The 144,179-nt window shown below is 37.5% G+C and overlaps 3 protein-coding genes, 1 long non-coding RNA gene and 2 pseudogenes across 13 annotated transcripts; all 6 read right to left on the reverse strand.

Moving 5' to 3' along the window:
* Positions 1 to 1,734: 1,734 nt before the first annotated feature.
* On the reverse strand, positions 1,735 to 13,059 carry LOC104426951 (MADS-box protein AGL42). 3 transcript variants are annotated; one of them, XM_039305582.1, is made up of 10 exons: positions 12,686 to 13,059; positions 12,265 to 12,378; positions 11,970 to 12,167; positions 10,762 to 10,926; positions 8,112 to 8,193; positions 6,388 to 6,449; positions 6,186 to 6,285; positions 4,494 to 4,535; positions 4,355 to 4,396; positions 1,735 to 2,425 (listed from the first exon to the last, which is right to left on the reverse strand). In XM_039305582.1, the coding sequence occupies exons 3-10, from the start codon at positions 12,152 to 12,154 to the stop codon at positions 2,330 to 2,332; spliced, it is 774 nt and encodes a 257-aa protein (XP_039161516.1). In that variant the 5' UTR covers positions 12,155 to 12,167; positions 12,265 to 12,378; positions 12,686 to 13,059; the 3' UTR covers positions 1,735 to 2,329. The 3 variants fall into 3 exon arrangements, with proteins under 3 accessions (XP_039161516.1, XP_039161517.1, XP_039161518.1); XM_039305583.1 differs by having other exon boundaries at positions 1,735 to 2,446; positions 12,686 to 13,044; XM_039305584.1 differs by lacking the exon at positions 10,762 to 10,926 and having other exon boundaries at positions 1,785 to 2,446; positions 12,686 to 13,011.
* A 6,014-nt stretch (positions 13,060 to 19,073) lies between these two features.
* LOC104424371 (MADS-box protein AGL42) lies at positions 19,074 to 59,577 on the reverse strand. Of its 8 annotated transcripts, none has more exons than XM_039305589.1 (9): positions 59,244 to 59,577; positions 58,824 to 58,937; positions 58,529 to 58,722; positions 55,604 to 55,685; positions 54,091 to 54,152; positions 53,889 to 53,988; positions 52,320 to 52,419; positions 21,229 to 21,270; positions 19,074 to 19,411 (listed from the first exon to the last, which is right to left on the reverse strand). In XM_039305589.1, the coding sequence occupies exons 3-9, from the start codon at positions 58,711 to 58,713 to the stop codon at positions 19,269 to 19,271; spliced, it is 714 nt and encodes a 237-aa protein (XP_039161523.1). In that variant the 5' UTR covers positions 58,714 to 58,722; positions 58,824 to 58,937; positions 59,244 to 59,577; the 3' UTR covers positions 19,074 to 19,268. The 8 variants fall into 8 exon arrangements, 7 of the variants coding, with proteins under 7 accessions (XP_039161523.1, XP_039161519.1, XP_039161520.1 ...); XM_039305585.1 differs by having other exon boundaries at positions 58,529 to 58,726; positions 59,244 to 59,567; XM_039305586.1 differs by lacking the exon at positions 59,244 to 59,577 and adding an exon at positions 59,150 to 59,168 and having other exon boundaries at positions 58,529 to 58,726.
* A 20,957-nt stretch (positions 59,578 to 80,534) lies between these two features.
* On the reverse strand, positions 80,535 to 89,352 carry LOC104424372 (annotated as a pseudogene).
* A 6,696-nt stretch (positions 89,353 to 96,048) lies between these two features.
* Positions 96,049 to 98,252, reverse strand: LOC120290006. Its single transcript, XR_005547842.1, has 3 exons — positions 98,100 to 98,252; positions 97,961 to 98,002; positions 96,049 to 96,103 (listed from the first exon to the last, which is right to left on the reverse strand). It is a non-coding gene; the product is annotated as an uncharacterized LOC120290006 (long non-coding RNA).
* Positions 98,253 to 99,718: 1,466 nt separating this feature from the next.
* LOC104426952 (MADS-box protein AGL42) lies at positions 99,719 to 108,319 on the reverse strand. Its single transcript, XM_039305593.1, has 4 exons — positions 107,683 to 108,319; positions 103,945 to 104,142; positions 101,326 to 101,407; positions 99,719 to 99,876 (listed from the first exon to the last, which is right to left on the reverse strand). Exons 2-4 carry the CDS (start codon positions 104,085 to 104,087, stop codon positions 99,772 to 99,774), a joined length of 330 nt encoding a protein of 109 aa, XP_039161527.1. The 5' UTR covers positions 104,088 to 104,142; positions 107,683 to 108,319; the 3' UTR covers positions 99,719 to 99,771.
* Positions 108,320 to 117,746: 9,427 nt separating this feature from the next.
* LOC120290005 lies at positions 117,747 to 127,260 on the reverse strand (annotated as a pseudogene).
* Positions 127,261 to 144,179: the final 16,919 nt, after the last annotated feature.

Here is a 144,179-nt window from a genome sequence, read left to right on the forward strand (position 1 = left end):
CTGTAAGTTTTACTTGCAATTGAGTTGTTTATTAGTAGATCATTTGCTGCGAGTTATTCTCATTGGTGAGTTACCAATACATAGACCAAACAACATAAATTTCTAATGTTTTTTATTAGTCCTAATTTATTTCTATGGTGATTTTGCATTGATTTAATTTGCAAGATCCAATATTTTCCACATTTATTTCACAAAAATTTCGATGGACAAGTCACCATATCAATTGTAAAATACAAAAGATGAGGACGATATAGCTAATGCGATGTGGATTCATGAGGACACCAAATGGCATTGGCCTTGAATTAAATTAATTATCGATAATGCAGGCCTTTAATTAAATCGCATATCTTTACTAATATATAAAGCCAAAGCACACGCCTTATGCATATGATCAATATTCCCCATTTAACATGTTCCTACATCACAACAATTTTGATCCTCTCGACTATTCCATATATTTCTTTTTCAATTATTAAGTACATTTTATAGTGCAAAATCAACATAGCTGGAAAGCATCTTCCCCTTGCATACTCATACAGAGGCATGTTTTCCAAACAAAGATGCAATCCAACTTCCACAACTGCTAGTAGTAATTGAGTATCTTGGAAAGGCAACCATAACAATCTCAATGAACCTTATACAAAGCTAAACGGCTCTTAAGCTAGATTCAAAAATCTAAATATTGTACAAATCACATGAATATTTGTCAATTGAGATGGTAGATATTTTCTCCTTTAGCAAACTAATAACCTTAAGTCGGGTTGACAAATAGAGTGTGTTTAGAAACTCTATCAAATATTTGCAATTACCTTTCCACTACTCACAATATCTACATGTAGTAGTTGATATTGAGAGAAGTATGTATGTGTTTGTCTAAATTAAGCAATAATTAAGTATTGGAGAAGTAATGCTAAATCATGCATTGGCAGAGTATATACATCATTGATTAATTGAAGAATTCAACTCAAGGGTCATTATTCCAACATGTATATATTGTGGAAAGTCATCATTTGGTTTATTGGTAGTTTGGTTAAAATGATTGAAAAAGAACTACTCATTACAAATAACATTTTACATAAGTAGATAATCCAATTTTACTTTAAAATAAATTCAAAATGAATTCTTGTCATTTTGATCAATGGGATTCATCCCAACAAAATTTCCATTTAAAAGTACTCTCACTTGATATTGATTTGCTTCCTCATGTAACTTTCGTGGGTTTATTTGATGCACAAAATCCCTTTTTCTTATTTATGAGGACACTAAGGTACTTTTCTTGGCATGGGATTGACTCATCCAAGACAACGTTTTTGTTTTAAGAAAAGGAATTATTGTAATATGATGTTTTATAACAATCACATTAGTATTGGATTGTAGCTGACAAACTGGCCATGGATCTTGATTTAGACCAACCGAAATTCATTCCTGACAATTGATGAGGGAGATGGGCACGTTGTGTTTCTAGTCCAGTCTTGTCCAAAGATTTTTTAATCACGAGAAAGGAAAACAAAGGGAAAAGCAGAAAGCTTATACAGAAATTTTATTTCGTTTTTCTTATTTATTTGAATATCTTCTTATTAGTTGCTAAGATGGATGCATTGCACATCTTAGTTATCTCATGTATCACTCAATATCCGTAAATGCCTGTCCCTCCAATCCCCTTCCAACTAAGGCATCACCTTCAGAACATGTCATCACTCACGAGCTCAGATGTAAGCTAGCTACTGTCGGATGAAAAAAGTTGGACCTTGTTATTTGGGATGATTTACAACTGAGTAGCCTCATATCGCAACACGACAATTTTAATTCCAGAACATTTCAGATGCCCATGAACCTCATGTCGGCATATGTCTATGCTGAGGAAAATTATAGAGGTGAAGGATGAACACTTTTTGGCTTAGCCAACCTTTAAGAGGTGTCCGACCAAAAAATAAAATAAATAAAAAAACTCAGACATGTCCCATGGCATTGCTGAAATGTACACAAGCAGTTCGAAAATATGCTCAACAGAGACGTTTCTTTCTTGGAATCGATTGATGTGTAATTCTAATGTGAAAGCCCAAGGTGCAGGCAAGTTATTTCCTTTGTTTCTGAATCTTCATCGTCTAGTTTTGTCATTGCTCATTTTTAATTTGATCTTTCTTTGCCTTTGCTATTCTTAATCATGGATTTTCAAAATGCCTACCATGAATCTCATGTATATGTTGCCGTGATAGTGTTAAGGAGAATCTATCTGAGTAAAGATGTCACTGAGTGATATTGCTGTAATTCTTATTTTATTCTATTTAACAGATATTATTAGACTTATGTTGGGTGATGGCAAATTAGTTTAACACTCCGGCAATCTGACGAACAACCCCGTCTCAACATCTGTACTCCAGCTGCTCCGGCTATGTATTGCTGCTGCTGTCAAATGAGCTGTTGACTGCCAAGGATTTGCATATTACTGAAATTGGAAGAAAGAAAAAAAAGGATACAAAACGCTCTATCAAATAAATGAAATTATAAATGCAATTGAAAGATGATGGGGACCTAGAAACCTTCAATGAATTAAAATGGGGAAAGCTAAAGCGCAACTTGAGATTTAATGGCATTGAACAAGCCTTCCACTGCTACAGCTGTATAGCTTTTTGTGCAAAAGTCTATATACCTCTTACCTTTTTTTTTTTTATAAAAAAAAACAAGCCTTCCACTGGATCCAAATTAGGCGATGCAAGCATATATGTCTATGCACCCAGATCAATCAACAGTCACTAGGAAATTTCAATTTTTCCCAACATCTGACTCTAGAAGATGCTCTCCTACCTTACTCGAAAAAAAAAAAAAAGCTCTAAAAGTAGTTAGCTACACCAGACATGATTACTAAAATTGGTTCCACCTATAGTCAACGTCCAAAGTACAGACTAGTATCTCATAATAGTAATATCCTCATGGGTCGTATCTATAGTTTGTTAGTTTTTGTTATCAAGTCAGCATTTTCTAAACAGATTACAAAATCATAGAAAGACATAGGAACTTTCAGTCCTTCTACAATCCCATGTCAGAAACATTGAATTGTACCTGCTGATAGTAACTTGGGTAGTAGTTTTCTCAACATCAGTTACTCAGAAACCTTTATTATCATATTGGCAATTACTAACTTTCTGATATTTTCGCTAGGAAAGTTGAATATTTCCCAACAACTAACTCTAGAACTGGTTCTCTTCCGTTCTCAAAAAAGAAAAAGAAGCAGAACACAAAAGAAAAAAGAAAAGAAAAAAAACCTCCAAAGGTGATTAGGTACGCCAAATGTGATCACTAAGAACTTTGGATGCATCTATAGTCCCCCATTGGAAAACAAAAAAAATAATCTTTGGGGAAACAAATTTCCCAAAATGGTGATACTCACGATGCAGGTCACTAATTTAGTGCTAGTAACCTTTTTCTTTTCAAGTTAATAACTTTCCAAGCATATCATGTAATGGCCACGGGATCATGGAAAGACACAGATTTGGGTCCATCTACAATTTTACAGTCCCATACACATAATTGTATCTCCTGATCTTCCCTAAAATTTGTTTTCCCAACATGAATTAGTAACTTTGCATTATTAACTTCTATTATGGAGTCAATCACTTTCTTAACAGATCAAGTGCGGGACCGTAGAAGGACATGGAGATTTGAGTTTGTCTACAGTTCCATGTAAAAAAGAATTGTAGAATTGTATCTTGTGACGGTAAATTTATCATTGTGGTGGTAATTTTCTCAACTTAGATTAGTAGCTTAGTGTTAGTAATAAGTTGCAAGCTGATTATGCAGTCTCAAGATCATAGAATTCTTTGGTGATGTTCAACCTATGTGCTCATTCCAACTTATGCTATCAAAAACAAAACTTCTCATAGATAGAGGAAGGTTCAATATAAATACTGGTACATAACCATGAAATTAAGCATCTCTCATTATGGACTGTCCTTTTCATAAAAACTGATCATGTTGCAGTACTCTTTAGAGGTTTTAACACCAGAACTAATTCAGAGTAAGACAAACTGATGACCAGCTCATTTAACCAGTACAATAAACCGCACATCACACAATCTACTAATATTGGTTTGATGGACAAAAGCAACAAGCTTCTTCACTACACAAGCCCATCGAACATCAGGGCAAAAAACATTATTAATCATTGAAGACCACTCTCTGGTCTTAGGCAGATCATAAAACTACACTGCTAGATCACACATGAAATTCATTAAGAGATTCTATTGCAGGTTTCACAAGTTTGTGGAAAGTGGTTAATATATGCACAGAAGAGTGATGATGCATGGCAAGTGATAGAGGAAGGCAATAAAAGCATAGATGGGAAAGAGGGTGACACCTTTGCAAGAAGCTTTGCCTTCTCTTCTTTCAGAGACCTCTCCTGAATTACAGCAAATAAAGTTGCTAGATTAATATAACCAGAAATTTAACAATGCCTGATGAGATTGGCCATGCATTCATCATATTTGTGCACTAACCTTTGCTTGTAACTGCTGTATCTGATCGTTGAATAATTGAGCCTGTGAAAGAGATCCATAGAAATATTTTAACTTTCATGTGTGAGCATGTCGTCCCCATTTTTTTCTTGGTAAAGGTAACAAAATACAGATTTTTTTAATTTATTTATTTTATATTCTAGTTTGTGTTAATGAGTGTCAATTTGTGTTAGTAAGTGTCAAGAACCCATTGGTAAAAAATGATTCATGACTATTTTGTTAGAGATAAGAAAAATTAGCCATTTAAGCAAACCAAATAAACTTGTTAACTAATCAAATAAAAGTTGGTGACGGAATTAGTTGGTTACTTAATCAGAGAAAAGTTTTTTTTTTTTGGTAAAGGTAAGAATTAATCAGAGAAAAGTTGGTAATTTCTATAATTAAGATTGGTAATTTATAGTTGGGTTCATAAGTAAGGCAAACATTTATGTTTGCACAAGTCAAACCAGTGAAGTGCGAAGAGGAGAGATTATTTTTATCAACAGAATTTATCTTATGACTACGAAAGCGATACAGAGAAGAAAGATCAACTGAAGTGAACTCGTTGGCACGTAAGACAGTAGAGAAAATAGTAGACCCCACTCTCCACCATAACAGAATGTTTCCACTTTATCCCAAGAGTAGTCAAAGGAAGGGTTAGAGTAGGAAAAAATGCACTAAGAAAGACCAAATAAGCGTTGGTAAGTTAGTCCCCAAAAAATAAGTCTATAATTCAATAAAGTTAGTCAAATAGAGTTGGTAATTAAAGCGAAAAACCAGTCTATAAGTTATTCAAATAAATATCTGCAAATATATAAGAGCTATTAAATTTAAAGGAATGGTAAAAAAAAAAAAAAAATTTATTAAAAATAAGAGATTTTTTTTTTGGTAACCGTGGAACCGCTTCACAGCTGAGCGCTCAACGTAAACCACGGGGGCACTAGCGCGGGGACCCACCTCCCATGGCATCCCACTTAAGTTGCGCAACAGAATGAGCTGGGGATTCAAACCCTACCCAACGGGGGGGCAATGTATGCTAGAACCAACTCGCCCACAATGGGATGGATAAAATAAGAGATATTGATAATTGCACATTGTTAAAAAGAGTTGGTGATTTCATAAAAAGTGTAAGTAAGTCACCAATAAGTTACTTAGAAATCAGACAATTGAAAACTTTTTTTTGTCACGGTTTTTTGTCACAACTCTTTCAGAGGTTTATCAAAAACCATCCAATTTATTTTGGAAAAACAAACAAGAGAGTTGTCCAAATAACTTTAGGCAAAATAATGATAGAAGAATAATCATGATCTTTTCCTTGTTTATTGGAAAAAAAGAACAGGTCAATAACTATGAAGAAAAAGGGTGATTTGTCAATGTGCTTTCATCCTTTCATATAAGGTAGAAAACGCCATGTATGCTTGGAGAAAAATTGATTCTCTCCTTTCATATGCCAAGTTTAACATTTTTAGTCTATTCAGTTCCAATCTTACCATGCCATTGCATTCTGTATTGAAATTGGTGTTTTGGCTCCTGTACGCATATGATCAGTCCTGTTAGTCATTCGAGGGAAATTGTTTCTCATTGTTTTCCTTCTCACCATATCCATGCCTTTAAACACAGTAGCTACCCGACAAATATTCTCAAGACATCTACTTCGCTCAGAGAAGAGGACAAATATGCCAAAGACGCATGTACCTTTCTTTCCCTAACGCTGCCCAAACTTCGCTCGAGCTGATCCCCCATCCGTTGGATATCGTCGATCGAGCAAGATCCAAGACATTGTCCTGATAGCTTCCTGATGTAGAAAAGAAAAGGAGTACCATAGTTTAGGGAATTAGATATGATTAATCCATTTCAATCCACAATATAAAAGAGAGAAGTCTCAAAATTTGTGGACCGTAGAGAAACTTCAAGAAGCTCAATCTTCCTCTCCATATCAGTGGTTTCTTGCTTCAGACGCTGCATATATAGAGATTGTGATATTTATGAATCCAGTAAATGGAACAATACAAACTGAACAAATTTGAAATTAGTAATGGATAAAACCAATCATAGTGAACAAATCTGTAACACCACAGGATCCTGCAAAACTAAGACTGCTACTACAAGAACCCTAATGTCTTTGCAAAATTTGTAGCTGCCACAGTCGATTCTATGGCTTACCACCTCAGTAATTCTTGAGATCAAAAGTAGGGTTCTTATCAAGAACGCGGTTCAATACTATTACAATCTGCAAATACATACATACATGTTCACACCAACAATCAATTTTAAGACTTCCTTCAAGAAAACAATAAGATGTAATGCCCAAGGAGGGCTTGTTTCTGAGGTATAAAGTGGTGGATGATTGAGTGGGATTTCAGAAGCTGAAAGCATTTTAGAGGACCAGTTAATGTCCTGAGGACATGTACAAAGATCAAAATAGCACTTTTAATGTTATAATTAACTTGAAACCTAGTTGTCTCTCTATACATATCAGCAGTTTCTCCTCTCTGCTTCCCAGCCATTGCCAAACCACATGAATAAGAGTGTTAAGACTTGCGATAATATTACAGGTCCTTCATCAAACCATAACAGCACTTTGATAGCACAGCTTTGGCGGCTCTCTCAATTTTTTTTTTTTTTTTTTTTTTTTTTGGGTAAGGAGTGGCTATCTCAAATTATTCCCACCTGTACTAGACTAAAATTTTGAGATACTTGACTTTTGCTGTAAAGTATGAAATTTGGATGAGTTTTCTAGAATTTGGTTCACGAGAGGTAATGCATACTTAAATAATAATTCTAGACATATTAAGACTTGTCTCCTAATCTTTTTTTACTTTATGACCCAAAAAAAAAAAATCGTTTACTAATTGATGATGTAGATTCCTGAGAGGTACTTAAACGAGTTTACTAACTTAAAGAACATTGATGAAATGCCACATCGCTTAGTAAACCAATGTAGAAGGTAATCCCAGCATTCCTCATGCTTAAGAACCATGAAGCATCTCTCATGTACCAAAGCACGCGTCACATATATGTATTTATTTTTTCAAAGTGAAAGGTTTACTGCTATCACTCAGACAAGAGATGTATTTATGAATGTGCCTTCCAAGTTGCTGTCCCCATTAATGGTCATATTCTGTTGATGCAGACTAAAAGACTTGCAAGAGTTAAAATTTGAAATATTGACGTTTTTACTAAACTCCGGTGAAGATGGATGTAATGAAAATCAACAACTCAAATAAGAGTAAAAAATGATTAGGATTCTTCTTCTATTTAAAATAGCAATCTTATCAATTAAGATTTGAGCACCGTTAGGATTTAATTAAGTTCATTATTCCAGTAGCGGGACATTGTATCTCTTGTGTAGATGTTTCCTATTTCAATCGTGCTTCTTATGAGAAGTTTTCCATATTAAGTAAGAGTAGGATTTCTAGAATAATTTATGAATAAAAATCGAACTGCTCAACTTGCTTAACCTCTACATAATGTGCTTGAATAGTTAAAATATTACTAGTCCGACGTTATTGACTTCTATTGACTAACAAACATGGCAACTTGTTTAATTAAACTGAGAATCTCTCTGAACTCCTAACGAATGCACCTAATATATCATCATGGAAAGGTTAGAGAACTGACCAGAATATATTGTTCCATACTAGCCTGGTAAGTAGCCGCATCATTTGTAGATCTGCGATATTGATCAATTGTCTTTCGGATTCTGAAAAATTTGCAAAGATAAGATATGAGCTTAGCCACTGGGAATACATTCTCCAAATTAATCAGGTATTATCAAAACTCAAGCAATCAAACATTAAACAAAGTAATGATCTTTTTGGTGAATCATGCATGACTTCCAGTGAATATGTATCACCATCACTCACAAACAGAATATGCAAGGAGCATAAGCCTCTGCAAGAAGCTTTTACCCTCTCAGCCAACTTGTTTGCAACGATATGAAGTACTTCGAAAAGTTCTGGATGCCCACCTTATACTTTGTAATTAATTGATGCCAAAAAGAGTGGAGAGAAGTAGGATGTAACACAAATTAAAACTTAAATGGATAGGTCGCTCACAACTCGTAAGAATTCATCTACGAGATAAGAGTAAAATAAGAAATACTTCTTGTTCTCAAGCCAACAACTAAATAAGTTATAAATCAAAACAAGTCTATCTTCTCATTCATCATAGTATGCTTATATAGATGAGTTTGGAACAACTATTGAAGCATGAGTAATTATCAAGACTCATTGAAAAGACAAAAAGACTCATAGGAAAGACAAAACTAGTTTTACTAGAAAACAACTATAATTTAAATAAGGACACCGGAAAATGACATTTACTAGACCTTGAAAATATGAGAATCAAATATAGTTGCTGTAAGTCTCCTAGTTTTACTAGTTCTAAATTAATGGAATGTTCCAGCATCAATAATCATGCCAGCAAACACCTCCCACGTGTTCACGGTGGCCTCGGCTTGGGATTTGACTAGGAGGAGGAAGACTCGGGTCTCCTGGCACACGTTTATATGGAATAACTCAATCACTCCAAGATACCAACTAAATCTTTGGTTCATTGCCAAACACAAACTTCCTACCCAAGCTCTATTATTATCTTATGCTAGGATAGAAAATGCCTTGTGTCCATTCTGCAATGAGGTGCCGGATTCCATAGGCCACCTATTTTTTCGATGTTGCATCTCTGCTGGCATCACTTTCTTTTGGGCCTCCAGATGCAATTTGCTGTCGCGGAACAGTTTGTGGGTCAAGAACCTCAATTGGACCGTCTCCTTCCTTGTAGGCAAAGACTTCTACAAGTGCATTGCTCACTTCTCTTTTAGTGCTCTTTGTTATTTCATTTGGAAACACAAGAATGGCATCCTCTTTAGAGAACATCACTTATCCATCAACTCATCAAGGTCGTTAGAGACAAAGCCACCACCTTCAGGAGTGTGGATGATACTTATAGAAATCGGATATTGCAGCGTAGCTGGGGTATTGCTCTGATCATTTTTTTCAGCTGGGGAATCTTCTACTTCGGCAGGGCCCTAGCTTGGCATTTGCTGTCTGGACACTCTTCCTTCACATGGGTGCTTCCTTGATGGCTTTTCACTTTTGTCGTTGGTGGATGCGGGTGTAGATTGTGGTTCATCTGGCCTTCTGTGGCCTCCCGTTGCTTTCCTTTTCCTTTTGCCATTATTTTGGCTGTTTTTGCTTCCTCAGGCCCGCTCTTGCGGTCCTCTTTTGCATTCGGCTTCCTTTCACTTACTTTGACTGTTGTCTTATTGAGTGCAAGTTTTGTGGTGCCGAATCTTTTGTAATCATTGGTTCAAGCTACATATTCTTACACTTTACCAAAAAAAATAAAAAAATAAAAAAAAATCATGCCAGCAATATTTTTCTTCAAAATTTAGCGTAAATGTTCAATTTCACATTATAAAAGTATATTATGTGCGCACGCGAAGTATATTTAAATGTGAGCGTAGAGTGAACTAACGCAATGTTTTTTGCCCAAGCCCAAAGTCTTCAATATATTCTACATGCCACTCCATGTAAGTAAGAAGTAAGAACAGCACATGATGCTTGAAAAATCATTGTGAAGCAATACGAGGACTTACTACTTCAGAGCGAAATTGTAAGAGCAAGCAGTTGCACCTACATTTAACTTGTGACTTCAAGTACTTTTTTTCCCGGTAAATGAAGAAGAGGGAATACTTACATGGTGAGCAACTAAAATGGCAGTCACTTTTGGACATAAATACTCTATTTATAAGAAATCCAAGAGATCAATGTGTCGTGTCATATTAGCCTTAATCTATTATACTGGTGAATGCACTCGATCCCATAAAAGCACCACTACACAAATCTAGTCAAGCCCATAATCTTATTCACCTTTCAGAGCACCCTATAATTAAAAGAACCTGAAGTTGAAGATGTCAAGACTGGTTTCACAGGCTTTTGCTTAGGGTTAAAGTACCACTAAAAAATCAACTTGAAAATCTTTTGCAGGTTTTGTTTGATTCAGACGAGAGATTAATTATGCTTTAACTTTCGATTCAATGAACCATGATTTGAAATGCTTCTTGATTATGGCAGTAGATAGGTAACACATTATTTGTTACCAACTAATATAATGCATTTCATATGAAATTTCTAGTTTTTTTTTTTTTTTTTGGTGACCTAGGATTCATCAGGCCTGACTTTCGCTTACGCTAAGCCAGCCCACGGCCCAAACAATACGCGGTATACCTTGGACCAAGTGTCAATATCTAAGGGGAATAGCACATGACCTCACCACTATGGCCCCCCACTTAAGACGTGTTAGCAGCTGTAGAATTTCAACCCTGGAACCTCGACGATGAAGTGCCCAAAGCCGAACCAACACAGCTGCCCACCGGTGGGTTGAAATTTCTAGTTTTTGCCTTGTGTTATGGTCATAAACTTGAAACATGGATCTGCATGATTTGTAAGATAGCTATTATCACATAGGATACATAAAATAGTCTTAATTCACGTCTAAGTGGTATAATTACAACGAATTGAATCAAACAAGGTATGGTTTGAAAGGCTTCACCCTTTTCAACTTAAGTTTGGTTTTCTTCAACAATTTTCCAAGCAAACAAATTTGTTTGGGAAAGATCTACTTCGAGTAGAATAATACCTAACTGCATATACGCTTAATCATCATGCCCCGAGAATTAGTTATGGAGATCAATCCCTAGAAGCAGCCTTAACACCTCTAACACTTCAAAAAAAAAAAAAAACACTACACGGCGTGTTCATTTCATATCAATGTGGAATTGGGGGGAAGGCTGAACTGCTACTTGTCAAAACCAGAAGGACCAAACAATATCAGTCCCTAGTTTCACTAACATCAAATTATGTTTTCATTCCCCAAGACAAAGTACTAACTTTCCTAACATGTGAAGTAGCTGGGGTGATCAGTACTTGCAAGATATTCAACAATTCGTTTCCTCAGAAGAACCATTAAGACAGAGGGAGTCCAACTCCAATGCCACAGCGTACACAATGAATGCCTTTGATCAGCTAATCCCCACACCTAGCCATTTGATTAGGTACACCCCAGTGCATTGACTATTCAAACAAATGCGAAAGAGAAGATTTTATAGTTTCATACTCCCTTTCCTCAGCTAATTTCAACTAGGATATTTGAATAAAAGTCAAAGTTTTTAAAAATTGTCCAAAAATGAGAACTAGATTGGTCATCATCGTGGGTTAGTCCATGATCGAAGGGGAATAGCACTGAACACTTGACCAAAACCAAAAATGGTAGGAAAAAAAGCAGAATAAGAAAAAAAAAAAAAAAAAAAAAAAAAAAACCCATGCCATGATGCTGTCTCTTATTTGCACTTCACAAACACACAGCGTATATATGTGCATGTGCCCTCATTTTGGACATAAGAATGTCAACATGGCTCAATCACGTTGCCCATCTAAAATCAACTCGAGAAATTATAAAATCGGTACTTGAACGTACTCGGAAGTGCTTGAGAACTCGTAAAGCCTTCCTTTCTGTGAAAAGATGATCACGGCCACTTCGGCATCGCAGAGGACTGAGAGCTCATAAGCTTTCTTCAGTAGCCCAGTCCGGCGCTTTGAAAAGGTGACTTGCCGGCTTGTCGCGTTCTCAATTCGCCTCATCTGAACTTTGCCTCTCGCCATGATTAAATTCTTCCTACACACATGGTGGTTATCAACCCTAGAATGGCAAGTACTCAAACGTAGCGATGAACATGACAAATATACCTCAACGATAAAAAATAATAACTCACCAGGGACTTTGGCAGCGTCAACCAGCTGAAGATTTATCTTTTTATCCACCTCCTATTGTCTAAACTTTAGACTGAAGTTCTTCAGAAGCTAAAAACACTGCAAGACAAATCACACTTTTTTTTTTTTTTTCCAAACAGAGATGAACTATATCATCATTCGAACACAAGCAAAAACCACAGGATAAAGATTTCACAATCAAAGGTCGGAGGATTATAGATTTGCCAGGGTATTAAAGGGGGAAGCTTCTCTACTCTACGTCAGAAAAATGAACCACAATAAATTCAGAAACCCTAAAGAGGGATGAGAGCGCAAAGGCAAAAACAAAAAACCTGGAAGGAAAGCAAAGGATATTTGGCAGCTGACGGATCTCTCTTTATTTTGTGGCCACAAACATAAAATGAAAAAAAAAAAAGACCTTACCATTCGAAATTCAACGATCTTCTACTTAGGGCAAATATGGTGTGAGCTACCCATGAAAAGGAAATGCAAACAAAAAAGGAAAGAAATAAGGAGGAAAGCAAAGCATTCAGGTTCAACCGAAACGGCATGGTCAATTTGGTAATGAAGATTCAAAGAGGCAGAAGGATTATCTTTTTTTGATAAAATTAAGAAAAAGAAAGTAGAGAGAGAGAGAAGATATTTTGCTTTTTTTTTTCGGTGATCTCGTAGTTCCTACGGGGTGGAGACGATGGGGTCAAAACGTATATTATGCCAATGGGTTTCAGCTTCGGCTGTTGTGGCCTGCGTGACATTCGAAAGAGAGAGCTGTAAGAAACAAAACAGGTGAAAACAAAGAGAAAAAGGTCGTGCGCTAACTATAAATTGTCGACATCATCAGACCATGCCGTGTGCTGTTACCGAATGGGCCGTTGACAAGTGAGAAAACATAATCTCTCACTTAAACTCAGTGGGCCTCCACTCGACCAATGGAAGAGACTGTCCTTTTCTTGGGCCTAATAGGAGCAGCCTCGGGGCTCTTCTTCAATCGGTTCCCCTCTTGATGGGTTTACGAGCACTAAATTCATGGACAAGATAAATACAGATCTATCCTTTAGCTTATCCTTTCTTTATGTTCTTCTTATAATTCCTCATTATTTAGAAGTGTAAAAAATACCTAAAAATTTCCGATTTGGGTAAAAGTAAAGGAATATGGAAAGTTTGACGCTATAATTTGGGTTTCGATTTTTTTTTAATTATGTATTAGGAGATCAAAGGCCACTAGTGCACTAATCCTAAATCTTTTGATTTTTTTTTTATTAGCAGAAATGTGATCTTTGACCACCCAACCACCAAAAGGAAATGTGATCTTTGAGAAGATTACTATGTTTTTATAGAAGACAAGTAAAATAAATATATCACGGTGTCAATAGTGAAGTAGAGCTTGAAAATTTAGGAAACCTTAAAGATAACAAAGGTTGAGGTTGTAGATGAGATTGTGATTCTTGAAATCAATGATATTAATCAGCTAGCAAAATTGTAGCACTCTATAGTCATGAGTAGATAAAGAAGGCAAATTGGGCCACAGATACATTGTGATTGTGCATATATTACTCTCGCACATTGATTGTAAAGAGATAAGATAGAAAAATATGAGTTTTCATCTTATTTTGAGGTGATAGTGCTAAATCGTTATAGTGGCCAGAGGTTATGAGTGAATAGATGAAATCACTCCATTGGAACTAGATGTGGCAGCTTGTTAAAGTACCCAAGAGCCAAAACATCATTGGAAACAAGTGGATCTATAGATGGAAAGAGGCCATCAAGGTATAAGATGAGATTTGTTGCAGAGGGGTGTACACTACGAGTGAGCATCATTGGTTACAACGAGGTGTTTTCTCCTATTGTAAGGAATCCTTATATTTGAATATTACTTGCCTTTATTGCTACATAAGATCTTGAGCTGGAATAGCTAGATGTCAAGATGACAAATTTTCATAATAAGTTGAAGGAGTAGATTTACATGAGGCAACTAAAAGGATTTATTACTCCAAGTTAGGAAAACCATGTTTGTTTATTAAAGAAATCATTTTATGGGTGGAAACAATCTCCTAAGCAGTGGTATAATCATTTGAATGCTTTTATGACTAGTCAAGATTATTAGAAAGTCAGTTGGACAGCTTACTTTAGGATTATGAAGGATGAATCCTTGATTTATTTATTTATTATTTGTTGATGACATATTGATAACAGTTAAGATTTTGTATGAAATTGGTGTGTTGAAAAGGTAGTTGAATGTTGGGTTTTGGATGAAAGATTTGGGTAATACATAAAAGAGAAAAATGTTAAAAATGCCTATTGGATCAACTGTATGAAGAGCTTTTGTTCCGAATTGTCCTGTGAGTTTTACTTGTAATTGAATTGTTTATTTATAAAGACCATAGGTTTTGGTGTACTTTAAGTGTGGAAAACAATCGAACATATAAGTGATTATTAACACTAAAATTCTCCAACTGTTACTAAATAATTTGCTACTAGCTCTTCTCGTTAAGGAGTTACCAACACATAGACCAAACCACACAAATTCCTAATGTTTTTTCTTCTTGATTTATTGCTATGGTGATTTTGCATTGATTTAATTTGCAGGTTCCAATATTTTCCACATTAATTTTACAAAAATTTAGATGGACAAGTCACCATATCAATTATAAAATACAAAAGATGAGGACAAGATAGCTAATGCAATGTGGATTCATGAGGACGCTAAAATAGCACGGGCCTTTGATTAAATCACATATCAATAACATAGGCTTTTAATTAAATCACATATCTTTACTAATATATTCAGCCAAAGTACGCACCTTATGCATATGACCAACACTCCTCATTTATCATGTTTCTATGTCATAACAATCTTGACCCTTTTGACTATTCCACATTTTTTTTTCAATGACTAAGTACATTTTATAGCGTTAACATCAACATAGTTGGAGAGCATATTCTCTCTACCAACTCAATATTGAGGCAAGTCTTCAAAACAAAGATGCAATACTAATTGAGTTTCCTGTACAAAAGGCAGCCATAATTGTAACGATTCGGGCCTCACTGTATAATATTGTCCACTTTGGACATTGAGTTCTCATGACTTTAAAATGCGTTATGCAGATTAAAGGGACCCAAGCCTTTATAAACTAACCCATGACTCCCTCCCTAAGTGATGTGGGACGAGGAGACATGCCCTTAGCCTCACCTGCGTACTACTAAGACAATCTCAATCTATCCCTCTGTACTGCCCCGGGTCTGGGTCGTCACATTCTCTCCCCTTAAGGCATAACGTTCTTGCTGTGGCCCCCACACGCGGTCGGGAGTCGGCTCTGATACCATTTGTAATGACTCGGGCCCCACTATATAATATTATCCGATTTGGACACTGGATCCTCACAGCTTTAAAACACATTACACAGATTAAATGGACCAAAGCCTTTATAAACTAGCCCATGACTCCCTCCCTAAGCGATGTGAGATGGGGAGACATGCCATTGGCCTCACCCGCATACTGCCAAGGTGATCTCAGTCCATCCCTCCGTACTGCCCCGGGTCTGGGTCGTTACAATAACATTCCCAATGACACTTTCACAAAACTAAAAGGCTTCTAAGCCAAATTCGGAAATCTAAATACCTTAGGAATCACACAAACATTTATCAGTTGACATGATAGTCATTTTCTCCTTTAGCAAGCCAACAACCTTAAGTCAGGTTGACAAATAAAGTGTGTTTACAAACTCTATCATATAGTTGCAGTTGTCTCCCCGCTACTCACAATATCTACACATAATGGTTGATACTGAGAGAAGTATGTATGCATTTGTCTAAATTAAGCAATGGTTAAGTATTTGAGAAGTAATGTTAAATCATGCACTAGCATAATATACACATCGTTGATTAATTAAATGTTGATCGATTAAACATTTTAACCTGTGGGCCATTATTTCAACATGTATAAAAGGGTATTTTGGAAAGTCATCATTGATTTACTGGTAGTTTGGTTAAAATGATTGAAATAGAACTACTCGTTACAAATAACATTTTGCATAAACAAATAATCCAATTTTCTTTAAAAAAAAATTAAAAAGGAATTCTTATAATTTTGGTCAATGGGTAACAAATTTTACATTTAAAAGTACTCTCACTTAATATTGATTTGCTTTCCCATATCACTTTCATAGGTTTATTTGATGCATAAAATCCGACACCTGAACCTTTAAAGTACCAAAAGTTGGTATAAAAGGACACTTAAGTGCTAAAAGTTACGAAAGTGACACTTAAGTGTCAAAATCGGAGAAAAATTGATTACTTAAGTGCCACTCTAGCTAAAATCCGACCAAAATGCTGAAACATTAATTTTTCGACAAAGTGAGTGCAAAACGGCGACGTTTTGATGTTGACATGGTAAAAAATTTAATTTAAAATTTAATTAAATTTAATTTAAAACTAAATTTATTTAAAAATTAAAAAACAAATTAAAATTTAAAAAAATTAAATTTTTTTTTAAAAAAAGGGAGGCAGCTAAGGGCCTCCATGCTACCGCCAAGAACGGCCGGCGATGGAGGGGGGAGGGTCAACCGAGGTCGTCAAGCCTTAGCTAGGGGGGCCGACCTTGGCCGAGCGGCAATGAGGCTTGGCGGCCCTCACCCTGCTAGGCCAAGGGCCACTGCCTGCTAAGGGGCTGTGACCCTCGCCTAGATCTAGGGCGAGGGCTTACGGGTCCTCACCACCGGACGCCGGCCCTTGGCCAGGGCCCGGGGACCCCGGCCGATCCTCCCCCTTCGTCGTCGGCCCTTCCTGGTGGCGGTGGGAAGGTGGCCGTCCTCACTTTTTAAAAATATTTTTAATATATATATTTTTATTTTTAGATGTTTTAAATAAATTTAATTTTAAATTTAATTTAATTAATTTTTATATTAATTTTTTTACTACATCAGCACTAAAACGATGTCATTTTTGCATTATTTGGTCACATCAGTGTGCAAAACAACGCCGTTTTGTATTTGTTTCGTCGGAAAATTGACATATTAGCATTTTTGCCAGATTTTGGCCGGAGTGGCACTTAAGTAATTCATTTCTCTCAGATTTTGGCACTTAAGTGTCACCTTCGTAACTTTTGACACTTAAATATCATTTTGTGCCAATTTTTGGCACTTAAAACGATCTTTTGCCCATAAAATCCATTTTTCTTATTTACAAGGACATTTAGGTACTCTTCTTGGCTTGGGATTGACTCATCCAAAACAATGTTCTTGTTTTAAGAAAATGAATTATTGTAGAATGATGTTTTATAAAAAAATCACATTAGTATTGGTTTATAGATGAGAAGCTGGCCATAGATCTTGATGTAGACCAACCCAAATTCATTCCCAACAAGTGACAAAGGAGGGGCCGTCATCTTTTGAATCCAACATTGTCCATAGATTCTTTAATCACCAAAAAGGAAAACAAAGGGAAAAATAGAAAGCTCATGCATAAATGTTATTTCACTTTTCTTATTTATTTGTATATCTTCTTACAATGCACTGTACATCTTAGTCATCTTATGTGTCACAGGAAGATAATAAAAAACGTTCTAAACTTGTTACAATTGTGTCAATCTTATCAACAACTTTTTATCAATTTATTCTTAAATATTTTGCAATTATGTTCGTTCAATTCATTCAGCCAAATTTGGCTAGTTGACACTGACACTAACATGAGCTGGCTGGCATCAACCATCTGGTGTCAACCATCTTACAAATGCTGACATGATAATTTTTAATATTTTTTTTTGTAGTTTTTAATTCTTTTTTCTTTTTTTTTTCCCATCTTCCTCCTTCCATTGGCCGATTGGAGGCATGGGCCAGCTAGGTCAACCTTGCCAACCAATGATGAGGCTCACCTTCACCGGCCACTAGCATGGGTGAGCCTTGTCCAACCATGGCGAGGCCTTGCTAAATTTGGCAAGACTCGACCTCACCCAACCATGGTGAGGGCGAGCTCCACCAGCCACTAGCAAGGTCGACTCCCACCATGGCAAGGCCAAGCCTCGCCAAATTTGGCGAGGCCTTGATGTCAGCCTTGCTAGTGACCAATGGAGGCGAGCTTTGTCATTAGCCAAAGAGGCTAACCTATGGCTGTAGCAATCGACCAAAGGAAGTAAGAAGAAGAAGAAGAAGAAAAAAAGAATAAAGAAAAAGAATAAAAAAATTATTTAAAAATTGTTATGTCAATATTCACAGGATAGCTAGCGCCAACTAGATGTTAGTATCCACGTGAGCATTGACTAACTAAATTTGGTTAGATGGATAAAATTAACACAATTGCAAAAGTTTTATAACTAAATTGATTAAAAAAATAAAAGATTTAGAATTGAATTGACATAATTACAAATAGTTTAAAACTTTTTATGATAATTTTCCCCACACATCACTGATTATCTTTAAATATCTATCCCTCAAATCCCCTTCCAATTAAGATATCCCCTTGGGAACATGTCATCATTCACGAACTCAAATGGAAGCTAGCTTCTTAGATGAAAAATGTTAGACCTCATCTTTTGGAATGAGTTACAAATCTACTGAGTAGCCTCATGTTGCAACATGGCAATTTTGATTCCAGAATATTTCAGATGCCCATGACCCTTACGTCTGCATATGTCAATGTTGAGGAAAATTATAGAGGTGATGGATGAAATTTTGTTGGCTTAGCCAACCTTTAAGGGGTGTCCGACCAAACACAAAACCTTAAAGAGGTGATGTTGTTGAAACACATGCATGCAACACGAAAATATGCTCAATAGAGACGTTTCTTTCTTGGAATCAACCGATGTGCGATTCAAATGTGAAGCCCAAGGTGCAGGCAAGTTATTTCCTTTGTTTCGCTGAATCTTCCTCGTATATGTCTGTCATTTCGCTACTCTTACTCGTGGATTTTCGAAATAACTACAATGAATCCCATGCACATGTTGTCGTGGCAGTGCTAAGGGGAATCTAGCTGAGTAAAGATATCAATGAGTGATATTGCCATAATTCTTATTTTATTCTATTGAACAGGTATTATTAGGGTGATGGCGAACCAGTTTAACTTTTTGGCAATCCAACGAACAACCCGGCCTCACCATTTGTACTTCGGTTGCTCCGGCTATGTATTGTTGTTGCTCTCGGATGAGCTGTTGATTGCCTGAGATTTGCAAGACAATGAAATTGGAAGAAAGAAAAAAAAAAGGACCCAAAATGCTTTTATATTTAATTAAATAACAAACGCAATTGAATGGTGGATGGAGAACCTGGAAACCTTCACTCAATTAAAATGGAAAAAAGCTTCAACACAATTTGAGATTTACAAGTAGTGAACAAGCCTTTCAATTAGGTGACGAAGCATCTGTCTATGCACTCAAATCTATAAATGGTCACTGGAAATTTCAAACTTTTCCCAACATCTGACTCTAGAAGAGGCTCTCTCCTACATGGTCGGGGAAAAAAAACTCTAAAAGTGGCTAGCTACGCCAGACATGGCTACAAGCTTTGGTTCCACCTATAGTCAATGTCTAAAGTACAGACTAGCATCTCAAGAAAGTAATATACTCTATGTTGTTGTAATTTTTTCAACAGTGGTCAGTTTTTGTTATCGAGTTAGTAATTTCTAAACAGATCGACTAATGGTTACAAAATCATAGAAATACACAGAAACTTTCAGTCCTTCAACAATCCCATTTTAGAAGCATAGAATTGTACATGATGATGGTAAGTTGGGTAGTAGTTTTCTCAAAATTAATTACTCAGAAACATTGTGCTACTAATTTTTATTGCCATATTCGCAATTACTAACTTTGTGATATTTTCACCAGGAAAGTTGAATTTATCCCAACAACTCTAGAAGTGATTCTCTTCTGTTCTTAAAAAGGACAGGAATAAAAAACAAAAAAGCTCGAAAAGTGATTAGGTATGCGAAATGTGATCACTAAGAACTTTGGCTGCATCTATGTCCCCAGTTGGAATTCCCAATATATTCTTCCGTGAAATATTCTCAAAATTGTGATATTCACAATACGGGTCGCTAACTTAGTGCTAGTAACATTTTTCTTTTCCAGTCAGTAACTTTCCAAGCATATCAAGTAATGGTCATGAGAGCAAAAATAGACACAGAGTTGGGTCCGTCTACAGTCCTACAGTCCTATAGTCCAATACACAGTTGTATCTAAAATTTGTTTTCCCAACATGAGTTCGTAACTCTGTACTAGTAACTTCCATTACGGAGTCAATCACTTTCTTAACAGATCAAGTGCGGGACCATAGAAGGACACGGAGATTTGAGTTTGTCTACAATTCCATGTAAAAAAGAAAAGTAGAATTGAATATTATGACAGTAAATTTATCGGTGAGGTGATAATTTTCTCACCTTGGATTAGTAGCTTTGAGCTAGTAATAAGTTTCAAGCAGATCATACAGTCTCAGGATCATAGAATTCTTCGGTGATGTTCAACCTATCTGCTCATTCTAAATTACCCTATCAAAAACGAAACTTCTCACGGATAGAGAAAGGTTCATGTAAATACCGGTACATAACCTTGAAATTAAGTATCTCTCGCTATGTATTGTCCTTTTCCTCAAAACTGATAATGTTGCAGTACTCTTTAAATGTTTTAACACCAGGACTAATAGAGAGCAGGACAAATTGATGACCAGCACAATAAACTGTACAGCACACAATCTCCTAATATTGGTTTGATGGACAAAAGCAAAAGCTTCTTCACTACACAAGCCTATTAGAAAATTAGAGCAAAAAACATTATTAATCATTAAAGACCCCTCTCTCTCTCTCTCTGGTCTTAGCAGATCATAAAACTGCATTGTTAGATCATACATGAAAATTATTGAGAGATTCTATTGCAGGTTTCACAAATTTGTGGTTAGTAGTTAATATATGCACAGAAGAGTGATGATGCTTGGCAAGTGATAGGAAGGAAATAAAAGCACCGATGGGAAAGAGGACGACACCTTTGCAAGAAGCTTTGCATTCTCTTCTTTCAGAGACCTCTCCTGAGGTAAACCAAATAAAGTTGCTAGATTAATATAACCAGGAAATTAACAATGCCTGATGAGATGGGATATGCATTCATCATATTTGTCCACTTACCTTTGCTTGTAGCTGCCGCCGTATCTGATCGTTGAATAATTAAGCCTGTAAAAGAGCTCCGTAGAAATATTTTAACTTTCGTGTGTGTGCATGTTGTCCCGAAACCTTTCTTAGTACAAGGTAAAAAATAATAAAAGAGAGAAAATAAGTTGAAATGACGGACGATAGAAATGAAAGGACGATGCTTTGCAACTTGTCCAGAAACATAGTTCAAGTGAAAAGTTGTACATGGGAATCGGCATAGTTAATATAATAAAAAAACTCACGGTATTCTATCATTTCATGCCAAAGAGTGCGCACTATTTTTTTGTTTCATGTAAATAAGTATCCACTCATGTCAATAAGTGTAGAAACCATTGGTAAAAATTGACCGATGGCCTTTTTTTTTTTTTTTTTTTGGTCAGAGAAGAAAAGCCAGTTATTTAACCAAACCGAATAAACTTATTAACTAATCAAATAAGAGTTGGCAACGCAGAATTAGTTGGTTACTTAAACAGAGAAAAGTTAGTAACTCCTATAATCAAGATTGGTAATTTCTAGTTGGGTTCGTAAAGGGTGAAGAGGAGTGGAAGTATTTTTATCAACAGAAATTATTTTATAACTAGGAAAGTGATAAAGAGAAGAAAGATCTGCTGAAGTTGTTGGCACGTAAGACAGAAGAGAAAGAGTAGACCTCATTCTCCACCATAACACAATGTTTCCATTAGAGTAGTCAAAGGAAGGGTTAGAGTAGGAAAAATTGCACTAAGAAAGACCAATTAAGCGTTGGTAAGTTAGTCCCGAAAAAATAAGTCTATAAGTCTATAAAGTTAGTCAAATAGAGTTAGTAACCCAAAAAGAGTTAGTAATTTTAGCGAAAAATAGGTCTATAAGCTATTCACATAAATATTTGCAAATATATATAAGAGCTATTAAATTTAAAGGAATGGCAAGAAAAAATAAATAAAAGTTAATAAAAAATAAGAGATATTGATAATTGCACATTGTTGAAAAGAGTCGGAAATTTCATACAAGTGTAAGTTACCAATAAGTCACTTAGAAATCAGGTAATTGAATACTTTTTTTAATCACGGTTTTTTGTCACTTAGAACTCTTTCATAGGTTTATCAAAAACTATCCAATTTATTTTGGAAAGACAAACAATAGAGTCGTCCGGATAACTTCGGGAAAAATACTGATAGAAGAATAATCATGATCTTTTACTTGTTTATCGGGGAAAAAAAAAAGAATAGGTCAATAACTATGAAGAAAAGGGGTGATTTCTGAATGTGCTTTCGTTCTTTCATATAAGGTAGAAAACGCCATGTATGCTTGGAGAAATATTCATTCTCTCCTTTCATATGCCAAGTTGAATATTTTTAGTCTATTCAGTTCCAATCTTACCATGTGATTGCAGTCTCTATTGAAATTGGTGTTTCGGCTCCTGTATGGATATGATAAGTCCTGTTATTCATTTAAGGGAAATTGTTTCTCATTGTTTTCTTCCCCTTCTCACCATATCCATGCCTCCAAATACAGCGGCTACTCTACGAAAGTTCTCAAGACATCTACTTTGCTCAGAGAAAAGGACAAATATGCTAAAGAGGCATGTACCTTTCTTTCCCTAATGCTGCTCAAACTTCGCTCGAGCTGATCCCCTCTCTGTTGGATTTCATCGATTGAGCAAGATCCAAGACATTGTCCTGATAGCTTCCTGATGTAAAAAAGAAAAGGAGCACGATAGTTTGGGAATTAGATATCAAGAATCCATTTCAATCCACAATATATAAGAGAGAAGTTTCAAAATTTGTGGACCGTAGAGAAACTTCAAGAAGCTCAATCTTCCTCTCCATGTCAGTGGTTTCTTGCTTCAGACGCTGCACATATATGGAGATTGTGACATTTATGAATCCAGTGAACGGAACAATACAAACTGAACAAATTGGAAATTAGTAATAAATAAAACCAATCATAGTGACCAAATTTGTAACACCACAGGATCAAGCAAAACTAACACTGCTACTATAAGAACCCTAATGTTCTTGCAAAATTTGTAGCTGCCATAGTCAATTCTATGGCATACCACCTCACTAATTCTTGAGATCAAAGGTAGGGTTCTTATTAAGAACGCAGTTCCATATTATTACAATCTGCAAATACATACATAAAGGTTCAACACCAACAATCAATTTTAAGACTTCCTTCAAGAAAACAATAATATGTAAATGCCCAAGGAGGGCATGTTTCTGAGGCATAAAGTGGTGGATGATGAGTGGGATTTCAGAAGCTGAAACCGTTTTCGCGGACCAGTTAATGTCCTGAGGACATGTACAAAGATCAAAATAGCACTTTTAATGTTATAATTAACTTGGAACCTATATGTCCCTCTGTACATATCAGCAGTTTCTCCTCTCTGCTTCCCAGTCATTGCCAAAACACATAAGAGTGGTAAGGCTTGCGATAATATTACAAGTCCTTTATCTAACCATAACAGCACTTTGATAGCACAGCTTTGGTGGCTCTCTCAAATTATTCCCACCTGTACTAGACTATCATTTTGAGATACCTGACTTTTGCTGTAAAGTATGAAATTTGGATGAGTTTTCTAGAATTTGGTTCACGAAAGGTAATGCATACTTAAAAAGAATAATTCTAGACATATTAAGGCTTGTCTCCTAAATTTTTTTACTTTATGACCCCCAAAAAAAAATTCATTTACTAATTGATGATGTAGATTCCTGATAGGTACTTAAACGAGTTTACTAACTTAAATAACATTTATGCAATGGCACATCGCTTAGCAAACCAATGTAGAAGGTATTCCCCCCATTCCTCATGCTTAAGAACCATGAAGCATCTGTCATGTACAAAATCACATGTATCACATATATGTATTTAACCTTGTAAACGTTCAATTTTTCATTTTCTATTTTTATTATTCTTTCAAAGTGAAACATTTACTGCTATTTTTCACCCCCCAAAAAAAAAAAAAAAAAAAAAAAAGCATTTACTGCTATCACTCAGACAAGAGATGTACTTATGAATGAACGCTCCAAGTTGCTATCCCCATTAATGGTCATATTCTGTTGATGCAGACAAAAAGACTTACAAAGTTAAAATTTGAAATATTGACGTTTTCACTAAGCTTTGGTGACAATGGATGTAATGAAAATCAACAACTCAAATAAGAGTTGAAAATGATTAGGATTCTTCTTCTAGTTGAAATAGCGATCTTATCAATTAAGATTTGAGCACTGTTAGGATTTAATTAAGTTCAGTATTCTAGTGGTGGGACATTGTATTTCTTGTATAGATGTTTCCTATTTCAATCAGGTTTCTTATTGAGAAGTTTCCCATACTAAGTAAGAGTAGGATTTCTAGAATAATTTAGCAATTTTTTTTTTTAATTCGTGATGCGATAATACTCTTACATGTGATGCCTAAGAAACCCCATTTGTGATGCTCAGGCTGTTTTATGTCTGATGCCTAAAAAATTACCTAATTTGAGTTGTCGTCCATTGAAAATTCTCTTCAAGTTCTTATTAAGTTGAACTCACTGCTTAGGGAGATATCATCCACTATATCAATTTTGTATAATGGTAGAGATGATATGTCCTGAATAGTGAGCTTCAAAGAAAACTTGAAGAGAACAAACGATTCAAAATGAATAAGTTTTTTCGGCATCACATCTATACTTTCTAAGCATCTCACCTAGGGTTTCAAAAGTGCCACACTTCAGAGAACGATTCCATCACACAAGAAAGAAATACAATCCTTAAAAACCTTTCTAGGATTAATGATACTCCCACTAGGAAGACTCCAAACAAGAAATAGAACTGAAATAGAATTCATCTACAAAAGAATTTAATGTTCCATTTGTGACGTAAGTAGAAAGTTTAATAAAATCCTGATAGTACTCAAATCCTAATTGAGAAGACTAACACAAAAATCAACTAAAAGAAGAATCCAAATCCTAGGTGTCACAGGCCAGCAACGACCATCATCATCAAATCTTTCTAAAAACATCGGCCTGTTTGATATTGTTGCCTTCATTACTGGCTATAGTTCATGATTTATCCTCAATATAATAGACATCATCACAACAAACTCAAGCAGAAACTGATTTCGAAGGTTAAAATAACACGTTGAGAATTGAGGTCATTTCTCTTCATCTCTTGCAATGAAATAACACTTATAGAGTGCCATGTCACTTGTTAAACCAGCTCAGAAAGTGTTCCTAGCATTCGTCATGCTTAAGGACCATGAAGCAGCTCTCATGTGCCAAAGCACAGGTATCATGTATATGCATTTTAACATCATGAAAGTTCAATTTTCCAAAGCGCGACTTGTTTTGCTATAACTCCGCCAAAAGATGTATCCATGAATGTGCCTTCCACGTTAGTGTTCCCATCAATAGAGATATACTGTTGATGCAGACAAAAGGATTTACTAAGTTGATATTTGAATATCGATGTTTTTACCAAGCTTCAGTGAGTATGGATGCTGTGAAATTCTACAACTCAATGACCTAAAAGATCATATTGAGATCAAATTGGAATTGATTCAGAAGTATGAAGTAACAAGTTGAGAATTGAGATCATATCTTTTCATCTCTTGCAATGCAAATAAACCACACAAAGAAGCATCTTCATCAAACAAGGGAATTATAAAAGTGAACTTCTAAAGAGATTCAAAGAGAAAAGGTCATTGATCTGCAGGAAATAGGAAGCTTCATGATCCATATTGTTCTGCATCTATTTAGACATTTCGTAGAACAAAGGTTGTAAAGTAGTCCCTTGCGAGCTGCGAATTGTGAATTAGAGATATAATTTATTTATTTTTTTAACATGAAGAATTAGCAAAAAAGATGCATAACCATTCATCATCTTAGTTCTATCCAGCCTGGTATTTTTAGATTTAGCATTTGACTAATAATATAATATGTGGAGCCAGGAGCTGTCCCTCTCATGAATTACTCATTTCTTCATTCTATGGTTTCACTTGAATTGATAAAAAAAGAAATACAATAATTGACTTGGCATAAAGTAAGTTTATCCGCAACTTATCTTGATATATACACCTTCTCATTAAGAGAAAAATTACCACATTAAAGATGTATTCAGAAGTTGAATGTCACTTGACTCTATCCCTTTTTGTACAAGTATATCATCATCATTAGTATGATATCTACTCTCTGGTTCTAGTGATCCATTTAAATCATGTATGCAGGTAGATTGTCGCGTGATTCTTTGCATACCAGGCGACTATTTATGCATACACAAGTATATATTATAAGGCTGTTGGAGAAATAGGATTTCTCGTCATTTGTGTTCGTATATAGACTTCTTTGTAAGTCCCATCCTGAAAAAAGTTAGGTAATGTGATTTTATATGTTAATTCACACACACAAAAAGAGGAAGTTGGTTTCTTACATACAGCAAAATGAATAAAAATTGAACTGCTCAACTTGTTTAATTAAACTGAGAATCTCACTGAACTCCTTACGAATGCACCTAATGTATTATCATGGAAAGGTTAGAGAACCGACCAGAATATATTGTTCCACATTAGCCTGGTACGTAGCCGCACCACTTGCAGATCTGCGATATCAATCAATTGTCATTCGGATTCTGAAAAAATTGCAAAGATAACATATGAGCTCAGCCACTGGGAATACATTCTCCAAATTAATCAGTATCACCAAAACTAAAGTAATCAAACATTAAAAAAAATTAATGATCATTTTTGCTAATCATGCATGACTTCCAGTGAATATGTATAACCATCACTCACAAACAGAATACGCAGGTAGCATAAGCCTCTGCAAGAAGCTTTTAGCCTCTCAGCAACTTATTTGAAACGATATGAAGTACTTGCAAAAGTCTTGGTTGCCCACCTTATACTTTGTAAATAATTGATGCCACAGAGAGTGTAGAGAAGTAAAAAGTAACACTAATGAGAACTTAAATGAATAGGTCGCTCGTCACTCATAGGAATTCATCTAACAGATAAGAGCAAAACAAGAAATCCTTCTTGTTCTCAAGCCAAAGGCTAAATAAGCTATGAATCAAAACAAGTCTACCTCCTCATTTATCATAGCATGCTTATATAGATGAATTTGGAACAACCCTTCAAGCATGAGTAATTACCAAGACTCCTTGAACAGACAAAAGACTCATAGAAAAGACAAAACTAGTCTTACTAGAAAACAACTATACTTAAATAAGGACTTCAGAAACTTAAATGACATTTACTAAACCTTGAAAATATAAGAATCAAATGTAGTTGGTTGTAAGTCTCCTAGTTTTACTAGTTCTGAATTAATGGAATGCTCCGGCATCAATAATCGTGCCAGCAATATTTTTCTTCAAATTTTAGCGTAAATGTTCAATTTCACATTACAAAAGTATATTATGTGCCCACGCAAAGTATATTTAAATGCGAGCACAGATGCAATGTTTTTTGGCCCAGCCCAAAGTCTTCAATATATTCCACATGCCACTCCATGTAAGTAAGAAGTAAGAACAGCACATGATGCTCGAAAAATCATTGTGAAGCAGCACAAGGACTCACTACTTCAGGGAGAAATTGTAAGAGCAAGCAGTTGAATCTACATTTAACTTGTGACTTCAAGTACTTTTTTTTCCCGGTAAATGAAGAATAGGGAGTACTTTCATGGTGGAGCAACTAAAATGGAAAACATGTACAATTGCAGTCACTTTTGGACGTAAATACTCTATTTATAAGAAATCCAAGAGATAAGTGTGTCGTGTCGCATTAGCATTAATCTATTTTACTAGCGAATGCACTCAATCCCATTAAATCACCACTACACAAATGTAGTCAAGCCCAAAAACTTATTCACCTTTCAGAGCACCCTATAATTAAAAGAACCTGAAGTTGAAGATATCAGGACTTGTTTCACAGGCTTTTGCTTTGGGTTAAAGTACCATTAAAAGATCAACTTGAAAATCTTTTGCAGGTTTTGTTTGATTCGGAAGAGAGATTAATTATGCTTTAAGTTTCGATTCAATGAACCGTGATTTGAAATGCTTCTTGATTATGGCAGTAGATAGCTAACATATTAATTGATTTCCCGACTGATATAATGCGTTTCATATGAAATTTCTAGTTTTTGCCTTGTGTTATGGTCATAAACTTGAAGCATGGATCTTTATGATTTGTAAGATAGCTATTATCACATAGGATACATAAAATAGTCTTAATTCACGTCTAAGTGGTATAATTACAACGAACTGAATCAAACAAGGTATGGTTTGAAAGGCTTCACCCTTTTCAACTTAAGTTTGGTTTTCTTCAACAATTTTTCAAGCAAACAAAGTTGTTTGGAAAAGATCTACTTTTAGTAGAATAATACCTAACTGCAAATACGCTTAATCATCATGCCTCAAGAACCTAGAAGCAGCCTTAACACCTATAACACTTCAAAAAGGAACACTGCAGGCGTGCTCACTTCATATCAATGTGGAATTGGGGGGAAGGCTGAACTGTTACTTGTCAAAACCAGAAGGACCAGACAATATCAGTCCCTAGTTTCACTAAGATCAAATTATGTTTTCATTCCCCAAGACAAAGTACTAACTATCCTAACATGTGAATTAGCTGGGGGAGATCAGTACTTGCAAGATATTCAACGATTCGTTTCCTCAGAAGAGCCATTAAGAAAGAGGGAGTCCAACTCCAACGCCACGGCGTACACAATGGATGGCTTTGATCATCTAATCCCCCGCATCTAGCCAATTGATTAGGTACCCCCCAGTGCACTGACTATCCAAAAAAATGCGAAAGAGAAGATTTTATAGTTTCATGCTTCCTTTCCTCAGCTAATTTCAACTAGGATATTTGAAAAAAAGGCATTGTTCTTAAACATTGTCCGAAAATGAGAACTAGATTGGTCATCATGGTGGATTAATCCATGATCGAAGGGGAATAGCATTCAACGCTTGACCAAAACCAAAAATGGGAGGAAAAAAAAACATGCCATGACGCTGTCTATTATTTACACTTCACAAACATACAGCGTATATATGTGCATGTGCCCTCATTTTGGACATAAGAATGTAAACATGGCTCAATCACGTTGCCCATCTAAAATCAACTTGAGAAATTATAAAATCGATATGTGAACGTACTCCGAATTGCTTGACAACTTGTGAAGCCTTCCTTTCTGTGAAAAGATGATCACCGCGACCTCGGCGTCGCAGAGGACCGAGAGCTCATAAGCTTTCTTCAGTAGCCCATTCCAGCGCTTTGAGAAGGTGACTTGCTGGCTCGTTGTGTTCTCAATTCGCCTCATCTGAACTTTGCCTCTCGCCATGATTAAATTCTTCCTACATACATGATGGTTATCAACCCTAAAATGGCAAGTACTCAAACGTAGCGATGAATATAACAAATATACCTCAACGATCAAAAATAATAACTCACCAGGACTTTCGCAGCGTCAACCAGCTCAAGATTTATCTTTTTATCCACCTCCTATTGTCTAGACTTTAGACTGAAATTCTTCAGAAGCTAAAAACACCGCAAGACAATTCACACTTCTTTTTTCCAAACAGACGTGAACTATATCATCATTCGAACACAAGCAAAAACCACAGGATAAAGATTTCGCAATCAAAGGTTGGAGAATTATAGATTTGCCCAGGGTATTAAATGGGGAAGCTTCTCTACTCTACGCACAAAAATGAACCACAATAAATTCAGACACCCTACAGAAGGCAAAAACCAAAAAACTGGAACGAAAGCAAAGGAGATTTGGCAGCTCACGGATCTCTCTTTATTTTGTGGCTACGAACATAAAAAGCAAAAAAAAAAAAAAAAAAATCATTACTATTCCAAATTCAACGATCTTCTACTCAGGGCAAATATGGTGTGAGATACCCATCAAAAGGAAATACAGACAAAAAAGGAAAGAAATAAGGAGGCAAGCAAAGCATTCAAGTTCGACCGAAACGGCATGGTGAAGAAGCAGAAGGATTGTCTCGTTTTGATTAAGTTATGAAAAAGAGAGTAGAGAGAGAGAGAGAGAGAGAGAGAGGAGATATTAAGTTTTTTTTTTTTTTTTTTTTAAATATTCTTTGCCAGCGGGCTTCAGCTTCGGCTGCTGTGGCCTGTGGGACTTTCGAATGAGAGAGCACTAAGAAACGAAACGGGTGAAAAGAAAGAGAAAAAGGTCGTACGATGGCCATAAATTGTGGACATCACCGTACCATGGCGCGCGCTGTTAACGAATGGGACGCTGACAAGTGGGAAAACATTATCTCTCCCTTAAACTCAGTGAGCCTCCACTCGACCGATGGAAAGAGGCTCTGTCCTTTTCTTGGGCCTAATAGGAACAGCCTCGGGGCTCTTCTTCGATCGGTTCCTCTCCTAATGGGTTTATAAGCACTAGGAGTACTCGAAATTATTACCATGATATATTCATGGATAAAAAAAATACAGATCTATCCTTTGGCTTGTCTTTTCTTCATGTTCTTCTCATAATTCCTCATTATTTAGGGGCGTAAAAAATACCCGAAACTTTTCAATTTGGATAAAAGTAAAAAAATTCATGAAGTTTGACGCTTCAGTTCAGATTTAGGATTTTTTTTCTTAGGTTATGCACATAGGAGATTAAAAGCTACTGATTATGGTGCACTATCCCAAATCACTTAATTTTCTAATTATGAGATGTGATTTTGGACAAAACTATTATGTTTTGATAGAATACAAGTAAAGCAAACATATCACGATATCAATAAAATGGTGGAGCTTGGAGACTTCGGAAACCTTAGAGATAACAAAAATTGAGGCTGCAGATAAAATCACAGTTCTTGAAATTGGTGATATTAAACAACCAAAATCATGAGTAGACAGAGAAGGCAAATTAGGCAACCGATACATTATGATTATGTATATATTACTCATGTATTGATTTTAAAGTGATAAGGTAGGAACACATTAGCATTCGTCTTACTTTGAGGCGATAGCTACTGTTGAATCATTACAATGGTTAGAGGTTATGAGTGAATGAATGGAATCACTCCATTAGAACTAGACATGGGAGCTTGTTAAAGTAGCCAAAAGCTAGAATATCATTGGAAACAAGTGGATCTACAAATGGAAGGAGAGTATTAAGGTATAAGGTGAGACTTGTTGTGAAGGATTGTACACTAGGGGTGTGCAAATGGATCGGGTGAACCCGATTCCCGGACCAACCCACCCCAAAAACAGGGTCGGGAACTGGTTCTCAAAATTCAGAACCGGTTTTAAGGGATTACCCACCCGAGAATCAAATTAACTGGACCGGTTTGTAAGCCAACCCAAAAGTCCAAAACCCTAATTTGTTTCGTTGTTTCTATCTTTACCTCTCACACTCGTAGACTTCTTCACAGCGTTTTCCCCCATCACACCATTGCCAAATCCAGCTCCCCCTTGCGCTGCTTCCTCATCTACTCTCGTCTGCTTCCTTGTCACGCCATCGCCAGATCCAGTTCCTTATCGTGCTGCTTCCTCATCTGCGTTCATCTACTTCCTCGTCGTGCCATCGCTAGCTCGCCCCCATCACTAAGCCCCTCGCCAGCAAGAAGCTTGGCAAGCGCGCCCTCAAGCTCGTCTGTAGATGTAATGCCCCATCAAACCCTTACTCATTGTCTCAAGTTAACATGCATTCTTGCTCCCTTTCTCATTTCCGTTGGTTGGCGAGTTGATGATGAGTTTTGGGTATGTGATTCGTCGGATATACAGTGACTTATGATCTCGGCTCATTATGAAACCTATTCAATGAAACTTTAGCTAGAACTAGGTGCATCGAAATGCCGGTTCTCTTTGTCGATAAGCTGGATATTCACTGTGAATGGCAAGCATAAAGGGGCAGGGTGGGCATAAATGGGTGTGCTGCGTGTTTGTGGTTCAATTGAAATTTCTTTGGGTTGACTATTGGCATGTCCTTGTGGTTCTTCTTGATTGGCAGCTGCTAAAGACAAATGCTTGAAAAGAGGCGTGAAGGAGGTTGTTAAAAGCATCCGATGCGGTCACAAAGGGTACGAATTTATCCCTCTCTTTTTTTTTTTTTTCTAGTTTGAGCATAAATGCTAGTCAATACAAGGTCGAATGAAATCTCTGTAGTTGCTTGGAGCCAGTCTTTTGTTCTGCACAGCATTGGCTAGGGAGTGTTTGGGTTGTTATTGAGCCCAGATATTCGAAAAGAGATTTGATTTACTATAAAAACTAATATGTTTTTGTAGAATCCTAATGTTATATAATTTGTTTTTAGTTTTCAATCAATGGATCAAGACAAAGACATATCAATGAAATATGGAAGCTGTTTGTGTAAATTGTCGGTGGATTTTTGGTTGGGATTCACTTTGTATTTCGGTTTTGAGATTAGAAAAGTTTTATTTTCTTTGAAATCAATTATTCTTCTGGTTTAAAAGCATGCATGGTGATATGTAGGAACTTTTGGATAAGAATGAGAGTCATTAGTATTTTGATTGATAGTGTTTTTAATCGCTAGTTGTGGTTTTTATGTAGAATAGGTTGTGAGGTTGCTGTACATAATTTTTTATGCAAAACAGATTCCAATATAAACAAGGTTGACCTTGGAATCGGATCGGAAAAATATGGTGAGTCGGATATAGGGTCCAATACAAACAAGGTCGATATAGGGTCTAAAAAATGGAAACCGGTTATAATAGAGTCGGGTACAAGGTCTAGGTTTAGACCATACCCACCCTAGACACAATCACCCCTATTGTACACAATGAGAAATCATCATTGATTACAATGAGGTGTTTTCTCCTATTGTAAGGCATTTTGATATTTGAATATTACTTGTCTTAATTGCTACACAAGATCTTGAACTAGAATAGCTGGATGTCAATATGGCAGTTTTTTTATGATGAGTTAGAGGAGCGCATTTATATGAGGCAACCAAAAGGATTTGTCATTCCGAGTAAGGAATAGCATATTTTTTTATTAGAGAAATCTTTTTGTGGGTGAAAATAGTCTCCTAAATAGTGGTATAATCATTTTGATATTTTTATGACTAGTCAAGACTATTCAAAAATCAGTTAAACGGCTTTAGAAAATAGGAGGATAGATATTTGATTTATCTATTAGTATTTGTTGATGACATATTGATAACATTTAAGATTTTGTATGAGATTGATGTGTTGAAGAGGTAGTTGACTACTAGATTTCAGATGAAAGATTTGTGTACAACATAAAAGAAAATGTCAAAAACGCTTATTGGATTAATTGTATGAAAAGCTTTTGTTTTGAATTGCGCTGTGAGTTTTACTTGCAATCGAGTTGTTTATATATAAATACCGTAGGTTTAGGTATACTCTAGGTGTGGGAAACAATCGAGCATGTGAGCAATTATTAACTCTATGATTCTCCAATAATTAGTAGATTTCTTGTTAGCTCTTCTCAGTAAGAAGTTACCAACACATAGACCAAACCACGTAAATTTTTAATGTTTTTTCTTCCTGACTTATTTCTATGGTGATTTTGCATTTATTTAATTCATAAGTTCCAATATTTTCCACATTAAATTTACAAAATTTTAGATGGACAAGCCACCATATCAATTATAAAATACAAAAGATGAAGACAACATAGCTAATGCAATGTGGAATCAAAAGGACACTAAAATAGTACAAGACCTTCGAATAAATCACATATTGATAACATGGGCCCTTAATTAAATTGCATATCTTTATTAATATATTAAGCCAAAGCACGCTCCTTACGCATATGACCAACATGCCCCATTTATCATGTTTCCACATCTCAACAATCTTGACCCTCTCAACTATTTCATATTTTTTTTTTCAATAACTAAGTACCTTTTATAACGCAAATATTAACATAGTTGGAGAACATCTTCTCTCTACCAACTCAATACAAAGGCGAGTCTTCAAAACAAAGATGCAATCCAACTTCCACTGCTGCTAATACTAGTTGAGTTTCTTGGACAAAAGGCAACCATAACATTCTCAATGACCTTTATACAAAGCTAAAAGGCCTTTAAGCTAGATTTGAAAATTTAAATATCCTAGGAATCACACAAAATCTATCAATTGAGATGGCAGATATTTTTTCTTTTAGCAAACCAACAACCTTAAGTCGAGTTGACAAATAGAGTGAGTTTATCTCCTTGCTACTCACAGTATTTACACGTAATGGCTAATATTAAGAGAAGTATGTATGTATGTGTTTGTCTAAATTCAGTAATGGTTAAGTATTGGAGAAGTAATGCTAAATCATGCATTTTAACCTATGCTTCATTATTTCGACATGTACAAAAGGGTATTTTGAAAAGTCATCATTTGGTTTATTGGTAGTTTGGTTAAAATGATCGAAATAGAATCATTGATTACAAATAGCATTTTGCATAAAAAGATAATCCAATTTTACTTTAAAAGAAAAAGTCAAAAGGGATTCTTGTCATTTTAGTCAATGGGATTCATCCTAACAAATTTCACATTTAAAAGTACTCACTTAATATTGATTTGCTTCCCCATGTCACTTTCACAGGTTTATTTGATGCACAAAATCCATTTTTATTATTTATGAGGACATTTACATACTTTTCTTGGTTTGGGATTGAGACATCCAAGACAATGTTCTTGTTTTAAGAAAATGAATTATTGTAGTATGATGTTTTATAAAAAAAAAAAAAATCACACTAATATTGGATTATAGCTAACAAGCCAGCCATGGATCTTGATGTAGACTAGCCCAAATTAATTCCTGACAAGTGACCAGGCAGAGGGACTCGTTGTCTTTCAAATCCAAGCTTGTCCATAGATTTTTCCATCACAAAGAATGAAAACAAAGGGGAAAATAGAAAGCTCATACATAATTTTTGTCTCCTTTTTCTTATTTATTTGTATTTCTTAATAATTGTTAAGTTGGATGCACTATACATTTTAGTCTTCTCATGTGTCACGAGAGAATTATAAAAAAAAAATCCTAAATTTATTGCAATTGGGTCAATTTACTCCTAAACCCATGAATACTGGCCAGACGATTGACGGGCTAACGTTGATGTGTCAATTTTTAATTTTTAGTTTTATTTTTTCAAAATTTTAATTTTTTTTCCTTTGTTTTTTTTTCCCCATCTTCCTCCTTCCTCAAGCTGATCAGAGGCATGGGCCGATAGGGGCGAGCCTCGCCTAACCCCTTGCTAGATCTGGACACTCAGCCTCGCCCAATCATGGTGAGGGCGAGCTTTCGACCACCGGCAAGGTCAACCCTCGCCAGACCTAGCCATGGCAAGCCCAGTGATGGTGAGGCCGAGCCTCACCAAATTTGACGGGGCCTCAACATCGGCCTCACCAATGGTCGATGGGGGCGAGCCTCACCATTGGTTAGCGAGGCTAAGCTATGGTTAGTGGCGATCGGTCAAAGAAAGGAGGAAGAAGGGGAAAAAAAGAAAAACAACAAAAAGGAATATGTATATATATACATACATACATACATACATACATATAAGAATTATTTAAAAATACAAAAAATATATTTAAAAATTGTCATGTCAAAATCCACAAGGTAGCCAACGCTAGTTGACATAAATGTCAATCGACTCAATTTGACCAGATGAATTAAATTGTCATAATTGGAAAAGATTTATAACTCAATTGATTGAAAAATAAATTTAAAATTGAATTGACACAATTATAATAAATTTAATACCTTTATGGTAATTTTTACCACGTGCCATTGATTATCCTTAAATGCCTGTCTCTCCAATCCCCTTCCAATTTAAGGCATCGCCTTGGAAACATGTCATCACTCACAAGCCCAGATGGAAGCTAGCTTCTCGGATGAAAAAAAGTTGGATCTCGTTGTTTGGGATGTGTCACGCCCCGAACCCCGAGACACGTGAACAACCCGCCATGGTCATGTAAATGTGATATTCCGAGGTAGTATCGCTGACCCCATTAATTTATTATGCGCATGCAGAACGTACTAAGAAACCCTTGACAAAACTTACGGGATAGGAAAGTAGGAAAGCAAATCATTCAAAAACAAATATATTTTCATATATAATCATTCCAAAGTTTACATACAGCTAAAAATGGGTCAGTGACTATGTGCATAAAAAAAAAAAGGTCAGTTTGCACAATAAGGATCGGTCCACCAAAAAGAGGAACAGTTCTATGACTACTAGTCGAACTCGTTCGTCGATCCCACATCTTCCACATCTGATTGTACTGGATCTGGAGAAGATGGGTTGTCCACTCCACCATCAGGAAGGTCAACTACACCTTCACCCAAAATGGCATCCACCACAGCAAGTGGAATATCATAACTATCGAGTTGACCAATCCTAAAATCATTGGCCTCAAAACAGAACCATGCCTTAAACCTATGTGGCACCTTGACATCCACGATCTCCTGAATCCAGACGGTGGACCTGATCAGCTTGTAGACCTAATGTGACATCCCAGATTTTCAGTCATGTTTTCAATTGAATAAATCTGGCATTTCATTGACGCGTCAATAGGGCTGTTCTCAGAACTGATCATTCTAGAAATAACTAGATTATCTAGGGAAACCATTAAGAATTTTAAGGGAAATAGACTTGAGCATTCGACCAGGAATCGGCTACTTGACCGTGTTAATCTTTAGAGGTCATTATGGCACATATATAAGTCGATTCGAGATCAAAGATAGGTTGGTTCGACGGAGATGTGTGGCTAATCGTGGGTGACACCACTAAATTGAAAAATTCCCGTCGACCAACACTAGACTGATTTTCTTATCATTTTGATATCCTGTGTCAATATATGAATTCTCGAGATTTTCACAACAATCGAGAGTTGTCATTGAGTTGAGTGGGTTCATTGTGACTCGAAGAAAATCGATCATTCATCATTTGCATTGAAAAGTTCTGAAAGTTACCCGGTAGTCTAGGTTACGCTAAAAACGTGTCGAATGAAAATTAACCGTGAATTCAATCCTGATTTTAGAAATTGAAAGTTCTGTGGTGTCACGAGCTATTTTAAGAAAGTTGACTCAGTCTCAGAAGATTTTTCGGAGATTTCAAGATTTTTACGAAAAATCGGTACGGACGTCACGGAAAATTAACGGAAATTCGTATGGGCTGAATTTAAGCAAGTTTGGACTTTCAAGTCGAGCCTTTGAGTGTCAAGGGCTTTCAAAAAATTGTTTGGAATTTTTCTTCATCGAAATCGAATCTCAATTTGGGAAATTGAGTGAAGAAATTGAAATTTAATTGGTGAATTTCGAAATTGGAAAAAAAGGGCAGAATATTGGGGCTTCAATTTGATTATTTGGTGGATTATCTACGAGAAAGCAATTGGAGACTTGTAGGATAAGATTGAGGGCTTTTAAGGGGACATAAGGGATAAGTTTGGAGCCTATGGGAGACCAAACATTTAATGGACATATTTTGGCTTTGATTTTTCTCTCTCTCACGCAAGACAACCGCAAGCTTAGCCTCTCTCTCCCTTCTTCGTTGCTACTCATTTCCTTTTTGCCTTCGACGAAGCTCAGCTTTCATTTTCATTCCCTTTGCATTTTCATCCACCGAACCTCGTTGCTGCCATTTGTCTCACGTCTATCCTCCATGGGTCAAAGTTATTCAGCAAGAGCTGTGGTGTTAACTTCTTGAAGCCCACGAACGACCGAAGCCCTTCTTTTTCTTTCGGTTTTGTGCGTTGTTCAGCACCACTGATCAAAGCAACTCACGGCAGAAGCTACTCCATCCAGTGTTCTCGTTGCTCAACTCACGCCAGCACACCTCACGCTCGGTCAATCAAAGCTCACTTTGCGCCCACGCCATGGACCTTGGAAGCTCCATCACTCCACCGATGTTCATCTTATCTCCGCTTGTTTCATCCTACCGAAGCAACACCAACCCATGCGTCCACAGCTACCCTTCCCGATCAACAACAAGCCACTGAAGCCCCTTGGTTGACCTACAGCTCCTACGTGCGTCCAGTGAAGCTGCACGCGTCCAACGCCTCCTCCAGCGAAGCCTTCACGAGTAGCAGCTTCCAGCGAAGCCTTAAGCCAGCTGCCATCCAAGCCGCACGTTCCCTTCGCCCGCAGATCCTCAGCCCAAATATCTCAGAAGCCAGCAGCGACTTCTTTCCTTGTGCGGCCCAGTGTCTTTAGCCTAGCAAGCCCATCATCTTCTAGAATTCCAACAACTTTAGTCCAGCAATTGATCATTTTAGGTGACCCAATAACAGCCCGCGGTTTGGCATCTTCAAGCCCAATTCCCCGTAAGCCAGCCCAAGTTGATTAAGAGTAGCCCATCTTCAGTAGGCCCAACCCAACTTGGGTTTAGCCTAAAAGCAAGAACAAATCTTAGTTGGGCTGAGATTTGTTTGGCCAAGTTTAAGGCTTGGCCCAAGTGTCCACTGGCACCGCCGAAAGTTCAGATTTCGACCACTGTCGCGTCGCCGTCGCAATGTCTCGGTCCCCGCTTTTAATCAAGTGAGTAATCTCACTAATCCTTACTTAGTAGACTAATGATGCTTAATGGTTGATTATATTTAATTAAGTGCAATTAGTTTGTCAGATTAGTTTGGAACAATTAAATTAGTGACTTAATGATGCATGTTAGGTGGTTAGACATAGTCATTAGCAAGTAGAGACGTACTATTATTTATTGAATATATCTCGGGATTTTTCCCGACCCGTTTCGGGCTCCAATCAAGCATTACAGGCCTAAATTGGATTTATTGCTAATTAATAATTAATTTTCGAAATTCATTATTTAATTATTTATTTTTTCGAAAATTCAACCAGGATGGCCAGTGACTAGAATTTCGTGTTGATTGTCATGGTGCAGTCCATTTATTTATTTGAGCTCTTCATTGTGTTGAATTGAATTGATTGTGCAATTTGAAGAATTTTTCCTAAATTGATTGAGATTGAGTAATTGAGTTGTGAATGGTCGAGTATGATTGTTTAAAGTCAAAAATCCATCAGGTATGTTAATATCGTGTGAAAATTTAGTGAGTTGATGAGTATGTGGGGATTTATCCCAAGATTGATCAATGTTGGTATTCAATTAGAATTTGACTGTGAGGGGTTGTGAGTTGAATCTCGTAAGCCGTCGAAGTATGGCTATGCCAGTTGGGCCGAGATTTGCCATTGAATTTGGAGTTGGCTGCGCCCATTGGGCCATAAATTGTCATCTATTAAAGGTCGCGCCTGATAAGGCCGTAATTTGCCACCCAATAGGGGTCGCGCCTGATAAGGCCGTAATCTGCCACCTATTAAAGGTCGAGCCCATTAGGCCATAATTTGCTACCTAAAGATAAGTCGTGTTCTTTGGACTGTAATTTGTTGCCAAGAAAAGTGGTAGACTATGCTTGTGAAGTCGTGAGTATGATTTGAGGTTGAATAAGGGAAACGACTAGGGAATGGTCGAATTGATATGAAATCGACTAGGTCGATTGATTGAGATATTGATCTGTGATGTAATTGCTTGGGTGCCTATTGAACTGTGCTAATATGCAGATGGAATCTGAGGCCAAGGTAAGTCCTCTGAATCATGTGTGTATAGGCAGCCTGGTTAGCATATTGGTTTTCTAATTGAGTTTTAGTGGGGTAGAACTTGCTGAGACGTAGTCTCATCCCGGTTGTGGGACAACATTTCAGGACCCTAATGAGGAGCCCGAGGAGCAAGAAACTGAAGAGGAGTACTTGAAGAAGAACCCCGATGATGATCCGAGTACAACCCGGATGAGGACCATGATCCCATCCTCTTTTGTGAATCATGTCTAAATGTGAATAGTGTGACTAGAATGTTATGAGTAGTCTTGTGAATAGACTTTGAATTATGCCATGTATAAAGGTTCGGTTGTGGATTTCAATGTCAAAAATATGGCATTACTTGTCTATTTCATTATTTTATTGTTTGGGGATTTATAACTGCTTCCGCATGTGCTTAATAAAAGAAAGGGTTGACGATACTTAGTCCTGAGATATCGCATTATAAAATCGACCAAGTAGAAGAATGTGTGCGTGCCCGAGGATCGGGGCGTGACATCCCCTTTTTGTGGTATCAAAGCGAAGTTCAAGATTAGAGTGATAAGGAGCGTTGACCACGGGATAGTTAGTAGGAAATGCCTTTAAATTCATGCTCGTGCATGTTTGTGTTAGCTAAGTGCTAAAATTGTTTGTTGTTTGGATCGCTCCGTTTCTAATTCGATGTTGAATTTGAAACAGGTGTTAGTTGAGTAAAGCTACACTATGAGCTATTGGGAGCTGAGAACTCCTGCAAAGAGGACCAGTAGGGTCATTATTCGGGGGTAAAGCTCTGACTAGTGTCGAGACCCGATGTGGAAGTGGTCGAGCGCCAGCACAGGCTAGCGCGAGTGGAGTGATTCCACCTGTCATAAATATCGAGGTAGTAGCCTCTAATGATCCTAGGGTGGATGGGATCTTGCGTGTTCTTGAAGTAATGGGTACTAGAATGGATCAGCAAGCCGCTACCGTTGAAGTCGCTGCTCAGGTTGCTGCAACTACCGCAGCCATTGGAGCCGCCCCTACTACCGCATCTGCAGTCGCACCTGTCGTTGCTCCAACCGCCATGAATGTTGAAGGTCCACCGGGGATAGTGGTCGCTGCAAGAACAATCCATAAGCTAGTGGAGCATTTCCTAAGACGAAATCCACCGTTGTTCACCGGGTCTGGAGATCCCAAAGCTGCTTCTTCATAGGATCAGAAGCTCGAGAAGGCATTTGCACTGCTGATGTGCAGCGAGACTGAGAAGGTAATGTTAGCAACTTACCAGCTGGATGGAGTTGCAAACACTTGGTGGATGACTATCCGTGAAACGATCTTTTCGGAGAGTGCTGTTCAGGATTGGAACACTTTTCGTGAAACCTTCAATGATAAGTATTTCTCTGAGACTGCCAGAGAGGTGAAGATGGCAGAATTTCAACATCTTCGTCAGGATTCCCTATTTGTTAATGAGTATGAAGCGAAGTTTGCTGAACTTTCGCGATATGCCCTTGAGTTAATCGAGAACCATGTGAATCGAGCGAGAAGGTTCAGAGATAGATTTAGACCAAACATGAGGAGTGCTTTAGTCCTTCTGGATCTGAAGACTTACAATGATCTGTATCAGAGAGCTTAGAAAATTGAGAAGAATCAAAAAGACAGAGCCGCCTTGTCTGGATCAAGGTTCAGTTTTCATAGAGACGACATCCACCAAGGAAAGAGGCCTATGCCTGGAAACAGATTCCGAATTTTGCCCATTAGGGAGGGTGGAATCGGAAAGACAGGGTCTAGCCAAAATGGTGTGTGTCGCTTATGTGGAAGGCAACACGGATCCACCCCATGCCATTCTAGACCGGGTACTTGTTTTGGATGTGGCCAGCCGGGTCACATAGTCAGGGACTGTCCCAGAAGACAGGGGAGACCGCATCAATTGCCACCACCGCCGCAGATGGCCTAGATCTAAGGGTATGCCCCTCAAAGCGTACCACAAGGAGGACAACTGAGACCTCCAGTTCAGGGCACCATGTATGCTATTACGCAGGGTTAGGCCGAAGCTGTGCTTGACGTAATCACGAATGGACCACCAGTTCAGAGATGAATCGAGTTATGCACTGAGGAAAAAGGGCAATGTTCCCAGAACAATTATATCAGAGTGGCGCAGCAGAATTTTGGTTAAGTTTATGAAACTTCAGTTGTTATAATGAAGTCATATAAAGTAGAATCACTAGTTACAGTTGTAATCGAACCCTTTGCCTATGTATAACTTTGATACTATATATCAAAAGGTTTAACTCGATGAGCTTTTGCTATAAGGAATTGTTGTTGCAATGTGATATAGTTTAATCCGTTGAAGGATGTTATATCAAAGACAACGTTATGAGTTAGAATTTTAGAAGAATAGTGATTGAGATGTCCTGTATCACCCTGGAAAGACGCTTTAGTTGACAAATCAGAATGTTTAGAAAATCCCGCAAGAGGATACCGGTAAGGGAAAAGTTGACGTTAAGATTTCGGAAAATGGAACGTTGAGGTATCGTAAGTGATGATAAGTGTCAAACAGTACGGAACTTGAGGAGGAGACCTTGTCAAGAATTCACTATAATAGTTGCAGTATTCGACCATACAATGGGAGGTAGGTAGACCGATATGAAGATAGTTATCGTTAGACAGGTTGCAAGTGTCAAATTTGCTAGTAAGTGAAAGTTTAGTAATGCAAGTCGAGAGAACATTTCCAATCACTCGAGTCCCTAGTGAGAATGGAAGTATATATGATGGAATGTTGTGATAGGTTTACCAAGGAGTCAGAGGAATAATGACTCCAGTTGGGGTAATAGTCGACAAATCGATGAAGTCGGCCCACTTTATTATTGTATGGAAGGATATTGATTGGAATAGGCATGCCGAAGTGTATGTGTGTCAGACAGTTCATCTACATGGAGTACTAGTGACAAACTTATATCGGATCTAGAACCGAGGTTCCCAGTTTCAGTAGATCAATCAGATAATTGCTTTTGAGGCAGAACAGAGCAGAGTGTGCAAAACTTCAGTTTGTTGAGATGAGATCAAAGAAAGAAAAATCACAGGCTAAGGGTCAGTTCAGCAATCAGTAGTTGCAATTGCCGTGATTAGTGCTAGAGTACAGACCGCTCAGAATTGCCAGAATAATTGAATTGTTGACATTGAAGACCCCAAAAGTTCTAAATTGGTGAGTACACATTTTCTAAAGGTGTCATTAATGAGGGATACCTTGCGTTTCAGCAAGGAGGGAAAATTGAAATCGAAGTACGTAGGTCCTTTTTGAGATTCTGAAAGAAAGCGGGATCTGATCGTATCGTCTTGCATTGCCGCCGAAGTGAGCACAAATGCATGACGTCTTTCACGCGTCAATGTTGAGGACATATAAGCCTGATATGACCCACGTGCTAAATCTTGAAGAATTAGGCGTGGACGATAGAGTGTCGTACATGAAAAGTTCGATCCAGCTTGTGGATCTGAAAGATCAGAGTCTGTGTATCAAAAAGGTCCCATTGGTCAAAATGGTTTAACAACACCACGAGACTGAAGAAGCAACCAGGGAAACTGAGACTAGATGAGACAACGATACCCCCACCTTTTTGTTTAAGGATTAATAAAGGTTTAAATCTCGAGGACGAAATTTTTATAAGAGTGGAAGAGTTGTGACATCCCAGATTTTCGGTCATGTTTTCAATTGAATAAATCATGCATTTTATTGACGCGTCGATAGAGCTGTCCTCAGAATTGATCATCCTAGAGATAACTAGACTATCTGGGGAAACCATTACGAAATTTAAAGGCAAATAGACTTGAGCATTCGACTAGGAATCGATTACTTGACCGTGTTCATCTTTAGAGGTCATTATGGCATAGATATAAGTCGATTTGAGATCAGAAATAGGTTGGTTCGACGGAGATGTGTGGCTAATCATGGGTGACACCACTAAATTGGAAAATTCTTGTCGACCAACACTAGATTGATTTTCTTATCGTTTTGGTACCCTGTATCCATATTTGAATTATTGAGATTTTCACGACAATCAAAAGTCGTCATTGAGTCGAGTGGGTTCTTGTGACTAAAAAAAATCGATCATGGGTCATTTGCACTGAAAAGTTCTAAAAGTTACCCGGTAATCTAGGTCACGCTAAAAACGTGTTGAATGAAAATTAACTGTGAATTCGAACCCAATTTCAGAAATTGAAAGTTCTATGGTGTGACGAGCTATTTTAGGAAAGTTGACTCAATCTCAGAAGGTTTTTCGGAGATTCCGAGATTTTTACGAAAAATCGGTTTGGACGTCGCGGAAAATTAACGGAAATTCGTATGGGCTGAATTTAAGTGAGTTTGGACTTTCAAGCTAAGCCTTTGAGTGTTAGAGACTTACAAAAAATTGTTTGGGATTTTTCTTCATCAAAATCGGATGTCAATTTGGGAAATTGAGTGAAGAAATTGAAATTTAATTGGTGAATTTCGAAATTGGAAAAAAAGAGCAGAATATTGGGGCTTCAATTTGATTATTTGGTGGATTATCTACAAGAAAGTAATTGGAGACTTGTAGGATAAGATTGAGGGCTTTTAAGGGGACAAAAGGGATAAGTTTGGAGCCTATGGGAGACCAAACATTTAATGGACATATTTTGGCTTTGATTTTTCTCTCTCTCACGCAAGACAACCGCAAGCTTAGCCTCTCTCTCCCTTCTTCGTTGCTACTCATTCCCTTTTTGCCTTCGAAGCTTTCATTTTCATTCCCTTTGCATTTTCATCCACCGAACCTTCTTGCTGCCATTTGTCTCATGTCTATCCTCGATGGGTCAAAGTTATTCAACAAGAGTTGTCGTGTTAACTTCTTGAAGTCCACGAACGACCGAAGCCCTTCTTTTTCTTTCGGTTTTGTGCGTTGTCCAGCACTACCGATCAAAGCAACTCATGGCAGAAGCTGCTCCATCTAGTGTTCTCCTCACTCAACTCACGCCAGCACACCTCATGCTCGGTCCACCAAAGCTCACTTTGCGCCCATGCCGTGGACCTTGGAAGCTCCATTACTCCACGGAAGTTCATCCTATCTCCGCCTGTTTCATCCTACCGAAGCAGCACCGACCCACTCGTCCACAGCTGCCCTTCCCAGTCAACAACAAGCCACCGAAGCCCCTTAGTTGACCCGCAACTCCTACGTACGTCCAGTGAAGCTGCACGCGTCCAACGCCTCCTCCAGTGAAGCCTTCATGAGCAACAACTTCTAGTGAAGCCTCAAGCCAGCTGCCGTCCAAGCCACACGTTCCCTTCGCTCGCAGATCCTCGGCCCAAATATCTCAAAAGCTTGCAGCGACTTCTTTCCTTGTGCGGCCCAGCGTCTTCAACCTAGCGGGCCCATCATCTTCTAGAATTCCAACAACTTTAGTCCAGCAATTGATCATTTTAGGTGACCCAATAACAGCCCGCAGTTTGGCATCTCCAAGCCCAATTCCCCGCAAGCCAGCCCAAGTTGATTAAGAGCAGCCCATCTTCAGCAGGCCCAACCCAACTTGGGTCTAGCCCAAAGCAAGAACAAATCTTAGTTGGGCTGAGATTTGTTGGTCCAAGTTTAAGGCCCGGCTCGAGTGTCCGCCGACATTGCCGAAAGTTGGGATTTTGGCCGCCGTCGCAGTGTCCCGATCCCCACTTTTAATCAAGTGAGTAATCTCACTAATCCTTACTTAGTAGACTAATGATACTTAAGGGTTGATTAGATTTAATTAAGTGCAATTAGTTGGTTAAATTAGTTTAGAACAATTAAATTAGTGACTTAATGATGTATATTAGGTGGTTAGACATAGTCATTAGCAAGTAGAGACGTACTATTATTTATTGAATGCATATCGAGATTTAAATCGACCCATTTCGGGTGCCAATTAGGCATTACAGGCCTAAATTGGTTTATTGCTAATTAATAATTAATTTTCGAAATTCATTATTTAATTAATTATTTTTCTTGAAATTCAACCGGAATGGCCGGTGACTAGAATTTTGTGCTGATTGTTGTGGTGCAGTCCATTTATTTATTTGAGCTCTACATTGTGTTGAATTGAATTGATTGTACAATTTGAAGAATTTTTCCTAAATTGATTAAGATTGAGTAATTGAGTTGTGGATGGCTGAGTATGATTGTTTAGTGTCAATAATGCTTTAATGGGCTGTTAAGCGGAGAAGTTTGTCAGAGTAATTTGAATATACTCTTGGCTAAGATCCATCAGGTATGTTAATATCGTATGAAAATTGAGTGAGTTGATGAGTATGTGGGGATTTATCCCAAGATTGATCAATGTCGGTATTCAATTAGAATTTGACTGTGAGAGGTTGTGAGTTGAACCTTGGAAGCCGCCGAAGTATGGCTTTGTCAGTTGGGCTGAAATTTGCCATCGAATTTGGAGTCGGTCGCGCCCGTTGGGCTGTAAATTGCCACCTATTAAAGGTTGCGCCCATTAGGCCATAATTTGCTACCTAATGATAGGTCGTGTTCTTCGGACGGTAATTTGTTGCCAAGAAAAGTGGTAGACTATGCTTGTGAAATCGTGAGAACAATTTGAGGCTGAATAAGGGAAACTACTAGGGAATGGTTGAATTGACATGAAATCGACTAAGTCGATCGATCGAGATATTGATTTGTGATGTAATTGCTTGGGTGCTTATTGAACTGTGCTAATATGCAGGTGGAATCTGAGGCCAAGGTAAGTCCTTTGAATCGTGCGTGTATAGGCAGCCTGGTTAGCGTATTTGTTTTCTAATCGAGTCTTAGTGGGATAAAACTTACTGAGACGTAGTCTCATCCCGGGTTGTGACAACATTTCAGGACCCTGATGAGGAGCCTAAGGAGCAAGAAACTGAAGAGGAGTACTTGGAGGAGAACCCTAATGATGATCCGAGTACGACCTAGATAAGGACTATGATCCCATCCTCTTTTGTGAATCATGTCTAAATGTGAATAGTGTGACTATAAAGTTATGAGTAGTATTGTGAATAGATTTTGAGTTATGCCATGTATAAAGGGTCGGTTGTGGATTTTAATGTGAAAAATATGGTCTTACTTTTCTATCACATTGTTTTATTCTCTGGGGATTTATAACTACTTCTGCATGTGCTTAATAAAAAAAAAAGGGTCAGCGATACTTAGTCCTGGGATATCGCATTATAAAATCGACCAATGATGTGTGCGTGCCCGAGGATCGGGGCGTGACACCCAATGACTTCCAGGGTCAGGAAAATTGTGCACCTACTCGACAATGTGCACTAGAATGCCATTTTTCTCAGGAGGTCCTGCCATCTACGGCCCTGAAATATTTTTCCCACAACGGGATGAGACATTGTTTCAAAAAGTTCACCCCTCCTAAACCCCTATTAGAAAGAAAATACGTTCAAGAGTGGCCTAGCCACACAGCACAGAAGACTTATCTCGTCTTAATTCCTTTCTACATGTTGGTACAATTCATATCACTTAATCACATGTAGTAGTAAGAACTTAAACCATTGGAACACAATCAATTTCACATAATTCACAAATCACAGCAAGCGTTTCAATTATTAGTTACTACCACACAAGGGCATAGCCTACTCGCAGTTCAGTCATCTACTGGCATATAGCTAGGCATCGCCTCCCCACCTTGGAGCGCAGCTTCATCAGTACGTCGACGGCGTTTCCAAAAGAGCATGGGCTCAGAATCAACTGCAATCTACATCCGTTGTATGCAAATCCAACTCAATAGCTCAAGATAATTCCTCTTAATTATCACATAATAATTCATACTCAGCCCAAGGCACTTTGCATTTCATTCAAGGCTTCCATTAAAATAATAATCCATATTTTTCACAATCAACATCCAATTTGCAATATCCAATCATTACATTCAAAATCTGAGCACATAGCAGCGATTGACACGAAATTCTGAGAATTTAGGGTCCTAACAAACTTTTTGGAATTTAATAAATAATTAAATTTATTCCGAAAATTAATTAAATAATATTATTTTAATAATTTCGAACATAATATATTTATTAAGTTAATAAAAAATTTCAAAATATTTAATTAAATCAAAAGTAAAACATTTATGTCTAATCATGAGTTATTCTAATCTAAACAATCATTTAACCCTAATTAAACATATTTTACTTAAATCACATCTCTTAATCTAATCCACATTTAAATAAATCTATCTACCAACCTAATCTCAATCAACCTAAGCTAAACACACTTAAGGCATCATTAACCCTCTAATAAAGATTTAGTGAGCTAAACTCATCGGAATTGCTCTCCAGTGAGTCTCCAGCGAAGCTAACGGTGAGGCGGTCGACAAATCTACACGGAGCAACATCAAATGAGAACCAAAAGGCGTCCAAAGTAAGCCTTGAAGAACCGGATCTTGCTGGAACTTCTAGCTACTGACCAAGCTCGGAGGAGGGCGGCACAGTGGTCGGTTTGACGTGAAACTGGCGAAAGGGAAAGGCGGTAGCTCGAGCGATGGGTCACAGCAGCTAGGCGGGCCTCTGGCAACCTTGGCGACAATGAACGAGCGATTAGACGGTCGGACGATGATGCTAGGTGGCGAACGAAGCAGTGACGGGAGGGCAAAACAACTTGCACACGGGACGGCACGCGCGAACGAGCGGTGACGTGCAGCAGCATCGAGTGAGCGGACGGAGGGGCGAACGAAGGGGGTGGTGTCAGGGTTGCTGGTTCCAACTGCTTGCTTCTCTCTCTCTCCTCCAAATTCAAAAGCAAAGACCAAGGTTGAAGATGATGGAGATCGGTGAAGTGATATCCCACCTTTCCAAGAGCTAATCACCACTATCCACTTGTCAAGATCTCCTTCAATTTGGCCCAACCACCATGACATCACCTGATATCATCTTCCACTAACTCAACCCTCCACAACATCTTCCAATGGGTGCAAATTTCATTTTCCGCCAAGGCATAAAATCTTGTACAACAACTTCTTCAATTCCATTTAATTCTCTTCCAATTGAATCAAATTGAAGTCCATAAAATTAATCCAATGTTACCACACTTCAATTCACATCTTCACTTGTCCATAAAACCGACTTAAGTCCCAAAAGCATGACCAAGGGCGGGCCTATTAATTTCTCGAGCCAAATTAGCCATTTCTTGATTAATTTGCTAAAAAACTCTGATTGCATGAAAAATCTTCCGAAGATGAGTCAATAATCCTAAAATGATTTGTGACACGCCATAACTTCCAATTTTTGAATTAAATCTAAATTTCACGATTAATTTTACTTCGGCACGATACTAGCGCGTCCTAATCTACTTGGCAGCTTTTAGAAATTTTCATGCATTTGACCTGTGGTTGATTAATTCAAGCCACAATGTACATCTTTGACACATTGACCAATCTTGATTGTCGGGGTAATCTCAAGGTTTTAAATACGGACACTGGGTACCCAATCAACAAAAAAGTCAGTCTAGTGTCGATCGACAAGAATTGTGTGATCTGGTGGAATCACCCATACCTGATCATATGCCTCTGTCGAGTCGACCTATCTCCGGTCTCTAATCGATTTTTAATTGTGCCGAAATGACTCTTGTAGATTAGTTTGGTCGAAAGACTTCCTAGTTAAATTCTCGAATCTATTGTATTAGAATTTCTTAACGGCTTCATCCGATAGACTAGTTTTCACATGATTGGCCGACTTAATGAAAATAACTATATGCGTTCCAATAAAATGCTCGTATCAATTTATTGAAAATAGAATTGAAAAATCGGGATGTTACAGGATGGGTTACAAATTTACTAAGTAGCCTCATGTTGCAACATTACAATTTTGATTCCAGAATATTTCAGATGCCCGTGACCTTTACGTCTGCCTATGTCTACGTTAAGGGAAATTATAGAGGTGATGAATGAAATTTTTTTGGCTTAGCCAACCTTTAAGGGGTATCCGACCAAAAACAAAACCTTAAAGAGGCGTCCTCAGACCCAAAAATAAAATAAATTGAAAACCTCAAAGAGGTATCCAATGATGTTGTTGAAATGCACGCAAGCAATTCAAAAATATGCTCAACAGAGACGTTTGTTTCTTGGAATCAACCGATGTGTAACTCAAATGTGAAGCCCAAGGTGCAGGCAGTTATTTCCTTCATTTCACTGAATCTTCCTCATATATGTCTGTCATCGTTCATCGTTCATTTCTAATCTGATCTTTCTTTGCCTTCGCTATTCTTACTCGTGGATCTTGGAAATGACTACCATGAATACCATGCATATGTTGCCGTGGCAGTGTTAAGGGGAATCTAGCTGAGTAAAGATATCATTGAGTTATATCGCCACAACTCTTATTTTATTCTATTGAACATGTATTATTAGGGTGATGGCGAACCAATTTAACTCTCTGCCAATCCGATGAACAATCTGGTCTCACCATCTGTACTCCGGTTGCTCCGGCTATGTATTGCTGTTGCTCTCGGATGAGTTGTTGATTGCCCGGGATTTGCAAGACACTGAAATTGGAAGAAAGAAAGAAAGGACCCAAAATTATTTTAAATTTAATAAAATGAAAAATGCAATTGAATGGTGATGGAGAACCTGGAAACCTTCACTCAATTAAAATGGGAAAAAGCTTCAACGCAATTTGAGATTTACAAGCAGAGAACAAGCCTTTCACGGGATCTAATTAGGTGACGAAGCATCTGTCTATGCACTAAGATCTATTAATGGTCACTAGGAGATCTCAACTTTCCAAACATCCGACTCTAGAAGAGGTTCTCTCGTCCATGGTTGGAAAAAAAAAAAAAAACTCTAATAGTGGCTAGCTACGCCAGACATGACTACAAGCTTTGGTTCCACCTATAGTCAATGTCTAAAGTACAGACTATCTCATGAAAGTAACATATTCTATGTTGTAATTTTTTTAACAATGGTCATATTAAAAGGCTATTAGTTTTTGTTATCGAGTTAGAATTTTCTAAACAATCCACTAATGGTTACAGAATCATAGAAAGACATAGGAACTTTCAGTCCTTCAACAATCCCACGTTAGAAGAATATAATTGTACAAGATGATGGTAAGTTGGGTAGTACTTTTCTCAACATTAATTACTCAAAACATTGTGCTACTAATTTTTATTGCCACATTGGCAATTACAAACTTCGTGATATTTTCACCGGGAAAGTTGAATTTATCCCAAAAACTCTAGAAGTGATTCTCTTCCGTTCTCAAAAAAGACAAGAAAAAAAAAAGCTCGAAAAGTGATTATGTATGCCAAATGTGCTCACTAAGAACTTTTGCTGCATCTAAAGTCCACAGTTGGAAAACCCAATATATTCATCCATGAAATAAATATTCTCAAAATTGCGATATTCACAACGTAGGTCACTAACTTAGTGCTAGTAATTTTTTTCTTTTCAAGTCAGTAACTTTCCAAGCATATCAAGTAATGGTCATGGGAGCACAAAAAGACAGATTTAGGTCCATCTACAGTCCTATAGTCCAATACACAGTTGTGTCTCTTGATCACAATTCCCATATAATTTGTTTTCCCAGCATGAGTTCGTAACTCTGTACTAGTAATTTCCATTATGGAGTCAATCACTTTCTTAACAGATCAAGTGCGGGATCATAGAAGGACACAGAGATTTGAGTTTGTCTACAATTCCATGTAAAAAAGAAAAATAGAATTGTATCTTGTGACAGTAAATTTATCAGTGTGGTGATAATTTTCTCAACTTGGATTAGTAGCTTAGAAGTAGTATTAAGTTTCAAGCAGGTCATACGGTCTCAAGATCGTAGAATTCTTCGGTGATGTTCAACCTATCTGCTCATTCTAAATTACCCTATCAAAAACAAAACTCCTCACTGATAGAGAAAGGTTCAATATAAATACCAGTACATAACCCTGAAATTAAGTATCTCTCATTATGTATTGTCCTTTTCATAAAAATGGATAATGTTGCAGCACTCTTTAAATGTTTTAGCACCGGGACTAATAGAAAGCAGGACAAATTGATGACCAGCAAATTTAACCAGCACCACAAACTGTACAGCACACAATCTACTAATATTGGTTTGATGGACAAAAGCAACAAGCTTCTTCACTACACAAGCCTATTAGAACATTAGGGCAAAAAACATTATTAATCATTAAAGACCTCTCTTTCTGGTCTTAGCAGATCATAAAACTGCATTGTTAGATCATACATGAAAATTATTGAGAGATTCTATTGCAGGTTTCCCAAGTTTTTGGATAGTAGTTAATATATGCACAGAAGAGTGATGATGCACGGCAAGTAATAGGAAGGGAATTAAAGCACCGATGGGAAAGAGGGCGACACCTTTGCAAGAAGCTTTGCATTCTCTTCTTTCAAAGACCTCTCCTGAGGTAAACCAAATAAAGTTGCTAGATTAATATAACCAGGAAATTAACAACGCCTGATGAGATCGGATATGCAATCATCATATTTGTCCACTTACCTTTGCTTGCAACTGCTGTATTTGATCGTTCAATAATTGAGCCTGTAAAAGAGTTCCGTAGAAATATTTTAACTTTCGTGTGTGCATGTTGTCCCCATGCCTTTCTTATTACAAAGTAAGAAAAAAAGAAAAGAGAGAAAATAAGTTGAAATGATGAACGGTAGTAATGAAAGGACAATGCTTTGCAACTTATCCAGAAACATAGTTCAAGTGAGAAGTAGTACATGGAAATCGGCAAGGTTAACATAATAAAAAAACTCATGGTATTCTATTATTTCGTGTTATAAGTATCAATTTGTGTGAATAAGTGTCAAGAAATCATTTATAAAAAATGATCGATGACTTTTTTTTTTGTCAGAGAAGAAAAGCCAGTTATCTAACCAAACCAAATAAACTTGTTAACTAATCAAAGAAGAGTTGGTAACACTGAATTAGTTGGTTACTTAATCAGAGAAAAGTTAGTAACTCCTATAATTATGATTGGTAATTTGTAGTTGGGTTCATAAGTAAGGCAAATATTTATGTGTGCACGAGTCTCATAAGTGAAGGGTGAAGACGAGTGAGAGTATTTTTTTCAACAGAATTTATTTTATAACTAAGGAAGTGATAAAGAGAAGAAAGATCTGCTGAAGTTGTTGGCAAATAAAACAGAAGAGAGAGTAGACGTCACTCTCCACCATAAGACAATGTTTCCACTATCTCAAGAGTAGTCAAAGGAAGGGTTAGAGCAGGAAAAATTGCACTAAGAAAGACCATAAGTTAGTCCCAAAAAATAAGTCTATAAGTCTATAAAGTTAGTCAAATAGAGTTAGTAACCAAAAAGAGTTAGTGATTTAAGCAAAACATAGGTCTATAAGTCATACAAAGAAATATCTGAAAATATATATAAGAGCTAATAAATTTAAAGGAATGTTAAGAATAAATAAATAAAATTTACTAAAAAAATAAGAGAGATTGATAATTGCACGTTGTTAAAAAGAGTTGGTGATTTCATAGAAGTGTTAGTAAATTATCAATAAGTTACCTAGAAATCAGGTGATTGGAAACTTTTTATTTATCAGAGTTTTTTGTAACTTACAACTCTTTCATAAGTTCACCAAAAACTATCCAATTATTTTGGAAAAACGAACAATAGAGCCGTCCAAATAACTCTGGGAAGAGTAACCGTGATCTTTTCCTAGTTTATTGGAAAAAAAAAAAAGAACAGGTCAATAACAATGAAGAAAAAGAGTGTGATTTGTGAATGTGCTTTCATTCTTTCATATAAGGTAGAAAATGCCATGTTTGCCTAGAGAAAAATTGATTCTCTCCTTTAGACGCCAAATTTAATGTGTTTAGTCTACTCAGTTTCAATCTTACAATGCGATTAGAGTCTCTATCGAAATTGGTATTTTGGCTCCTGTATGCATATGGTCAGTCTTGTTAGTTATTTGAGAGAAATTGTTTCTCATTGTTTTCTTTCCCTTCTCACCATATCCATGCCTCCAAACACAACGGCTATTCGATGAAAGTTCTCAAGACATCTACTTCGCTCAGAGAAAAGGACAAATATGCTAAAGACACATGTACCTTTCTTTCCCTAATGCTGCTCAAACTTCGCTCGAGCTGATCCCCTATCTCTTGGATTTCGTCCATCGAGCAAGATCCAAGACATTGTCCTGATAGCTTCCTGTTGTAAAAAAGAAAAGGAGTACCATAGTTTAGGGAATTAGATATCAAGAATCCATTTCAATCCACAATATATAAGAGAGAAGTCTCAAAATTTGTGGACCGTAGAGAAACTTCAAGAAGCTCAATCTTCCTCTCCATATCAGTGGTTTCTTGCTTCAGACGCTGCACATATATGGAGATTGTGATATTTATGAATCTAGTGAACGGAACCATACAAACTAAACAAATTTGAAATTAGTAATGGATAAAACCAATCATAGTGAACAAATCTGTAACACCACAGGATCCTGCAAAACTAAGATTGGTACTATAAGAACCCTAACGTTCTTGCAAAATTTGTAGCTGCCATAGTGAATTCTATGGCTTACCACCTCAGTAATTCTTGAGATCAAAAGTAGGGTTCTTATCAAGAACGCGATTCGGTATTATTACAACCTGTAAATACATACATATACGTTCACACCAACAATCAATTTTAAGACTTCCTTCAAGAAAACAATAAGATGTAAATGCCCAAGTGGTGGATGATGAGTGGGATTTCAGAAGCTGAAAGAATTTTAGAGGACCAGTCAATGTCTTCAGGACATGTACAAAGACCAAAATAGCACTTTTAATGTTATATTTAACTTGAAACCTATTTTTCTCTCTATACATATCAGCAGTTTCTCCTCTCTGCTTTCCAGTCATTGCCAAACCACACGAATAACAGTGGTAAGGCTGCAATAATATTACGGGTCATTTATCCAACCATAACAGTGGAAGAGTTTTCCTGATGTAGGCTATATTAATTGATATTATAATTTACCATTTTATGGAGTTTGGTCTAAGGTGAAAGAGAATGTTTTTTAATTAATCTAATATGGGGTTGGCTAGTGTGGGCCGAATTGAGCCTGGCCGTAATGAGAAGACCTAGTTGGAAACTCTATAAATAGTGCTCAAATCTCTCTTCTAACCCTAATTCTCAAAAGTATCCTCACATAAAAAGCATTTACCTAGAAAGGGTGAGGGGGCTGTCTCATTAAGCCAGTGATACGGAGGGCAATAGAGGAGAAAAACTTGAATTGATCTAAAAGAAATTCAACAATTGACTTGGCATAAAGTAAGTTTATCCACAACTTATCGTGGATACACCCTCTCATTAATAGAAAACTTACCACATTAAAGATGTATTCAGAAGTTGAATGTCACTTGACTCTATCCCTCTTTGTATAGTGATACCATCATCATTAGTATGATCCCTACTTTGTGGTTCTAGTGATCCACTAGATCATGTATGCAAGTAGATTGTTGCGTAATTCTTTGCATACGAGGCGACTATTTATGTATACACAAGTATATATTACTAGATTGTAGGGGAAATAGGATTTCTTGCCATTTGTGTTCATATATAGACTTCTTTCTAAGTCCCATCCTGAAATAAGTTATGTAATGTGATGTTCTATGTTAATCCACACACACACGGGAGAATAAAAAAGAAAAAAAAAAACAGAGGAAGTTGCTTTCTTACATACAGCAAAATGAATAAAAATTGAACTGCTCAGCTTGCTTAACCTCTACATAATGTGCTTACGAATGCAACTAATGTATCATCATGGAAAGGTTAGAGAACTGACCAGAATATATTGTTCCATACTAGCCTGGTATGTAGCCGCATCATTTGTAGATCTACGATATCGATCAATTGTCTTTCGAATTCTGAAAAATTTGCAAAGATAACATATGAGCTCAGCCACTGGGAATACATTCTCCAAATTAATCAGGTATCGTCAAAACTAAAGTAATCAAACAATAAACAAATTAATAATCATTTTTGTGAATCATGCATGACTTCCAGTGAATATGTATCACCATCACTCACTAACAGAATATGCAAGGAGCATAAGCCTCTGCAAGAAGCTTTTAGCCTCTCAGCAACTAATTTGCAACGATCTGAAGTACTTGGAAAAGTCTTGGTTGCCCACCTTATACTTTGTAAATAATTGATGCTAGAGAGAGTGTAGAAAAGTAGAAAGTAACACAAATGAGAACTTAAATGAATAGGTCGCTTGCCACTCATAGGAATTCATCTAAGAGATAAGAGCAAAACACAAAATCCTTACTATTCTCAAGCCAAAGTCTAAATAAGTTACGAATCAAAACAAGTCTACCTCCTCATTCATCATAGCATGCTTATATAGATGAGTTTGGAACAACTCTTCAAGCATGAGTAATTACCAAGACTCCTTGAAAAGACAAAAAGACTTATAGGAAAGACAAAACAAGTCTTACTAGAAAATAACTATAATTAAATAAGGACGCCATAAACTTAAATGGCATTTACTAAACCTTGAAAATATGACAATTAAATGTAGTTGGTTGTAAGTATCCTAATTTTACTAGTTCTGAATTAATGGAATGCTCCGGCATCAATAATCATGCCAGCAATATTTTTCTTCAAATTTTAGCGTAAATGTTCAATTTCACATCATAAAAGTATATTATATGCGCACCCAAAGTATATTTAAATGTGAGCGCAGAGTGAGCTAATGCACTGTTTTTGCCCAAGCCCAAATACTTCAATATATTCTACATGCCACTCCATGTTAGTAAGAACTAAGAACACCACATGATGCTCGTAAAATCATTGTGAAGCAGTACAAGGACTCACTACTTCAGAGAGAGATTGTAAGAGCAAGCAGTTGCACGTACATTTAACTTGTGACTTCAAGTACTTTTTTTCCCGGTAAATGAAGAAGAGGGAATACTTACATGGTGAGCAACTAAAATGGCAAGCATGTACAATTGCAGTCACTTTTGGACATAAATACTCTATTTATAAGAAATCCAAGAGATCAGTGTGTCGTGTCATATTAGCCTCAATCTATTATACTGGTGAATGCACTCGATCCCATAAAAGCACCCCTACACAAATCTAGTCAAGCCCATAATCTTATTCACCTTTCAGAGCACCCTATAATTAAAAGAACCTGAAGTTGAAGATGTCAGGACTGGTTTCACAGGCTTTTGCTTAGGGTTAAAGTACCACTAAAAAATCAACTTGAAAATCTTTTGCAGGTTTTGTTTGATTCAGAAGAGAGATTAGTTATGCTTTAAGTTTCGATTCAATGAACCCTGATTTGAAATGCTTCTTGATTATGGCGGTAGATAGGTAACACATTATTTGATTTCCTGACTAATATAATACATTTCATATGAAATTTCTAGTTTTTTTTTTTTTTGGTCACCCAGGATATGCCGGGTTCGACTTTCCCTTACAATAAGCCAACTCATGGCCCGTACAGTTCGCAATGCACCTCGGACCAGGCATCAATACCTGAGGGGAAGCTAGCACAGCACCCCACCACCATGGCTCTCCACTTAAGATGTGTTAGAAGCTGCAAAATTTCGACCTTGGGACCTCTACGATAAAGTGTCCAAAGCCGAACCAACATTGCTGCCCACCAGTGGGTTGAAATTTATAGTTTTTGCCTTGTGTTATGGTCATAAACTTGAAGCATGGATCTTTATGATTTGTAAGATAGCTATTATCACATAGGATACATAAAATAGTCTTAATTCACGTCTAAGTGGTATAATTACAACGAACTGAATCAAACAAGGTATGGTTTGAAAGGCTTCACCCTTTTCAACTTAAGTTTGGTTTTCTTCAACACTTTTCCAAGCATACAAATTTGTTTGGGAAAGATCTACTTCGAGTAGAATAATACCTAACTGCATATACGCTTAATCATCATGCCCCAAGAATTAGTTATGGAGATCAATCCCTAGAAGCAGCCTTAACACCTATAACACTTCAAAAAAAAAAAAAAAACACTACACGGCGTGTTCATTTCATATCAATGTGGAATTGGGGGGAAGGCTGAACTGTTACTTGTCAAAACCAGAAGGACCAAACAATATCAGTCCCTAGTTTCACTAACATCAAATTATGTTTTCATCCCCCAAGACAAAGTACTAACTTTCCTAACATGTGAAGTAGCTGGGGGTGATCAGTACTTGCAAGATATTCAACAATTCGTTTCCTCAGAAGAACCATTAAGACAGAGGGAGTCCAACTCCAATGCCACAGCGTACACAATGAATGCCTTTGATCAGCTAATCCCCCACACCTAGCCATTTGATTAGGTACACCCCAGTGCATTGACTATTCAAACAAATGCGAAAGAGAAGATTTTATAGTTTCATACTTCCTTTCCTCAGCTAATTTCAACTAGGATATTTGAATAAAAGTCAATGTTTTTAAAAATTGTCCGAAAATGAGAACTAGATTGGTCATCATCGTGGGTTAGGCCATGATCGAAGGGGAATAGCACTGAACACTTGACCAAAACCAAAAATGGTAGGAAAAAGAAGCAGAATAAGAAAAGAAAAAAAAAAAAACCCGTGCCATGATGCTGTCTCTTATTTGCACTTCACAAACACACAGCGTATATATGTGCATGTGCCCTCATTTTGGACATAAGAATGTCAACATGGCTCAATCACGTTGCCCATCTAATATCAACTCAAAAAATTATAAAATCGGTACTTGAACGTACTCGGAAGTGCTTGAGAACTCGTAAAGCCTTCCTTTCTGTGAAAAGATGATCACGGCCACTTCGGCATCGCAGAGGACTGAGAGCTCATAAGCTTTCTTCAGTAGCCCAGTCCGGCGCTTTGAAAAGGTGACTTGCCGGCTTGTCGCGTTCTCAATTCGCCTCATCTGAACTTTGCCTCTCGCCATGATTAAATTCTTCCTACATACATGGTGGTTATCAACCCTAGAATGGCAAGTACTCAAACGTAGCGATGAACATAACAAATATACCTCAACGATCAAAAATAATAACTCACCAGGGACTTTGGCAGCGTCAACCAGCTGAAGATTTATCTTTTTATCCACCTCCTATTGTCTAAACTTTAGACTGAAGTTCTTCAGAAGCTAAAAACACTGCAAGACAAATCACACTTTTTTTTTTTCCAAACAGACATGAACTATATCATCATTCGAACACAAGCAAAAACCACAGGATAAAGATTTCACAATCAAAGGTCGGAGGATTATAGATTTGCCAGGGTATTAAAGGGGGAAGCTTCTCTACTCTACGTCAGAAAAATGAACCACAATAAATTCAGAAACCCTAAAGAGGGATGAGAGCGCAAAGGCAAAAACAAAAAACCTGGAAGGAAAGCAAAGGATATTTGGCAGCTGACGGATCTCTCTTTATTTTGTGGCCACAAACATAAAATGAACAAAAAAAAAAAAGACCTTACCATTCGAAATTCAACGATCTTCTACTTAGGGCAAATATGGTGTGAGCTACCCATGAAAAGGAAATGCAAACAAAAAAGGAAAGAAATAAGGAGGAAAGCAAAGCATTCAGGTTCAACCGAAACGGCATGGTCAATTTGGTAATGAAGATTCAAAGAGGCAGAAGGATTATCTTTTTTTGATAAAATTAAGAAAAAGAAAGTAGAGAGAGAGAAGATATTTTGCTTCTTTTTTTTTTGGGTGATCTCGTAGTTCCTACGGGGTGGAGACGATGGGGTCAAAACGTATATTATGCCAATGGGTTTCAGCTTCGGCTGTTGTGGCCTGCGTGACATTCGAAAGAGAGAGCTGTAAGAAACAAAACAGGTGAAAACAAAGAGAAAAAGGTCGTGCGCTAACTATAAATTGTCGACATCATCAGACCATGCCGTGTGCTGTTACCGAATGGGCCGTTGACAAGTGGGAAAACATTATCTCTCACTTAAACTCAGTGGGCCTCCACTCGACCAATGGAAAGAGACTGTCCTTTTCTTGGGCCTAATAGGAGCAGCCTCTGGGCTCTTCTTCAATCGGTTCCCCTCTTGATGGGTTTACGAGCACTAAATTCATGGACAAGATAAATACAGATCTATCCTTTAGCTTATCCTTTCTTTATGTTCTTCTTATAATTCCTCATTATTTAGAAGTGTAAAAAATACCTAAAACTTTTCGATTTGGGTAAAAGTAAAGGAACTTGGAAAGTTTGACGCTATAATTTGGGTTTCGATCTTCTTCTTTTTTTTTAATTATGTATTAGGAGATCAAAGGCCACTAGTGCACTAATCCTAGATCTTTTGATTTTTTTTATTAGCAGAATTGTGATCTTTGACCACCCAACCACCCAAAGGAAATGTGATCTTTGAGAAGATTACTATGTTTCGATAGAAGACAAGTAAAATAAATATATCACGGTGTCAATAGTGAAGTAGAGCTTGAAAATTCAGGAAACCTTAAAGATAACAAAGGTTGAGGTTGTAGATGAGATTGTGATTCCTGAAATCAATGATATTAATCAGCTAGCAAAATTGTAGCACTCTATAGTCATGAGTAGATAAAGAAGGTAAATTGGGCCACATATACATTGTGATTGTGCATATATTACTCTCGCACATTGATTGTAACTTATTTTGAGGTGATAGTGCTAAATCGTTATAGTGGCTAAAGGTTATTAGTAAATAGATGAAATCACTCCATTGAAACTAGATGTGACAGCTTGTTAAAGTACCCAAGAGCCAAAACATCATTGTAAACAAGTGAATCTATAGACGGAAAGAGGCCATTAAGGTATAAGGTGAGATTTGTTGTAGAGGGGTGTACACTACGAGAGAGCATTATTGGTTAAAATGAGGTGTTTTATTCTATTGTAAGGAATCCTTATATTTGAATATTACTTGCCTTAATTGCTACACAAGATCTCGAGCTGGAATAGCTGGATGTCAAGATGACAATTTTTTAGGAGAAGTTGAAGGAGTAGATTTACATGAGGCAGCCAAAAGGATTTGTTATTCTAAGTTAGGAAACCATGTTTGTTTATTAAAGAAATCATTTTATGGGTGGAAACAATCTCCTAAGTAGTGGTATAATCATTTGAATGCTTTTATGATTAGTCAAGATTATTTGAAAGTCGGTTGGACAGCTTACTTTAGGATTATGAAGGATGAATCTTTGATTTATCTATTATTATTTTTTGATGACGTATTGAGAATAGTTAAGATTTTGTATGAAATTGGTGTGTTGAAAAGGTAGTTGAATGTTGAGTTTTAGATGAAAGATTTGGGTAATACATAAATGAGAAAAATGTCAAAAATGCTTATTGGATCAACTGTATGAAGAGCTTTTGTTTCGAATTGTGCTGTGAGTTTTACTTGCAATTGAGTTGTTTATTTGTAAAGACCATAGGTTTTGGTGTACTTTAAGTATGGGAAACAATCGAGCATGTAAGTAATTATTAACGCTAAAATTCTCCAATTGTTAGTAAATAATTTGCTACTAGCTCTTCTCGTTAAGGAGTTACCAACACATAGACCAAACCATGCAAATTCCTAATGTTTTTTCTTCTTGACTTATTGCTGTGGTGATTTTGCATTGATTTAATTTGCAGGTTCCAATATTTTCCACATTAATTTTACAAAAATTTAGATGGACAAGTCACCATATCAATTATAAAATACAAAAGATGAGGACAACATAGCTAATGCGATGTGGATTCATGAGGACACCAAAATAACACAGGCCTTTGATTAAATCACATATCGATAACGTAGGCTTTTAATTAAATCGCATATCTTTACTAATATATTCAGCCAAAGTACGCACCTTACGCATATGACCAAATGCCCCATTTATCATGTTTCTATGTCATAACAATCTTGACCCTTTTGACTATTCCACATTTTTTTCAATGACTAAGTACATTTTATAGCGTTAACATCAACATAGTTGGAGAGCATCTTCTCTCTACAAACTCAATATTAAGGCAAGTCTTCAAAACAAAGATGCAATACTAATTGAGTTTCTTGGACAAAAGACAGCCATAACATTCCCAATGACCCTTTTACAAAACTAAAAGGCTTTTAAGCCAAATTCAGAAATCTAAATACCTTACGAATCACAAACATTTATCAGTTGAGATGGTAGACATTGTCTCCTTTAGCAAGCCAACAACCTTAAGTCAGGTTGACAAATAAAGTGTGTTTACAAACTCTATCATATATTTGCAATTGTCTCCCCGCCACTCACAATATCTACACATAATGGTCGATACTGAGAGAAATATGTATGCATTTGTCTAAATTTAGTAATGGTTAAGTATTTGAGAAGTAATGCTAAATCATGTATTGGGATAATATACTCATCGTTGATTGATTAAACGTTGATTGATTAAACATTTTAACCCGTGGATCATTATTTCAACATGTATAAAAGGGTATTTTGGATTTGATTTATTGGTAGTTTGGTTAAAATGATTGAAATAGAACTACCCGTTACAAATAACATTTTTCATAAACAAATAATCCAATTTTACTTTTAAAAAATCAAAAAGGAATTCTTATAATTTTGGTCAATGGGTAAAGAAAATTTTACATTTGAAAGTACTCTCACTTAATATTGATTTGCTTCCCCACATCACTTTCACAGGTTTATTTGATGCATAAAATCCGACACCCGAACTCCTATAGTGTCAAAAGTTGGCATAAAGGGACATTTAAGTGTTAAAAGTTACAAAAGTGACACTTAAGTGTTAAAATCGAAGAGAAATTGATCACTTAAGTGCTACTCCGACAAAAATATGGCCAAAACGCTGATATGTTAATTTTCCGACAAAGCGAGTGCAAAACGATGTCATTTTTTATACTGACGTGGTAAAAAATTTAATATAAAAATTAATTAAATTAAATTTAAAACTAAATTATTTAAAAATATATTTAAAAATATATAATTAAAAAAAAGGGAGGCGGCTAAGGGCCTCCCTGCCACCGCCGGGAAGGGCTAAGATGGAGAGGGGAGGGTCGGCCGAGGTCGTCGAACCCTAGCTAGGGGCCGGCGACCTTGGCCGACCGGCAACGAGGGTCGATGACCCTCACCCAACCAGGCCAAGGGCCGCTGCCCGCCGAGGGGCTGCAACTCTCGCCCAAATCTAGGGCAAAGGCTCGCGGGCCCTCACCACTAGTCGCCAACTGTGACATCGTGATTTTTCTAATTCTGTCTTTAATAAAATGAGACGAGCATTTCATCTTCACACATATAGTTCTTTTCCATAAGAGTCAGCCACTCATCTGAAAAATAGTCTATCAAATGAAGTCATTAAAAGATTATAATGCATCAAACACGAGAATTTTACCAAGAAGCGACCTTTCGATCGAGCCAATCTGCAAAGGTCATTACCGAATAGTTAAAAATCGATTAGAAACCAAAGATAGATCGACTCGACCAAGGCATGTGATCAAGTATGGGTGATTCCACCAGATTGCACGATTCTTGTAGATCAACACTAGACTAGCTTTTTTGTCGTTTTGTTACCTTGTGTCCATATTTGAAACATTGAGATTACCACGACAATCAAGAGTCGCCAATGTATCAAAGATGTACGTTGTGGCTTGAATTAATCAACCACAGGTCAAATGCATGAAAAATTCTTAAAGCCATACGGTAGATCAGGACACGCTAGTATTGTACCGGAATAAAATTAACCGTGAAATTGAGATTGAATTCAAAAATTGGAAGTCCTAGTGTGTTACAAATCATTTTAAGAACATTGACTCATCTTCGAAGGATTTTTCATGCAAACCGAGTTTTTCAGAAAATTAATCAAAGTATGGTTAATTTGGCTCGAGAATTTAGTAGACCCACTTTTGGTTGTGCTTTTGGGACTTAATATGGTTCTATGGTCTAGTAAATTTGTGAGTTGAAGTGTGGTGACATTGGATTGATTTTATGAACTTCAATTTGATTCAATTAGAAGAGAATTGAATGAAATTGAAAGAATGTGTTGTACAAGATTTTGAATTTTATGCCACGGCGGAAAAAAAAATTGCACCCATTAAAAGATGTTATGGAGGATTTGAGTTAGTGGAGTGTGACATCATGTGATGTCATGGTGGGGCCAAAGTGGAGAAGAAATTGACAAGTAGCAAGTGCTAATTGGCTCTCAAAAAGTGGGGATTTCACTCCAATCTCCATCTTCTTCCTTGGGAGTTGGAGAGGAGAGAGGGAGGCTGAGCAGAAGACCAGGGACGACAGTTCCTTTGACTGCTCATCCATTCACTCGTCTGGTCGCTCGCACGTCACTGGAGTCCGTTGCCATCGCTGTTACGGCTCGTTCACGCTTGCTACTCCGTTCGTCCGCACACATGTTGCTGCGCTCGCCAAGCTGCCGGTTTCGTGTGGTCTCGACGTTCTCCGAAGCTCCCTTGACGCCGTTGAAGCCGTGCCACCACCGTTCGGTCCCCGAAGTAGCCGAGGCCGCCGTCGCTCGCCGAAGTGTGCTATCTCACGCGAGCTGCTCTAGCTGTGAGTCCCTGTTGCTCCGCCTTCGTCCATCGTCCAATGTCATCATCCATTCGTCCAGGCCGCGTCTCAGCCTCTCCGCCATCACTTGAGCCAGCGTGGTGGTTGTCCAATTTGCTAGAGAGTAACCACGAGCCAGCCAAGGTCAGCTCATCGCCGGTGTTGCTTCTCCTTTGCTCGCGTGCTCGGCTAGCTCGCACTTTGCTCGGCCGTTGCTCGTGCGACCCCGACCTTCCAGCACCGCCATCCGTCGCTACCCTTGATTGCCCGCCACCGTTAAAGCCAGCAAAGACTGCCGTGAGCCACCGCCAGTCGCTGCCTGAGCTACCGCCGTCCATCCCTGCTGTGTCCGCGCCCAACCAACCGCCGAACAGCTCTCCTCCAGCCAAGATCATAAGCTAAGTTCCAACTAGGTCATGGAACTTCAAGGCCTGTTTTGGGTGCCTTCCGATCCTCTTTTGGTGTCGCCCCGTGGAGGTTTGTCGACTACCTCGTCATTGTCTTTGCCGAAGACTCATCGGAAAGCGATTCTAGTAAGTTTAGCTTCCTAAACCTTGATTAGTGAGTTAATTATGCTTAGAGATGTATAGTTTATATTAAATGTTGTTATGTGGTTAGTTTAATTTATTTAAGTGTAAATTAGATTAAGAGTATGATTAATTTAAAATAGGTTTAATTAAGGCTAAATAAGTTTATATTAGAATAAGCCTTGATTTTATTTTAATGAAGTATTTTTGGATTAAATAAATATTTCTAAATTATTTAATATTTTAATAATATATTATTATTCTAAATTATCAAAATATTATTATTTAATTAATTTTGAAATAAATTTAATTATTTAATAAATTCGAAAATTATTTTTGGACCTTCAATTGTCGAATTTCATGCTGATTGCAAATGTGCTTTTTGTTATTTATTTGAGTGCCAATTTATGAGAATCGAGTAAAAGTGATTATGAGAGAATTATCCCAAAATTTGAGAATATCGATATTTTATGGGGAAATGACCATGGAAGGTTGTGAGTGGACTTAGAAAACTGTAGAAGTATGGCCGTGCAAATAGGGCTGAGATTTACCACCGAATTTGGAATTGATTGTGCCCATCGGGCCGTAATCTACCATCTATTAAAGGTCATGTCGAGTGGGGCCGTGATGCTACTAAATCTAAACTTGCCGAGTCAGGCCGTGATCTACCAACTATTAAAGGTCGTGTCAAGTGGGGTCGTGATGCCACTAAATCTAAACTTGCCAAATGGGGCTATGATAACCACTAAATTTAGATTCGTCTGTAGGGCCGTGCTTGAGGGTCAAGAATGAATAGTTAGAATGACCATGTAATGACCTTGATGACATGTAATCGACCGAGTTGATTGATCGCTGAGTCGATCCGAGTAATTGAATTGTTTGAATTCTATTATTATATATGCTTGAGTAATATAAACTGTGCTAATCTGTAGGAAGAAAATGAGGCAAAGGTAAGTCTCATTGTTTGTGATGGTGTGGCTAGGCCATCCTTGAGTGTATTTTCTTTCTAATAGGGGTTTAAGGGGTGAACTTGCCCAGACAATGTCTCACCCTGTCGTGGACTCAACATTTTCAAGTCCTTAGATGGCGGTCATGGAAGTCATGGACATTTGTGGAGATGGAAATTGAAGAATCGGCGAATGTGTCTGACTAGATCGTAGGACAATTCCCTTTTTGTTAAGCCGGTCTATTTTGTAGACAACCCTGTGTTGTATATAAACATGTGTTTATAAGAAAGCTTGTTTGGTTGTGATTAATTGCCTGCTTTTCTATCCCAAGTTAAATGTTGTTAGGAAATTTGTTTCGCTTCTGGAAGCGTAAAATACATGAATGGGTCAGTGACACGTCCTGGAAAGTCGCATTTTTTTTTTATTGAGTTGAGTAGGATATTCGCGTGCTCGAGGTTCAGGGTGTGACACCGAGCCTTGGCCAGGGCCCAGCGACCCCGGTCGACCCTCCCCTCTTCGTTGCCGGCCCTTTCGGTGGCGGTGGGGAGGTAGCCGTCCCCCTTTTTAAAAATATTTTTAATATTTTTATTTTCTTTTTAAAATTTTTAAATAAATTTAGTTTTAAATTTAATTTAATTAATTTTTATATTAAATTTTTTTACCACGTTAGCACCAAAACGATGTTGTTTTTGCATTGTTTTGCCACATCAGTGTGTAAAACGATGCCGTTTTGCACTTGCTTCGCCGGAAAATTGACACGTTAGTGTTTTTGCCGGATTTTGGCCGGAATGGCATGTAAGTAATTCATTTATCTCCGATTTTAGCATTTAAGTGTCATTTTCGTAACTTTTGGCACTTGAAACGATCTTTTATCCTTAAAATCCCTTTTTCTTATTTACGAGGACATTTAGGTACTTTTCTTGGCTTGGGATTGACTCATCCAAGATGATGTTCTTGTTTTAAGAAAATGAATTATTGTAGAATGATTTTTTTATAAAAAAAATCACATTAGTTTTGGTTTATAGATGAGAAGCTGGCCATGGATCTTGATGTAGACCAACCTAAATTCATTCCTAACAAGTGACCAAGGAGGGGCCGTCATCTTTTGAATCCAACCTTGTCCATAGATTTTTCTATCACGAAAAAGGAAAACAAAGGGAAAAATAGAAAGCTCATACATAAATGTTACTTCACTTTTCTTATTTATTTGTATATCTTCTTACGATGCACTGTACATCTTAGTCATCTCATGTGTCACGGGAAGATAATAAAAAAAGTTCTAAACTCATTACAATTGTGTCATCTTGATGTAGACCAACCTAAATTCATTGCTAACAAGTGACCAAGGAGGGGCCGTCATCTTTTGAATCCAACCTTGTCCATAGATTTTTCTATCACGAAAAAGGAAAACAAAGGGAAAAATAGAAAGCTCATACATAAATGTTACTTCGCTTTTCTTATTTATTTGTATATCTTCTTACGATGCACTGTACATCTTAGTCATCTCATGTGTCACGGGAAGATAATAAAAAAAGTTCTAAACTCATTACAATTGTGTCAATCTTATCAACAACTTCTTTTTATCAATTTAATTTTAAACATTTTGCAATTATGTTCATTCAGTTCATTCAGCCACACTAACATGAATGCTGGCTGGCGTCGGCCATCTAGTGTCAACCATCCTACAAATGCTGACGTGATAATTTTTAATAATTTTTTTTTCTTTTTTTCCCCATCTTCCACCTTCCTCTAGCCGATTAGAGGCATGGGCCAGCCAGGTCAACCTCGCTAGCCAATGATGAGGCTCACCTTCACTAGCCACTAGCATGGGTGAGCCTTGCCCAACCATGGTGAGGCCTTGCTAGATTTGGCAAGACTTGACCTCACCCAACCATGGTGAGGGCGAGCTCCACTGGCCACTAGAAAGGTCGACTCTCACCAAATCTAACCATGGCTAGGTTGAGCCTCGCCAAATTTGGCGAGGCCTTGACATCAGCCTTGCTAGTGGCCAATGAAGGCGAGCCTTGCCATTGGCCAAAGAGGCTAACCTATGGCCGCTAGCAATCAACCAAAGGAAGTACGAAGAAGAAGAAAAAAAAATATTTAAAAATTGTTATGTCAATATTCACAAGATAGCTAGCGCCAACTAGATGCTAGTATCCACATCAACATCGACTAACTATATTTGGTCAGATGGATAAAATTAACACAATTGCAAAAGTTTTATAACTGAATTAATTAAAAATAAATAAAAGATTTAAAATTGAATTGAATTGACACAATTACAATTAGTTTAAAACTTTTTATGATAATTTTCCCCACGCATCACTAATTATCCTTAAATGTATGTCCCTCCAATCCCCTTCTAATTAAGACATCCCCTTGGGAACATGTCATCATTCACGAACTCAAATGGAAGCTAACTTCTTAGATGAAAAATGTTGGACCTCGTCTTTTGGGATGAGTTACAAATCTATTGAGTAGCCTCATGTTGCAACATGTCAATTTTGATTCCAAAATATTTCAGATGCCCATGACCCTTACGTCCGCATATGAGGAAAATTATAGAGGTGATGGATGAAATTTTTTTGGCTTAGCCAACCTTTAAGGGGTGTCCGACCAAACACAAAACCTTAAAGAGGTGATGTTGTAAAAATGCACGCAAGCAACTCGAAAATATGCTCAACAGAGACGTTTCTTTCTTGGAATTAATCGATGTGTGATTCAAATGTGAAAACCAAGGTGCAGGCAAGTTATTTCCTTTGTATCGCTGAATCTTCCTTGTATATGTCTGTCATTGTTCATTTCTAATATGTTCATTGCCTTTGCTACTCTTACTCGTGGATTTTCCAAATAACTACCATGAATCCCATGCACATGTTGTCGTGGCAATGCTAAGGGGAATCTAGCTGAGTAAAGATATCACTGAGTGATATTGTCGTAATTCTTATTTTATTCTATTGAACATGTATTATTAGGGTGATGATGAACCAGTTTAACTTTCTGGCAATCCGACGAACAACTCGGCCTCACCATTTGTACTCCGACTGCTCTGACTGTGACATCCCGATTTTCCAATTCTATTTCATTAAATTGAGACGGGTATTTCGTTGGCATGCATATAATTCATTTCCTTGAGTCGGCTACTCATGTGAAAACTAGTCTATCAGGTGAAAGCGTTAAGAAATTCTAATGCATCAGACTCGAGAATTTGATCGAGAAGCGACCTTTCGACCGAGATAATCTACAAGGGTCATTGCGGCACAAATAAAAATCGATTAGAGATCGGAGATAGGTCGGCTCGACAAAGACATGTGATCAGATGTGGGTGATTCCACCGGATCGCACAATTCTTGTCGATTGATACTGAACCGACTTTTCTATCGATTGGGTACCCTATGCCCGTGTTTGAAACCTTGAGATTACTCCCGACAACCAAAAGTTTCCAATGTGTCAAAGATGTACATTGTGGCTTGAGTTGATCAACCACAGGTCAAACGCACAAAAATTTCTAAAGGCTACCCGATAGGTTGGGCTGCGCTTGTGTCGTGCCAAAGCGAGATTAATCGTGAAATTAAGATCGAATTCCGAAATTGGAAGTCCTGGTGTGTCACAAACTTTATTAGGAACATTGGATTAAATTATGAACTTTAATTTGGACTCAATTGGAAGAGAATTGATGGGAATTGAAGAAATTGGGTGAACAAAAATTGGACCTCGGCGGAAAATGAAATTGAACCTATTTGACTAAAGTTGTGGAAGGTTGGAGTTAGTGGATGATGACATCACAAGTGATGTTATGGGGTAGGCAAGATTGGCTAGGGTGGTGACAAATGGAAGGTGGGGATGAGCTCTTGGAAAGGTGGGATGTCACTTCCCCCTTGTCCCCATCATCTTCTTCATTTGAACTTGGAAGAGAGATAGAGAGAAAGAAAAAGCTGAAGTAAAAACCAGCAACCACCCCCTTCGTCCGACCCCTCTTCGCCCGACGGTTGCTCGCTCGGCCGGCCACCTTTCGCCCGCATTCCTCGTCGCTCGCCGTTCGCCGGAGCTCACACCGTCGCCGTCTCGCTCGCATTTTGCTGCTCCACCCCCACCGCGCCTTCATCGTCGTCGTCCTTCCTCACCAGTAGCTGCTCGCCGTTCGCCAGCCACCGTCGGAGCTAGCAAGACTGCCAGAGCCACCGCCAGTCATTGCTCGAGCTAGCATCAGTCCTCCTCCGCCGTTCCTCCGCCTGTTCAGCCGCCATGCCGCCTCCCTCCAAGCTCGGTCGGTGGATGGAAATTCCAGCAAGCTCCGGCCCTTCTAAGCTCGATTTGGCCGCCTTTTAGTTCTCATTTGGTGTTGATCCGTGTAGGTTTGTCGTTGGTGTCGTCATGCTCTTCGCTGAAGACTCGTCGGAAAACGATTCCGGTGAGTTTAGCTCACTAAACCTTGATTAGTGGGTTAATGATGCCTTAAGTGTGTTTAGCTTAGGTTGATTGAGATTAGGTTGTTACATTAATTTAGTTAGATGTAGATTAGATTAAAGTGATTAATTAAGGTAAAGTATGTTTAGTTTAAAGATTATGTAGGTTTATTTTAATATAAGCATTGATGTGACTTAAAGGAATTTGTTTATGATTTAAATAAATGTTTCAAAATTATTGGATTATTTAATAATATATTATATTCCGAAATTATTAAAATATTATTATTTAAAAAAAATTCAAAAAATTATTTTTGATCCTAATTGCTCAGAATTTCATGCCGATCGCTGTTGTATATTTAGAATTTGAAATTGATGAGTTGTTAATGCAAATTGAGTGTTGATTGTGGAAAATATGGATTTTATTTAGAAAATCTCAAATGTCGGGTTTGGCACCGGAATTGAATTTTTAAAGATTAATATTGTAATTGAAATATGTGAATGATGTGCAAAGTGCCTTTAATTGATTATGAGATTGTCGTGTGATAATTAAGTGGAGTTTTCTTGAGCTATTGAGTTGGAATTGCCCCTATATGGGATGCCCCATACAATGGATGTGAGTCGCAATTGATTTTAGGCCCATGCTCCTTCGGGAACGCCGTCGATGTACTAACAAAGCCGCACTCCAAGGTGGGGAGGCGATGCCTGGCTTTATGTCAGTAGATAGCCGAATTGTGAGTAGGCTATGCCCTTGTGTGATGGTGAATAATAAATTGGAACGCTTGCTGTGATTGAGAAATTGAGTGAAATTGATTGTGTTCCGACGGTTTACGTTCTTATTATTATTTGTGTTGGAGTGATATGAATTGTACTAACCTGCAGGAAGGTAAGAAGGCGAGGTAAGTCTTCTGTGTTGTGTGGCTAGACCACTCTGAGGCGTATTTTCTTTCTAATAAGGGTTTAGGAGGGGTGAACTTGCTGAGACAAAGTCTCATCCCAGTTTGGGGAAAATATTACAGGGCCGTAGATGGCGGTACCCCCGAAGAAGAGTGGTCTATCGACGGAGATTGACCAGATGACGCAGAGTGCTCCTGACCCTAGAAGTCCTTGGGTCTATCAGTTGGTTAAGTCCATTGTCTGGGTCCAGGTGACCGTGGATGTCAGAGTACCTCATATGTTTAGGGCTTGGTTTCGTTTTGGAGTTGATGGCGTTAGAGTTGGCCCACTGGATAGCATGGACATTCCGTTGACTGTGATGAATGCCATTTTGGGTGAAGGCGTGGCGGATCTTCCCAACGGTAGAGTGATCAACGCATCGCCCCCAGCCTCTTGGGTGACGAATCCTGAGGATATAGGATCGTCGAACGGGGCTGACTAGTAGTCTTAGGACTGTCCCTCTTTTTGGCGGACCGATCCATGTTATGTAGACTGATCCCTTTTTGATGCACATAAGCTCTGACCCATTTTTTGTGCATATAGTATCTGGATCCTATTGGTGTATGTAAACCCTGGAATGATGATGATGATGATATATGAAAGTATGTTTGTTTGATTTTGAATTGATCTTCCTGTTGTACTGTTGACACCTAATTTAAATTTAGTTTTTTTTTTAGAAATTAAAAATAGAGCATTTGGTTTTAGAGGGAAATTTTGAATTTTCTTTTGAATAATAAAACATTTGATTGTGGAACAAATCTCCTCATTTTGAATTAAAAAAACTCAACCGTGTGATTTTGAAGCCACTATTTTGTTGAACGGTTGAGCGAATATGTGCAAATCTTCACCTGCAAAAACAAATTCGAGTGTTTCCTCTATAAAGAGAGGATACAAAGCTTCAGTAAAAGGGGGGCTTCTATTTGTCAAAAAATTGAAAAGTGAAAAGAGAGGAAAGGGAATAGAGGTTTCGTTTTTTTTAAAAGGAAAAGTTAGCCGAAGCTTTTTTGGGTTTTTCTGCTGAAGTACGACAGCAACAGGGGGGTAGAGAAGAAACATCAGAAAAGCGATGTGAGGGAGACGTGAGAGAGAGAGAGAGAGAGAGAGAGAGGAAAAAGAAAAAAGAAAAAGCAAAACACAGCAACTATTCATCTTCTCCTCTGCGACTGCCGTTCGTCGAACACCTCGCTCTCTACTTGCCCGTCGCTGCACTCGGTGCCTCAGCCCCGACGACCACGCCTCCACAACTCGCAGCCCAGTTGATTCCGAGCCGGCCCGCCGTGCCCCCGCTGTTGTCGCGTCTCTGACCACCCGAGCCGGATCTGCAGCCCTCCACCTGATGACCCGAAGCCCTACATCAACGAATCACAGCAAACCACCTCCCTGCCGGACACCGCACCGCGCCACCCTCTGCTCAGTCCCCAGTCCCCGCACCTGCTCGAAGCTCGATCTGCCGCACCAGAAAAAGCAAAACACAGCAACTATTCATCTTCTCCTCTGCGACTGCCGTTCGTCGAAGCCCATCGCACCTCCGCACTACGCCCCCTGCGCTGCACCTCGCTCTCTACTTGCCCGTCGCTGCACTCGGTGCCTCAGCCTCGACGACCACGCCTCCACAACTCGCAGCCCAGCTGATTCCGAGCCGGCCCGCCGTGCCCCCGCTGTTGTCGCGTCTCTGACCACCCGAGCCGGATCTGCAGCCCTCCACCTGATGACCCGAAGCCCTACATCAACGAATCACAGCAAACCACCTCCCTGCCGGACACCGCACCGCGCCACCCTCTGCTCAATCCCCGCACCTGCTCGAAGCTCGATCTGCCGCACCAGAACGCTGACTCGCCCCCAACTTGTCTGCGACCCGCGACCCAGCAGATCCCGAGCCGGTTCACCGCACCTCCGCTGCTGCTGCGCCCTTGATCACCCGAGTACCAGCAGCCCCCTGTCGCTCGAGTCGAGCCGCTCCACCCACAGCTCGAAGCCCACCGTACCCGACGCCTGCGCCTTGCCTCCGGCAACCCGCGAGCCCAAACGCCTGCAGTGCTCATGTCCAGCTCCACTCGTCGAACTCCCTCCGACGAAGTCATTGCCTTGCTGCACCGCGACACCATTGCTCTGCGCCTCTACTCAAGCCCGAACCAGTCACTGATTTTTTTTTTCCTATAGCTCCGAATTGCCGGACCTCGCCGGAGCTCCGCACCTCCGCAACCTCCAATCGACGGTGACGCCACCGTTACAGTTGCCGCCCTTCACTGGAGCCGGTGACCAGCCACACGAGCACAAGCCGTGCTTGGGAAGAAAAAGAACAAAGGAAAAAACAAAAGAAAAAGGAAAGGAAATTAGGTAGTATATTTTTATTTTTTTATTTTTTACTTATTTCATGTTATGTTAGCTTACTTTTAATTTTAATTATTTGAATTGTAGTATTGTATGTCAATATTTGTAGACCTTGTAGACATTAGGAGTTTTATCCCAAATTAAGGTAACTATTAATTTGACTGTAAGAAGTCGGGTTATTTCTTTTTAATTACTTTAATTTCCAGGAATTTTGATAACATTTCAATCATTAAATCATTATAGAGTTAAAATAATTGTTAATTTAATCCGTGAGACAACGGATTATTTTTTCGGTTATTTTAATTCTTATCTTCATTCTTTTTAAAATAATTACTTGCTTGGAAAGATCAAAAAATCAAAAAAAAAAAAAAATCAAAAAGTACATAAAAATCTAAATATTGCATTAGAGCATTTAGGTTTACTAAATTAGAATTGCATTTATAGGATTATAATTTTTAGATTATACTTTTAGATGGGTGATTTTTGTTAGGGCTAATTTTAAATAATGTTGGCATGTCTTGATTTTTTTTTTTTATATAGCTTTTAAGATAAGATATAGTTTAAGTTAAATTGATTCCTAAAATAAATTAGAATATTATTCACTTTAATTAGTTTAATTATTCTTTATTAATTCTGAATTTCAATAAAAAAAAATCCAAAAACTATTAGGTACATATTAATTAATTTGCATAATAGGTTTAATTAGAATTTGATTAGTAAAATATGGTCATATCTAGAACTTAGGTACTTAGTGTAACATCCCGATTTTCCGATTCTATTTTCAATAAATTGAGACGGGCATTTCGTTGGCACGCATATAGTTCTTTTCCTTGAGTTGGCTACTCATGTGGAAACTAGTCTATCGGGTGAAGCTGTTAAGAGTTTATAATGCATCAGACTCGAGAATTTGACCAGAAAGCGACCTTTCGACCGAGCTAGTCTGCAAGGGTCATTACGGCACGATTAAAATCGATTAAAGATCGGAGATAGGTCGACTCGACAGAGGCATGTGATCAGGTGTAGGTGATTCCACTAGATCGCACAATTCGTGTCGATCGGCACTAGATTGACTTTTTTATCGATTGGGTACCCTGTGTTCGTATTTGAAACCTTGAGATTACAATCGAAAGTCGTCAATGTTTCAAAGATATACATTGTGGCTTGAGATTATCAACCATTAGTCAAATGCATGAAAATTTCTAAAGGCTACCCGGTAGGTTGGGCCGCGCTAGTATTGTGCCAAAGTGAAATTAATCGTGGAATTGAGATCGAATTTAGAAATTGAAAGTCTGGGTGTGTCACAAATCATTTCCGGACCATTGGCTTATCTTTAGAAGATTTTTCATGTAATCAGAGTTTTTCAGCAATTAAATCAGAAAATGATTAATTTGGCTCGAGAAATTAGTAGGCCCGCATTTGGTCGCGCTTTTGGGACTTAAGTTGATTATATAGACAAGTGAAAATGTGATGTGTGGTGACATTGGATTAATTTTATGTATTTCAATTTGATTCAATTAGAAGAGAATTAAGTGAAATTAAAGAATTTGATGTACAATAATTGGACCCCGGCGGAAAATGAAAGTGCAACCATTGGAGAAGTTGTGGAGGATTTGAGTGAGTGGAAGATGACATGGGATAATGTCATGGTGGTTGAGGCCAAGGGTTTGACATGTGGACTTGACACGTGGATGGTGGGGGATTGGCTCTTGGAAAGAAGACCCATCAACATCATCTTCTTCCTTTGGACTTGAGAGGAGAGAGGGGGGGGAGGGAGCTCCGATCGGAAGCCAGCCGAGCTCGTCCGCCCGTTCGGCCACTCGTCGCCGTCACCGCCGCACGCCGTCGCTGCTCCTCGGCCGTGCGCGCTCGCCCTCCACCTTTCCTCACCCTCCTCAGCTACCGTCGGAGCCTTCTCTCCAGCTTCGTTTACTGCCCGAGATCCTAGATCTGGGATGGACGCCGAAGCAGCCCGTGCCATGCGTGACGCCACTGCCCTCCGCCGTGCTTCACGCCATCGCTCCACCGCTGCTCCACTCATCTCGGTCTCCTTCTCGCCTAGCTCACTATTCCAGAGCTGCTGTCCAGCTCTGTTCAATCAGAGTAGGCCACAGCTTAGCCGCCTCCAGCCACCGTGAGTCCCGCCGGAGCCGCCGCCTCGCCCGCCAAGCTGCAGCTGCCGCTTCTCCACTGTTCCTCGCGCCCGAACCGCCACTGAGCAGCCTCCGTCGGCCTCAACCAGCAGCTGCAGAAAATGGGTATTGCAGCCCGCTCGTGGCCTGTTTTGACCGCCTTCCCGAGCCCGGATGCTCGGCCCGGCTTGAGGAAAGTCGCTCCTCGCGTCGTCCTCGTCGTTTTGGTCCGCTCGGCTCACTAATCCGGTGAGTTTAGCTCACTAAATCTTGATTAGACGGTTAATGATGCCCTAAGTGTGCTTAGCCTAAGTTAAGTAAACTTAGGTGATTAAATTAGTTTATTTTGTTGATGATTAGATTATGATGTTTAATTAAATTAAAGTGTGTTTAGTTTAAAGTTAAGTATGTTTATTTTTAATATAAAGCCTTGATGTGACATAATAGGGTTTTAATTTTGAATCATTTAATTGCTTCGAAATTCTGGAAATCTATAATATTATATTAATTCCGAAATTATTAAAATATTATTATTTAAAAAAAAACGGAAAAAATATTTTTGACCCCGGTTGCTCAGAATTTCGTGTTGATCGCTGCTGTATAGTCGGATTTTGAAATTGATGATTGGATATTATAAATTGAGAGTGGATCGTGAAAAATATGAATATTATTATTTAATTATTTTCGGAATAAATTTAATTATTTAATAAATTCCGAAAATTTTGTCAAGACCCTAAACTCTCAGAATTTCGTGCCGATTGTTGCTGTGCATTTAGAATTTGAATTTGATGATTGATTGTGGCAAATGAAGTGTGATTGTGATAAATAGGGATTCTTTATAAAATCCTAAGTGTGGAAATTGATGAGAGATTGGCCGTGATGAACCACCTATTAGAGGTCGTGCCTAATAGGGCCGTGATCGACCACCTATTAGAGGTTGTGCCTAGTGGGGCTATGATGGACCACCTATGAGAGGTCGTGCCCAGTGAGGCCGTGATGGACCACCTATGAGAGGTCGTGTCCAGTGAGGCCGTGATTAACCATCTATTAGAGGTCGTGTCCAGTGAGACCGTGATGGACCACCTAATTAAAGGTCATGCCGAGTGGGGCCGTGATTGCCACTAATTGTTAAACCTTCCTATAAAGCCGTGATTGAGAGCAATGATTGATTTGCTAGAATGACATGTAATCGGCCGAGTCTATTGATCGCTGAGACGATCCAAGTGGTTGAATTGTTTTGATAATGTGGTTGTGCCACAGTTGTTTTGTTATCATAATTGTACGTGGTTGAATTATATAAATTGTGCTAACCTGCAGATGAAGACTGAGGCGAGGTAAGTCTTCTGTGTGATGTGGCTAGGCCACCCGGAGCGTATTTTCTTTCTAATAGGGGTTTAGGGGGTTGAACTTGCTGAGACATCGTCTCATCCCGGTTGTGGGATTAGAATTTCAGGTCCCTGGTGGACGGAGCGGCCAGATAGCTTTGGCTGGCCTTGAGGAGTTGCAGAGGTGAAGTCATAAGGATTGGAGAATGTCCGACTTGTAGGTCGTAGGACAGTTCATTTTTAAGAGCAGGTCTTTTGTAGACTTTTGGCTATAGGCCTTCGTTTGTAACTCCGTTAGTTTATGTAAGTGATTGGTTGTGAAATTATTTCCTGCTTTTCTATCTCATATTTTATTGTCAGGTGTTTTATAATACGTTTCGCTTGCGCAATAATAAATGAATGGGGTTGGCGACATTAACCTGGAAACGTCGCATTTGAATGACCGCAGTGGGATGTCCGCGCGCTCAGGGTTCGGGGCGTAACACTTAGGTCCATACACATTTCATATTAAAGCAACACACCTAGATATTTTTAGATTAAGTCAATTTTCATTTAGTAAAACAAAAGAGGAACAAAAAATGTTATGCATGCCATACGAGTTATAGTTTAATTATTATTTTTAATAAAAAGGAAAATGCTAAAAGATGATCATTGCACCATTAAGTTACTTTCTTTTCAATAAAAAACATTATGTCATTAAAAAAGAAAAAAAAAAAGAGAAGATCATTTCCTTGATTAGTTAATAGGTTAATTCATAATTAATCTCATTTCATATTATCATTATTTAGCATAGGTTGCATATATGCATTAAAAAAGAATCATTAAAAAAATCATAAAAAGAACATGTATATAGATTTATCATGTCATTCATCCCATATCATGTAGCACATGCATATTTAGGATTATATAAATTAGATTGCATACATATAGTGATAAGTTTAAATCATACCATATGAATTGCATCTCGCATGTCTTTAAAATAAATCCACGTATATTAAATTTAGATTAAGATTGCATATAATTGACATTTAAAAAAAAAAAATTAGGTGTCTTGTCATTTAGAAATCATGTTTAAGGCATGCATTTTTATTAGCATTTTTCATTGAATGTTATTTTATTGATTGTACACCCGCATGACCACCATTTGCATGTTAGTAGTTTAGATTAAAATTAATTAATATTGTCTGCTAAATATTTTTGAAATTAAAATAAATGGTACTGAAAGGGCGTTAGATTAATTTAGCGTAATCATGTACCCGGACTTATTGAATCTATGGTTCGTAAAAATAAAGTATTCTCCCATATTTTATTTGGGTTTCTAATCGACCTTAATTGATTAGTGGCGGCTCCAAATTGAATAGAATTGCATGTTTAAATAGATTAATTCCAAGTCGTGATTGGTAGGACTTGGGAGGATTCACGCCAAGTCTTCAGACTTAGTAATCCATTAACCTAAACTTTAGGATTGCCCTAAAAATTTAGGTCGCGACATGTCCTATCTCGTATGTTTATGTCAAGGGTTTATTAGTACGTTCCGCATGCGCATAATAATTGAAATGGATTTGGTGACACTACCTAGGAATGTCGCATTTATATGACCATGACTGGTTGTTCACGTGTCTCGGGCTTCGGGGTGTGACACCGACTATGTATTGTTGTTGCTCTCGGATGAGCTGTTGATTGCCCGGGATTTGCGAGACAATGAAATTGGAAGAAAGAAAAAAAGGACCCAAAATGCTTTTATATTTAATTAAATAACAAAGGCAATTGAATGGTGGATGGAGAACCTGGAAACCTTCACTCAATTAAAATGAAAAAAAATGCTTCAACACAATTTGAGATTTACACGCAGTGAACAAGCCTTTCAATTAGGTGACGAAGCATCTGTCTATGCACTTAGATCTATTAATAGTCATTGGGAAATTTCAAACTTTTCCCAACATCTGACTCTAGAAGAGGCTCTCTCCTACATGGTCGGGAAAAAAAAAACTCTAAAAGTGGCTAGCTACGCTAGACATGACTACAAGCTTTGGTTCCACCTATAGTCAATGTCTAAAGTATAGACTAGCATCTCATGAAAGTAATATACTCTATGTTGTTGTAATTTTTTCAACAGTGGTCATATTAAAAAGTTATCAGTTTTTGTTATCGAGTTAGTAATTTCTAAACAGATCGACTAATGGTTACAAAATCATAGAAATACACAAACTTTCAGTCCTTCAACAATCCCATGTTAGAAGCATAGAATTGTACATGATGATGGTAAGTTGGGTAGTAGTTTTCTCAAAATTAATTACTCAGAAACATTGTACTACTAATTTTTATTGCCATATTGGCAATTACTAACTTTGTGATATTTTCACCAGGAAAGTTGAATTTATCCCAACAACTCTAAAAGTGATTCTCTTCCATTCTCAAAAAAGACGAATAAAAAACATAAAAGCTCGAAAAGTGATTAGGTATGCCAAATGTGATCACTAAGAACTTTGGCTGCATCTATATCCCCAGTTGGAATTCCCAACATATTCTTCCGTGAAATATTCTCAAAATTGTGATATTCACAACACGGGTCGCTAACTTAGTGCTAGTAACATTTTTCTTTTCCAGTCAGTAACTTTCCAAGCATATCAAGTAATGGTCATGGGAGCAAAAAAAGCCACAGATTTGGGTCCGTCTACAGTCCTACAGTCCTATAGTCCAATACACAGTTGTATCTAAATTTGTTTTCCCAACATGAGTTCGTAACTCTGTACTAGTAACTTCCATTACGGAGTCAATCACTTTCTTAACAGATCAAGTGCGGGACCATAGAAGGACACGAAGATTTGAGTTTGTATACAATTCCATGTAAAAAGAAAAGTAGAATTGAATATTATGACTGTAAATTTATCGGTGAGGTGATAATTTTCCCAACTTGGATTAGTAGCTTTGAGCTAGTAACAAGTTTCAAGCAGATCATACAGTCTCAAGATCATAGAATTCTTCGGTGATGTTCAACCTATCTGCTCATTGTAAATTACCCTATCAAAAACGAAACTTCTCACGGATAGAGAAAGGTTCATGTAAATACCGGTACATAACCCTGAAATTAAGTATCTCTCGTTATGTATTGTCCTTTTCATCAAAACTGACAATGCTGCAGTACTCTTTCAATGTTTTAACACCAGGACTAATAGAGAGCAGGACAAATTGATGACCAGCACAATAAACTGTACAGCACACAATCTCCTAATATTGGTTTGATAGACAAAAGCAAAAGCTTCTTCACTACACAAGCCTATTTGAAAATTAGGGCAAAAAACATTATTAATCATTAAAGACCTCTCTCTCTGGTCTTAGCAGATTATAAAACTGCATTGTTAGATCATACATGAAAATTATTGAGAGATTCTATTGCAGGTTTCACAAATTTGTGGTAAGTGGTTAATATATGCACAGAAGAGTGATGATGCATGGCAAGTGATAGGAAGGAAATAAAAAGCACCGATGGGAAAGAGGGCGACACCTTTGCAAGAAGCTTTGCATTCTCTTCTTTCAGAGACCTCTCCTGAGGTAAACCAAATAAAGTTGCTAGATTAATATAACTAGGAAATTAACAATGCCTGATGAGATGGGATATGCATTCATCATATTTGTCCACTTACCTTTGCTTGTAGCTGCCGCCGTATCTGATCGTTGAATAATTAAGCCTGTAAAAGAGCTCCGTAGAAATATTTTAACTTTCGTGTGTGTGCATGTTGTCCCGAAACCTTTCTTAGTACAAGGTAAAAAATAATAAAAGAGAGAAAATAAGTTGAAATGACGGACGATAGAAATGAAAGGACGATGCTTTGCAACTTGTCCAGAAACATAGTTCAAGAGAAAAGTTGTTCATGGAAATCGGCAAGGTTAACATAATAAAAAACTCATAGTATTCTATTATTTCATGCCAAAGAGTGCGCACTATTTTTTTGTTTCATGTAAATAAGTATCCACTCGTGTCAATAAGTGTCGAGAAACCATTGGTAAAAATTGACCGATGATCCTTTTTTTTTTTTGGTCAGAGAAGAAAAGCCAGTTATTTAACCAAACCGAATAAATTTATTAACTAATCAAATAAGAGTTGGCAACGCCGAATTAGTTGGTTACTTAAACAGAGAAAAGTTAGTAACTCCTATTATCAAGATTGGTAATTTCTAGTTGGGTTCGTGAAGGGTGAAGAGGAGTGAAGTATTTTTATCAACAGAAATCATTTTATAACTAGGAAAGTGATAAAGAGAAGAAAGATCTGCTGAAGTTGTTGGCACGTAAGACAGAAGAGAAAGAGTAGACCTCATTCTCCACCATAACACAATGTTTCCATTAGAGTAGTCAAAGGAAGGGTTAGAGTAGGAAAAATTGCACTAAGAAAGACCAAATAAGCGTTGGTAAGTTAGTCCCGAAAAAATAAGTCTATAAGTCTATAAAGTTAGTCAAATAGAGTTAGTTACCCAAAAAGAGTTAGTAATTTTAGCGAAAAATAGGTCTATAAGCTATTCACATAAATATTTGCAAATATATATAAGAGCTATTAAATTTAAAGGAATGGCAAGAAAAAATAAATAAAATTTAATAAAAAATAAGAGATGTTGATAATTGCACATTGTTGAAAAGAGTCGGTGAGTTCATACAAGTGTAAGTTACCAATAAGTCACTTAGAAATCAGGTAATTGAATACTTTTTTTAATCACGGTTTTTTGTCACTTACAACTCTTTCATAGGTTTATCAAAAACTATCCAATTTATTTTGGAAAGACAAACAATAGAGTCGTCCAGATAACTTCGGGAAAAATACTGATAGAAGAATAATCATGATCTTTTACTTGTTTATCGTGGGGAAAAAAAAAAGAATAGGTCAATAACTATCAAGAGAAGGGGTGATTTCTGAATGTGCTCTCGTTCTTTCATATAAGGTAGAAAACGCCATGTATGCTTGGAGAAATATTCATTCTCTCCTTTCATATGCCAAGTTGAATATTTTTAGTCTATTCAGTTCCAATCTTACCATGTGATTGCAGTCTCTCTTGAAATTGGTGTTTCGGCTCCTGTATGGATATGATAAATCCTGTTATTCATTTAACGGAAATTGTTTCTCATTGTTTTCTTCCCCTTCTCACCATATCCATGCCTCCAAATACAGCGGCTACTCTATGAAAGTTCTCAAGACATCTACTTCGCTCAGAGAAAAGGACAAATATGCTAAAGACGCATGTACCTTTCTTTCCCTAATGCTGCTCAAACTTCGCTCGAGCTGATCCCCTCTCTGTTGGATTTCATCGATTGAGCAAGATCCAAGACATTCTCCTGATAGCTTCCTGATGTAAAAAAGAAAAGGAGCACGATAGTTTGGGAATTAGATATCAAGAATCCATTTCAATCCACAATATATAAGAGAGAAGTTTCAAAATTTGTGGACCGTAGAGAAACTTCAAGAAGCTCAATCTTCCTCTCCATGTCAGTGGTTTCTTGCTTCAGACGCTGCACATATATGGAGATTGTGACATTTATGAATCCAGTGAACGGAACAATACAAACTGAACAAATTTGAAATTAGTAATAAATAAAACCAATCATAGGGACCAAATTTGTAACACTACAGCTAAGACTGCTACTATAAGAACCCTAATGTTCTTGCAAAATTTGTAGCTGCCATAGTCAATTCTATGGCATACCACCTCACTAATTCTTGAGATCAAAGGTAGGGTTCTAATCAAGAACGCAGTTCGATATTATTACAATCTGCAAATACATACATAAAGGTTCAACACCAACAATCAATTTTAAGACTTCTTCAAGAAAACAATAATATGTAAATGCCCAAGGAGGGCATGTTTCTGAGGCATAAAGTGGTGGATGATGAGTGGGATTTCAGAAGCTGAAACCGTTTTCGCGGACCAGTTAATGTCCTGAGGACATGTACAAAGATCAAAATAGCACTTTTAATGTTATAATTAACTTGGAACCTATATGTCCCTCTGTACATATCAGCAGTTTCTCCTCTCTGCTTCCCAGTCATTGCCAAAACACATAAGAGTGGTAAGGCTTGCGATAATATTACAAGTCCTTTATCTAACCATAACAGCACTTTGATAGCACAGCTTTGGTGGCTCTCTCAAATTATTCCCACCTGTACTAGACTATCATTTTGAGATACCTGACTTTTGCTGTAAAGTATGAAATTTGGATGAGTTTTCTAGAATTTGGTTCACGAAAGGTAATGCATACTTAAAAAGAATAATTCTAGACATATTAAGGCTTGTCTCCTAAATTTTTTTACTTTATGACCCCCCCAAAAAAATTCATTTACTAATTGATTATGTAGATTCCTGATAGGTACTTAAACGAGTTTACTAACTTAAATAACATTTATGCAATGGCACATCGCTTAGCAAACCAATGTAGAAGGTATTCCCCCCATTCCTCATGCTTAAGAACCATGAAGCATCTCTCATGTACAAAATCACATGCATCACATATATGTATTTAACCTTGTAAACGTTCAATTTTTCATTTTCTATTTTTATTATTCTTTCAAAGTGAAACATTTACTGCTATTTTTCACCCAAAAAAAAAAAAAAAACATTTACTGCTATCACTCAGACAAGAGATGTACTTATGAATGAACGCTCCAAGTTGCTATCCCCATTAATGGTCATATTCTGTTGATGCAGACAAAAAGACTTACAAAGTTAAAATTTGAAATATTGACGTTTTCACTCAGCTTTGGTGACAATGGATGTAATGAAAATCAACAACTCAAATAAGAGTTGAAAATGATTAGGATTCTTCTTCTAGTTGAAATAGCGATCTTATCAATTAAGATTTGAGCACTGTTAGGATTTAATTAAGTTCAATATTCTAGTGGTGGGACATTGTATTTCTTGTATAGATGTTTCCTATTTCAATCAGGTTTCTTATTGAGAAGTTTCCCATACTAAGTAAGAGTAGGATTTCTAGAATAATTTAGCAATTTTTTTTTAATTCGCGATGCGATAATACTCTTACATGTGATGCCTAAGAAACCCCATTTGTGATGCTCAGGCTGTTTTATGTCTGACGCCTAAAAAAATTACCTAATTTGAGTTGTCGTCCATTGAAAATTCTCTTCAAGTTCTTATTAAGTTGAACTCACTGCTTAGGGAGATATCATCCACTATATCAATTTTGTATAATGGTAGAGATGATATGTCCTGAATAGTGAGCTTCAAAGAAAACTTGAAGAGAACAAACGATTCAAAATGAATAAGTTTCTTTCGGCATCACATCTATACTTTCTAAGCATCTCACCTAGGGTTTCAAAAGTGCCACACTTCAGAGAACGATTCCATCACACAAGAAAGAAATACAATCCTTAAAAACCTTTCTAGGATTAATGATACTCCCACTAGGAAGACTCCAAACAAGAAATAGAACTGAAATAGAATTCATCTACAAAAGAATTTAATGTTCCATTTGTGACGTAAGTAGAAAATTTAAGAAAATCCTGATGGTACTCAAATCCTAATTGAGAAGACTAACACAAAAATCAACTAAAAGAATAATCCAAATCCTAGGTGTCACAGGCCAGCAACGACCATCATCATCAAATCTTTCTAAAAACATCGGCCTGTTTGATATTGTTGCCTTCATTACTGGCTATAGTTCATGATTTATCCTCAATATAATAGACATCATCACAACAAACTCAAGCAGAAACTGATTTCGAAGGTTAAAATAACACGTTGAGAATTGAGGTCATTTCTCTTCATCTCTTACAATGAAATAACACTTATAGAGTGCCATGTCACTTGTTAAACCAGCTCAGAAAGTGTTCCTAGCATTCGTCATGCTTAAGGACCATGAAGCAGCTCTCATGTGCCAAAGCACAGGTATCATGTATATGCATTTTAACATCATGAAAGTTCAATTTTCCAAAGCGCGACTTGTTTTGCTATAACTCCGCCAAAAGATGTATCCATGAATGTGCCTTCCACGTTAGTGTTCCCATCAATAGAGATATACTGTTGATGCAGACAAAAGGATTTACTAAGTTGATATTTGAATATCGATGTTTTTACCAAGCTTCAGTGAGTATGGATGCTGTGAAATTCTACAACTCAATGACCTAAAAGATCATATTGAGATCAAATTGGAATTGATTCAGAAGTATGAAGTAACAAGTTGAGAATTGAGATCATATCTTTTCATCTCTTGCAATGCAAATAAACCGCACAAAGAAGCATCTTCATCAAACAAGGGAATTATAAAAGTGAACTTCTAAAGAGATTCAAAGAGAAAAGGTCATTGATCTGCAGGAAATAGGAAGCTTCATGATCCATATTGTTCTGCATCTATTTAGACATTTCGTAGAAGAAAGGTTGTAAAGTAGTCCCTTGCGAGCTGCGAATTATGAATTAGAGATATAATTTATTTATTTTTTTAACATGAAGAATTAGCAAAAAAGATGCATAACCATTCATCATCTTAGTTCTATCCAGCCTGGTATTTTTAGATTTAGCATTTGACTAATAATATAATATGTGGAGCCAGGAGCTGTCCCTCTCATGAATTACTCATTTCTTCATTCTATGGTTTCACTTGAATTGATAAAAAAAAGAAATACAATAATTGACTTGGCATAAAGTAAGTTTATCCGCAACTTATCTTGGATATATACACCTTCTCGTTAAGAGAAAAATTACCACATTAAAGATGTATTCAGAAGTTGAATGTCACTTGACTCTATCCCTTTTTGTACAAGTATATCATCATCATTAGTATGATATCTACTTTCTGGTTCTAGTGATCCATTTAAATCATGTATGCAGGTAGATTGTCGCGTGATTCTTTGCATACCAGGCGACTATTTATGCATACACAAGTATATATTATAAGGCTGTTGGAGAAATAGGATTTCTCGTCATTTGTGTTCGTATATAGACTTCTTTGTAAGTCCCATCCTGAAAAAAGTTAGGTAATGTGATTTTATATGTTAATTCACACACACACAAAAAGAGGAAGTTGGTTTCTTACATACAGCAAAATGAATAAAAATTGAACTGCTCAACTTGTTTAATTAAACTGAGAATCTCACTGAACTCCTTACGAATGCACCTAATGTATTATCATGGAAAGGTTAGAGAACCGACCAGAATATATTGTTCCACATTAGCCTGGTACGTAGCCGCACCACTTGCAGATCTGCGATATCAATCAATTGTCATTCGGATTCTGAAAAAATTGCAAAGATAACATATGAGCTCAGCCACTGGGAATACATTCTCCAAATTAATCAGTATCACCAAAACTAAAGTAATCAAACATTAAAAAAAATTAATGATCATTTTTGCGAATCATGCATGACTTCCAGTGAATATGTATAACCATCACTCACAAACAGAATACGCAGGTAGCATAAGCCTCTGCAAGAAGCTTTTAGCCTCTCAGCAACTTATTTGAAACGATATGAAGTACTTGCAAAAGTCTTGGTTGCCCACCTTATACTTTGTAAATAATTGATGCCACAGAGAGTGTAGAGAAGTAAAAAGTAACACTAATGAGAACTTAAATGAATAGGTCGCTCGTCACTCATAGGAATTCATCTAACAGATAAGAGCAAAACAAGAAATCCTTCTTGTTCTCAAGCCAAAGGCTAAATAAGCTATGAATCAAAACAAGTCTACCTTCTCATTCATCATAGCATGCTTATATAGATGAATTTGGAACAACCCTTCAAGCATGAGTAATTACCAAGACTCCTTGAACAGACAAAAGACTCATAGAAAAGACAAAACTAGTCTTACTAGAAAACAACTATACTTAAATAAGGACTTCAGAAACTTAAATGACATTTACTAAACCTTGAAAATATAAGAATCAAATGTAGTTGGTTGTAAGTCTCCTAGTTTTACTAGTTCTGAATTAATGGAATGCTCCGGCATCAATAATCGTGCCAGCAATATTTTTCTTCAAATTTTAGCGTAAATGTTCAATTTCACATTACAAAAGTATATTATGTGCCCACGCAAAGTATATTCAAATGCGAGCACAGATGCAATGTTTTTTGGCCCAGCCCAAAGTCTTCAATATATTCCACATGCCACTCCATGTAAGTAAGAAGTAAGAACAGCACATGATGCTCGAAAAATCATTGTGAAGCAGCACAAGGACTCACTACTTCAGGGAGAAATTGTAAGAGCAAGCAGTTGAATCTACATTTAACTTGTGACTTCAAGTACTTTTTTTCCCGGTAAATGAAGAATAGGAGTACTTTCATGGTGGAGCAACTAAAATGGAAAACATGTACAATTGCAGTCACTTTTGGACGTAAATACTCTATTTATAAGAAATCCAAGAGATAAGTGTGTCGTGTCGCATTAGCATTAATCTATTTTACTAGCGAATGCACTCAATCCCATTAAATCACCACTACACAAATGTAGTCAAGCCCAAAAACTTATTCACCTTTCAGAGCACCCTATAATTAAAAGAACCTGAAGTTGAAGATATCAGGACTTGTTTCAAAGGCTTTTGCTTAGGGTTAAGTACCATTAAAAGATCAACTTGAAAATCTTTTGCAGGTTTTGTTTGATTCGGAAGAGAGATTAATTATGCTTTAAGTTTCGATTCAATGAACCGTGATTTGAAATGCTTCTTGATTATGGCAGTAGATAGCTAACATATTAATTGATTTCCCGACTGATATAATGCGTTTCATATGAAATTTCTAGTTTTTGCCTTGTGTTATGGTCATAAACTTGAAACATGGATCTGCATGATTTGTAAGATAACTATTATCACATAGGATAAATAAAATAGCTTTAATTCACTTCTGAGTGGTATAATTACAACGAACTGAATCAAACAAGGTATGGTTTGAAAGGCTTCACCCCTTTCAAGTTAAGTTTGGTTTTCTTCAACAATTTTCCAAGCAATCATTGTTTGGAAAAGATCTACTTCGAATAGAATAATACCTAACTGCAAATACGCTTAATCATCATGCCTCAAGAACCTAGAAGCAGCCTTAACACCTATAACACTTCAAAAAGGAACACTGCAGGCGTGCTCACTTCATATCAATGTGGAATTGGGGGGAAGGCTGAACTGTTACTTGTCAAAACCAGAAGGACCAGACAATATCAGTCCCTAGTTTCACTAAGATCAAATTATGTTTTCATTCCCCAAGACAAAGTACTAACTATCCTAACATGTGAATTAGCTGGGGGAGATCAGTACTTGCAAGATATTCAACGATTCGTTTCCTCAGAAGAGCCATTAAGAAAGAGGGAGTCCAACTCCAACGCCACGGCGTACACAATGGATGGCTTTGATCATCTAATCCCCCGCATCTAGCCAATTGATTAGGTACCCCCCAGTGCACTGACTATCCAAAAAAATGCGAAAGAGAAGATTTTATAGTTTCATGCTTCCTTTCCTCAGCTAATTTCAACTAGGATATTTGAAAAAAAGGCATTGTTCTTAAACATTGTCCGAAAATGAGAACTAGATTGGTCATCATGGTGGATTAATCCATGATCGAAGGGGAATAGCATTCAACGCTTGACCAAAACCAAAAATGGGAGGAAAAAAAACATGCCATGACGCTGTCTATTATTTACACTTTACAAACATACAGCGTATATATGTGCATGTGCCCTCATTTTGGACATAAGAATGTAAACATGGCTCAATCACGTTGCCCATCTAAAATCAACTTGAGAAATTATAAAATCGATATGTGAACGTACTCCGAATTGCTTGAGAACTTGTGAAGCCTTCCTTTCTGTGAAAAGATGATCACCGCGACCTCGGCGTCGCAGAGGACCGCAGAGGACCGAGAGCTCATAAGCTTTCTTCAGTAGCCCAGTCCAGCGCTTTGAGAAGGTGACTTGCTGGCTCGTTGTGTTCTCAATTCGCCTCATCTGAACTTTGCCTCTCGCCATGATTAAATTCTTCCTACATACATGATGGTTATCAACCCTAAAATGGTAAGTACTCAAACGTAGCGATGAACATAACAAATATACCTCAACGATCAAAAATAATAACTCACCAGGACTTTCGCAGCGTCAACCAGCTCAAGATTTATCTTTTTATCCACCTCCTATTGTCTAGACTTTAGACTGAAATTCTTCAGAAGCTAAAAACACCGCAAGACAATTCACACTTCTTTTTTTTCCAAACAGACGTGAACTATATCATCATTCGAACACAAGCAAAAACCACAGGATAAAGATTTCGCAATCAAAGGTTGGAGAATTATAGATTTGCCCAGGGTATTAAATGGGGAAGCTTCTCTACTCTACGTCACAAAAATGAACCACAATAAATTCAGACACCCTACAGAGGGATGAGAGCGCGAAGGCAAAAATCAAAAAACTGGAACGAAAGCAAAGGATATTTGGCAGCTCACGGATCTCTCTTTATTTTGTGGCCACGAACATAAAAAGCAAAAAAAAAAAAAAAAATCATTACTATTCCAAATTCAACGATCTTCTACTCGGGGCAAATATGGTGTGAGATACCCATCAAAAGGAAATACAGACAAAAAAGGAAAGAAATAAGGAGGCAAGCAAAGCATTCAAGTTCGACCGAAACGGCATGGTGAAGAAGCAGAAGGATTGTCTCGTTTTGATTAAGTTATGAAAAAGAGAGTAGAGAGAGAGAGAGAGAGAGAGGAGATATTAAGTTTTTTTTTTTTTTAAATATTCTTTGCCAGCGGGCTTCAGCTTCGGCTGCTGTGGCCTGTGGGACATTCGAATGAGAGAGCACTAAGAAACGAAACGGGTGAAAAGAAAGAGAAAAAGGTCGTACGATGGCCATAAATTGTGGACATCACCGTACCATGGCGCGCGCTGTTAACGAATGGGACGTTGACAAGTGGGAAAACATTATCTCTCACTTAAACTCAGTGAGCCTCCACTCGACCGATGGAAAGAGGCTCTGTCCTTTTCTTGGGCCTAATAGGAACAGCCTCGGGGCTCTTCTTCGATCGGTTCCTCTCCTAATGGGTTTACAAGCACTAGGAGTACTCGAAATTATTACCATGATATATTCATGGATAAAATAAATACAGATCTATCCTTCAGCTTATCTTTTCTTCATGTTCTTCTCATAATTCCTCATTATTTAGGGGCGTAAAAAATACCCGAAACTTTTCAATTTGGATAAAAGTAAAGAAATTAAGGAGATATGTGATTTTGGACAAAACTATTATATTTTGATAGAATACGATTAGAGCAAACATATCATGATGTCAATAAAATGGTGGAGCTTGGAGACTCCGAAAACCTTAGAGATAACAAAGATTGAGGCTGCCAATAAAATTATAGTTCCTGAAATTGATGATATTAAACAGCTAAAATCATGAGTAGACAGAGAAGGCAAATTGGACAACCAATACATTATGATTATACATATATTACTCATGTATTGATTATAAAGATATAAGGTAGGAACACATGAGCCTCCGTCTTACTTTGAGGCCATAGCTAGTACTGAATCATTACAATAGCTAGAGATTATGAGTGAACGGATGGAATCACTCCATTAGAATTAGACGTGGGAGCTTGTCAAAATAGCCAAAAGCTAGAATATCATTGGAAACAAGTGGATCTACAAATGGAAGGAGGGCATCAAAGTATAAGGTGAGACTTGTTGCAAAGGATTGTACACTAGAGGTATGTAACCAGACCAGGTAAACCCGGTTCCCGGACTGGCCCACACAAAAAACAAGGTCGGGAACCGGTTCCAGTTGAAACCGGTCTGAGAACCAGTTTCGAGGGATTACCCTCCTGAGAACCGGATCGATCGGACCGATTCGAGAATTGGTTTGTAAGCCAACTCAAAAGTCCAAAACCCTAATTTGTTCCTATGTTTCTATCTTTACCTCTTACACCCGCAGACTTCTTCACAGCGTTTTCCTTTATCACGCCATCGCCAACTCCCCGTCGCGCTACTTCCTCATCTGCGTTCATCAGCTTCCTTGTCGCGCCATTGCCAGCTCCTCGTCGCACCATCGCTAGATCCAGTTCGCTGTCATGTTGCTTCCTCATCTGTGTTCATTTGCTTCCTCGTCGCACCATCGCCAGCTCGCCCCCATCACTAAGCCCCTCGCTGGCAAGAAGCTCGGCAAGCGCGCCCTCAAGCTCATCTACAAAGGTAATGCCCCTTGAAACCCTTACTTGTTGTCTCGTGTTAACATGCATTCTTGCTCCCTTTCTTCTTTCCGTTGGTTGGCGAGTTGCTAATGAGTTTTGGGTACGTGATTCGTGCGGATATACAGTGACTGATGGTCTCAACTCTTTATGAAACCTATTCGATGGAACTTTAGCTGGAACTGGGTGCATCGAAATGCTAGTTCTCTTTGTCGATGAGCTAAATATTCATTGCGAATGGCAAGCACAAGGGGGCGGGGTGGGCTTAAATGGGTGTGCTGCGTGTTTGTGGTTCAATTGAAATTTCTTTAGGCTGACTATTGGCATGTCCTTGTGGTTCTTCTTGATTGGCAGCTGCTAAAGACAAATGCTTGGAAAGAGGCATGAAGGAGGTTGTTAAAAGCATTTTGCGTGGTCACAAAGGGTACAAATTTATCCTTTTTTTCTAGTTTGAGCACAAGTGCCAGTCAATACAAGGTCGAATGAAATCTCTATAATTGCTTGGAGCCACGTCTTTTGTTCTGCATAGCGTTGGCTAGGGAATGTTTGGGTTGTTGTTGAGCCCAGATATTCGAAAAGAGATTTCATTTACTATAAAAACTAATTTGTTTTTTTTTAAATCTTAATGTTATATAATTTGTTTTTAGTTTTCAGTCAATGGATCAAGACAAAGACATATCAATAGAATATGGAAGCTGTTTGTGTAAATCGTTGGTGGATTTTCAATTGGGATTCACTTTTTATTTTGGTTTTGAGATTAGAAAAGTTCTATTTTCTTTGAGATTGATTATTCTACTAGTTTGAAAGCGTGCATGGTGATACGTATGAACTTTTGGATAGGAATGAGAGTCATTAGCATTTCGATCGACAGTATTTTTAATCGCTAGTCCTCGCTATTTTTATGCAAAACAGGTTGTAAGGTTGATGTTCATAAATTTTTATGTAAAACAGGTTCTTGTATAAACAGGGTTGACCCTAAAACCAGACCGGAAAATTAGGGTGGGTTGGTTACAGAGTTCAATACAAATAAGGTTGTGTACAAGGTCCAAAAAATGGGAACCAATTATAACAGGATTGGGTACAAAGTCCATGTCTAGATTCTACCCACCAATTATAACAGGGTCGAGTATAGGGTCCAAGTCTAGATCCTACCCACCCTAGACTCGATCATCCCTATTGTACACAACAAGAAAGCATCATTGATTACAACAAGGTGTTTTCTCCTATTGTAAGGCATTTTGATATTTGAATATTACTTGTCTTAATTGCTATACAAGATCTCGAGCTAGAATAGCCGGATGTCAATATGCCAATTTTTAATGATGAGTTAGAGGAGCACATTTATATGAGGAAACCAAAATGATTTGTTTTTCTGAGTAAGGAAGAGCATATTTTTTTATTAAAGAAATCTTTTTATGGGTGAAAACAGTCTCCTAAGTAGTGGTATAATCATTTTGATGTTTTTATGACTAGTCAAGACTATTCAAAAATCAGTTAGATGGCTTACTTTAGAAAATAGGAGGATAGATATTTGATTTATCTATTAGTATTTGTTGATGACATATTGATAACGGTTAAGATTTTGTATGAAATTGATGTGTTGAAGAGGTAGTTGACTACTAGATTTCATATGAAAGATTTGGGTACTACATAAAAGAAAAAATGTCAAAAACGCTTATTGGATCAATTATATGAAAAGCTTTTGTTTTGAATTGTGTTGTGAGTTTTACTTGCAATTAAGTCATTTATATATAAATATTGTAGGTTTAGGTATACTCTAGGTGTGGGAAACAATCAAGCATGTAAGCGATTATTAACTCTATGATTCTCCAATTATTAGTAGATTTCTTGCTAGCTTTTCTCGTTAAGAAGTTACCAACACATAGACCAAATCACGTAAATTTTTAATGTTTTTTCTTCCTGACTTATTTCTATGGTGATTTTGCATTTATTTAATTCATAAATTCCAATATTTTCCACATTAATTTTACAAAATTTTAGATGGACAAGCCACCATATCGATTATAAAATACAAAAGATGAAGAGAACATAGCTAATGCAATGTGAAATGAAAAGGACACTAAAATAGCACAAGGCCTTTGAATAAATCACATGTCAATAACATGGACCTTTAATTAAATTGCATATTTTTATTAATATATTAAGCCAAAGCACACACCTTACTCATATGACCAACATGCCCCATTTATCATGTTTCACATCACAACAATCTTGACCCTCTCAACTATTTCATATTATGTTCTTTTTTTCAATAACTAAGTACATTTTATAATGCAAATATTAACACAATTGGAGGGCATCTTCTCTCTACCAACTCAATACAAAGGCAAGTCTTTAAAACAAAGATGCAATCCAATTTCCACTGCCGCTAATACTAATTGAGTTTCTTGGACAAAAGGCAACCATAACATTCTCAATGACCTTTATACAAAGCTAAAAGGCCTTTAAGCTAGATTTGAAAATCTAAATATCCTAGAAATCACACAAATATCTATCAATTGAGATGGCATATATTTTCTCTTTTAGCAAACCAACAACCTTAAGTCGAGTTGACAAATAGAGTGAGTTTATCTCCCTGCTACTCATAGTATTTACACATAATGGCTGATATTAAGAGAAGTATGTATGCGTTTGTCTAATTTGAGTAATGGTTAAGTATTGGAGAAGTAATGCTAAATCATGCATTGACATAATATACACATCGTCAATTGATTAACATTTTAACCTATAAGTCATTATTTCAACATGTACAAAAGGGTATTTTAAAAAGTCGTCATTTGGTTTATTGGTAGTTTGGTTAAAATGATCGAAATAGAATTAGTGATTACAAATAGCATTTCGCATAAAAAGATAATCCAATTTTACTTTAAAAAAAAAATCAAAAGGGATTCTTGTCATTTTAGTCAATGGGATTCATCCTAACAAATTTCACATTTAAAAGTACTCACTTAATATTGATTTGCTTCCCCACATCACTTTCACGGGTTTATTTGATGCACAAAATCCCTTTTTCTTATTTATGAGGACATTTAGGTACTTTTCTTGGTTTGGGATTGAGACATCCAAGACAATGTTCTTGTTTTAAGAAAAGGAATTATTGTAGTATGATGTTTTATAAAAAAAATCACACTGATATTGGATTATAGCTAACAAGCCAGCCATGGATCTTGATGTAGACTAGCCCAAATTAATTCTTGACAAGTGACCGGGCAGAGGGACCCATTGTCTTTCGAATCCAAGCTTGTCCATAGATTTTTCCATCACAAAGAATGAAAACAAAGGGAAAAATAGAAAGCTCATACATAAATTTTGTCTCCTTTTTCTTATTTATTTGTATTTCTTATTAATTGTTAAGTTGGATGCTCCGTACATTTTAATCATCTCATGTGTCACGAGAGAATTATCAAAAAAATCATAAACTTATTGTACTTTGATAAATTTAGCCCTAAACCCATGAATACCGGCCAAACAGTTGACCGGCTAACGTTGATGTGACAATTTTTAAATTTTTAATTTTATTTTTTTTTCAAATTTTAAATTTTTTTCCTTTGTTTTTTTTTTTTTCCCATCTTCCTCCTTCCTCAGGCTGATCAGAGGCATGGGCCGGCAAGCATGGGCCGGCAGGGGTGAGCCTTGCCTAACCATAATGAGGCCTTGCTAGATCTAGAGACTTAGCCTCACCCAATCATGGTGAGGGCGAGCCTCACCGACAACTAGCAAGGTCAACCCTCACTAGACCTAGCCATGGCAAGCCCAGCGATGGTGAGGCCGAGCCTTACCAAATTTGACGGGGCCCAACATCAGCCTAGCCAATGGTCGGTGGGGGCGAGCGTCACCATTGGTTAGAGAGGCTAAGCTATGGTGGATGGCGATCGGCCAAAGAAAGGAGGAAGAAGGGAAAAAAAGAAAAACAACAAAAAGGAAAAAATATATATATATATATATATATATATATATATATATAAGAATTATTTAAAAATATGAAAATTTTATTTAAAAATTATCATGTCAAGATCCACAAGGTAGCCAACGATAGCTGACGTCAATATTGATCAACTCAATTTGGCCAGATGAATTAAATTGGCATAATTGGAAAAGATTTAGAACTCAATTGGTTGAAAAAAAAATTTAAAACTAAATTGACACAATTACAATAAATTTAAGATATTTCCGGTAATTTTTCCCACGTGCCATTGATTATCCTTAAACGTCTGTCCCTCCAATACCCTTCCAATTTAAGGCATCGCCTTGGAAACATGTCATCACTCACAAGCCCAAATGGAAGCTAGCTTCTCGAATGAAAAAAGTTGGATCTCGTTGTTTGGGATGAGTTACAAATCTATTGAGTAGCCTCACGTTGCAACATGACAATTTTGATTCCAGAATATTTCAAATGTCCATGACCTTTATGTCTACCTATGTCCACGCCAAGGGAAATTATAGAGGTGATGAATGAAAATTTTTGGCTTACCCAACCTTTAAGAGGTGTCCGACCAAAAACAAAACCTTAAAGAGGCGTCCTCAGACCGAAAAATAAAATAAATTGAGAACCTCAAAGAGGTATCCAATGATGTTGAAATGCATGCAAGCAATTAAAAAATATGCTCAACAAAGACATTTGTTTCTTGGAATCAACCGATGTGTAACTCAAATGTGAAGCCCAAGGTGCAAGCAAGTTATTTCCTTCATTTCGCTGAATCTTCCTCGTATACGTCTGTCATTGTTCATTTCTAATTTGATCTTTCTTTGCCTTCGCTATTCTTACTTGTGGATCTTGGAAATGACTACCATGAATCTGATGCATATGTTGACGTGGCTGTGCTAAGGGGAATCTAGCTGAGTAAAGATATAACCGAGTCATATCACCATAATTCTTATTTTATTCTATTGAATAGGTATTATTAGGGTGATGGCGAACTAGTTTAACTCTTTGCCAATCCGATGAACAACCCAGTCTCACCATATGTACTCCGGCTACTCCGATATGTATTGCCGTTGCTCTCAGATGAGCTGTTGATTGCCCGAGATTTGCAAGACACTGAAATTAGAAGAAAGAAAGAAAGAAAGGACCCAAAATGCTTTTAAATTTAATAAAATAAAAAATGCAATTGAATGGTGATAGAGAACTTGGAAACCTTCACTCAATTAAAATGGGAAAAAGCTTCAACACAATTTGAGATTTACAAGCAGAGAACAAGCCTTTCATGGGATCTAATTAGGTGGCGAAGCATCTGTCTATGCACTCAGATCTATTAATGGTCACTGGGAGATCTCAACTTTCCCAACATCCGACTCTAGAAGAGGTTCTCTGCTCCATAGTTGGAAGAAAAAAAGAAAAATGAAAAAAAACTCTAACAGTGGCTAGCTACGCCAGACATGACTACAAGCTTTGTTTCCACCTATAGTCAATGTCTAAAGTACAGACTATATCTTGAAAGTAACATACTCTATGTTGTAAATTTTTCAACAGTGGTCATATTAAAAGGCTATTAGTTTTTGTTATCGAGTTAGAATTTTCTAAACAATCGACTAATGGTTAAAAAATCATAGAAAGACACAGGAACTTTCAGTCCTTCAACAATCCCATGTTAGAAATATAGAATTGTACATGATGATGGTAAGTTGGGTAGTACTTTTCTCAGCATTAATTACTCAAAACATTGTGCTACTAATTTTTATTGCCATATTGGCATTTACTAACTTCGTGATATTTTCACTAGGAAATTTGAATTTATCCCAACAACTCTAGAAGTGATTCTCTTCCGTTCTCCAAAAAGACAAGAAAAAAAAAGCTCAAAAAGTGATTATGTATGCCAAATGTGCTCACTAAGAACTTTTGCTGCATCTATAGTCCACAGTTGGAAAACCCAATATATTCATCCGTGAAATAAATATTCTCAAAATTGTGATATTCACAACGTAGGTCACTAACTTAGTGCTAGTAACCTTTTTTCTTTTCAAGTCAGTAACTTTCCAAGCATATCAAGTAATGGTCATGGGAGCACAAAAAGACACAGAGATTTGGGTCCGTCTACAGTCCTACAGTCCTATAGTCCAATACACAGTTGTGTCTCTCGATCACAATTCCCCTATAATTTGTTTTCCCAGCATGAGTTCGTAACTCTGCACTAGTAACTTCCATTATGGAGTCAATCACTTTCTTAACAGATCAAGTGCGGGATCATAGAAGGACACAGAGATTTGAGTTTGTCTACAATTCCATGTAAAAAATAAAAATAGAATTGTATCTTGTGACAGTAAATTTATCAGTGTGGTGATAATTTTCTCAACTTGGATTAGTAGCTTAGAGGTAGTATTAAGTTTCAAGCAGGTCATACGGTCTCAAGATCATAGAATTCTTCGGTGATGTTCAGCCTATCTGCTCATCCTAACTTACGCTATCAAAAACAAAACTCCTCACTAATAGAGAAAGGTTCAATATAAATACCAGTACATAACCCTGAAATTAAGTATCTCTCATTACGTATTGTCCTTTCATAAAAACGGATAACGTTGCAGCACTCTTTAAATGTTTTAACACCGGGACTAATAGAAAACAGGACAAATTGATGACCAGCAAATTTAACCAGCACGACAAACTGTACAGCACACAATCTACTAATATTGGTTTGATGGACAAACGCAACAAGCTTCTTCACTACACAAGCCTATTAGAACATTAGGGCAAAAAACATTATTAATCATTAAAGACCTCTATTTCTGGTCTTAGCAGATCATAAAACTGCATTGTTAGATCATACATGAAAATTATTGAGAGATTCTATTGCAGGTTTCACAAGTTTTTGGATAGTGGTTAATATATGCACAGAAGAGTGATGATGCACGGCAAGTAATAGGAACGAAATTAAAGCACCGATGGGAAAGAGGGCGACACCTTTGCAAGAAGCTTTGCATTCTCTTCTTTCAGAGACCTCTCCTGAGGTAAACCAAATAAAGTTGCTAGATTAATACAACCAGGAAATTAACAATGCCTGATGAGATCGGATATGCAATCATCATATTTGTCCACTTACCTTTGCTTGCAACTGCCGTATCTGATCGTTCAATAATTGAGCCTGTAAAAGAGTTCCGTAGAAATATTTTAACTTTCGTGTGTGCATGTTGTCCCCATACCTTTCTTATTACAAAGTAAGAAAAAAAGAAAAGAGAAAAAATAAGTTGAAATGATGGAAATCGGCAAGGTTCATATAATAAAAAACTCATGGTATTCTATTATTTCGTGTTATAAGTATCAATTTGTGTGAATAAGTGTCAAGAAATCATTTATAAAAAATGATCGATGACTTTTTTTTTGTCAGAGAAGAAAAGCCAGTTATCTAACCAAACCAAATAAACTTGTTAACTAATAAAAGAAGAGTTGGTAACACCGAATTAGTTGGTTACTTAATCAGAGAAAAGTTAGTAACTCCTATAATTATGATTGGTAATTTGTAGTTGGGTTCATAAGTAAGGCAAATATTTATGTGTGCACGAGTCTCATAAGTGAAGGGTGAAGACGAGTGAGTATTTTTTTCAACAGAATCTATTTTATAAGTAAGAAAGTGATAAAGAGAAGAAAGATCTGCTGAAGTTGTTGGCAAGTAAAACAGAAGAGAGAGAGTAGACGTCACTCTCCACCATAAGACAATGTTTCCACTATCTCAAGAGTAGTCAAAGGAAGGGTTAGAGCAGGAAAAATTGCACTAAGAAAGACCATAAGTTAGTCCCAAAAAATAAGTCTATAAGTCTATAAAGTTAGTCAAATAGAGTTAGTAACCAAAAAGAGTTAGTGATTTAAGCAAAACATAGGTCTATAAGTCATACAAAGAAATATCTGAAAATATATATAAGAGCTAATAAATTTAAAGGAATGGCAAGAAAAAATAAATAAAATTTACTAAAAAAATAAGAGAAGATTGATAATTGCACATTGTTGAAAAGAGTTGGTGATTTCATAAAAGTGTTAGTAAGTTACCAATAAGTCACCTAGAAATCAGGTAATTGAAAATTTTTATTTTTTATCATGGTTTTTTGTCACTTACAACTCTTTCATAGGTTTATCAAAAACTATCCAATTTATTTTGGAAAGATGAACAATAGAGTCGTCCAAATAACTCTAGGAAAAATAATGATAGAAGAATAATCGTGATATTTTCCTTGTTTATTGGCAAAAAAAAGAACAGGTCGATAACTATGAAGAAAAAGGGTGATTTGTAAATGTGCTTTCATTCTTTCTTATAAGGTAGAAAACGCCATGTATGCTCGGAGAAAATTGATTCTCTCCTTTCAGATGCCAAGTTTAACGTTTTTAGTCTATTCAGTTCCAATCTTACAATGCGATTAGAGTCTCTATCGAAATTGGTATTTTGGCTCCTGTATGCATATGGTCAGTCTTGTTAGTTATTTGAGAGAAATTGTTTCTCATTGTTTTCTTTCCCTTCTCACCATATCCATGCCTCCAAACACAACGGCTACTCGATGAAAGTTCTCAAGACATCTACTTCGCTCAGCTCAGAGAAAAGGACAAATATACCAAAGACACATGTACCTTTCTTTCCCTAATGCTGCTCAAACTTCGATCGAGCTGATCCCCTATCTCTTGATTTCGTCCATCGAGCAAGATCCAAGACATTGTCCTGATAGCTTCCTGATGTAAAAAAGAAAAGGAGTACCATAGTTTAGGGAATTAGATATCAAGAATCCATTTCAATCCACAATATATAAGAGAGAAGTCTCAAAATTTGTGGACCGTAGAGAAACTTCAAGAAGCTCAATCTTCCTCTCCATATCAGTGGTTTCTTGCTTCAGACGCTGCACATATATGGAGATTGTGATATTTATGAATCTAGTGAACGGAACCATACAAACTGAACAAATTTGAAATTAGTAATGGATAAAACCAATCATAGTGAACAAATCTGTACCACCACGGGATCCTTCAAAACTAAGATTGCTACTATAAGAACCCTAACGTTCTTGCAAAATTTGTAGCTGTCATAGTGAATTCTATGGCTTGCCACCTCAGTAATTCTTGAGATCAAAAGTAGGGTTCTTATCAAGAACGCGATTCGGTATTATTACAATCTGTAAATACATACATATACGTTCACACCAACAATCAATTTTATGACTTCCTTCAAGAAAACAATAAGATGTAAATGCCCAAGTGGTGGATGATGAGTGGGAATTCAGAAGCTGAAAGAATTTTAGAGGACCAGTCAATGTCTTCAGGACATGTACAAAGACCAAAATAGCACTTTTAATGTTATATTTAACTTGAAACTTATTTTTCTCTTTATACATATCAGCAGTTTCTCCTATGTGCTTCCCGGTCATTGCCAAACCACATGAATAACAGTGGTAAGGCTGCAATAATATTATAGGTCCTTTTATCTAACCGTAACAGTGTAAGAGTTTTCCTGAGGTTTAGTTTAAGGTGAGATAAAATGTTTCTTAATTAGTCTAATATAGGGTTGGCCAGTGTGAGCCGAGTTGAGCCGGGCCCATAATGAGAAGACCTAGTTTAAAACTCTATAAATAGTGCTCAAATCTCTCCTCTAACCCTAATTCTCACAAGTATCCTCACATAATGAGCATTTACCTAGTGCTAAAGGGTGAAAATACCATCTCATTGAGCTAGTGATACGGATGGCAATAAAGGAAAAGAACTTGAATTAATCTTAAAAAAATTCAACAATTGACTTGGCATAAAGGAAGGATAATTTACTTGGCATAAAGTAAGTTTATCCGCAACTTATCGTGGATATATACACCCTCTCATTAATAGAAAACTTACCACATTAAAGATGTATTCGGAAGTTGAATGTCACTTGACTCTATCCCTCTTTGTACAAGGATATCATCATCATTAGTATGATCCCTACTTTGTGGTTCTAGTGATCCATTTAAATCATGTATGCAGGTAGATTGTTGCCTGATTCTTTGCATACGAGCCGACTATTTATGTATACACAAGTATATATTATTAGATTGTCGGGGAAATAGGATTTCTCGCCATTTGTGTTCGTATATGGACTTTTTGTAAGTCACATCCTGAAATAAGTTATATAATGTTATGTTATATGTTAATCCACACACACGGGAGAAAAAAAAAAGAAAAAAAGAAAAAAAAACAGAGAAAGTTGCTTTCTTACATACAGCAAAATGAATAAAAATTGAACTGCTCAGCTTGCTTAACCTCTACATAATGTGCTTACGACTGCACCTAATGTATCATCATGGAAAGTTTAGAGAACTGACCAGAATATATTGTTCCATATTAGCCTGGTATGTAGCCGCATCATTTGTAGATCTACGATATCGATCAATTGTCTTTTGGATTCTGAAAAAATTTGCAAAGATAACATATGAGCTCAGCCACTGGGAATACATTCTCCAAATTAATCGGGTATCGTCAAAACTAAAGTAATCAAACACTAAACAAATTAATAATCATTTTTGTGAATCATGCATGACTTCCAGTGAATAAGTATCACCATCACTCACTAACAGAATATGCAAGGAGCATAAGCCTCTGCAAGAAGCTTTTAGCCTCTCAGCAACTAATTTGCAATGATCTGAAGTACTTGGAAAAATCTTGGTTGCGCACCTTATACTTTGTAAATAATTGATGCAAGAGAGAATGTAGAAAAGTAGAAAGTAACACAAATGAGAACTTAAATGAATAGGTCGCTTGCCACTCGTAGGAATTCATCTAAGAGATAAGAGCAAAACAAAAAATCTTTCTTGTTCTCAAGCCAAAGTCAAAATAAGTTACGAATCAAAACAAGTCTACCTCCTCATTCATCATAGCATGCTTATATAGATGAGTTTGGAACAACCCTTCAAGCATGAGTAATTACCAAGACTCCTTGAAAAGACAAAAAGACTTATAGGAAAGACAAAACAAGTCTTACTAGAAAATAACTATAATTAAATAAGGACGCTAGAAACTTAAATGACATTTACTAAACCTTGAAAATATAAGAATCAAATGTAGTTGGTTGTAAGTCTCCTAATTTTACTAGTTCTGAATTAATGGAATGCTCCGTCATCAATAATCATGCCAGCAATATTTTTCTTCAAATTTTGGCGTAAATGTTCAATTTCACATCATAAAAGTATATTATGTGCGCACCTGAAGTATATTTAAATGTAAGCACAGAGTGAGCTAAGGCATTGTTTTTGCCCAAGCCCAAAGTCTTCAATATATTCTACATGCCACTCCATGTCAGTAAGAAGTAAGAACAGCACATGATGCTCGTAAAATCATTGTGAAGCAGTACAAGGACTCACTACTTCAGAGAGAAATTGTAAGAGCAAGCAGTTGCCCCTCCATTTAACTTGTGACTTCAAGTACTTATTTTCCCTGTAAATGAAGAAGAGGGAGTACTTACATGGTGGAGCAACTATTGCAAACATGTACAATTTCAGTCACTTTTGGACAGAAGTACTCTATTTATAAGAAATCCAAGAGATCAGAGTGTTGCGTCATGTTCGCCTAAATCTATTATACTAGTGAATGCACTCGATCCCATAAAATCACCCCTACACAAATCTAGTCAAGCCCATAATCTTATTGACCTTTCAAAGCACCCTATAATTTGAAGAACCTGAAGTTGAAAATGTCAGGACCTGTTTCACAGGCTTTTGCTTAGGGTTAAAGTACCTTTAAAAAATCAACTTGAAGTCTTTTGCAGGTTTTGTTTGATTCAGAAAAGAGATTAATTATGCTTTCAGTTTCGATTCAATGAACTGTGATTGGTAATGCTTCTTCATTATGGCGGTAGATAGGTAATTCGTTATTCAATTGCCTGACTAATATAATGCATTTCATATGAAATTTCTAGTTTTTGCCTTGAAACAGGGATCTGTATGATTTGTAAGATAACTATTATCACATAGTGTACATAAAATAGTCTTAATTCACGTCTAAAAGGTATAATTACAACGAACTGAATCAAACAAGGTATGGTTTGAAGGCTTCACCATTTTCAACTTAAGCTTGGTTTTCTTCAACAATTTTCCAAGCAATCAAATTTGTTTGGAAAAATCTACTTCGAACAGAATAATACCTAATTGCAAATACGCTTAATCATCATGCCTCGAGAATTAGTTACGGAGATCAATCCCTAGAAGCAGCAACAGTTCAAAAAGGAACACTACACGGCGTGTTCATTTCATATCAATGTGGAATTGGGGGGAAGGCTGAACTGTTATTGTCAAAACCAGAAAGACCAAACAATATCAGTCCCTAGTTTCACTAACATCAAATTATGTTTTCATTCCCCAAGACAAAGTACTAACTATCCTAACATGTGAACTAGCTGGAGGAGATCAGTACTTGCAAGATATTGAACAATTCGTTTCCTCAGAAGAACCATTAAGAAAGAGGCAGTCCCAACTCCAACGCCACGGCGTACACAATGAATGCCTTTGATCAGCTAATTCCCCACATCTAGCCATTTGATTAAGTACACCCCAGTGCATTGACTATTCAAAAAAATGCGAAATAGAAGACTTTATAGTTTCAAACTTCCTTTCCTCAGCTAATTTCAAGAAGGATAATTGAATAAAATTCATTGTTTTTTTAAAATTGTCCCAAAATGAGAACTAGATTGGTCATCATGGCGGGTCAGTCCATGATCGAAGGGGAATAGCACTGAACGCTTGACCAAAACCAAAAATGGCAGGAAAAAAAAGGAGAATGAGAAAGGAAAAAAAAAAATGCCATGATGCTGTCTCATATGTGCACTGCACAAACACACAGCGTATATATGTGCATATGCCCTCATTTTGGACATAAGAATGGTAACACGGCTCAGCACGTTCCCCATCTAAAATCAACTCGAGAAATTATAAATCAGTATGTGAACGTACTCGGAATTGCTTGAGAACTTGTAAAGCCTTCCTTTCTGTGAAAAGATGATCACGGCAACTTCAGCATCACAGAGGACTGAGAGCTCATAAGCTTTCTTCAGTAGCCCATTCCGGCGCTTTGAGAAGGTGAGTTGCCGGCTCATGGCGTTCTCAATTCACCACATCTGAACTTTGCCTCTCACCATGATTAAATTCTTCCTACATACGGGGAACAGATTTACATGGTCAGCTTCCTCGGGTCCTTCTCGCAAACTAAGGAAAATTGACAGGGTGTTGACTAACTCGACCTGAAACTCTATTTTCTCCTTCTCTGAGGCATCGTTTCTCCCTCCTGGAGTCTCTGATCATTCTCCTATGATGGTTAGGATTTTGCCTACTCCCAACACCCATAAGCCCTTTAAATTCTTCAATTTTTGGATGACCCATCCTTCCTTCTTTGATCTTGTGGCTCATGTGTGGGACTCCCCCTTCTCTGGAATGCCGATGTACATTCTCTGTTGTAAGCTGAGGGCTCTTAAATATAGGCTTAAACTCCTAAATAAAGAGGTTTATGCGGACATTTCAGCTAAAACAGATGAGGCTAGGAGATTGCTCTCCCTGGCCCAAGAGGCCATTCAACTGGACCCTCACAACCAGGATCTGGCAAATGAGGAAAAGGAACACCTTCGGGTTTTCTCCGAATTGCGCCTCCAAGAGGAATCATTTTTTAGACAGAAATCCAAGATTCGTTGGCTTAAAGAAGGAGATCTAAACACTAAATATTTTCACCACTCAGTCAAGCGAAGCCACCTCCGAAACAGAATTCTATCAATCTACAATGGGGACACTCTGGTTTCCAATCCTGCTGAGGTTCATCAGCTTTTTGTCTCTCATTTCCAAGCTCTCTTGGTGGCTTCCCCCCCTTCCTATGTGCCTACAATTGAGGAGATCAGGAAAAATCTAAACCATACCCTTGATGATAACCAGATTCGGACTCTCTCTCAGCCTGTCACGGACAAAGAAATCCAAGATACCCTCTTTTCTCTTGCAAGTGGTAAAGCTCCGGGCCCGGATGGGTTTAATGTAGATTTCTTCAAGCGGTCTTGGGAAATTATTGGCCCTTCGGTCTTATTAGCGGTTCGGGACTTCTTTGCTTCTGGTCATCTTCTTAAGGAGATTAATTCAACCATCCTGACCTTAGTCCCGAAGGTCCCAAATGCTTCGTCTGTCAATGACTTCCGTCCCATCGCTTCTTTGCAACACAATCTATAAGTGCATCACCAAGATTATGGCTAACAGGTTAGCCGTTGTGCTGCCTTCAATCATCAGTCTACCTCAGAATGCTTTTGTTAAAGGTAGACGCATTAGTGATAACATTATGCTAGCCCAAGAATTGTTTGTTGATTTTCATCACGAACCCTACCGGCCTAAATGCATCATTAAGGTCGACTTCTGCAAAGCTTTTGATTCGGTAGACTGGAACTTTATTGAGTTAACCTTATTAGCCTTTGGGTTTCCTCCTAACTTCGTCCATCGAATGATGACTTGCATCCGGTCCCCCAAATATTCTATCTCCCTTAATGGTGAGCTTCACGGCTTCTTTTCAAGTGGACGAGGGATTCGGCAGGGTGACCCTATGTCCCCCTATTTATTTACTCTCGTTATGGAAGTTTTTTCTGGGATTCTTAACACCCAATCTAGCAATCTGGGCTTTGATTTCTTCTGGAGATGTAAAGCAACCAGGCTTTCTCACCTCTTCTTTGCTGATGACGTTCTATTATTCTCGGAAGCTAATATGTCATCTTTGCGGCTTCTTTTGGATGGAATTCATTCCTTTGCTAGATGGTCTGGGCTTAATCCTAACCTCAACAAAAGTGAAATCTTTCTTTCGGGTGGCCCTGAATCTCTAAGGAATGCTCTGGTGAGTACCTCTGGATTTCAGCTGGGCTCTCTCCCTTTTAGATACCTTGGTGTACCTATTATCTCTTTCAGATTGGGCAAGGAGGCATGTGTTTCCCTAGTGAATACTATTACTTCTCGTCTTCAATCCCGGACAAACCGGTTTTTTTCTTTGGCCGGCAGATTGCAGCTAATCAAATATGTCCTTCATTCTATCCAGGTTTATTGGTCTAGTGTTTTTATCCTTCCCGCCTCAGTCTCTAACCGAATTGAACAGATTTTTCGGCAATTTCTTTGGAGAGGCCCGAGCTTAGGGGCTGGAGGCGCAAAAGTGGCATGGGTGGATGTCTGTTTACCTAAGGAGGAAGGCAGTTTGGGTATTAGATCCCTTCGGATAAGCAATATTGCTATCATGCTCAAGCACCTATGGCTCCTTTTCACCGATAAGGAGTCGCTTTGGTATAAATGGATTCACTCCATCTTCTTAAAACATAAAAATTTCTGGATTGTCCCAAAACCTACCTATTGCTCTTGGGCTTGGAAGAAGCTGCTTGGTCTTCGGGACTTGATCCAACATCATTTTAAATGGCGAGTTGGTAATGGGCTATCTCGTCTCTTTCGGTTTGATCACTGGCACCCTCGTGGTCCCTCTACAAGCCGTTTCTCGACCGTGAAATCTCTTTGCTCCGGTATATCAAGACTTGCTACGGTTGCTCGCTTTTTCTCGCCCTCCCCCATCTTCTTCTGTTGCCTCCTCTATTAGTAACTGGAATGATCCCCTTCCAACCCTCAATGAAGACAGTGACCGTCTTTTATGGCTTGGTCATCCTTCAGGAGTGTTTTCTACTGCCTCGGCTTGGAGCCTTCTAAGGCCCAGGGATGTTGTGGTCCCGTGGTCGAGATTTATTTGGAACCCCTCCTTACCTCCTCGATATCAAACCCATTTATGGCTAATCGCCCGCAATCGTCTGCCAACCCAGGTATTGCTTTTAGCTCACGAGAGAATCCCTAATGTTACTTGTGCCTTCTGCTCTTCTATGCCAGACTCGGTCGATCACCTTTTCTTCGGATGTTATATCTCTAATCACCTAGCATCCTTTTGGGCGGCTAAGTTTAACTTACCTTGGAGGAATCAAGCTTGGAGCGACAATCTTTTATGGGTTATTGAGCACCTTTCTAATGCATCTTTCCACCAAACCTTGGCCCGCTTTGCCTTTGGCGCCTTATGCTATCTTATCTGGAAAGTAAGAAATAGCATTATTTTCCGCAATGAAAGATTATACCTCCCGGCTTTAAAGGATCTACTTCGTAAAGCTGTCAATGACAAGGCTTTATCATATCCCGAGGTCCCGGACAACCCCCGTAATAGAAGGCTTCAACTTAGTTGGGGCATTCCCCCTACCATCTTTGATTGATTTTGCTTATTGGTGCCCTGTTGCGGCCTGGTTTCCCTTCTTAGTGCCTCTCCTCTTCTTCTCCTCTTTAGTTCTTTTCCTTGTGAGGGCCACTGTGTTGTGTGCTCTTTGCCCTTGGCTACTGTTTGGCCATCTTTGCTGCTGTTTTTAATTGCATTGTATCTCTCTTGCAGCTCCCCCCCTTCTTTCTTTCCTTTCCCTTAGCCCCGGCCCCCTCCCACTCATTTAGATTTATTGTCCTGATGAGTGTGAGATGGTGCCGGGTTCCCTTTTGCTGTACTTCTGTATAGCCTTTGTGCTTTAGTCTATATACCTATTACCTTTTACCAAAAAAAAAAAAAATTCTTCCTACATACATGATGGTTATCAACCCTAGAATGAGAAGTACTCAAACATAGCGATGAACATAACAAATATACCTCAACGATCAAAAATAACAAGTCACCAGGGACTTTGGCAGCTTCAACCAGCTTAAGATTTATCTTTATATCCTCCTCCGATAGTCTAGACTTTAGACGGAAGTTCTTGAGAAGCTAAAAACACTGAAGACAAATCACACTTTCTTTTTTTTCAAACAGACATGAAGTATACCATCATTCGAACACGAGCAAAAACCACAGGATAAAGATTTCACAATCAAAGGTCGGAGAATTATAGATTTGCCCAGCGTATTCAAGGGGGAAGCTTCTCTGCTCTACGTCAGAAAACGAAACCACAATAAACTCAGAAACCCAAAAGAGGGATGAGAGGGCGAAGACAAAAGCAAAAGAACTGGATGAACGCAGAGGATATTTGGCAGTTGATGGATCTCTCTCTTTATTTTCTGGCCACAAACATAAAAAGAAAAAACAAATCTGATTATTCAAAATTCAACGATCTTCTACTCAGGGAAATTATGGTGTGAGCTACTCATAAAAAGGAAATACAAACAAAAAAGGAAAGAAATAAGGAGGAAAGCAAAGCATTCAAGTTCAACCGAAACGGCATGGTCGATATGGCAATGAAGATTCAAAGAAGCAGAAGGATAATCTTGTTTTGACAAAATTAAGAAAAAGAGAGCAAAGATAGATACGGAGGGAGAGAGAGAGAGCGAGAGAGAGAAAAGATATTTTGTATTATTTCGGAAAAAAACGTATATTTTGCCGGTGGGTTTGAGCTTCGGCTGCCGTGGCCTGTGGGACATTCGAAAGAGAGAGCAGTAAGAAACGAAACGGGTGAAAAGAAAGAGAAAAAGGTCGTACGCTAAACTATAAATTGTGGACAAAAAAAAAAAAAAACTATAAATTGTGGACATCATCGTACCATGGCGTGCGCAGCTAACCTATGGGACATTGACAACTGGGAATACATTATCTAACTTAAACTCAGTGGGCCCCTACTCGACCAATTGAAAGAGACTCTGTCCTTTTCCTGAGCCAAATAGGAACAGCCTCGGGGCTCTTCTTCAATCGATTCTTCTCTTGGGTACGGCGCCAAAGTCACTGAATGGTAAGTCGTCCATCCGATTGACACGGACTATCGGAATATACTTTATTTGCTGAATTACGTTATAAGTGGGCATTTTGCCAAAAGTTTATATTGGATCAATTTATCCTTACGTGATTCCTATTGAATTATATACTGAGAGATTTGGTTCAGTATTTCAAAAACATATTAAGAAAATATAAAGTAATTTAATTTAAAATACTTTGAGTAAATGCAAAAGTTATTTGGTAAACTATATTTTAAAAAACAACTTTGAAAAAAATATTGTTTGGTAGAAAACTTATTTAAAATTTTTTTGAGCAAGTAATATTAGTTTTTTAATCTTTATTTGTTTAAAATTGAAAAAATAATCTATGCAAATTTTTAAATATAAATTTTGATAATAATGCTAAAAAAATCAAATATATTCAACGGGTTTATTCCTTTTTTAAAATTATATATAGGTATGATTTTTAGCATTCAAAAAAATAATAATGATGGCAAAATCAGAAATTTGAAGAATGAGTTATAGTAGTTTTAAAAGAAAAAATGAGTTTAAGAAAGTTCAATGGCATTCAACCTTCTCAATGTTGCTTTCCACTTGAAAGCTAATTTAAAATAATTGTCAAACAGTCTAATATTTCTCCAAAGGGTTTTGAAGGCCGAAAGCTCATTAAATGCTAACCTAAACGCACCATATGGGTTTACAAGCACAAGGAATACTCAAAATTATTACCATGATAAATTCATGGATAAAATAAATATAGATCCATCATTTAACTTATCTTTTCTTTATGTTCTTCTTATAATTCCTCATTATTTAGGGGTGTCAAAAATATCCGAAACTTTTCGGTTTGGGTAAAAGTAAAGGAATTTGGGAAATTTGACGCTTGATTCGGGTTTCATATATATATATATATATATATATATATATATATATATATATATATATATATTGTTATGCACACAAGAGATCAAAGGCTATTGACTATGGTGCACTAATCCCAAATTACTTGATTTTCTCATTAGCAGAAATGTGATCTTCGATCAACCCACCACCAAAAAGAAATGTGATTTTTGATAAGACTACTATGTTTTGACAAAAAAAATTGGTAGAGCAAACATATCATAGTGTTAAAAGTAAGATAACAAATGTTAAGACTGCAAATGAGTCCGTAACTCCTAAAGTCAGTGATTAGGCCACCGATACATTATGATTATACATATATTACTTTTGCATTTATTGTAGTGGGATAAGGTAGAAACAAATGAGCATTTGTCTTACTGTGAGGCAATAGTTAGTGCCAATAGTTATAGTGGATAGAGGCTATAAGTAAATAGATGGAATCACTTCATAGGAACTAGACACGGGAGCTTGTTAGATCATCCAAGAGCCAGAACATCATTGAAAACAAGTGGATTCACAAATGGAAGGAGGGCATCGAGGTATATGGGAAGACTTGTTGTGAAAGGATGTACACAAAGAGAGAGCAGCATTGGTTACAACGAGATGTTTTCTCCTATTGCAAGACATTATTATATTTGAATATTACTCACCTTAATTGCTATACAAGATCTTGAGCTAGAAGAGCTGGAAGTGAAAATGGCAATTTTTAATAATGAGTTGAAAGAGCGGATTTACATGAGGCAACCAGAAAGAAATGTTATTTCAGGTAAGGAAGACCATGTTTGTTTACTAAAAAAATCATTTTATGGATTAAAAAAGTCTCCTAAACAGTAGTATAATTGTTTTGATGTTTTCATAACTAGTCAAAACTATTCAAAAGTCAGTTGAATAACTTACTTTAGGAGATTGGAGAATAGATTTATGTATTATTATTTGTTGATGACATATTAATAACAATTAAGATTTTGTATAAAAATTGATGTGTCGAAGAGGTAGTGGAATATGAGGTTTCATATGAAAGAGTTGGGTACTAAATAGAAGAAAAAATGTCAAAAACACTTATTGGATCAATTGTATGAAGAGCTTTTGTTTTATATTATGTTGTAAGTTTTATGTGCAATTGAATTGTTTATTCATAATACTGTGGGTTTAGGTGAAACAATCAAGCATGTAAGTAATAATTAACTCTATGATACTCCAATTATTAGTAGATAATTTGCTGCTAACTCTTTTCATTGAGGAGTTACCAACATATAGAACAAATTGCATAAATTCCTAATGTTTTTTTGTCCTGACTTATTACTATGGCAATTTTGTATTGAATTAATTTGCAAGATTCGATATTTAACATTTTAATTTTACAAAATTTAGATGGACAAGTCACCATATCAATTATAAAATACAAAAGATGAGGACAACATAACTAATGCAACGTGTATTCATGAGGACACCAAAATAGCACAGGCCTTTGATTAAAGCACATATTGATAACACATGCCTTTGAAACGCATATCTTTACTATTATATTAAGCCAAAGCGCGCACCTTACGCATACGACCAGCATGAACCATTTATTATGCTTCTACATCACAACAATCTTGACCCTCTCAACTATTCCACATTTAATTTTCAAAAATTAAGTACATTTTATAGCGCAAACATCAACATAATTGGAGAGCATCTTCTCTTTACCTACTCAATACGGAGGCGTGTCTTCAAAATAAAAATGCAATCCAACTTCCACAGTTGCTAATACTAATTGAGTTCCTCGGACAAAAGACAACCATAACAATCTCAAAGACTCTTATACAAAGCTAAAAGGCTCCTAAACCAAATTCGGAAATCTGAATACCCTGGGAATCACACAAATAATTATTAGTTGAGATGACATATATTTTTTCTCCTTCAACAAACCAACAACCTTGAGTTGGGTTCAAAAGTAGAGTGTGTTTAGAAACTTGATTATACATTTGTAGTTATCTCTCGCTATTTACAGTATCTACATGTAATGGTTGATACAAAGAGAAGTATGTATGTGTTTGTCTAAATTAAGTAATGGATAAGTATTTGAGAAGTAATACTAAATCATGCATTGGCATAATATACACATCTTTGATTGATCAAAGATTTTAGCCCATGGATCATTATTTGGACATGTATAAAAGGGTATTGTGGAAAGTCATCATTTAGTTTATTGGTAATTTGGTTAAAATGATTGAAATAGAACCACTCATTACAAATAACATTTTGTGTAAACAAATGATCCAATTTTACTTTTAAGAAAATTCAAAAGGGATTCTTGTCATTTTGATCAATAGGATTCATCCTAAAATTTTTTACAATTAATAGTATTCTCACTTGATATTAATTTGCTTCCCCACATCACTTTCAAAAGAAAAGCGTTAAAAAATTCTAAACATTTTATATTTGTGCCAATTTAGTCCTAAATTTTTTACTTTGTGCTAATTCAATAATTTCTGGCTAATTTTGGCCAAATTTTGCTGATTGGGCATCGGCCGTTGACATGGACAATTTCTAATAATATTTTAATATTTTTGAATTTTTTGTCTTTTATTTTCTTTTTTCCTTCTCCTCTTCCTTTCTCCAGCCAATCCTCATACCTCGATGATTGGCCGAGGTGATGGCTGGTAAAGCTCGAGCCCTTGCCATTTGCTACGAGGGCAAGCCTCACAGCCCAAGCCATGAAGGCGGCCTTGCGCCAAGTTGGCAAGGCTTGCCTTCGTTGAATCTGGCGAGGTTCAAGCCTCGCCGCCATGGTTGGCAAGGCTTGAACCTTGTCGCCCATCGCAAGGCCGCCCTTGTGGCCACTAGCGAGGGCTTTGAGCCTCGCCGGCCATCTAGCTGGTTGCCGACCGATCAAGGAAGGAGGAAGATAAGGAAAAAGGAAAAAAATTAAAATTAAAATTAAAATTAAAATATTATTAGAAATTGTCCACGTTAGTGCCGATCGTACCCACATCAGCCAACCGATACCCAGTCAACAAAATCCGACCAAAATTAATCGGAAATGATTCAATTATAATCAAGTAAAAATGTTTATGATTAAGTTAACATAAATGAAAAAAGTTTAGGACTTTTTAAACACTTTTCTTTCACTTTCACATGTTTGTTTGATGCACAAAATCCTTCTTCTTTTTTTCTTAATTATGAGGACACTAAGGTACTTTTCTTGACATGAGATTGACTCATCCAAGACAATGTTCTTATTTTAAGAAAATGAATTATTGTAGTATGATGTTTTATAAAAATAACACTAGTATTGGATTATAGCTGACAAGCTAGCCATAGACAGCCTGATTTTCCAGTTCTATTTTTAATAAATTGAGATGGACATTTCATTGGCACGCATATAGTTCTTTTCCCCGAACTGATTACTCATGGGATAACTAGTCTATTAGGTGAAGCCGTTAAGAAATTCTAATGCCCTTGACTCGAGAATTTGACCAGGAAACGACCTTTCGATCGAGTTAATCTGCAAGGGTCATTATGGCACAATTAAAAACCGATTAAAGACTGGAGATAGGTCAACTCGACAGAGGCATGTAATCGAGTGTGGGTGATTCCACCAGATCGCACAATTCTTGTCGATCGGCACTAGACCGACTTTTCTGTCGATTATGTACCCTGTGTTCGTATTTGAAATCTTGAAATTACCCTAATAACCGAAAGTCGTCAATGTGTCAAAGACGTACATTGTGGCTTGAATTGATCAACCACAAGTCAAATGCATGAAAATTTCTAAAAACTGCCTAGTAGATCAGGACACGCTAGTATCATGCCAAAGTGAAATTAACCATGAAATTGAAATCGAATTTAGAAATTTGAAGTCATGGTGTGTCACAAATCATTTTAGGAACATTGACTTATCTTCGGAAGATTTTTCATGCAAGCCTAACTTTTCAGCAATTAAATCAGAGACTGGTTAATTTGGCTCGAAAAATTAGTAGGCCCGCTTTTGGTCGTGCTTTTGGGACTCAAGTCGGTTCTATGGTCAAGTGATTACGTAAATTGAAATGTGGTAATATTATATTAATTTTATGGACTTCAATTTAATTCAATTAGAAGGAAATTGAATGAATTGTGTTATACAAGATTTTGGAAAATTCATGTCACGACGGAAATTGAAATTGGACCTATTGAGAAGATTGTGGTGGAAGATTTAGGCGAGTGGAAAGTGATGTCACATGAGGTCATGGTGGGCCATTTTTGTTGGATTAAAGAAAAAGAAAAAGAAAAAGAAATGGTCTCATCTCTCTCTCTCCTTCCTCTCTCCCTTCCGTCGATTTCCCCTTCTCCATCTTTCTTCTTGCTGCTTGACGGAACTGAGCAGACCAGCGAAACTGGAGAAGTCACACACCTCCGCCGGAGCCAGATCCGCCGCCGCACACTGTCGCTTCTTCGCCTTGCTCGCACGCCCTCCACCTTTCTCTTTCCTCCTACAACCGTCGACTTCTTCTTCTTCTTTGTGTTGTTCGAAACCTAACAGCAAGCCAGTAGCTCAGCTCATCGCCGTCGCACGCCGCCGCTGGACCGCCACCGCCACTGTTCATCCCCGCGCAGGCCGTCGCTGCTCTCCGCTGCTCCGCCCTCATCTCTTCTGCCCCTGCATCATAGCTTCTGCCTCATCCCGTGCTGGAGTTATTCAGCCACCTCCGGCCATCGTGAGACCCCACCGTTGGCCGCACGGCACCGCCACAGCTCCTCCGCCCGTTTCTGACCCAAGCCGGCACCGGATTGGCCCTTTCCCAGCCCCAACCAGCAGCGCATAGAGTGGAGAAAATGTGGGTATTGTAGTCTAGTTTTGGCCAGCTTCCCGACCACCGAATGCTCGGCCCACCTTGGGGAAAGTCGATCCTTGTGTCGATCCCGTCGTTTTGGTCCGCTCGGCTCGCTAATCCGATTAATTTAATTCATTAAACCTTGATTAAAGGATTAATTATGCTTAGGGAGGTTTAGTTTATGTTAAGTGTTATTAGGTAATTAGTTTAATTTATTTAAAAGACTAAGGTGTTTAATTAACTTAAAGTGTGTTTAATTTAGTAATAAGTGGATGTTTATATTAATATAAGTCTTGATGTGACTTAAAGGAATTTAATTTTAATTTAAATAAATGTTTCGAAATTACTGGATTATTTAATAATATATTATATTACGAAAATTATTATAATATTATTATATAATTAATTTTCAGAATAAATTTAATTATTTATTAAATTCCAAAAAATTTGTCGGGACCCTATATTCTCAGAATTTTGCGCTAATCGCTGCTGTGTATTCAAATTTTGAAATTGATGGTTGTATATTATTATGAATTGAGTGTGGATTGTGAAAAATATGGATATTATTTTATTTAATTTTCGGAATAAATTTTAATTAATTAATTATTTTCCGGAAATTAGGCGAGGATGGCCGGTGACCGGAATTTTATGCCGATCATCGTGGTGCAGTCCATTTATTTATTTAAGCATCATTTTGTGCTAAATTGATTTACGAGTGATTTTAGGATTTATTCCTAAATTGAATAATTTTTTGTTATTAATTGAAAAATAATCGGGCATCGGTTGACAATGCCAAAAATGTTTTGGTAGACTACAAAAAATGATGGGATTTATGGAAAGGGTCAAGTGGGACCGTAAAGCCATTGAATCTTGAAATGGTCGAGTGGGACTGTAAAGCCATTGAATCTTGAAAGGATCGAGTGAGATCATAAAACCATTGAATCTTGAAAGGGTCGAATGGGACCGTAAAGCCACTAAATATAGAAAGTGTCGAGTGTGACCATAAAGCCACTAAATATTGAAAGTTGCCGAGTGTAGCCGTGATTACCACTAAATTTAGATTCGCCTGGAGGGCCGTGTTTGAGAGTCGAGAATGAATAGTCAGAATAACCGTGCAATGACCTCGATGACATGTAATCGACTGAGTCGATTGATCGCTGAGTCGATCCGAGCAATTGAATTATTTGAATTCTATTACTGTATATGCTTGAGTGATATGAACGTGATTGAATGATTTAAATTGTGCTAACTTGCAGGAAGAAACGGAGGCGAGGTAAGTCCTTTATGTGGTGTGGTTAGGCCACCCTTGGGTATATATTTTTTTTCTAATAAGAGTTTAGGGGGTTGAACTTGCTGAGACAATGTCTCATCCCGGTTGTGGGATTACAATTTTAGGTCCCTAGATGGCGGTCGTGGAGGACTCGAAACCCTAAGTCTGGAAAGGTGGAAACTAAAGGATCAGTGAATGTGTCCTGCTAATTGGTCTTATGATAGTTACCCTTTTGTCGAGCTAGTCTATTTTGTAGACAATCTAGTGTTGTATTTAAACCTATGTGTTTATAAATGAGTGTTTGGTATTGTGATTGATTACCTACTTTTCAATCCCAAGTTAAATGTTGTTAGAGGATTTGTTTCTCTTCCGCATGCATAATAAAATAAATGGGTCGGTGAGGTATCTTAGGATGTCGCATATTTGATCGACCACAGTGGGATGTGCGCACACTCGGGGTTCGGGGCGTGACATGTAGACTAACCCAAACTCATTCCTAACAAATGACTAAGGAGAGGGGCCCATTGTCTTTCTAATCCAAGCTTGTACACAAACTTTTCTATCATGAAAAAGGAAAACAAAGGGAAAAATAGAAAGCTTATACATAAATTTTATTTCCTTTTTCTTATTTATTTGTGTATCTTCTTATTAATTGCTAAGTTGGATGCACTATCCATCTTAGTCATCTCATGTGTCATAGGAGAATTACCTAAAAGATCTTAAATTTATTGCAATTGTGACAATTTAATTCTAAACTTTTTTTACCAATTCAGCCCCAAATCTTTTTAATTCAATCCATTTTGATTGATTGTAGGCTGGTGTCAATCATTCGGTGAACGTTGACGTGAAATATTTTTTTGAATTTTCAAATTTGTTTCCCATCTTCCCCCTTCCTTTGGCTAATCAAAAGCGAGGGCCAACGGGGCCAACGAGGTCACCTCGCGGACCAATGATGAGGCTCACCCCCGCTAACCACTAACAAGGGTGAGCCTCACCCAACCATGGCGAGGCGTTGCTACATCTAGTGAGGCTCGACCTCACCCAACCATGACGAGGGCGAGCTTCAACAACCACTACAAGGTTGACCCTCGCCAAACCTAACCATGGTGAGCCCAGTGATAGCGAGGTTGACCTCACCATGGCTAGGCGAGGCCTCACTAGTGGCCGAGGTGGCCAAGGTCGAGCCTCGCCCTCACTACTAACCAACGAGAGTGAGTCTTGCCATTGGCCAACAAGACTAATCTATGGCTGATGACGATCATCTAGAGAAAGGAGGAAGGGAAAAAAAAATTAAAAAGAAAGAAAAAAAAGGAATAAATAAAAATTATTTAAAAATTCGAAAAAAAATTAAAAAATTATCTCGTCACTAAACGGTCTAGCTGATCAAATTTGATCAAATAGATTGAATTGACACAATTACAATAAGTTTAAGGATTTTTGGATAATTTTCCCCATGTGTCACTTATTATCCTTAAATGTCCGTCCCTCCAATCCCCTGCCAATTAAGGCATCACTCACGAGCTCAAATGGAAGCTAGCTTATGTTAGATGGAAAAAAGTTGGACCTCTTTGTTTGGAATGAGTTACAAGTCTACTGAGTAGCCTCATATTGCGACATGACAATTATGATTCCATAAAATTTCAAATGCCCATGACCCTCACGTCTACATATGTCTATGCTGATGAAAATTATAGAGGTGACGGATGAACATTTTTCGGCTTAGCCAACCTTTAGGGGTGTCTGACAAAAAAACAAAAACCTTAAAGAGGTGTCCTTAGACCGAAAAACAAAATAAATTAAAAACCTCAATGAGGTGTCCAATGATGTTGAAATGCACGCAAGCAGTTCAAAAACATGTTCAATAGAGACGTTTCTTTCTTGGAATCAACCGATGTTGTAATTAAAATTTGAAGTCCAAGGTGTAGGCAAGTTATTTCCTTTGTTTCGCCGAATCTTCCTTGTATATGTCCTTGTAATTGTTCATTTCTAATATGATATTTTCTTTGCCTTCGCTATTCTTACTCGTGGATTTTTGAAATGACTACCGTGAATCCCATGCACATGTTGTCTTGGCAATGCTAAGGGAATTCGACTGAGTAAAGATATCACCGAGTGATATTGCTATAGTTTTTATTTTATTCTATTGAACAGGTATTATTAGGGTGATGGCGAACCAGTTTAACTCTCTGGTAATCCGATGAACAACCCAGTCTCAACATATGTACTCCAGCTCCTCCGGCTATGTATTGTTGCTGCTCTTGGATGAGCTGTTGATTGCCCAGGATTTGCGAGACACTGAAATTGGAAGAAAGAAAAAAAAAAAAAAGGACCCAAAATGCTTTTAAATTTAATGAAATAACAAATGCAATTGAATGGTGATGAAGACTCTGGAAACCTTCACTGAATTAAAATGGGAAAAAGCTTCAACGCAATTTGAGATTTACAAGCAGTGAACAAGCCTTTCACTGGATCTAATTAGGTGGTGAAGCATTTGTCTATGTGCTCAGATCTATTAATTGTCACTGGGAAATTTCAATTTTTCCCAACATTTGACTCTAGAAGATGTTCTCTCCTCCATGGTCGGGAAAAAAAAAAAAAAAACCCTAAAAGTGGTTAGCAACACCAGCCATGCCTACGAACTTCGGTTCCACCTACTGTCAATGTCTAAAGTACAGACTAGTATCTCATGAAAGTAATATCCTCTATGTTATTGTAATTTTATAAGAAGTGGTCATATTAAAAGGCTATTAGTTTTTGTTATCAAGTTAGTGTTTTTCTACACAGATCGTCTAATGTTTACAACATCATAGAAAGACACAAACTTTCATTCCTTCTACAATCCCATGTTAGAAGCATAGAATTGTACCTGATGATAGCAAGTTGGGTAGTAGTTTCTTAACATTAATTACTCAGAAACATCGTGATACTAATTTTTATTACCGTATTGGAAATTACTAACTTTTTGATATTTTCACTAGGAAAGTTGAATTTATCCCAACAACTAACTCTAGAAGTGATTCTCTCTTCCGTTCTAAAAAAAGACAAGGATAAAAAATAAAAAAGCTCAAAAAGTGATTAGGTACGCCAAATGTGATCACTTAAATTTTTGGCTGCATCTATAGTCCCCAATTGGAAAACCCAATACGTTCTTCGTGAAATAAATATTCTCAAAATTGTGATATCCACAATGCGGGTCACTAACTCAGTGCTAGTAACCTTTTTCTTTTCAAGTCAGTAACTTCTAAGCAGATCAAGTAATGGTCAGCACAGAAAGACACAGATTTGGGTCCATCTACAATCCTACAGTCTTACAGTCTAATATACATAGTTGTATCTCTTGATCGTAATTCCCCTAAAATTTGTTTTCCCAACATGAGTTCGTAACTCTGTATTAGTAACTTCTATCATGGAGTCAATCACTTTCTTAATAGATCAAGTGTGGGACCATAGAAGCACACAGAGATCTGAGTTTGTCTACAGTTCCATGCAAAAGAGATAAGTAGTACTGTATCTCGTGACAGTAAATTTATCAATGTGACAGTAATTTTCTCAACTTGGATTAGCAGCTTAGTGCTTGAAATAAGTTTCAAGCAGATCATACGGTCTCAAGATCATAGAATTCTTCGGTGATGTTCAACCTATCTGATCTTTTGAACTTATGCTATCAAAAACAAAACTTCTCACAGATGGAGAAAGGTCCAACATAAATACAGGTACATAACCCTGAAATTAAGTACCTCTCATTATGCATTGTCCTTTTCATAAAAACTGGTCATGTAGCAGTACTCTTTAAAGGTTTTAGCACCAGGACCAATAGAGAGCAAGATAAACTGATGACCAGCAAATTTAACCAGGACAACAAACTGTGCAGCACACAATCTACTAATATTAATTTGATGGACAAAAGCAACAAGCTTCTTCACTACACAAGCGTGTTAGAACATTAGGGCAAAAACCATTATTAATCATTAAAGACCTCTCTCTGGTCTTAGCAGATCATAGAACTGCACTGTTAGATCATACTTGAAAATGATTGAGAGGTTCTATTGCAGGTTTCACAAGTTTGTGGATAGTGGTTAGTATATGCACAGAAACGTGATGATGCATGACAAGTGACAGGAAGGAAATAAAAGCACAGATGGGAAAGAGGGTGACACCTTTGCAAGAAGCTTTTCATTCTCTTCTTTCAGAGACCTCTCCTGAAGTACACCAAATAAAGTTGCTAGATTAATATAACCAGGAATTTAACAATGCCTGATGAGATCGGATATGCATTCATCATATTTGTCCACTTACCTTTGCTTGTAACTGCTGTATCTGATCATTGAATAATTGAGCCTGTAAAAGAGTTCCATAGAAATATTTTAACTTTCGTGTGTGTGCATATCTTCCCCATACGTTTCTTAGCACAAGGTGGTAAAAAGAGAGAAAATAAGTTGAAATGATGGACGATAGAAATGAAAGGACAATGCTTCGCAAATTGTCCAGAAACATAGTTCAAGTGATAAGTAGTACATGGAAATCGGTGAGGTTAATATAATAAAAAACTCATGATATTCTATATTATTTCGTGCCAAAGAATGCAGGGTATTTTTTTATTTTTTTTTTCATGTTGATAAGTATTAATTTGTGTCAATAAGTGCCAAGAAACCATTGATAAGAAATGATCGATGAATTTTTTTTTTTTTTTTTTTTTTTTTTTTTGGGTTAGAGAAGAAAAGCCAGTCATTTAACCAAACCAAATAAACTTGTTAAATAATCAAATAAGAGTTGGTGACATGGAATTAGTTGGTTACTTAATCAGAGAAAAGTTAGTAACTCCTATAATTAAGATTGGTAATTTCTAGTTGGGTTCCTAAGTAAGGCAAACATTTATGTGTGTACGAGTCTTATAAGTGAAGATGAAGAGTGAAACTATTTTTATCAACAGAATTTATTTTATAACTAAGAAAGTGATAAAGAGAAGAACTATCTGCTGAAGTTGTTGGCACGTAAGGCAGATGAGAAACAGTAGACCTCACTCTACACCATAAGACGATGTTTCCACTCTATCTCAAGAGTAGTCAAAGAAAGGGCTAGAGTAGGAAAAATTGCACTAAGAAACACCAAATAGGAGATGGTAAGTTAGTCACACGAAAGTTGGTAACCCAAATAGAGTTAGTAATTTAAGTGAAATATAAGTTTGTCTTGGTAAATATGTATAATAGCTATCACAATTAAAGAAATGGTAAAAAAATAAAAAAAAGTAAAAGTTGATAAAAAGAAAGAGATATTGATAATTGCACATTGTTAAAAGGAGTTAGCGATTTTATAAAAGTGTTGGTAAATTATTAATAAATTAGTTAGAAATCAGGCAACTGCAAATTTTTTTATTACAATTTTTTGTCACATACAACTCTTTCAAAAGTTTACCAGCCTTTAAAAATATTCAATCTTTTTTCTGTCGAAAAAGGAACAATAGAGTCGTCCAAATAACTCTAGGAAAAATAATGATAGAAGAATAACCATGACATTTTCCTTCTTTATTGGAAAAAGAGAACGGGTCAGTAACGATGAAGAAAAAGGGTGATTTGTGAATGTGCTTTCATTCTTTTATATTAGGTAGAAAATGCCATGTATGCTTGGAGAAAAATTGATTCTCTCCTTTCAGACGCCAAGTTTAACGTGTTTAGTCTACATGCAACTGCAGTCTTTATTGAAACTGGTGTTTCCGCTCCTGAATGCAATTGCAGTCTCTATTGAAATTGGTCAGTCTTGTTAGTCGTTCAAGGGAAATTGTTTCTCATTGTTTTCTTTCCCTTCTCACCATATCCATGCCTCCAAAAACAGCAGCTACTCGATGAAAGTTCTCAAAACACTTTAGGCTCAGAGAAAAGGACAAATATGCCAAAGACGCGTGTACCTTTCTTTCCCTAATGCTGCTCAAACTTCGCTCGAGCTGATCCCCTATCTCTTGGATTTCGTCAATCGAGCAAGATCCGAGACATTGTCCTGATAGCTTCCTGATGTAAAAAAGAAAAGGAGTACCATAGTTTAGGGAATTAGATATCAAGAATCCATTTCGATCCACAATATATAAGAGAGAAGTCTCAAAATTTGTGGACCGTAGAGAAACTTCAAGAAGCTCAATCTTCCTCTCCATATCCGTGGTTTCTTGCTTCAGATGCTGCACATATATGGAGATTGTGATATTTATGAATCCAGTGAACGGAATAATACAAATTGAACAAATGTGAAATTAGTAATGGATAAAACCAATCATAGTGAACAAATCTGTCACACCACAGGATCCTGCAAAACTAAGACTGCTACTACAAGAATCCTAATGTTCTTGCAAAATTTGTAGCCGGACACAAACCATGGTCGCTTCTATGGCTTAGCGCCTCAGTAATTCTTGACATCAAAAGTAGGGTTCTTATCAAGAACGTGGTTCGATATTATTACGATCTGCAAATACTTACGTTTGGGCTCACACCAACTGCCAATTTCAAAACTTCCTTCCAGAAAACAATAAGATGTAGATGCCCAAGGAGGTGATGTTTTCGAGGTATCACGTGGAGGGTGATGAGTGGGATTTCAGAAGCTGAAAGCATTTTAGACGACCAGTTAATGTCCTGAGGACATGTACAAAGACCAAAATAGCACTTTTAATGTTTCAATTAACTTGAAACCTATTTGTCTCTCTATACATATCAGCAGTTTCTCCTCTCTGCTTCCCAGTCATTGCCAAACCAGAAAGTAAGTTCATCCGCAGCTTATCTCGGATATATACACCTTCTCATTAAGCAAAAACTTACCACATTAAAGATACATTCGGAAATTGAATGTCACTTGACTCTATCCCTCTTTTTACAAGTATATCATCATCATTAGTATGATCCCTACCTTGTGGTTCTAGTGATTCATTTAAATCATGTATGCGGGTAGATTTATCATGTGATCTTTGCATATGAGGCGACTATTTATGTATACACAAGCACATATTATAAGGTTGCTGGGGAAATAGGATTTCTCGCCATCTGTGTTCGTGTATAGACTTCTCTGTAAGCCCTATCCTGAAAAAAGTTATGTTTGATGTTATATGTTAATCCACCAGGGAAAAAAACAAAAAACAGCAGGAAGTTGCTTTCTTACATACAGCAAAATGAATGAAATCGAACTGCTCAACCTGCTTAACCTCTAAAAAATGTGCTTGAATAATTTAAATATGACTAGTCCGACGCTATTGACTTCTATTGACTAACAAACATGGCAACTTGTATAATTAAACTGAGAATCTCACTGAACTCCTTATGAATGCACCAAATGTATTATCATGGAAAGGTTAGAGCACTGACCAGAATATATTGTTCCATATTAGCCTGGTATGTATCCGCACCATTTGTAGATCTACAATATCAATCAATTGTCTTTCGGATTCTGAAAAATTTGCAAAAAAAGCATATGAGCTCAGCCACTAGGAATACATTCTCCAAATTAATCAGGTATCATCAAAACTAAAGTAATCAAACATTAAACATTAAACATTATTATTTTTGTGAATCATGCATGACTTCCAGTGAATATGTATCACTACCACTCACGAACAGAATATGCAAGGACCATAAGCCTCCGCAAGAAGCTTTTAGCGTCTCAGCAACTTATTTGCAACTATGTGAATTACTTGGAAAAGTCTTGGTTGTCCTCCTTATACTTTGTAAATAATTGACGCCGGAGGGAGTATAGAGAATTAGGAGGTAACACAAATGAGAACTTAAATGGAAAGCTCGCTCACCATTCAGAATTCATTTAAGAGATAAAAGCAAAACAAGAAATCCTTCTTGTTCTCAAGCCAAAGCTAAATAAGTTATGAATCAAGACAAGTCTATCTTCTCACTCATCATAGCATATGCTTATGTAGATGAGTTTGGAATGACCCTTTAAGCATGAGTAATTGCCAAGACTCATTCGAAAGATAAAAAAGACTCATAGGAAAGATAAAACTAGTTTTACTAGAAAAAACTATAATTAAATAAGGAATCATGCTTGGAAGGACAATCTCTTATGGGTTATTGAACACCTTTCTGATGCTACCTTCCACCAATCATTGGCTGTTTTGCCTTTGGTGCCTTATGTTATCTCATTTGGAAAGTAAGGAATAACATTATTTTTCGCAATGAAAGATTATACCTCCCGGCTTTAAAGGACCACCTTCGTAAAGCTGTCAATGATAGGACTTTATCATTCCGCAAAGTCCCGGACAACCCCCGTAATAGAAGACTACAACTTAGCTAGGGCATCCACCCCTCCATCTTTGATTGATTATGCTTACTATTGGCTCCCCCCCCCCAATTTTCTTCCTCGGCCTGAAGGTTGGTGAAGCTGTCCTTTGCTACATTGCTGCCCATCTCGCTGTTGCTGGTTGAGGCTTCGATGGATCTCTCCCGAATCTCTCCTAATGATGCGGCTTGGGTTCCCATCTTGGTGTCTCTCCTGCTCTTCTCCTCTTTGTGTCTTTTCCTTGTGCGGGCCACAGTGTTGTGTGCTCTTTGCCCTTGTCTCCTTTGTTGGCCATTGTTTTGGCCTTCTTTTGCTGCTGCTTTTTTCTGCAATATATCTCTCTCGCAGCTCTTCCCTCCCCTTTTCTCCCCCCCTAGCCCCGGCCCCCTTCCACTCGTTTGGATTTTCTGTCCTTCTGAGTGTGAGCTGGTGCCGGGGCCCCCTTGTTGTATAACTGTATAGCTTTTTGTGCTTAAGTCTATATACCTCTTACTTTTACCACAAAAAAAAAAACTATAATTAAGTAAGGACTCCGGAAACTTAAACGACATTTACTAGACCTTGAAAATATGAGAATCAAATGTAGTTGGTTGTAAGTCTCCTAGTTTTACTAGTTCTGAATTAATAAAATGCTCTGACATCAATAACCATGCCAGCAATATTTTCCTTCAATTTTAGCGTGAAAATGTTCAACTTCACATTATAAAAGTATATTATGTGCGCACGTGAAGTATATTTAAATATGAGTAAATAATGCAATGTGTTTTGCTCAAGCCCAAAGTCTCCAATATTCCACACACCACTCTTTGTCAGTAAGAAGTAAGAACAGCACATGATGCTTGTAAAATCATCAGTTGCATTGTGAAGCAGTACAAGGACTCACTACTTCTGAGAGAAATTATAAGAGCAGAGTTGCACCTACATTTAACTTGTGACTTCAAGCACTTTTTTTCCCGTAAATGAAGAACAGGGGGTACTTACATGGTGGAGCAACTAAAATGGCAAACTTGTACAATTGCAGTACTCTATGAGTAAGAAGTCCAAGAGATCAGCGTGTTGTGTCATGTTAGCCTTAATCTATTATACTAGTGAATGTACTCGATCCCATAAAATCACCACTACACAAATCTAGTCAAGCCCATGACCTTATTCACCTTTCAAAGCATCGTATAATTAAAAGTACCTAAAATAGAAGATGTCAGGACTTGTTTCACACTTTTTTGTTTAGGGTTAAAGTACCATTAAAAAATCAACTTGAAATCTTTTGCATGTTTTGTTTGGTTCAGAAAAGAGATTAATAATGCTCTAAGTTTCAATTCAATGAACCACGATTTGAATTGCTTATTGATTATGGGGGTAGATAGGTAACACATTATTCAATTTCCCGACTAATAAATGTCATATAAAATTCTAGTTTTTGCCTTGTGGTATGATCATAAACTTGAAAGACGGATTTGCATGATTAACCATTATCAGATAGGGTACATAAAATAGTCTTAATTCATGTCTAAGTAGTATAATTACAACAAACTGAATCAAACAAGGTATGGTTTGAAGGCTTCACACTTTTCAACTTAAGTTTGGTTTTCAACTTCCAAGCTATCAAATTTGTTTGGGAAAGATCTACTTCAAATAGATTAATACCTTACTGCAAATACGCTTATCATCATCATGCCCCAAGAATTAGTTATGGAAATCAATCCCTAGAAGCAGCCTTAAAACCTATAACACTTCAAAAAGGAACACTATACGGCATGTTCATTTCATATCAACGTGGAATTGGGGCGAAGGCTGACGAAATAATATCAGTCCCCAGTGTCACTAACATTAAATTATGTTTTCATCCCCCAAGACAAAGTACTGAGTATTCTAACATGTAAGAAGCTGGAAGAGATCAGTACTTGCAAGATATTCAACAATTAGTTTCCTCGGAAGAACCATTAAGAAAGAGGGAGTCCAACTCCAACGCCACAGCGTACACAATGAATGCCTTTGATCATCAAATCCCCCGCATCTAGCCATTTGATTAGGGTACACCCCAGTGTAATGACTATAAAAAAGAACAGCGAAAAAGAAGATTTTATAGTTTCGTACTTCCTTTTCTCAGCTAATTTCGACTAGGATATCTGAATAAAAGCCATGTTTTTAAAAATTGTCCGAAAATGAGAACCAAATTGGTCATCATGGTGGGTTAGTCCGTGATCGAAGGGGAAAGACACTAAACGCTTGACCAAAACCAAAAATGGTAGAAAAGAAAAGGCGAACAAGAAAAAAAACCCATGCCATGATGCTGTCTCTTTTTTACACCTGACAAACACGCAGCATATATGTGTGTATATGCCCTCCTTTTGGACATAAGAATGTTAACAAGGCTCAATCATGTTCCTTATCTAAAACCATTTCGAGAAATTAAAAAATCAGTATGCAAACGTACTCAGAATTGCTTGAGAACTCGTAAAGCCTTCCTTTCTGTGAAAAGATTATCACAGCGACTTTGGCATCACAGAGGACCGAGAGCTCGCAAGCTTTCTTCAGTAGCCCATTACGGCGCTTCGAGAAGGTGATTTGCCGGCTCGTCGCATTCTCAATTCGCCTCATCTGAATTTTGCCTCTTGCCATGATCGAATTGTCCCTACATACATGACGGTTGTCAACCCTAAAATGACAAGTATTTAAACATAGCGATGAACTTAACAAATATACCTCAACAATCAAAAACCACAACTCACCAGTGACTTTGTGCAGCTTCAACCAGCTGAAGATTTATCTAGACTTTAGACTGAAGTACTTGAGAAGCTAAAAACACTGCAAGAGAAATAACTCTCTTTTTTTCAAATAGAGATAGACTATTTCATCATTCAAACACAAGTCAAAAAGCACAGGATAAAGATTTCACAAAAGCAATGGTCGGAGAAATATGGATTTGCCCAGCGTAACAAAAGGGGAAGCTTCTCCACTCTATGTCAGAAAAATGAACCACAAAAAATTCAGAAACCCTAAAGAGGGACGAGAGGGCGAAGACGAAAACCAAAAAACTGGGATGAACGCAAAGGATACGTTAGCAGTTGATGGATCTCTCTTTATTTTGTGGCCACAAACATGAAAAGAAGAAAAAAAGTTATCATTCAAAATTCAATGATCTTCTACTCAGGGCAAATATGGCGTGAACCATGAAAAGGAAATACAAACAAAAAAGGAAAGAAACAGGGAGGAAAGCAAAGCATTCAAGGTCAACCAAAACGGCATGGTTAATTTGGTAACGAAGATTCAAAGAAGCAGATGGATTCTCTTGTTTTGGTAAAATTAATAAAGAGTGTAGAGAGAGAAGACTTTTTGTTTTTTCCGAAAAAACGTATATTTTTATTAGAAAGAGCGTAGAGAGAGAGAGAGACAGAGCGACATGCGAAAGAGAGAGCAGCGAGAAACGAAACAGGTGAAAAGAAAGAGAAAAGGTAGTACGATAAATATGAGAATTGTCGACGCATCGTACCATGACGTGCGCAGTTAACCAATGGGACGTTGACCAGTGGGAAAACATTATCTCTCGCTCAAATTCAGTGGGCCTCCACTAGACCCATGGAAAGAGACCCTGTCTTTTTCTTGGGCCAAGTAGGAACAGCCTCGGCGCTCTTCTTCAATCGATTCCTCTCTTAGTGGGTTTGCGAGCACTAGGAGTACTCGAAATTATTACCACGATAAATTCATGGGTAAAATAGATACCAGAACAATCCTTTAGCTTATCTTTCCTTTATGTTCTTCTTATAATTCCTCATTATATAGGAGAGTAAAAAATACCTGAAACTTTTTGATTTGGGTAATAAGTATGGGAATTTGGGAAGTTTTATGCTTTGATTCGAGTTTTTGTTTTGTTTTGTTTTTGTTTTTTTTTGCTTACACACATGAGAGTTCAAAGGTTACTGATTATGGTACACTAATCCCATATCACTTAATTTTCTAATTAGCGGAAATGTGATCTTCTACGAGACTACTATGTTTTGATAGAAGACTAGCAAAGCAAACATATCATGGTGTCATTGGAACAAAAATAAGAAAAAAAAAATAACTTATTATTTTCATGAACAATTTCTAGAAATAAGTCTTTTTTTTTCTTTTCTTTTTTTCTTTTGTTCATCTTCCTTGCCGCAGCCATCGCCCGTTGCTCGCCACCGTCGCCTAACTACCGCCAACCGTTGTCGTTGCCGCTCGACCATCGACTGTTGTCACCGCCCACTACCCATAACCCACCAGTTGTCGTCAGCTGTCGACATTTGGCAGTTCATAAGTAAGAAGAAAAATAAACAAATGCAAAAAATTATGATTTGTACCAAACTCATTTATATTCCTTTTCTATTTCGAAAATATAAATTTTGTATATTATTTTGCTTAGAAATTGTTCCAATGAGTAGAAAAAAACTATTTCTAAAAAGAAATTATTCATCGAAGTTGAAACGTTACCATGCACAATCTAAATAAGTAGCAAAATTGTAGCACTTTATAGTTATGAGTAGATAAATAAGGCAAATTGGGCCACTTATACATTATAATTCTACATTTATTACTTATGCATTGACAATAAAGTAATAAAGTAGAAACATATGAGCTTTCGTCTTGCTTCGAGAGAATATCTAGTGCTGAATCTTTATAGTGGGTAAAGGCTATGAATGAAGAGATGAAATCGCTCCATTAGAACTAAAAATGGGATCTTGCTAAAGTATCGAAGACCAACAATATCATTGGAAACAAGTGGGTCTACAAATGGAAGGAAGGCATCGAGGTATAAAGTAAAACTTATTGTGAAGGGTTATACAAAACAAAAGAGCATTGATTACAACAAGGTCTTTTCTCCTATTATAATACATACTTATATTTGAATATTACTTGTCTTAATTGCTACACATGATCTCAAGCTAGAACAACTGGATGTGAAAATGGCAATTTTTCACAATGAGTTCAAGGAATGGATTTACATGAGGCAGTTAAAAGGATTTGTTATTTTGGGTAAAGAAAACCATGTTTATTTATTAAATAAATCTTTCTACGGGTTGAAACAATCTCCTAAATAATGGTATAATTATTTTGATGCTTTTATGGCTGAAGCTATTCGAAAGTTAGTTGGACAGCTTACTTTAGGAGATTGGAGGATGGATCTTTGATAAATCTAATATTATTTGTTGATGACATATTGATAACAGTTAAGATTATGTGGGAAATTGATGTGTTAAAGAAGCGGCTAAATGCTGAATTTTAGATGAAAAATTTGGGTGCTACATAGAAGAATAAGAGATGTCAAAAACACTTATTGGATCAACCATATGAAGAGATTTTGTTTTAAATTATGGTGTAAATTTTGCTTGCAATTGGGTTGATTATTTGTAAATACTATGGGTTTAGGTATACTTTAATTGTAGGAAATAATTGAACATTTAAACGATTATTAATTCTATGATTCTCCAATTATTAATAGATTATTTACTGCTAGTCCTTCTTGTTGAAGAGTTACCGACACAGAGACCAAACCACGTAAATTCCTAAAGTTTTTTCTTGGTCCTGACTTATTTCTATGGTAATTTTGCATTGATTTAATTTGCAAGATCCAATGTTTTCCACATTAATTTTACAAAGTTTAGAAGGATAAGTCACCATATCAATTATAAAATACAAAAGATGAGGACAACATAGCTAATGCAATGTGGATTCATGAGGACACCAAAATAGCACAGGCCTTTGATTAAATAACATATCGATAACATAGGCCTTTAATTAAATCGCATATCTTTACTAATATATTAATCCAAAGCATGCACCTTATGCATACGACCAACATGCGCCATTTGTCATGTTTCTACATCACAATAATCTTGAACCTCTCAACTATTCCACATTTTTTTTTCAATAATTATGTACATTTTATAGTGCAAACATCAACATAGTTGGAGAGCATCTTCTCTCTACCAACTCAATATGGAGGCACGTCTTCAAAACGAAGATGCAATATAGCTTCCACAGCTGCTAATACTAATTTAGTATCTTGGACAAAAGGCAATAGTAACATTCTCAATGAACCTTATACCAAGCTAAAAGGGTGCTAAGCCAGATTCAAAAATCTAAATACCCAAGGAATCACACAAATATTTGTTAGGGGATGGCGGATATTTTCTCCTTTAGCAAACCAACAACCTTAAGTCAAGTTGACAAATAGAGTGTGTTTAGAAACTCTATCTTACATTTGTAGTTATCTCCCTGCCATTCACAGTATCTACATGTAATAGTTGACACTGAGAAAATTATATATGTGTATGTCTAAATTAAGTAATGGTTAAGTATTGGAGAAGTAATGCTAAATCATGCATTGGCATAATATACACATCATTGATTCATTAAATATTTCAACACCTGGTTCATTATTTCGACACATATAAAATGGGTATTGTGGAAAGTAATCATTTGGTTTATTGGTAGTTTAATTAAAATGATTGGAAAAGAACTACTCATTACAAATAGTATTTTACATAAACAGATAATTCAATTTTACTTTAAAAAAAAATTCAAAGAGATTATTGTCATTCTGATGAATGGGATTCATTCAAATAAATTTTACATTTAAAAGTACTCTTACTTGATAATGATTTACTTCTTCACGTCACTTTCTTAGGTTTATTTGATGCACACAATCCCTTTTTCTTATTTATGAGGACACTAAGGTATTTTTCTTGGCATGGGATTGACTCATTCAAGACAATATCCTTGTTTTAACAAAAGGAATTATTGTAGTATGATGTTTTATAAAAAAAAAAAAAAAAATCACATTACTTGTGATCTCTTGAATTTTCAATTCCATTTTCAATTGAATGAATCGGAATTTTTATCGATGCACCTACAATTCTATTCTCTAAGCTAATCACTCACAAGATAACTAGTCCATCTGGTGAAACCATTAAGGGATTTTAACGTAATAGATTTGAGAATTGGACCAAAAATATGCTAATATTCAAGGGTCATTACGGTACAGTTAAAAATCGATTAGAGACCGGAGATAGATCGACTCGACTAAGCCATGTGATTAAGTGTGGGTGATTCCACTTAATTTCAAAATTCTCGTCGATCAGCACTAGACCGATTTTTCTTTCATTTAAATACCTTGTATCTGTATTTGAAATCTCGAGATTTCCACAACAATCGAGAGTCGCAAATGTGTCAAATATATACAATGTAGCTCGAAAATAATCGACCACGGGTCAATTGTACTAAAAATTCCTAAAAGTTATGTCATGTCATGATTCAATTTAAGACCATCGACTCACCCTTCGAAAAATTTTTTGCAAACCAAGATTTTTGGCAAAATTTCAAAATATGGTCATTTTTGTCCAGGAAAATCAGATGACCGTTTTTTGTCGCATTTTTGGGATTCAAGTTGATTCAAATGGTGAGGAAAAATGTTGTATTTGACGAGGACACCTTGGTTGGATTTATAGAAGTCAAATTGGATTCAATTAGGGAGAAATGATTCAATTTGGGGGAAATTGGTACAAAATTCGGTGGTCCCTTCGTGTGCAACATTTGAGGCATCAATGAAGCTTCCAAGGGAAGATTGAGGGCTACAAATTGGCTTGGATGACAGCCAAGACAAGTGGGGGCCAAGCAATGATCAACTAAGGGATATTTAGGCATTTTTTCGCCCCTCCAAGTGCAACTATCTTCTTCTTCTTCTTCAGTAGCTTGCTTTATCCATTTTTAGACCACTCTTGAAGCTTGGAGAAACCAGAGAAAAACCGACAACCATCCCCCTAGCTCGTCGCACGCCCACCGAGCCACCGGAGCCATCGCTCACATCGCATGAGCCCATTGCGCGTCACCCTGCCAGTCCGTGCCTCCTACTTGTCGTCCCGCCTGTCCCGAGCCACCTCGCCGTCCCCCAAGTTGCCTAGGCCATCGTCGAAGCCCCCTGGCCGTCATCCAGCCGTCGTTCACCTCCACCTAGCCCGCTGCAACCGCCCGCCAGCCCTCCTTACCGTTTCAACCCAGCCAGCAGCCCCGCACCAGCTCCTTCGGCCCAAGGTCAGTGGCCGAAGCCAACAAGGGCTTTGAGACTTCAAGACCCGTTTTCAAGCCCATCTAGTCTCCGCTTGGTGTCGTCACATGATTGTTTTGTGCCCGTCTTTATGTCGTCGTCGTTGCAAACTCACCGGAATGCTAAACTGGTGAGTTTACTTGCTAAACTCTACTTATGGAATTAATGACCATTAATGGGTGATTAATTTAGCATAAAATATGATTTAGGTTGTTAATTAGCATGGATTAGTGATTTAATTATTAATTGTGCATGTTATGTGGTTAGAATAGCCTAATTAGAGACTAGATAAGTTGTATTATTTATCTAGATAGGTTCGAAAATTTTTCAGGCCCGTTCGGGTGGTTAATTAAGCATTTCCAGCCTAAATTTGCATTTTTGGTAATTAATTGTATTTATTTAATTATTTTTTGTATTTATTATTTATTATTTATTATTTATTACTTTCCGGAAATTATACTCGGATAGCCGGTGACTAGAATTTTGCGCTGATTACAGTGGTATGCTTAGTTTCTGCAATTGAATGCTATTTTGTGCAAATTGAGTGGTGATTGTAATTTTTGGTATTTATTCCAAAATTGTGTAATTTCGGTATTTAATCAAAAAATACCGGGCCGTCGGTTTTTCATGCCAAAAATATTTTTAGGCACTATATTAAATGGTGGGATTTTGAAAAGAAGAATATAGCATTTTGGCTCAGACCGACTGTGTACTCACACACGATTATTTTTATCAAGTGTTTTTAACACGATTAAATTAGACCAAGTTCATTATTTTAATTGAGAAATTGGTTTACAAAGAACAAGGTCCTTGGCCGAGATTGATTTATCGTGTATCAGCTTGTGTGAGCATTGATTGTCAGCTTGTGTGAGCATTATTGAATCGTCACCTTGTGTGAGTAATGATCATCAGTGTTATGCCTCGATTCTCGAGCGCACGCCTATCCCTCACCTGAATGGACCTAGACTTAGAACCAGGGAAGGAGAGTAAATTTACTGCAGGTATGCATCCCACAGCGGGCGAACAACCCCGTTCAAGCCCTTTAGGGACATCCTTTTAGCAGGAAATCAGTCAGCCCTTTAGTTCAGAGCCTAGAGACACTCAGAGATGCTAGGATGGAGACGTTTCTAACCTACCCAAGCTGCATTTCTTGAAGGATTCTACCAGGCTGGAGAAGAAGAGGGAGTTTAGAAAGCCATGGAGAGATTTTCACAAAGCACACATTTTACTTCAAGGGACTCTGCTCAAAACATTACACCCTCCTTGCCTTATATAGGCAATAAGAGGTCACAAAGACACACAAGGACCTAGCTCACGGGTCCGGGTACAACAAGAGCACCGAAAGGGAATTATTCGCACACTATGAACAAGAATCGTATCGTGAACAAGACATTCCTAGCCTAGTGCTACAAGAAAAGTGAACAAAGTGATTTGCTACGGTGAAACCGTACGGACTCAACGGTCTCGTCCATCACGAGCATTGTAGCTACACACCGAGTCATCCGAATTGTCTTCTAGGAGATGTGCCTCGTACTGTTCAAGGGCTTCAAGGTCTTTCGGTGAGAGGATTTGGTTCGGTCTTAACGAGGATGCTTGTTCATGAGCCCAATGTGATGCTTCTTCTTCAGCCCAGTTTGTATTTTCATCTTCTTGGAGGTCAGGAATTCTTGGCTGAGGCCAATTGGATGGTTCTGCATAGAAGGATGTGTCCATGCTTTGGAATTGTTCGTAGGGATCCTGGGACAGAGGTCCTCCAAAGCGTGCATAGGGGTCCTGGGTGGACTGAACAATGTCATCTTCACTTGTCATTTCAGGCTCTTGGGACGATGAGGCTTGTCTGTATTGTCCGAGTGCTTCCTTAGCTTCTGGTGCTAGGTCATAATGATCCCACGTAGTGGGTGCATTATTCCAAATATCTTCGGGAATGGTCTTGTTTTCCCGACACAGATTCTTTGGAGTTCTCAATATTCGTTTTCACGTAGTCGAAAGATCTAGGATAAGATTTGTAAATCCGAGCTTCTCGACTGTTCAAGTTAGGTTTATAGGATGTGGTTTCTATTTCCAGTGGTGCATTGAGAATGCTTCCATTATTTCTGCAAAAATTCCAAGGACGTCGAAAAAACAGGATGGTATGGACTTCAAGGTTTGGCGTCATCGATCTCAGTTCCTTTTCTAAGTCTTGTTTCCAACACGTAGGGGGATAGAACCAATTTACAAATTCTAAAAGATTTCTATCACATTCCTTTTCAATGTTTCTTCCGAGCAAGAATATCCTTGTGAGGTTAGCAATGAATCTTCTGGTTGGGATTTCAAAAGCTATTAGATACTTATTGTTTAAGTACCATAATAACGTTTTGAGCTGCTCAGAAAAATCATCTTCCTTCCAGATAAGAGGATGAATGAATGGATAATTTATATTTAACCCAAAAGGATAAAGAATCGAACCTCCATTGAATCTCGAATAGGTCTCGTGTGGCTTTGCCACATGAGGTTCTCCTGTGTTTTCAACCAGTCGTCGTTTCGGGATCTCGTCGAATAATCTCCCTGGGATATTTCCAGCTCTGTGAATCTTTGATGTTCTCGATTTTGTATTTTACTCCATGGTTGAGCATGTGGAAAGCAGGCCTTTTGATATACATGTTGATCTCGGCTGGTGCCTTTGGCCTTGATAAGAAGTCAGCAAGTACATTCTTCTTTCCAGAATACGCTTAGTTTCAAAGGAGTATTTTGAAAACCATTCAGCCCATCTAAGCAGCGAGTTGTGAATTTGGAATCGCTTTTGTTTAAACTTGGTCATCTGAGGGAAAGATGCCATGTCTAATTCCACCAGGAAGTGGTGGCCGATGAGATGAAACTCAAATTTTTTTATTCCATTTTTGACTGCTAGGATTTCTTTGAAAGTCGAATGGTAATGCATTTCAGCTTGGGAAAACTTTCCACTCTTATGGGCACAGAGAAGTCTCTTACCATCAATTTCTTCAAAAAGAACAGCCGCCCAGTATTCATCACTGGCGTCAGTCTGGAGGATTCGTTTGCCTGTTGATGGTATTTGTAATGGTGGAAGATTCTGCATAATCTCTTTGAGTTCAAAGAATCGCTTTGATTCGAGCTTTTCCCCAAGGTGGGGAATTCTTCTTTAGCATGGATTGCAAGGGGATCAGAAGCTTTGCAATATTTGGGACAAAAACCCTGAGATAGTTAATTATCCCAAGAAATTGCTGGACCTGCTTTGTTGTGAAGTTATCCCGAGGAAACTTCAATAATTCTTGAGCGATATGTGGCCCCGGGTAATATGTACCTTTGTTAAGGTGCATACCAAGAAATTCATTTCGTCTGGGCAATATTCATCTTCCTTTGCGAAAGCATAATACCATGCTTCTTTACGATTTTCGCAAACTGCTCAAGGAGTTGGCGGTGCAGGATCTGCCATCAGATCAGAGCAGAATATCGTCAATGTATACAGCTGCACTTGATAGAATTGGTTGGAAGATGCGACACATGGCCTTTTGAAAAAGGGATGGTGCTACTTTTAAGCCAAAAGGAAGAACTTTCCATTGGAAGTGCTGGTTTGGAATACAAAATCCTGTCTTGGATCTATCTTCAGGATGGATGCCCAATTGCCAAAATCCGGCTTTGAGGTCGAATTTGGAATAGATGTGGGCTTTGGTTAGACCACTAAAGAGTGAGTCTCTAGATGGTAAAGGGAATTTATCGTCTTGGAGGAAAAGATTGAGGGGTTGGTAGTTAATTACCAATCTCATTTTTCCTCTGTTTTGCTCGGCACGCTTATTGACATAAAAGGCTTCACAAGCCCATTGTGAGTCGAAACTTCAATAAGGCCTTGTTGCAAAAGTTCTCGAGCATTCCCTTTGGGCTAAAACCAAATGTTCTGGTTTCATTCCCATGTGGCTCGCCTTGGTTGGGTTTATGTCTTCATTTTTTTTTTAAAGGAAGGCGAACGAAGAACTCCGGGTTTTTCCATAAAGGATGAGAGCACTTTTGAGCAAATTCTGCATGGGATTCTGAACAAGATTCTAGCAATTTTTGCATAATTGGGTCTAGTAGACTCATTTCAATGGAAAACAGTCTCTGGATATTAACAAACTCAGAGAATTGATCTTTATATCTAAGACCTTTCCCAGGAATGATGCATGCGAAGCTGGGAGATTTGAGTCATGATATCCCACCAAATTATCAGATCTTTATTGGGAAGATTAGATCCAAAAATCTTTGTAGTTATGGAACACTGCGGGAAAAACTGGACAGTCGCAGGAGTGGTTCTGACATTTGTGGAGAATGTATCTCCTGACGCAGAATTGAAGTATCGGATGTAAGGGGTCCAGAATTCTTCAGGAAGAATTTTGGTATCTAGAATAGAACAACTTGCTCCCGTGTCAATGAGAGCAATAACAAGTGATAGGCTTAGCAAACTTTGATGTAAGGATTTTTACGGGGAAGTGTGGACGGTGAGTCCGCTCGAAAATATGTCCGATTTGGTTCTCGGGGATGATGGTGTTATGTGGAAAATCTCTTCGACTCGAGTCCGACTCGCCACCGGAAGTTTGGTAAGAGGGAATGGCACAAAGACTTTGGTCGATGGTTCTTCATCGCCAGAGAATAAGGATTCAATATCATCTTTTTCGAGAGAAATACCTATTCCGTTCTCAATATGATGGATTAGATGATTCTAACCTTTTCTTGCTTGAGGACAACTTTTGGCAAAGTGTCCTTTCTAATTGCAGATGTAGCAACGATTTGATTTCTTGTGGCTTGTGCGATCCTTTCTTTTGCGTAGGTATCACCATTTCTTCTTTTTCCGGAAATGCTTGGAGCCATGTTTGGATTTCTTTATCCAAAACTTCTTGTAGTGTTTCTTCTTCCGAGAATACTTGCCACATGTACCATCACGTCTTTCTTGGAGCATTTGATTTTCAGCTCCCGACGGGAACAGCCGATTCAAGGCGCTTGTCATCCGTGATGTATGTCCGCACCATCTTGCGTTTTAAGCATAATTCTTCTAGGCATTGATGGATTTCTTGCTGTATTTCCCCTAAGGGAATATCTTGTACCCGTCTTTGCTTTCCAAAGAACGATCTTTCAACTATCTGGGATAGTTCTTTCGGGATGGAAGTAGGGAAGACATGCTTCAAATTTGGGTCTGCTCCAACTTGATAAAAAGTTTGAAGCATTAATTTAAAATGCTTATCAAGATGTTTCTTCTGGAGGGAGCAGCATCTTCTTTCAAAAAACTCTCTTCTTTTTATCTCTATGAGATCACCGGGTTTTCCCACAAAGGCATGATATAAGAGAGTAAGGGCATGGCTGAAATTAGGTGACATCAGAAATGAATCGGGTCCCGTTCGAAAGTGATTATCACCGTAACTTCAGCTTCGTAAATCTTGTAACGAAATTGTACAAGACATCATTCATATCATGATTGGTGATAGACTGGGTTTTCAGCCATGTATGAAATTCTTCAAGTCGCTGCGGCCATTTCTGATAAGGAATGTCATCAATGGTGAAGAATTGTTTTGATGTAGTGGACACATGGGGAGTGGAGTTGCGAGTAGGATTGCTTGTCTGACCCATTTCCATATTAGAATAATCTGATTCCATGTCATCATCTGGTGGGTCGGCCATAAATATGGATGAAGTGACTGGTGCAAAGGGGAGGGTATCGGCTGCAAGAATTGAGAAGGATGAGGAGGAGGAAAAGGATATTGAAGACTCTGTTTCAGTATCATGAGAAGTTTGCTCTACTGGGAGCAAAGTCTTGGGAGGATCAGGTTGTTCAGGCCGTTGGATAACAGAGTCGTTCTGGGTGCCTAAATCCTTTAGAAAAGATTCTAATGGATTTGATAGCATCATCTGTTCTGGCCTTTCTCTTATAACAATGGAAATTGATCTTGTAGGTGATGCTTTTTCAGGTGATACCTTTTCTTTTCCCCTATCTTTCTGCAGGGTTTTGATACGATTTCGTAAATTTGCCATATCTGGTTCTCTTCTATAAGGATCTCGGTGGAATAGTGGCAAAAATGGAGGTTTGAGGTGGTGGGGGTAAATACCCGTTTTAACAGAGGTGCTAATGGGTCGAATGGTCTCAACCTTCCTTCTTCAAGAAGCTGGATTTGGGGTTCCGAGCTTTTCTATTTCGGGTCGTGGACTTTCGAGATAATGGTACCCAAGATGTTGTCCCGATTCCAAGGCGTGAAGCCTTTTCTCGGAATTCGAAAGTATCGTCTTGGTACTTTCATCATATCTTCGGAGATCTTGTTGCACACTTCCAATTTTGGAGTCAATTGCCTTGAAGGCGTTGTTTTGTGCTAACATAGTCTCTGATTGCCAATTTAGAACAGCTTTAGCGGCAGAGGTTTTTTCTGTTTCCCATGTTCATCCACATTAGTGGGAGTAGGGATTTTTGGAACATGGCGGTATCTGCCATGAGGATCAATAAACTCTTCTGTAGCAGGGAACGAGAGTTTAGAACTTTCCTTGACAAGAGGAGGAAAGTCAGTATCCTGAAACATAGCAATAGAAGAAGTAGATGGTGCTTCTTCTGGAACTTCGAGGGGGTAAGAATGCTTCTTAGCCCACTTAAGGATTGGCTTATAGAATGGAGAGAGAACTTGCTTTTTCTGGGGAGGAGCCGGTGGTGGTGTTTTTGGTGGATCTGGTGAGGCCTGGGATATAGTACTAGACTCTTGTGGTAGAGGTGGTGCATAAGAAACCATGAATGGGTATTTGTCACATTCACCAAGAGTATCAACGGAGGGATCTCCGTCCAAGTACCTTTGGAACAATTTATCTTTTGGCCTTTTTCGTCGAGGTGGGGGTCTTGCAAAGGGATCTACCTCGTCAGGGGAATTTGTACAGTAAGAACATTGACAAAAAGGGTCCCAAAAACAATTACCATAATTGTCTTTATAGTAATGAACAGGATGTCCATTACCATCAAAATGTTTGACATGCTTCTTTGGATCTGGCTCGGAAATAGATTGAGGGACACATGGTTCAATCATAAAGAGGGTTTAGAAGATAGAAGGACTTTCTTCCTTTTCCTTGCCAAATCTGATGGAAACAGTTCCATCTTTTTTCCTTACGAACTCTGAGTCCGTAGACTGGAAAGGTTTGTTGTTCTGATGTAGCTTTTCATAGTTGGTAATCCAAGTCTCTGGAAGGAGCTTGGTCAACGTATCCTTTGGAATCTGTCTAGGAACATGGATACAGGATGTCTGATCATTCTGCATGGAGATGAACAAGGCGTCTTCATTACCATTGTTGAAGTTGAGGTCAAGTGCATGGTTCTGCACTCGATAAACCATCTGGTAATGTAGTGTCGCAGCTACAGAGTCAGCAGTTTGAGGGGCTCCAATAAGTTGGACTTGGACTTTCATAAAAGAAAGTAACTGGGGATCCGAAAGAGCGATGTTGAAGTTGGGATATAGAGTGACAAAGACTGTTCCTGCATTCAATGTAGTTTGAACAGTACCAATGCAAGCATGCTGGTATTGTAAAAACCATGCGCTTGACAGGTGAATCCAGTGCTGAGAAGATCTCTTCTCATCATGCTACAGAACCCGAAATCCTCGAAGCACCAGTGTTCCTTGCACCTTCATCTTCATCCTCAACACCTCCTGAGTTTCGTGTTTCTAATGCTTCAAAGATAGATTATCTTTATGAAGTCTCTCTTACTGATGAGACTAAGATTTCTGAAACCCAGCTCCCCCTTATGAACCTTTATTCTGCTTTCGCAAAACCAACCTCATCATTCTCACCCATCCGCTCCATTCGCCAACTTATTCATCAAACCCCAAAGCAAGTAAAAGAGTATGTCCAATCCTCTAAATTCGATCAGCATCCTATTCCTGCTACTGAAAAGGAAGAACTTTCCATTGGAAGTCCAACTTGATAAAAGGTTTGAAGCATTAATTTAAAATGCTTATCAAGATGTTTCTTCTGGAGGGAGCAGCATCTTCTAGTCGAACAGATCTAGGATAAGATTTGTAAGGCTTAGCAAACTTTGATGTAAGGATTTTTACAGGGAAGTGTGGACAGTGAGTCTGGCTCGAAAACATAAACCCAACCAAGGCGAGCCACATGGGAATGAAACCAGAAATTTTGGTTTTAGCCCAAAGGGAATGCTCAGAACTTTTGCAACAATGCCTTATTGAAGTTTCTGACTCACAATGGGCTTGTGAAGCCTTTTATGTCAATAAGCGTGCCGAGCAAAACAGAGGAAAAATGAGATTGGTAATTAACTACCAACCCTCAATCTTTTCCTCCAAGACGATAAATTCCCTTTACCATCTAGAGACTCACTCTTTAGTGGTCTAACCAAAGCCCACATCTATTCCAAATTCGACCTCAAAGCCAGATTTTGGCAATTGGGCATCCATCCTGAAGACAGATCCAAAACAGGATTTCAGAATAATCTGATTCCATGTCATCATCTGGTGGGTCGACCCCAGGATGCATCGCCGACCCTTTTGTTTTAATACGCATGTGGAAGCAGATATAAAATTCCTAAACAACAAAACAATAGGATAAAAAAGTATGACTAAAAACTCGAACCTGAAAATCAATACACTTATATACATATATAACAACTCAATCATATATGTACATATACAAGCCACACTGAAAAGTCGGTTCCTACACAAATAGGTTCAACACCAACAAGTCATCAAACAGGAGTGGGGGTCTCAATCTTCATCTAGGTCATACTCCGGATCATCCTCGGGGTCTTCCTTCAAGTCATCCTCTAGTTCCTCTTTAGGTTCTTCTTCAGGTTCCTCCTCCTGTTCAACGATCTCTCCTTCTTCTTCACTCCAATTAGCGTCCTCAGCTGAGTGTACACTGGAGAGTCAGATTCGTCCTTAAGCTTAGGATCATTTGCATTCACCACCAATCCATCTTTAGGGTCTATTGTACCCTTACCAAAAATAGTTTCCAGAACGAACCAAAGTGCATTAGATTCTAGCATAGGGCTCTCCCTTCGCCCATCATGAAAGTGGCGATACCATGACTAGTACTTATGGGGCACCTTATCGAGTACATTCACGTCAACCCAGACAGTGGACTTCACTAGTACATATTCTAATCTTTTAGGGTGGAGGTGTATTGGAAAATGATAACCTATTTCTGTAATCTCCTCCGATATACCAAAATGTGCGAGAGGGGGCGGGGGTGCTGCCAATATGGACCTGAAATGTTATTCCGCAACGGAGTGAGACGACGTCTTAGCAAGTTCTGCCCCCTAAGACCCGATTAGGAAGCCAATATGCCCTAAAGGCTGCCTAAGCACAACATGAGTTAGAGCATTTACCTTGGCCTTAGTTCCATCCTGCAAATCAATAACATTTACAGATGCCTCAAATCACATCAATCACTCAATTCGTAACATCAGATCAAATCATTAAGCAATCGACCTAATCGATTACATATCACTACGACCTCTCCCTGATCGATACATTCAATACCATCTATTCTCCAAGATGGTATATCTAGTCACCGAGCCAATGTGCATTCTCCAAAATGACATACCTAGCCACTGAGCTCACGTGCATTCTCCAAGATGACATACCTAATCACCGAGCCCACGTGCATTATCTGGGATGACATACTCAATCATCGAGCCCACGTGCATTCTCCAAGGTGATATATTGAATCACTGAGCCAACAAATATAATGTCTTTCTCTAAGATGACATTCTTAATCATTGAGCCAACGTAGTATGGCATTCTTTCTCACATTTTATCATAACCGATAAAATAGTCGTGTATGGGTATACGATTGGCCTTAACCAAAATATAATAATTTCACTTTCACAAATCCCATAATTTCATATGGTCCACCAAAATATTTTTGACGTTGTAAACCGATAATTATTTTCCAATCAATTATCAGAATTAATTAATTTAGGAATAAAATCCTAAAATCACAATTAAATCAATTCAACACAAATTAAAGCTCAAATAAGTAAACATACTACACCATAATAATCAGCATAAAATTCCGGTCATCGACTAATTTTCAAAAAAATAAATAATTGGTTAAATAATTACGAAAATATTAAATAAATAGCAATAAATCTAATTTATGCCCGTAATACCTAATTGGAAGTCGAAACAGACCCAGAAAAATTTCAAAGTTCGTTGAATAAATAATAAAGCATGTTACTCGCTAAATGCACTAACCATTTGCCTAACATGCATTGATAAGGCACTAATTTAATTGTTCTACTTTAATCTATCCACCTAATTATACTTAATTAAATCTAATCAACCCTTAAGCATCATGTGACCTCCCGATTTTTCAATTCTATTTTCAATAAATTGAGACAGACATTTCTTTGGCACACATATAGTGTTTTTCCTTGAGTCGGCCACTCATGTGAAAACTAGTCTATCAAGTGAAGCCGTTAAGAAATTCTAATGCATCAGACTCGAGAATTTGACTAGGAAGCGACCTTTCGACCGAGCTAATCTGCAAAGGTCATTACGGCACAATTAAAAATTGATTAGAGACTGGAGATAGGTCGACTTGATGGAGGCATGTGATCAAGTGTGGGTGATTCCACCAGATCACACAATTCTAGTCGATCGGCACTAGATTGACGTTTCTGTCAATTGGGTACCCTGTGTCCGTATTTGAAATCTTGAGATTACCCCGACAATCGAAAGTCGTCAATGTGTCAAAGATGTACATTGTGGCTTGACTTGATCAACTACAGGTCAAATGCATGAAAATTTCTAAAAGCTACCCGGTAGATTAGAACGCGCTAGTATCATGCCAAAGTGAAATTAACCGTGAGATTGAGATCGAATTCTAAAATTGGAAGTCATGGTGTCATAAATCTTATTAGGAACATTGGATTAATTTATGGACTTTAATTGAACTCAATTGAAAGAGAATCGAGTGGAATTGAAGAAGTTGTTGTACAAGATTTTATACCCCGACGGAAAATGAAATTGAACCTATTGGACTAAGATTATGGGAGATTGGAGTTAGTGGAAGATGACATCACCTTATATCATGATGGTTGGGCCATATTGAAGGAGATCTTGACAAGTGAATGGTGGGGATTGGCTCTTGTAAAAGTGGGCTATCAACATCATCTTCAAGCTTGGGAAGAGAGAGAAAGAGGGGAGGGAGAGCTTCGACAGGTTACAGCAAGCTTCGTTCACCCCTTCGTCGTCCGCCCGTTCGTCACAATTGTCGCCGTCGCTGCTGCGGTCATCGCTCGTCCGCTCGCCAGCTCACACCGCTGCCTCGGCCGCGCCTTCGTCCGCCCAAGCCTCCAACTCGTCATCCGGCGTCCCAGCTGCTACTCAACGCCGCTACACTTCGCCGGAGTCTCCATCGCGGCCGCACGTCCTCGCCAGCCACCGCCCGAGCTACCACCCCTCTCCTCCGCCGTTCCTCTGCCTGAACCAGCACTGTATCAACCCCTTCTCGGCCTCAACCAACAGCTCGCCGAGTGGGTATTGCAGCCTGATCTTGGCCCGTTTTGGCCGGTTTCTCGACCCCGAAAACTTGACCCGCTTTGAGAAAAGTTGTTCCCCTCGGCGTCCTCGGCGTTTTGGTCCGCTCGGTTCGTTAATTGGGTGAGTTTAACTCACTAAATCTTGATTAGACGGTTAATGATGCCCTAAGTGTGCTTAGTCTAAGTTAAGTAAGTTTAGGTGATTAGATTAGTTTATTTGGTTGAGGATTAGATTAGGGTTTTTAATTAAGTTAAAGTGTGTTTAGTTTAAAGTTAAATAGGTTTATTTTAATATAAGCTTTGATGTGACATAAATGAATTTACTTTTGATTTAATGTCTCGAATTTATTAAATAATTTAATAATATATTATTATTCAAAATTATTAAAATATTATTATTTAATTATTTTCGGAATAAATTTAATTATTTATTAAATTTCGAAAATTTTGTTAGGATCCTAAATTCTCAGAATTTCGCCGATCCGATCATTGTTGTGTAGTCAGATTTTAAAATTGATGATTGGATATTATAAATTGAGTGTGGATCGTGAAAAATATGGATATTATTATTTAATTAATTTTCGGAATTAATTTAATTATTTAATAAATTTTGAAATTTTTTTGGGACCTTAGTTTCTTAGAATTTCGTGTTGATCGTGTTTGTGCATTTAGAATTTGAATTTGATGAAT

The sequence above is a fragment of the Eucalyptus grandis genome, chromosome 11 (assembly GCF_016545825.1).
Source record: "Eucalyptus grandis isolate ANBG69807.140 chromosome 11, ASM1654582v1, whole genome shotgun sequence".
NCBI lineage: Eukaryota > Viridiplantae > Streptophyta > Magnoliopsida > Myrtales > Myrtaceae > Eucalyptus > Eucalyptus grandis.

What these genes read in the sequence shown, in the direction of transcription:
- LOC104426951 (XM_039305582.1), bottom strand. Translation starts at nt 12,154, where the DNA reads ATGGCGAGAGGCAAAGTTCAGATGAGGCGAATTGAGAACGCGACAAGC. An exon ending in GAGTTCTCAAGCACTTCCGA is followed by an intron (nt 10,927 to 11,969) that starts GTACGTTCAAGT and finishes CAAATCATGCAG; the next exon opens with ATCCATGTTTCAAGTTTATG. An exon ending in GCAGCGTTAGGGAAAGAAAG is followed by an intron (nt 4,536 to 6,185) that starts GTACATGCGTCT and finishes TCTCTTTCACAG; the next exon opens with GCTCAATTATTCAACGATCA.
- LOC104424371 (XM_039305589.1), bottom strand. Translation starts at nt 58,713, where the DNA reads ATGGCGAGAGGCAAAGTTCAGATGAGGCGAATTGAGAACGCGACAAGC. An exon ending in GAGTTCTCAAGCACTTCCGA is followed by an intron (nt 55,686 to 58,528) that starts GTACGTTCAAGT and finishes CAAATTTTTCAG; the next exon opens with AATTCGAAAGACAATTGATC. An exon ending in GTATGGAACAATATATTCTG is followed by an intron (nt 54,153 to 55,603) that starts GTCAGTTCTCTA and finishes ATATATGTGCAG; the next exon opens with CGTCTGAAGCAAGAAACCAC.
- LOC104426952 (XM_039305593.1), bottom strand. Translation starts at nt 104,087, where the DNA reads ATGAGCCGGCAACTCACCTTCTCAAAGCGCCGGAATGGGCTACTGAAG. An exon ending in AAGTTCTCAAGCAATTCCGA is followed by an intron (nt 101,408 to 103,944) that starts GTACGTTCACAT and finishes AAATTTTTTCAG; the next exon opens with AATCCAAAAGACAATTGATC. An exon ending in ATATGGAACAATATATTCTG is followed by an intron (nt 99,877 to 101,325) that starts GTCAGTTCTCTA and finishes ATATATGTGCAG; the next exon opens with CGTCTGAAGCAAGAAACCAC.